Source organism: Pseudorca crassidens, chromosome 21, assembly GCF_039906515.1.
Source record: "Pseudorca crassidens isolate mPseCra1 chromosome 21, mPseCra1.hap1, whole genome shotgun sequence".
NCBI classification, from domain to species: Eukaryota; Metazoa; Chordata; class Mammalia; order Artiodactyla; family Delphinidae; genus Pseudorca; species Pseudorca crassidens.
Window position 1 is genome coordinate 8774709 of NC_090316.1, and position 138107 is coordinate 8912815.

Genomic DNA, 138107 nt, shown 5'->3' on the forward strand with positions numbered 1-138107 from the left:
TTGGCAGAGAGGTGGGCAGGACCGCCATGGGCCAGCCAAGTGAGTACATGCCTGAGGTGGGAAGATTATCTGGGCTACAGTTTGCTCAGGAGATAGAGGAGAGAGAATCAGGGTGGGGTCCAGATAGGAGTGCCTTGAGCCATCCAAGATTGGGGTTCTGAGGATCTGGAAGAAGCAAAGGATGCAGCAGAAACACTAGATGGGAGTCAGGACACCTGGGTTCTAGTCCTGGCTCTGTTGCAGGATCTTGAACGAGTCACTTCTCTGCTTCCCTGGCTCTTTCCTTAATTCTAAAACCTAAAAACCTTCAAAGTGACCTTTGCAATCTGATGATCAATAGATATTTGAGTCTTTGAAGTAGCATATTGGGAATGAAGGGAATCAGCCACTCTAATGGAAACTGGGAACGAGAAAGTGCCTGACTGGGAGCTCAGAGATAAAGAGCGAGGAGAGACTGCAGAGGGTCCAGCCAGGGAGAAAAGGGGAACTGCGGGGAAGGGCCCCGTTGGGCAATCCCATTTTCAGTTCCTCCGTTCGTCCCCTTCCCCGACTTAGCCTCTTGGCCTCACCTTATTTGGTCAGGGCGGGGCAAAACAGAACACTCCTACGCCGTCTCAGGCGCCTCCTGCCTTTCCCTTCTCCTTTTCGGGTCCTCAAAAGATCCTGCTCGCTCTTCCCTCACCTGGCACCTTCCCCGAACCCACTTTCCTCCATAGCAACGCCCCCCGCGGCCAAAGTAGGAAGAGCAACGAATTTGGGAACGCATTCATAATTACCCTTGTAGCTACCGTTTATTGGGAACTCACCCTGTGCCAGGTAACATTTTTTTATAGCAATTCTATGAGGTGATTGTTATCTCATTTTACAGATAAAGAAACTGAGACCCAAAGATATTAAGTAATCTGTGCAAGGTCACACACCTGCCGGTTGGCAAGGCCAGATTGGAAATGAGGTGTGGCTCCCCAGTAGCTGCTCTGGCCACTTCCGGTTGGGCCGGGAGACCTTTGGCAGTCGGAGACCCCTGCCCTCACCTAGCACCTCTCAGACCCGAATTCTTCATGCCCCGCCCCCGCCCGCGCCGAGCCCGCCCAGTCCTCGGCGCCCTGGAGCCTCGCCCGGCCTGCGCGGAGGAGGCGGGCCCAGCACCCGCAGGTGGGGCGGGTGGCGGGGCGGGGCTGGGAGGGGCAAGGCATAGAGGGGGCGTGGCCGGAAGCCTTAAAGAGGCCGGCGCGGCGGGGCGGGCCGTAGGGGCCGCGGGTCGCGGCGATTTTCTCAGTTTCGTTTGGACCGCAGCGCAGCCACCATGTCCCTGGCGGCTTCGGCGGGCAGGGGCCCGGGGGCCGTGTGGTCCCCAACGCACGTGCAGGTGACGGTGCTCCAGGCTCGGGGCCTGCGGGCCAAGGGCCCCGGGGGCACGAGCGACGCGTACGCAGTGATCCAGGTGGGCAAGGAGAAGTACGCCACCTCCGTGTCGGAGCGCAGCCTGGGCGCGCCCGTGTGGCGGGAGGAGGCCACCTTTGAGCTACCGCCGCTGCTGTCGGCTGAGGCAGCGCCCGCCGCCGCCGCCACCCTGCAGCTCACCGTGCTGCACCGCGCGCTGCTCGGCCTCGACAAGTTCCTGGGCCGCGCCGAGGTGGACCTGCGGGAGCTGCACCGGGACCACGGCCACAGGAAGACCCAGTGAGTGCGGGCCGGGGGCGAAGACGCGTGGTCTGGGCGCCGAGACCCTTTTGAGTGTGTCCCCACCAAGGGGACGAACGGAGCGAGGCCCTTCTAGAGGGATCCCCTCGGCCCGTACTAGTATTCTCACCTAGCTTCACCTTCCTGGGCTCTCCCAAGTGTGTGGCTTCGGGTACCCGGAGAGTTTTTGAATCTGCAGGACGGCGCTCGGCGTCTGGAACTTAGTAATCACTTAATGAATTTTTGATGAATCGAAACTACCTGTGGGCTGACGAATTACTCTTATTTAGTTGAGTAGCGTGTATATTTGATGTACCCATTAGCCTCCGTGGAAAGCCTCCTGGGTATTTAATTTTACTGGACACTGAGCTGAGAATGGCTGGGCCGGGGCGCAGGGAGGACCCACTGGAGCAGTGAAAGCCACTGACACTAGGGCCCTAGAGGCTCGCCCAGGGGCTGAGCTGGGGCGTTACAGTGCGGTGGGGACTGGGGAACGGAGAATGCGGGCTGCCTGGGGAGGGCTATCCCCCAACCCGACCTCACAGCCGCCGAAGGGGTTGGTCAAGAGAATTTGCCCCGCCCTCCTCTCCGCCCCTCCCTCAAGAATGCTAGAACAGTTTGGTCTTCACTTTCAGACCGAAAAATACTAACCGTGTTTGCCCCGGGCCCCAAAGGAATAAGGATTTCCCATTGATGGCTGGAGCCAGGGCCTGCCCTTGGCCGAGCTGAACTGAAAAGTAAGCATTGTTTCTGTCCGGAGTTTGTCAAGTTCTCTGGTCCTACTGGGTAGTGGGGAGGGGATGGCTGCTCACCTGTAGCCACCGCACCCCCCCCCGCCCCCAAGACTTCTCTTTTAGGGTATCAGAGTCCCGCAGGGAAAGCAGGGCGAAACCCTGTGCACTCCAAAGTGATACCGATTTATTTGTTCTCTTTCGCGGGTGTTTGGAAGGGAACATTTGATTATGCTCATCTAGTGTACCGACAACTAGCCTCGCTTAGCTTAATTGGTTACTTTGCTGGACCTTAAATATGCAAGGCAGTCATGTTATCACCTAACTCCTGTGGTTTACGAAGCACTCTGATCCATATTGTGTGTTTTAGATATAAACGGTATTTCAGCTTTCCCTTGTGAAGGAGACAGGAAGAGCCAGAGGATTTGAAGTTACCAGACTCCCCTTTCTGTAGGGTGCTTGCAACTGTAATACCTGCTCCTCTTATTGGCCAAAGATGAACAGGCATTTCTGAACTCAAATCAGATAAAAAGAGAGAGCCTTGAGGTGAGGATGGATGGGGTATCTTTGTGGCATCAACTTGCAAGCCATAAGGTGAGCAGCAGCGTCTTTGCTGAGCTGGGGCTGAAGCAATGCTAATTTTCCATTTGACTAAATGACATTTGGGGCCTGGGGTTGGCTTCCTTTCCAGCTTCAACTAGGCACCATTGGCCGTCCTTTGTCTTGTCCCATCCCGAGATGTGTGGATATTATCGTCTGTCTCTGCCATCTGTTTCTTCTGTGAACCTTTTATTCCCTTGAAAGATAGATAGCATCTTCCTGCCAGAGATGGGGATTCCAGATTCCTGGGTCTGGTGCCCACTCTCGCCCTGACTCATTGCTGGGCTTCAGGCTGCTCGGTCTCTAAACATCCAAGTTGCCTTATGTATAAATGGAGCTTGTGGCCAGACTTAATTGATGTTTATAAGATGTTTCCAGGTTGCTGGATTAATGGAGCCCCGTGTATAGATTCAAAAGGTTCTGTTACTGCTTTGGGAGGAATGAAAACCTCCTCAAGTTCCCTGTTTCAGGAAGGGTACAGTCTCCGCATCTCCATTTTTCTCATCCTCTCTGATGTAATTCTAAACTTAGATGATTACTGCTGTCTCTATCATATGAGCTTGTGACCACTTAGAGTATCAGCTTATAGGAAAATGGTACTTAGTTGATAGATTTTTTTTTTTTTTTTTAGTTGATAGATTTTTAATAACTGCAAAGGAAGCCTTCTTTGCTCTGCTAAGCAGTAGGTGAAATTGCAAGCTTTCCACCTGTCACTTGCTGGGACTTTCCAAGGTGCTGGGGAAACCCAGTTAAACTAAGCCTGTCTGATGTCCTGGTACATCACTTGGGTGCCCAAGGTAGCTGTGATTTGGAGCATGAGATATACACTGAGAGGTGGGAATTCAACGGAAAGAAACTGGTTGGGCTAGGAAGATCATTTGAACTAGCTATTAATGGTTTGACTCCACCTTAGACATTAAAACCAAAACCAAAACAAAAGCTCAAATCTTGGTCTGCAGTTTTGTATGTGTGTGTTAATGTGTGCATGTGTGTTCATCTCTACAGAGAACAGTTGCTCCTCTAGAGTATGATTTTTTTCCCCCATGGGTCCAGAAGCTAAAACTCAAGGCATTAAGAGCTAACTGTGCTGATATTTTCATTTGTTCTCTTAATAAGCCCCCATGTATCATATATCTGGAGTCAAGAGAATATGCTTTTTGTAATGACTCAGATTTTGCAGACCTCAAATTTAGTGTGATGATACATATCTTTAAAGCACTAAACAGAGGCTGACATATAGATAGGATCCATTTAACAGGGAAGAGTGTTTGGCCCCTTTAGTTAAGAAAAAATGGAAATGAATTGATTTTGCACTTATACAACTGTCCCTCATATCCGAGGGTGATTGGTTCCAGGACCTCCACCGCCCCCCCCCCCCCCCCCCCGGGATAACAAAATCTGCAAATGCTGAAGTCCCTTATATAAAACGGCTTAATATTTGCATATAACCTCTGCACATCCTCCTGTATACTTTAAATAATCTCTAGCTTAGTTATAATACCTAATGCGATATAAATGCCATGTAAATAGTTGTAAATACAATGTAAACGCTATATAAATAGTTGCCAATGCATGAATCCAAGTTTTGCTTTTTGGAACTTTCTGGAATGTTTCTTTTTCCAAATATTTTTGATCTGAGGTTGGTTGAATCCAACATGTGGAACCTGTGGATACAGAGGGCCGACTCGTGCGTACTTATCTGGGGTCTCAGCTGGGCCCTGGTTCAATGGGAATCAGTTAAGTCCCGTGATCATAAAACAGACGTGAATCTGAGAGGAGGCAGAATCAGGTGACTAGCATGTGGATTTCTCTGCTGTCCGGTCTCATGTAGTTTGGGGTCCTAGACTGAAAACAAAACAAAACAAAACAAAACATTTTTTTTTTTTTTTTTGCGGTACGCGGGCCTCTCACTGTTGTGGCCTCTCCCGTTGCGGAGCACAGGCTCCGGATGCGCAGGCTCAGCGGCCATGGCTCACGGGACCAGCCGCTCCACGGCATGTGGGACCTTCCCGGACCGGGGCACGAACCCGTGTCCCCTGCATCGGCAGGCGGACTCTCAACCACTGCGCCACCAGGGAAGCCCCAAAACATCTTTTTAGGATACTAAGAGCAATAAAAATGGGAGAAATAATCTTTTAAAGACAGATTAAAATAAATATTCAGGCTGGTGCCTGGAAGGCCATTGTGTAAGTAAATAGGATGAAACTTGATACTGTGATAGCCTTCCAGATATGAAGAGAGACTGATGGAGGGTCATTTTCTCATATTTCTTGAAGATTCAAGAGGAAATTTGGTTGCATGTGAAAAGATCTGGATACTGATAAAGGTTAGACATTTTGAAGAACTGTAAGTATAGTAAGAAAGAGTGACAAGCTGTCAAAGGAAATTCAGGTGATTAAGGAGGGCTAGACAGTTGTTTTTCTGGGAGAGGTGGAGGCATAGAGGTGACAGATGAGCACAGAGGTCTCGAATTCACAAATCTGAGTCGTCAGTGTTTGCACTTATACCTCTGGGTTTCCTAAGCACATTTCGGCTTTTTATAACAGACTAGAAAATTCGAGCAATGCTGTTACTGCTTAAGTTTTTCTTTCCGTGGGATTCCCCCTAAAGATGCCATTGGGCGTTACTAGAAACCCTCCCACCCAGTGTAGGAACCTGATAGCTCACGTCCAGGACGGGGATCTGTGGGTTCTGGGATAAATAACCCCAACCTGTTCACAGCAGGGGAACGGAGTGACTAAGAAGGGGAAGGGTGGCTCAAAGTCACAGTTCCATCGATGTGAAAGATGTTCCCTCCTGTTTTTCGTGATATGATTTGATGATGATTTCATTTAGAAGACAGTTAGCATGGGGAAAGTTCTAACTGCCTTTTTCCCCCTTGTTGTTAACGTTCATCCATACTTTTAGTAATTATTTTTTGATGCCTACTATGTGTGAGGCACTTGGTATACATTGTAAACAGTGATGAACAAAACACACATGATCCCCGCTTTCAGAGAGCTGAGAGCCTTGTGGGGGAGATAGCCAGTAAACAAATGAACACATAAATGAACAATCCTGTATTGGGGTGAGTGCAGTGGAGGAAGAGAACGGGGTGTCATAAGAGAAAAGAGCAGGAAGGAGATTGCAGGTAGCCTCTCTGAGGCAGAGACCTGAAGGATAAAGAGGAATTTTCCCAGGGAAAGGTAGAGGAAGGGGGAGCAGCCTGTGCAAAGGCCCTGAGGCAGGAATGCCTGGGAAGCTGGAGAGGTTGCATCCATTGAGGCTGAAGAGGAAGGCAGGGCTTCGTTGAAGAGCAGTGGAAGCCACTGAGTGTTGAAAGTAGAGGGGTGATGTGATGCAGTTCGTGAAAGATCACTGTGGCTGTTGGGTGGAGAGCAGATTGGGAGCAGGCCTAGCCTGGAATCAGACAGGTGAAGTGGGAGGCTCTGGCAGGAATCTAGGCAACCAATTATGGTGCTTGGACTCGGGTGACAGGCATGGTCACGGACAGAGGTAGGTGGATTTCAGAAGTATTCCGGAGGTTCAGTTGGCCTGACTGGTGATGGGTTGGGTATGGGTGGGCGTGAGTGAGAGGAAGTGATAAGAATGAACAAACAAAATAAGGAGAACTTGCTGTTGAAAATGAACCAGGAAACGGTGGCAGATTTCTTTCCCTGGCAGTCACCGTGACACAAGAGTGAGATCACCATTACAAAGACAACACCAGCAGTGATACCTGTGCGCTGAGTGAATGAGCAGGAAACACCATTGAAACCAGGGTGTGTATATGTATGTCTTCAAGTGTTTACAGTTTCAACACAGGCCAAGCCTTTGTTTTGTAATAACCCGATGTGACCTCTCTGGTTGCCCCAACCCGCTGGTAGAGTCACTTCTGCGAGGACTACAGGACTAAGAAAAGGAAAAATAATAAATAACACGAGGGAAAATAAACCTGTAAATGAAAACTACGCCTCTGGAGGCAAGTCAGTCAACCATGTAAAGGTTTCTCACATCAGGGAAGGTGAGCGCACAAAAGAGCCTTGTTTTGCTTAACTTCCTTTTGGTTACAAAGACTTCTGTTGTATTTCCACAACTACCATCAGAGGAAGGCTTTTCTAAATAGTATCTCTGTCATTTTAATTGTAGTTATTAACTAAAAAATGTTATGATTACATTAACAGTACACGTGCTTATTAAACGGTCATCAACTCCAACATGCACTTGCTGACACCACTCTCCCTCTCCCTGGACGGTAATCTTAGGTATCCATTTGGCCGCTCCAATTTTAATTGCCATACGTCCGAGAAAGCTGTGCTTCTCACCCTATACTTTTGGAGGGACGCTCACTCTGGCCTAGCTCCAGAGGATTAAGATGCCCTGCCCAAACGTGGGAGCAATAGAAGGGCATTTAAGACCTTCTCTTCATCTCAGAGCCATGCCCTGGGTGGCCTATTGTCCTGGGCCTGGTACGGATCTCTAAGCCTCAGGGTCTTTGGGGTTTTTTTTTGGTTTTTTGGTTTTTTTTGGCCGCGCTGTGCGGGATCTTAGTTCCTTGACCAGGGATCGATCCCTCACCCCCCTGCATTGGAAGCACGCACTCTTAACCACAGGACCATCAGGGAAGTCCCCCTCAGGGCCTTTGAATTCCAACACAATTAACACCCAGACACGTGTATGGCCTTTGAAGAAAGCCAACATCCACTGTGTGGAAAAAACTTGGTGAGCGGGTTGTGCTCCCCTTAAGGGGTCCTGGGCCAGATCTCATGCCGCAGCTGGCTCAGCAGGAGACCAGGCCAGTTCCTCTGCTTTCCCCTTGGCCAGGGACCACTTCCATCTCGTTGTTTGCTGTGTGACCCAGCCTAGTTGCGCAGATGTCTCTGAGTGCGGTCCCTGTAGACACAGGGCAGGCGGTCGTTTGCCCGTGTGGACGTGGAGAAGTGTTTAATCTTACTTTTAGCCCAGTGGATTAAAGACTAGGGGTGGCCTCGGTATGAGGTCAAAGCCCCGCTTCTCTCCGTTTCCCAGTGTGCTGTCTGGCTTGCTCGTCAGCACCCCTGCTCAACACTGGAGAAGCAGGTCACCTGCAGCTTGGGGCTTACGGTGCCCTTGGTAAAGGAGCCGCTTTTAGCCACTAATGAGACGAGAAATTCCTTTCCTGCTGGGACAGGTCTGGGGATGATCTGTTAGAGAAAAATCAAGGGCTTTCGTCTCCAGGGTGTCCCTGAGGGACACATTTAGGAATGTGCCCGTAGGGAGAAAAAAGCCAGCTGTAATTAAGTGTCTTTTCCTGAATGCTGGCCTCTGAGTGGAGCAGAGGGAAGGCATTTATAGGAAATCCCAGAAAAACCCTTTCTAGAGGTGTGACCGCTGCACACTTCACTTTTAAAATTCTTGTTTATTCAAAAGGACATGGCTAACTGAGGGAGAACAGCCAAGGCTTCCAGAAAGCCTGGTCTGAAAAGGCCTCTTGTGATCCTAAATAACCGCTGTCCTGTGTGAGGGGCACCAGTGGCACGCGGGCCCCGAGTTACTTCTTCAAGAGTGTCGCCACCTACAGCACCAGTCCTGTGGGGTTTCCTTTTACGCTAATGGAACTTTTCGTTTTTACTGATCATTTGTCATGAGAACAGGATTTTGAAATCCTCTTGGTATGGGGTTTTTTCCTCCTCCTTGGGACTTACCTGATTACCAGATAAATCAGATGCTGTGCTTCCCTGCCGGGAGCTCCCACAGAAAGGAGTGTGAGTCTGCCTGTGGGGTAGAGTGGACTGAATGTTCTTTGATGTCTGTCATGCTGAAGTTGTTTTCTTTTGTCCTGGCCGAGAGGTGGTGAACCAAACCATCACATTTTCTTTCCCCATCCTTAAAGAGACCCCACAGAGACTGTTCTTTGGCAGATCATGTAGACTACATCAGTGGCATTTACTTTTGGGCAAGAGGCGAGATACCAGATCTGATGTTAGAATATTAACATTTGTGGCTTTTTGAGATATGGTCAAGTAAAAACTTGGTAACTAGGTGATGGCAGGAGTGGTAGACTTACATGTTTATAAATGTGTTAATTTTTCTAATTCTTAGAGAATCTTAAAACACTGGTGCTTGGTTTTTTCTTTAGTCTTTACGTACAAGGAGTTTGGTATTGCTTTCAACTTAGAAAATATGTCTTGATCCTTATACTGCAGTCAGTTATGCCATCTTGGCGTATGTCTGAAATAGTTTGGGGGCCTCTGTTTCTTGTCTCTCCCACCTACTTAGAAATCCTGTGGAGTTCTGAGGATCATTAAATCTCAGGATAAGTTATAGAAATTATTCACCAATCGTGGTATTTTTAAAAATTGTATGTACTTTTTAATTTTGGAAATTGTGTCATACAAACAATTTTTAAAAATTATTTATTTTTGGCTGTGTTGGGTCTTCGTTGCTGCACGCGGGCTTTTTCTCTAGTTGCGGTGAGCGGGGGCTACTCTTCGATGTGGTGCGTGGGCCTCTCATTGCAGTGGCTTCTCTTGTTGCGGAGCACGGGCTCTAGCCATGCAGGCTCAGTAGTTGTGGCTCACGGGCGCTAGAGTGCAGGCTCAGTAGTTGTGGCGCACAGGCTTAGTTGCTCCGCGGCATGTGGAATCTTCCCGGACCAGGGCTCAAACCTGTGTCCCCTGCATTGGCAGGCGGATTCTTAACCACTGTGCCACCAGGGAAGTTCCACAAACTAATTTTATAATTGAGTCTTTTCCCGCTCCCTTCAAGTGCAAATCATTGTTATCTGTGTTTGATGGCTTAAGATTGGATCCTTAGGAATACAGTCAGTCAGAACTGTTGATGTCTTAAATTCCCATTTGAGAACCATGGGTGAACAATGGTATAAATGCACTTCACAGAACATCATACAACCATTAAAAATGGTGGGTATGGAGACTGTAAGACAATTATCTTTAAAAACACGCTGCAAATAGAATTGCACGTGTACTCTGGTTACTACCAAGTCATAATCATAGCGAACACTTACTGAGTGTAAGTGCCAGGCACTGTTCTAAGCTCTTTACATATATTAAGCCATTTAATCTTCATTACATCCTTATGAGGTAGGTGCTTTTAACCCTGTTCCACAGACAAGTTAAGTAACTTGTCTGAAGCCTCTCAGCTAGTAATCGTTGAACTATGCGGGGGAAAAAGACTTCAAGAAAATACAGCAAAAGGGAATGTTTGAATTAGCATGAGAGAAAGTCAATTTTAAAAAAATATTAAAAAAAAATTTCTATAACCTGTTTTAGTTACTTTCTAAGGGAATTTCTGTAGAGCAAATAGTATAGGAAGATCAAAAGCGTTTTCAACCTGCTTTTTCTGTGATCTCTCCTTTGCCATGTCATTTACTGGCTTTTTAGGATTGAATTTGGTGACTACAGATAGCTTTTCAGTGCTTCCAGAATGGCTGTTTTAGGGATTAGGGTAAGAAAGGAGCCATTTGCAACCCTCATGATTTACCACCAGGAAGTTGATGATGGGCAGAGGGGAAGGTCCACCTCGGGGGGGGGGGGGGGGGTGGCGGGCGGGGGCAAGGCTGGCTGGTCGGTGATTCTGTATTCACACTTAGGTAGTTAGGACTAGCTATCTTGGTCAATGACAAAACCTGTTAAACTACTTAGCTTCTGGAGGATACACACCAGAAACCTTTTATAGGTCATAAACATCTCTGTCCCTGTTTGCTGTGCATTGCCTCTAGGCTACCAAGAGAAAAGTCTGGACACTTTACCCATGTGGAATCAGTCCTTTTCAGAACCCCTTTTAGATGTCCTCCTCTGCTACCCTCACGTGATTTTTATTATTTATTTTTATTCCCTGGGAAAGACGGTGAATAAACTGCTTCTTAAAATTTCTCCGTCTAAGAAAGATCAAGTGCGTCCTCCATCTCAAACGTTAGACTCGGGTGCTCTTCTGTTCTTCCTGCTTCTTTCCTCCCTTGAGGCCAAACTCCCCTGTGTCATGAAGTTTAGTTACCGTGGGGGATGATTCATGCTATAACTCATGGTTGAGTTTTTGTGCAGGAAGGGAAGTAGGCGGTCCCCCATTGACCCTGGAGTCCACATCAGACCCATAGACAAGGACCCCTTGAAATTAATGCTCACCCATTAAAGTGAAGTGACTTGTGGAGCTGGTGGTCTTCCTTTGCCTTGCCTTTCCTGGAGCCTCCTGTGTCTAATGGGAGGGTGCAGTCTTAATTCATTTTGCGGAGTCCCTAAGTAGGTGGTTCTTATAGCCCCTTGGGATTTCAATTAGCTGAGAACCTTCTTTGTGTGTGAGAGTCCTTGTTTTAGCAGGAATTTCTTTTCATGTCTAATTATTTTCTCACACTTCATAGTCAGAAAGAAAAGGCAGCAGTTGTTTCAGTGTAACAAACGCTTTGTGATGTTTGGTGAGCCAGCTCTCTACTGGTGGGTAAGCTTTTCAGCGAAGAATCTGGCCTCTTCGTTTTGTATTTCCAGTGCCTGCCGTGCAAAAACATGAACCGAACCGAATCTTTGAAGCCATCGTTTCTCTGTGTCTTGAATCTTTGAAGCCAACATTTTTTCTGTCTGTGTCTACCCCTCTGGAATGTTTTAAAGGAAAAACATGTTTGCTTCAGTTGCAGACAGGTTATTTTTGAGGCGTACCAGTCAGTCCTTTACAAGTGTAATCCCGCACGTCTGCAGGGATGCACTGTGAGACCTTTCATTTCCCAAGAGCAGGAACCACACTGCCCCCGCTCTCCCACATTCCGATAGAAGGCCCCCTGGGACCAGCTTTCCTTGTATTGAGAAACCTACGTTCTGAGGCAAACCAGCCCTGAGAATTGGACATGGTTGGGTGGTTTTAGCTGTTCTCAAAAGGAGTGTTTAAAAAGCCCAGGAGGACTTCCCTGGTGGCGCAGTGGTTAAGAATCTGCCTGCTGATGCAGGGGACACAGGTTTGAGACCCGGTCCGGGAAGATCTCACATGCCACGGAGCAATTAAGCCTGTGCGCCTCAATTACTGAGCCCACATGCCATAACTACTGAAGCCTGTGCGCCTAGAGCCCGTGCTCCGCAACAAGAGAAGCCACTGCAATAAGAAGCCTGCGCACCGCAACGAAGAGTAACCCCCACTCGCAGCAACTAGAGAAAGCCCGTGCGCAGCAACGAAGACCCAACGCAGCCAGAAATAAATAAATAAAGTAAATAAATATATTAAAAAGAAATAAATAAAAAGCCCAGGAGATACGACAATGCGGGTCCAGACACTAGTTCCCCAGTCCGGCGACTCGGGAAGCAGACCCTGTGTCCTGCATACTGTATATTTTCCTTCCTGTACCCAGTTCATGCTTTTTTACTTTTATTCATTCTTTCCCTTGCTGCTCTTAATAAGGCATCTTTCTGAAAGTGTAGAAGACTTAAATGAATTTTTCTATATTTTTAGCTGTTGCCTTGTCTTGTGTTTGACCAAGAAAACCCCAAACCAAAAAACTCCCAAACAGTAGGGCAGCCTGTTTGGATAATACGATTTTTGCTTGTATGTTCATTTCCAAGATCCTCACTTGACTGAGGGGCATGGAGATTAAAGTTTTCATTCTGTACCATTTTGTATGATTTGAATTGTTATCCTATGCGTGTTATTACTTTAAAATACAGTTTATATACATTTCTTGTCACTTTCTGTGTATTCAGAGATCCTTTTAATTTTGGAAGAACTAACTTTTAATTATAAGTAAAAATGACTATTTGCTTATAGAAGGGATCCTTTTATTTTTCATTTTTTTGATAGGTTGCAGGATGTTTTAGAATATGGGCCTAAAAATAAACTTTCTACACTGGGATTATGGCTTTCTCTCTGTACTCTGCCCTTTGTACTGGGAAAGCCCAGCCCTGATTTCTGAGATGATTCAAGCTTTCTGGGCCTTCGTGAATGGTTGTGCTGGGACACAGCCACCCTGCTGTCACATGCTGTGTGGCCCTGCTGGGACCTGATTATATATGAACTACTTCTGTGAGGTGCTGGAATTAAGTGCACTGAAAATCAAACGGACAGAAACACTGATAAATTGAACCAATGCTTAAATGTTGGGACCCACAAATATGTCCTGCTTTGGAATTTCTTAGGGTGAGACATTTATGGATCGTTGCTTTCATGAACTATCAGATTATACTTGTGTCAAAGATCCCTTGCTTAGGGCTTCCCTGTTGGCGCAGTGGTTGAGAGTCCGCCTGCTGATGCAGGGGACACGGGTTCGTGCCCCGGTCTGGGAGGATCCCACATGCCGTGGAGCGGCTGGGCCCGTGAGCCATGGCCGCTGAGCCTGCGCGTCCGGAGCTCCGCAACGGGAGTGGCCACAACAGTGAGAGGCCCGCGTACCGGAAAAAAAAAAAGATCCCTTGCTTAAGCTGTGTGAATTTAATGATCAGGATAATATTGCTAGAAGAATTCCTGTCTTCCTTTCCAGCTTTAATAAATCCAGCAGACTCACAGGGGTTACTTACCTGCCTACGATTCAGTCTGCTTTTCACGTCCTTAAATAGCCCTGTGGCTGTTCTTGGCTACCTGGTCTTTGGTTTTAGGCTTGCGTGTGAAAATAAGTGACAGGAACAGTTGAAGTGCCTGTTCATACCTCCTAGTGGTGTTAGAAGTTTCCAAAACAAATCCCACTCTAGTGCCCAGGGACTGAACCTGAGCATCAGGTGATAATAGGCCCTCAGGGAGGATCCTAGAGTTGGTTGCAGCTTCGCTCAAAATAAACGGACTTCGGCACTGATACTTCGGGGAAGGCGCCCCGTTCAGGGAGCTGGCAAGTGGTATTCTTTGAAGGTCGGGAGCCTTTGCGTCCCCTGGGAGGGTGAATAGAGAGGTGGAAGAGCTGGGAGAAGGCCCTGGGTGGAGAGGTGAGGCTCTCTGCTTGTGGCTGGTGTGGTCATCTGTGCCTCCACACTCAGCTCTCAGCAACTTCCCCTATTCAGGTGCCTACCCTTGCTATTTACAAAAGCTAACCACCCCTCATCACCAAGGCTACCATTTAGCACATGACTGTCAGAAGAGAAAGATACAAATAATCCTCTCAACATCTAAATGACAGATATGCAAACTGTTCCCAGCCTGCCATGGAAAATGTGTTGGGAAGACACTCGGCTGGCAGGGTGAGGCTGTCTGTAAGGACCTTGCGTCTTCCTCCTGCTCCAGCTGTGGACTGTAGTTTTAAAAATCGTAAAAGATTTCTCCTAAAGGTCCAAAGTCGTAGCTCATGTCATTTTCCCAGATCTTGGCTGTATTTTGTTAATCCAGTAAGTCCTTCTCGATGACGTTGTGTCTGAACTTTATGTGCAGCCCTATGATTTATGGTTGATGCCAGCTATGGGGGCTTTCCCCTTTCTCTTCTTTCATCTCAGGACATTTAAATTGGAAGCTTAAGCCTTCCTCAAAAAGAATTTAAATTTCAGCCCTCTTTTCTATGTGTTGTAAAAGACGGCTCAGCAAAGATGAGTTCAGAGGGAGTGCCAACCTGGAATCTTGGTGTAAGGGAAAGCTTTGGGGAAATTGTAGAGCTGGTTCAGAGTCCTGACTGTGCCTTTTAGCAGTTGCAAGGCCTTGTACCAGTTACCTAACTTGTGAGCCTCAATTTCCTTATCTGTAAAGTGGGTATGCTGTCCACTTCATGTCATTCTCGTGAGACCTAGAGGAGGACGTTTCTAAGTGTGTTTCTGCATCCCTCTGCCCCTTTAAGTGTAGAATGAGCTAAAGTAGCGGGGGGCACGATCTGCCCTGGGAGCAGGAGGGGCTGAAGGTGAAAGAGGAAATTGTGTTTATTTGGGCAAAACCATCATTTCCTTAAAGTCCACAGCCCTCAGCTCTTAAATAGGTCACCGAAAAGAACATCAGAGTGTGGTTCTCGGCATGTGAGGGTGACCCCGGGGGCAGCTGTGGGTCAGCCCTGTATTTGGAGTTGTTTGTTCTGCGGAGCCCGCGCCACTCACCGGGCTCACATTCTTGCGGTTCACCCGATGGAAAATGCCGAGGGGAGGTTTACTTTCTCTGAAGTTCGTCTTTCAATGGAGTTGGGCTGATATACTATCATTTGCCATATCGTGAAGTAGTTTGCAAATGACCAAGTGAAATTCTTGAATCATGCTTGAAATATTCCTTTTTCTGATTATTAAGCTGGGGATGAATGCCTCCTCTCAGTTTCTCTTTCTTTCTCATCGTGGTAAAATACATATAAGAACGGTGACCATTTTAACCATTTTTAAGCACACAGTTCTGTGGCATTAAGTGCTTTCACATTTTTATGCAACCATCACCACCGCCGAACTCCAAAACTTTTATTCTCCCAACTGACACTTCCAGGTCCCCCCGCACCCCCCAGCCCCTGGCGACCACCATTCTCCTTTCTGTCTCTGAACTCGGCTGTTCTAAGGGCCTCACGTCAGTGGAATCATACAATATTTGTCACTTTGTGACTGCCTTATTTCGCTCTTTTTTTTTTTTTTCTTTAACAAATCTTTTACTGTGTCTTATAGTTTCCATTACTCCCTGCCAGGGACTATTCTACAAACCCTTGCTTTTCTCTTGCAAATTTGCACTCTACCTACGTAACTGTTTGTATATGATCTTTGCATTTTTACCCCGTTGAAGGAAAAAACCAGTCACAGGAAGTGATTTGATGGAATGTTTATTTTATTCTTAGAAATAGCTCTTTACCGAATCAAGATTTTAGGTGACCTTACACTAAGTACAGAATCAGATCCTATCTTTGCCTGGAGGGTGTCTTCTCAGAAATAAAACTTCAAGTTCTGCCCTCCCCCACTGCACCCCTCACTCCCCAAAGAAGAGAACACAGGGTGTGTGTACGAGGCTGGTAATAGCAGAGAGGAGAGGCCAGGTAACACGGACTGTGAACATCGTTCGAGGTGCTTCCATTCAAAGGTAACCTCTCAGCCTTTCTCCTCGTAGGTGGTGTACCTTGAAATCCAAACCGGGGAAGAAGAATAAAGAACGAGGAGAAATTGAGGTTGACATCCAGTTTATGAGAAGCAACATGACCGCTAGCATGTTTGACCTTTCCATGAAAGACAAGTCTCGGAATCCCTTCGGGAAACTGAAGGACAAGATCAAGGGGAAGAATAAGGACAGCGCGTCAGATACTGTGTCAGCCATCATCCCCAGCGTGACGCCCTCGGCTGACAGCGATGACGAGTCTCCTTCGAAAGACAAGAAGAAGTCAAAGCTCAAGACCTTGTTTTCCAGGTCCAACCTGCAGAGAGCACCACTTTCCCAGTCCATGTCTGTCCTGCCGACTGCAAAGTCAGACAAAGTGCTGCTTCGTCCTGGAGACTTTCAGTCCCAGTGGGAGGATGAGGACAATGGCGAGGACAAGTCCTCCTCTGCCTCGGACGGTGAGTTTCCTTCTCCTCCTCCTTACTTGGCCCTTCTCCCCCAGCTGAGCCTACTTTGCTTTGGGAGAGAAGAAACAAACAAACCTTAGGAGAAAGATTTTAATTCAGCTCCTCAGTTAGTACAGTGACGGTGATGCTGGTGGAGGGGATGGCGGGGGTAGTGGTGATGCTGCTTTTACTGGTGGTGCTGGCGCTGTAGCTGCTCGTGGTGGTCACGGTAGTGGTGGTGATGATGAGGGGTAACCTTGGTTAGGAAGCCTTCTCTATTTCTAAGCCCTCTGGTTTCTAGGAATGTGCGAATGCCTTTTCCATAACGCCTGGCTCTGTAACTGATGTACATTAGTACAAGCTTTTGGGGCTAACAGAATGAATGCATGTACAGTTTATTTTTTATTTTTATTTTTGTGGTATGCGGGCCTCTCATTGCTGTGGCCTCTCCCGTTGCGGAGCACAGGCTCCGGACGCGCAGGCTCAGCGGCCATGGCTCACGGGCCCAGCCGCTCCGTGGCATGTGGGATCTTCCCGGACCGGGGCACGAACCCGTGTCCCCTGCTTCGGCAGGCGGACTCTCAACCACCGCGCCACCAGGGAAGCCCCGAGTTTCTTTTTTTAATTAAGGATAAAACCATGGAAACTTACAGTAATTCTGATATTTCATTAATTCGTTGGGTACTTACACTGAGCTCTCATGGAATACGTTCCTAATGAAAGCCGAGGAATCCAGTTCCATTAACTCTGAATTAACTGGATATTTTGAAATTCAGTCTCAGTGACCAGATCCCTATTATTGGCCAGATTCTGCACCTCTACCAAGAGCACTGCCCTTTTCCTTGCTTGCATGCACGGCTTCTCCACCTCAGCACCACTGACAGTTGGGAGGATAATGGTTTGTTGTGGGAGCCTCCCTGTACTTGTGGGAGCTTTAGCACATCCTGGCTTCCACCTGCTAGATGCGGGCAGCACACCCCGCCCAGCTGTGACAACCAAAAATGCACTCAGATGCGTGAGGACAAAAGCCATGCCCCGCCCCCCACCCCCACCCCCACCCCGTGTTGCGACCCATTCCCTTAGCTTCTCACTCCCTTGTTCTTGGTTCTTCTCCCACAGTCTCGTCTCACAAGGGAACGGCAAGCGTGGATCCTAAGCAGCTGAACCAGATCCACTTCAACCCCCCCAAGAAGGAAGGACTCTCCTTCCTGGGAGGCCTTCGGTCTAAGAATGACACCCTTTCCCGCTCGAATGTTTGTATCAACGGGAACCACGTCTATGTGGAGCAGCCTGAAGCCAAGAGCGAGACCAAGGGCAGCTCCCCGGCCTCCTCGCCATCCCCCCGGGGCCTCAGGAAGAAGCATTTGTTCTCATCTACAGAAAACCTGGCCTCTCGACCTTTGAAGGAGCCTGGGGAAGGAGGTGCGGTGCCTTCCGAGTCTTCCACAAAGGACTCTCTCAAGTCCATGTCCCTGCCATCCTACCAGCAGCTGGTCAGCGGGGACCTTCGGGAGAACGCGGCTCTGGCGACCTTGGAGGCTGCAAAGGAAACCAAAGAGAGCAAGAAACAGGAGAACAAGAAGTCCTCTCTGCTCTCCCTGGTGACCGGGAAGAAGGACACAGCCAAGGGCAGTGAAGGCGAAAGCCCGCCGGCCGCCCCCAGGAAGGAGAGGGAAGGCACGCCCGTGGCGGTCAGAGCCAGTGAGGACCAGCCGGGGCCTGTCGACGACCCCGTGAAGAGATCGGACGAGGAGACTGCGGCCATTGTCTCCGGACGGGGCAGAGCCCCGAACCCCTTTGAAGACGTGCAGATCCCAGAACCAGAAGCTGACCCAGAGCCCAAGGCTGCACCAGCGCCACCTGTTCCCTCACCCAGGGCTCCCCAGACCAGAGCCGTGAAACCCCGGTGAGTCTCGGCCCCTCCCCGGGGCCCAGCGGCCATGCCTACGTTAGAGCAGACCTTGCTTGTTGGTCCGTAGTGGTCCCTGCAGAAATTGTTTTTAGCCAGTTCCTACCACTGGCCTGGCCCACCTGCAGAGATTGCAGTGATGTGCCCCAGCCCGGGGCCACTGCCAGCAGGTGTGGTCTGCCCCTTGCCCGACATTTTCCCTGCAGGCATCTTTGCCGCAAGCGTTTTCTCTGCACACAGTTTTGCTTCTGGCGAAAGTACCTAGAACTGGTCTGTCCATCTCAGTGAGATAAGCAGAGCACAGTGGAATGCCCTGGTTTTGTATCAGATTCCGAGTGTCGTGGTCTGGGAGCAATACCAGGTTTCGGTGGTGGTACGTGCAGACCGGGGTTTAGTAGGTTCTTCCCATGAGTTCCGTTTGAGGCAGGTGTAATCTCTCCTCCTTGCACTTTGTTGTGGGTTTGCTGGCACAAGAGACCCTTGGTCCACTGTCAGGTGTGACTGGGAGGGTTCTCTGTGTGTTTCCTCTGCATGTTGTCTCACTAGCCGGGTGTTCTGCTTCTCAGCATGACTCACATTCACAGTGACGATATTCCTGTGCGCTGGGGGTGGGAGAGACTTTTTTTTGAGATTCTGCCTACTTTGATTTCACAGACACACACACACACACACACACACACACACACACACACACAGTATTCCTCTTCAAAATCTGCCTGTTGCTTTGTGGTGCACCTTTTATGACTTTGCACTTTTTAGGTGCTTTTTCTTTATCACCAAAAGAGACTGCAGACTGTTGCTCTACCTGGATCCTTCTGTTTCTATTGCAACAGTCCTTTCTGTGGCAGATGTACTTGGTGATAAAATTGTGCCCTTTGAGGATTAAGTATTGGTGTTGCTTCTTTAACTTCTCAAGCTACTGCCCCCAATATAAAAAAGAGTTCTCGCCTTTGGAAAGACTGTATTTTTACATGTCTTTTGCCTCTCATGCTGCATCTGCAACTGACCTGCAGATTTTATTTTGTCCTTTTTGCAGACTGGAAGTGTCTCCAGAGGCTCAGCCCGCACCCAGGCTCCCTCCTTCCACTCGCTCTCCTCTCGTGTTCTCTGCTCTCCCTTCCAGTTCTGGTCAGACACCCATCCCTTCTAAACCGGGGCATGATTCAGAGCCACAGCCCTTGGAATCTCCTCCTGGCTCCTCTTTCTCCTCTCCTGTAGCGGCCCCCATTTCCACATCCACTCCCATTGAACACTGGCCTCCCACAGATGTGGGTGAGGCCAGTCCTGAAGAACCGCCTTCGCTCCTTGAACCAGAGCTAGAAAAGGAGAGTTTGACACAAGTTCCAAGTACTGTTCCTTGTGCTGTGGGCTCGCTTTCCAAACAGACGCCCATTCCAGTGGGGAAAGGGATGGAAGACTCTCCAGTGGGGAAGACCAGCGCTGATGACCCAGGACAGTCTCTCCGGACGCAGCCGGAAGTGGGGCGAGAAGAAGAGCTTCTGGGGTCTCCCCCCAGGAAACAACGAGGCACCATCCCTTCATCTGTCGAGGCCCGAGAAGTAACACCCGCCGCTGCGCTCAGAGGAGGCGGGACGGGCAGCCCTGCCGGGAAGCCCCCGAGGCGGGGAGCCTCAGGCTCTGCGGGTCAATCTAGGTCTCCCGTGGGGGACGCAGACGGGGGTGGCGGGATGAGTCCTGCAGTTAAGGAAGCGGGGCCCCCCGTTCCCGTGGGCGAGTCGGTGCCTCCACTTGACGCTGCGATGCAGAGACACGAAGAGACGGGTCCGGATGCCTGTGAGGGCAGAAAGGGAATCGAGGGGCAGGTGGTGTTTTCCGAGCAGCTCTCTAGGGAAGAGGCGGGGGAGGAGGCCCCTGTGCTGGTCCGCGGGGACAGAGGTGACCCCCAGGCGGTGACGCCACAAGGGGCCGCCCCTGGAAATGCGTGGGACACGGGACGCTCCCAGGAGGGCGCGGCTGTGGCTGGACCCTGGCCCGCTGCCCTGGCAGCTCGCCCTCCCTGCCCGTCCTCCAAGGGGAGCTTCTTGGGGGGCCCCGCGCATGCCGCCAGCTCGGGGAGAGATGGTCCCCGTCTCAGGAGTCAGGGAGACGACACCCGGATGGCGCAGAACCAGAGCAAAGCCAGTGACCACGAGGGTCTGCTGTCTGACCCCCCGCACGGCCTTCAGTCCTCCTGCGAGGCAGAGCCCCCAGCCCTGGCCCATCTGGACTTGACCCTGCCTTCCATCCCCGAAGTCGCTTCGGAAGATGAGAGAGGAGATCAGCTTGAAGATGACAGAGGGGTGGCCCCGGTGGCAGCTCTGGGAGGAGGGGCTTCTTCCCCAAGCACGTGGCTCGCCCATGCTGAGCGGGAGAGGGCGCCTAGCAGGGAGGCCGGCGGGTCAGCAGCGGGCCTGCGCGAGCCCAGGCCGGGAGCGCCCAGAGCACCCGCCCCCGCTTCTGCAGAGCAGACCACAGCCTTGGAGGTTGAGGAACCACAGTCGCCGGGCCCCGGTGACAGCGGGGAGGCAAAACCAGTGGGAGATGGGAGGCCGGGTCAGCCTCCAGCCTCAGCCCTGGATTCCCTTGTGTCCGGCCCCCCCTTTTCTGAGCCCTTTCCTGCCACACGCTCTTTTCCCACCTGTGCACACTCTGACACCCACCACACCAGTACAGCAGAATCTCAAAAAAAAGCAGCAGTCCAGGGCTCCGCGGGTAAAGTGGAAAATTCTGGCAAGAGGAAGCCGCTTCTTCAGGCCTGGGTCTCACCCTCAGACACACAGCCCGTCTCGGCTCGACCAAGCGCTGGAAGCGGGTCGGCCAAGCACAGGTGAGAGCCGGGGGACGACCGTCCTCGTGAGTGTAGCCGTGCCCCCTTTGCTTCTCGTCTGCAGGCGCCAGGGCTTGCTCACCGCACAGCTGTTCTGCGGGGCGTCTGCCTGTGTTGCCGGAAGGGCTGTGTCCTGGGCCGGGAGCAGCGTTGGTAGCTGCGTTTGTAGCAAGAACAGAGTAGCAGCTGTCCTCAGAGGTAGATTCGGAATTGTTCTGCATGGTCTGAGTTGGAGCTCTCCTTGTAGAGAAACACCGGGAACCGTATCTTATTTCCTAGTCTCGGAAACCAGCTGAGATTGACCAGGAGAACCCAGCAGTGCGGACAGCTTACTTTAAGCAGCGCCCGATGGGAAGCTGGCCTGTTTGTTCTGAGCTCTTTCCTCCCTCTCGAGGCGCGCGCAGAGGGCTCTGCGGGGACTCCCACAGTGGAGTCCTAGGCTGCAGCTGCCGCTGAGAATAGGAGACCGTCTTTAACGTTCTCCTGACGTTGATAACGAGGCCAAGGGTCCTGTGAGACGCTCAGGACACGTGGCCATAAGTGGTGCCTTGTTGGCTTTCACGTGGCTGCCTCGCGCTGACTGCTTTCCTTTCTGAAGGAACGTTGGCACGTGTGGGACTGCAGGTGTCAGCGTGCGTGTCCCCGCTATTCCCCCGTCACCTCTCTCGTTGGCGGCCACGTCTGAGAGAGGCAGTCCCTCAGTTCCTCCGGTTCTGCCGTGACATACACGTCTAAGAAACAGCTAAGTGTCCTTTCTCCCTTCTCTTTAGACTTCATCCCGTGAAGCCAATGAACACGGCAGCCACCAAGGTCGCTCTCTCCAGCTCGGGAACTGCCACCATCATCAGTGAGAACTTGGTCAACGAAGCCATGATGAAGGTATGTCTTCTCCAGAAGGAGGCAGGTTAGTTAGGGATCTAGAAAACCCGCTGTGAGAGTCACCATGACATACATCTCCCGGGGCAGCAGGGAACGCCAGGGGTGACTTAACCACACGTCTCGGTCTCTGGATGATCTTTGGAAGCCCCTACACTTTCCATGGGATACTTACTTTTCCCCTCATAGTTTTTTGGCTGTCGTTGAATTTTGTTGTGTGTCAAGCAACATGATTGACACCAGTACTCTTTTTTAATGAGAAGAAACTGTCACCCACCCTCCAGCCCATGCAGATCAGATATTCTCATTTTCCCCACATGTCCTTTCTTATCTTTTGGCAAGAACATACAATTCTCGCAGTTGTCATCATTGCACAGATAGACTTTTTTGTAACTTTATTCTGAAGTAATTTCAAACTTTACAAAAGCTGCAAGAATAGCACAAAGAGCTCCTGTCTACTTCCATCCCAAGTCACCAACTGTTGACATTTCATCAGATTTGCTTTATCATCCTCACCCTCTCCTACTCCGTTCTCTCTTTGTAGCTGCGTATATATTTTTTTCTGAATTATTTGAGAGTAAGATGCACACGTCGTGCTCCTTTTACCCCTAAATGCTTAAGTGTGTAATTCCCAAGAATGAAGGCGTTTATCAAAATGAAGAAATTTAACATGAATGCCTCTCTGCTTTCTCATCTGCGGTCCGTATTTCACCTTCACCAGTTTTCCCAGTAGTGCCCTTTCTTGTCTGTCTGTTCTCCGGTCCAGGGTCACTCAGTTATCTCGTCTCGGGAGTCTCCCTTATTCTGGAATAGTTCCTTGGCCTCTTTTGTCTTTCAAGACGTTGACCTTTTTCAGAGTTGCAGTCAGTCGTTTGGTAGAACTTGCCTCAGTTTGGATTTGTCTGATGTCTCCCTGCGGTTTGGTCAAGGCTGGGCATTCTCGGCAGGAATTAACTAGAGAAATAATGTGCCCTTTCCAGTGCGTTGTGTAAAGAGCCCGTGACACCAGCCTGTCCTGTTAGTGGGGCGTTAACTGTGATGACTTAGGTTAGGAGGTGTCCACTAGGCTCTCCAGTGCAAAGTTGCTAGTTTTCCCCTTTACAGTTAGTAAGAAATGTGTGGGGAATTCGTTTCAGACGGTGTAAGCCTCCTGTTCCTATCAGCCTTCTGCTGGCAGGCCTTCTGTCCACTAACGCACGTGGTGGTAGCAAAATGATGGTTCTCCAGCTCCATCACCTGCGTGGAAACGCTCTGAAATCCTTTTTCCCTTAGTATCACATCGTAAACACTTTTGCATGTTGCTACTTACTTATTCTTTGAGCCGGTTATGCCAGTCTTTACTTACTCACTCCCCGGTTAGTGGATACTTAGCTTGTTTTCTGTTTTTCAATATGAACAACACTGTCGTCAATAATTTCTCGCATAGAACTTTTCCCTTCTTGTAGGTGATTTCCGTAAGCTAAATTTCCAGGAAGACTATTGCTGGATGAGAAGATCTCTGCTCTTTAAAAAGCTTGAGTGGCTAACACGAAAAAACCCAGCTCCTCCCCTTAAAACCAAAACCAGTGCCCCCCAGATGATCTCTGCTGGAGAGTATCTTCATCCTGCCCTTTCTGATCCTAAAATCAGAGGGATTCAGATGTGTTGTGTTTCAGACACGTGGACAGGAATTTCCTAACCCACCGCTGGGGATCGCAGTTGGGAGACATAAACTTTATTTCTATTTTACTGCAAGCGTCTAGAAGTTTCATTCAGTCATAGATATTTACGGTCCCAGGGACTCCAGGACATCAAATAGTTTTTGTGTTTTTAAAATAAAACTTTTGCTCACGTCTTCTTCACTCCTGCAAGCGTTTCGTAAGTGCCAGGCGGTGGCTGATACCTCTGGCTCTGTTGCACCTTTGCCTCCAGGCGCTGGGCTGAAGGTACACTGAAAGCTGCAGATTTTGGGGTCGAGAGGCTGAGTAGTAATAACGAACTGCTGCTGAAAACAAGTTAGCATCTTCTGGCCATCTTGCCTTCTCTTCCCTGTCGTCCATGCTGACAGGGCATCACTGTTAAGCATCATTCTCAAAATGATCAGCTGTAGCCAGAACTGTGAACCCACGGTGTTTTAGCCCAAAGCCTAAAGGTGGACCCTAACTTCGCCAGCTCAGCCTGGCTGGCTTCTGTAGTTGTGTAGAAGGGGCAGCACTTGTCCTCTTGGAGTTAATGATATTTACCGGGAAACTGGGCAAAAGAACAGCATGAAAGGGACCATCACGAAAACTAGAGTCACTTAGCACCCCCCTCGCCCCGTCCCCTCTTCCATTTACTGTGGCATGCAGCTTGGCTCCGAAGAGAAGCAAGGCCCCTGGTTCCCATTCTGCTTCCTCTGCAAAGCTCATTTAACCAGGGCCTTATCTCCGGGCCCTGACTGAGAGTAACTTGCCTTAAAACAAAGGCAACGGCTGCTTATTCTACTCATGATTTGTAAGTTCCGCTGCTGCCCCCCTGCCTGGAATCAACAAAGCTGTTGGTCCTGGACCATACCTGGTAACTACTCTGAGTAAACATGGAAAGGTTCCTGGAGACGGCTATTGGCCGACCGTAGAATAGACGCTTTGTACTAAGGCATAAACAGTGCTTATAAAAATAACTACTCTTTGGAATGTTGCAAAGTGAGAGAGAGGTTAGGAAAAGAAGTCGCATCGCTGAAGTTACGAAAAGCCAGCTGAATCATTACTACAATGGCTTTTTTTGTTGTTGTTGTTTTAGGGCCGCCATCTTTTATAGATGATTAAAACTAGGAATGTATTATTTATTCAGGTGGCTTCCACACTTCCATTTAAAAATAATCCAGCCAACTAGATCCAAAAATCATCTGTCATGTTGTATGGGAACAGTTGGATACAAATTTGAATGTACGTCATTATTGGTACAGCTATGAGGGAAAAATCCAACGTAAAAATCCTGGAAGGAAATGTGTGACACTGGGCACTATTGTTTCTTGAATTAATGGGTATTTTCTTTGCACCTCTTCCTCTCCATGGCCATTACTCACTTTCTGTAATTGCTGGATTGCTTTTTAATTTTTTTAGTCATCACATGAATAGGAACTTCTAATGATTTCCAAGTCCTGCATAGTTTCCTCTTTAGATTACAGAATCCAAATCGAAGAGCTGTTGGACAGTTTGTAGGAAGTACCTTAAGTGTGCATGCCTTTTCAGTTCTATGCATTTGTCTTAAGGAAACATTTAGGGATATGACCAAAGATTTATGGTCACACATTTAAATAAGTGTTATTATATAATTGTGAAAATCAAAACCAACCTAAATATCCAGCAACAGAGAGATGGTTAAAATATAATGAAATTTAAAACATCCATTTAGGACTTCCCTGGTGGTGCAGTGGTTAAGAATCCGCCTGCCAATGCAGGGGACACGGGTTCGAGCCCTGGTCCGGGAAGATTGGTCTGCAGAGCACCTAAGCCCATGCGCCACAATTACTGAGCCTGCGCTCTAGGGCCTGGGAGCCTCAACTACTGAGCCTGCATGCCACAACTACTGAGGCTGCATGCCTAGAGCCCGTGCCCCACAATAAGAGAAGCCGCCACAGTGAGAAGCCTGTGCACCGCAACAAAAAGTAGCCCCCGCTCGCCGCAACTAGAGAAAGCCCGTGTGCAGCGACAAAGACCCAACACAGCCGAAAATTAAATAAATAAAATTAAACAAACAAAGAAAATCCATTTAAAAAGCAATTTTTCTAAAGTTTAATGATGGGAAAATGCTCACAAAATAATAATTTTCAAAAGCTATAAAACTCGATTTTGTATGATGCTAAAGTTGTAAAACATATCATAAAGAAAACCCAGGAAGGGAATTCCCTGGCGGTCCAGTGGTTAGGACTTGACAGTTTCATTGCCAGGGCCCCGGGTTCAATCCCTGGTCAGGGAACTAAGATCCCACAAGCCGTGCAGTGTGACAAATAAACAAAAACAAATAAACCAAACCAAATAAAAAACAACAACGAAAAAACCCCACAAACAAAACAAAACAGAAAAACAGGAAGAATAAGAAAGAAAGAGACCCCAATGTTAGGTGTTGGAGTTATAATAATAACTTATATTATAAGTTATATATTATAATTATATATATTAGAGGGTAATAATTTTTTCCCTCTTCTGGATTTGAGATTTTCTATGATAAGTAAATATTCCTTTTATGATTCAAAACAAAATCCTGTTATTGGGGGGGGGAAATTAATTTTTTTTTTTTTGTGCTACACGGCCTGCTGCTTCTTCCTCTCTCCCAAACTCTCTTGCAGAGCATCTTATGTAATCAATATTTTTGAATACATATAATCCTTCTGTGACAGAGGTATAATCTAAAACCCCTTGAGGGTGTATTCTTGGCTATTGTTTACAAAGACTACTTTTTTCCTTGATAGGATATGTAAACAGACACACCCTGTTTGAAAGTGTCAGGCACGTTTCTAAGCTAGTGTTGCCATCATCGTGCTGTTCTTTGTAGCCCGGACAAGAGGGACGGGATTTCTTTCGGGATTCTGGCCGGTGTGCAGGCAGCTTGCGTCACTGGACTGAACAGGGTCTTCTCTTGTGTCGTGTCAGGGTTGACCCTGCTCTTGACGTAGCTGCTTCTTGAAGCAGGTGGTTCTGAGCCTTCCTCGGTGAAACTGTTAGACCCTCACGACAGTGAAACCGTGATTACCTCAGAGTTCCACCGGCAAAACTGTCTTGAGGTTGCCCCATGACCTCGTCTCTTTAAACTTACGAATCTGAGCCACAGATTTCAGGAAAAGTTAGCTTTGGGGGTTTTTCCCCTCTCACTAGAGACTTGGTACAGCGTGTTACTTTATATAATCCTTATCTTGCGTTTCCTCGTGGCTGGGGCCTGGGCAGTTTTCAGTCAGCCACCAGTCATCCCAGATTGTCAATGTAACTCCGTGGGGCTCCCGCTCTGGTCAGGACGGGGCTGCTCAGCCGCTGTACGCAGAGGGGGCGCCATCGATGGCTGTGATGGTGGCCCGTGGCTTTGACTCTGCGTAGTTTTGGGGAGTGACTTACAGTGGGGTCTCCCAGTGCACCCTCCTGATCCCCAGATATCCTGAGCACAGCTGAGGCAGTAGCAGACCTTCTGGGATGAGCGGCCACGTGTTGTCTTGGGGGGACAGTGTCGCCTCCTGCACCGTCTGCCACTAGGGTTTCTTCACAGGTCACCTTAGACTGGGGCTCAGCTCCACTTGGGTAGCTGGTTGTGCCAGCTCCAGGGGTCACAGGCCACCAGTCATTACATCTCTAAACCCCAAGCCCAGAGTCTAGCCCGGGGGTCTGCAGCCTGTGAGCTGGGTACGGTTTGTACATTTTTAATAGGTCATAAAACAAAACACCAAACCAAACCACAGAGACGAACATGCAGCCAAGGCCACCTGTGGCCTGCACAGCCTGAAATACTAACTCTTTGGCCCTTTCACAGAAAAGTTCATCCGTCATCAGTTTTCCACCAAAATCAAAGACGAATTCCCAGGAGACTCAGATCACAGACTCAGTCACTAAGAGCTACCTCTTTTGTATTTCTTTAAGATGTTTGACTCCTTGACTGACTTTATCACTTTTCTCCCCCCCCCCCAAAGAAATACAAGCCCTCGGAACCCGCGTTTGCTTATGCACAGCTGACCCACGACGAGCTGATCCAGCTTGTCCTCAAACAGAAGGAAACGATAAGCAAGAAGGAGTGTCAGGTGCGCCAGCTGGAAGACTACATCGACAACCTGCTGGTCAGGGTCATGGAAGAGACCCCCAGCATCCTCCGGGTTCCCTCTCAGGTTGGCAAAAAAGCAGGAAAAATGTGAATCACTTGCCTCCGGCACTGAGACTTGTGTGTGAGTTTGTTTCCGCCTGCTCCCAAGGCCGAGGACTCGGTGTGCCTGAGAGCCCCAGGGTCCAGGCTCCAGACTGCTCTCTCCCTCACGCCTTATCTGGCAAGAGTCAGTCCCACCCACAGAAGCCAGGTTAATTATTACAATGAATCTTTTATTGGACATTCCCAGGGTTTTATTTTTAAATGCCACTGTGCCTTTAACCAACTTGTAAATATTTTATGCCTGACCGGAGACATGGTCATTAGATCTGATCCTGGCCCAGAGGTTCAGATGGCGCTGGGGGTATTAATGTATTTTTAACATTGGGGTTTTCTTTCTTTAATATTGAGATTTTAAAGTACGTCTCCCGGGCTTCCCTGGTGGCGCAGTGGTTGAGAATCCTCCTGCTAATGCGGGGGACACGGGTTGGAGCCCTGGTCTGGGAAGGTCTCACATGCCGTGGAGCAACTAGGCCCGTGAGCCACAACTACTGAGCCTGCGCGTCTGGAGGCTGTGCTCGGCAATTAGAGAGGCCACGATAGTGAGAGGCCCACGGACCACGATGAAGAGTTGCCCCCACCTGCCACAACTAGAGAAAGCCCTTGCACCGGAACGAAGACCCAACACAGCCAAAAATAAATAAATAAAATTAAAAAAAAAAAAAAAGCCAATAGGACTAGGAGGGAGAAACCATACCTTGGAAAAAATCTTTAAAAAATAAAATATAAAGTACGTCTCCCCCAGCCATTAAAACTTAGGGTGAGATGATGAGGACCAGGCAGTTGGTGCGGTGTTGCACATACTTTCTTGGCCTTTGAGTAGCCCAGCTGTGGCGTTTTGGCTGCAGATGCTAAGTTTTGATACTATGTAAACCTACCCAGCTCCTCGGACTTGGTCTTTTGTTTTCGACTGGAGCAGAGGGGCTTAGGGTACACCTCCGAGTGTGCCTCTGATATTTGGAGCAAGCTGCCTTTTTCAGACATCAGCCTCCGCTACTCTGTAGCCTTAAAGTGTGCTCTTTATCATCCAAGAGGGGCTGTCTGGGGAGGTACGGAAAGTAGACCAGGGGAATTAGAATCACTTTGCACTGGGGCAGTTGGTCAAAATCCCTCCTCTTGTGATCGCAGGGTCCCTGCTGGCTGGAGTGACCGAGTCAGTGCCTTGATTAGGGGTCGGGTGAGCCAAGCATTTGCTAAAACAGTCCCACCAGGTACGGAACAACTGCAGCGGCATCCACTGGCCCTCTCCCACGTGCCGTCGCTTGGCTCCCTGGTTCCCTTAGCAGCTCTTCTTGGCATTGCCCTCCCCCGCCCCTTGTTATAAAATTGTGAAGAGCAAGATGATACCTATTTTTAGATGGCTGTATTTTTAAAACTAGATTAACATACTTTTTTTTTTTTTTAAAGTAGGACACTTGCCCCCTTCTCAACTAATAGCACCAGTTCAGAGTCTTCAGGTAATTTCGTTGTTAGTAACCTGATATTGGAATTGGAATGTTTTCTGTATTACTCATTTTTTTCTCCCAGTTGTGACAGAATCTCTTCAAATCCCAACATCTCTCCTGGGAGGAGAATGTCACAGGCCAAGTGGGTGGGCAGGGGTTGAGATGAGAGCGGTTATTAAATGGAACGCTCTTCTATGTTCATTCTTGTTATATTGAAGTTAAGAGGCAAGGTGATTGGCAGCGGAATCCCTTTTCAGGATCACGTTTGCTGCCACGTTAGTTAATATCAGAGCACTTTAATCTGAAGGATGATACTGTAACTTGATTTAGCTAATTTGCTTTGAATTATCGATAGCTCTTTTATTTAATACCCTCCTACAGTACTGGGGACCACTGTAAACTTCTCAGATGACTTGTATTTTTGTAGCGCTATGAGATTTCCGTGCACCCCTGTAAAGAGAACTGGATATTCCCTGGAACTCTGCAAATGCACGTGTATATATTTGTTCTGCAATGTTTTTTACTTGATGTCAATGTACTTTGACGGTGATGCCCACGTGCACTGGGTGGCGGGAGCGCTGAGTGGTTTCTCCTCGGAAGAGCCGCTACGGAGACCTGCATGCTCCCAAGAGCTGGTTGTTGTGGAAAGATCTGCTGCTAGGACCTCGGGGATGGGAGCCGGTCTCTGTTTGAGAGGAACGGTCTCTGTTTGAGAGGAACGTCTGGGTGGAGGAGCAAATTCCTCTGCTCTGTATGCCACTCGAGAACTCTGGAGAATGAAGGACAATCTACTTCAAGGGTGTCTGGTTTCTACCACTGCTGGGAAAAAAAATTCCAATGCAGGTAGCATTCCTGCACCTCTCAAGGTCACCGGTTAACGCCTGTCCTTGAGGACTCTGCTGTGAGGGAGAACTCAGCTAGGAAAGCTGGAGCCTGCTCTGAGCTGTTGGCAGGGGCAGGTGGACTGGAGGGCTGGAGCTCCTGCAGCCGGCGTGGGTCTGAGGGCTTACACCCAGCTGTCTATACCAGGAGAGCCTGAATTAGCCTCTAGCTGCTGAAAGTGCTCACCAAACTGACGGGCCCTAGGAGGAGGCCGTGCTCTGCAGAAGCAGGAGCAGCTCTTTCTTGGCCTTGCCTGGCTGACCCCCTGGAAGACCAGTCAGTACTTCAGAGAAGCATCCGATGAAATACCAAACACCTTGCGATGAACTTCAGTGGGAGGTCAGCGTCCGGAAAAAAATGTCAACCCTTTGCCCGGGTGTTTCATATCATCTCAGTCCTTGGACTTTGACAGATGTCCTGCCCACCCCTTTTATTTCCTGTGTGTCGGCCTCTCCGGGTAACAGAATGGAGGGGCAGGAAGGTCTGTCCTTTGCCACACGAACAGCGTTGACCCTGAGTGGAGGGTGCGTGCGTGGTGAGTGGGATACGTGTGTGGTTTCCAGCTTTGCTAACAGTGGGGGCTTGGAAGGGCAAAGAGGGAGGAGGGTCCACGACACTCAGCCACCTGCCGGACTGAAGGCCAGAGGCAACCTGATGTTAAATTAGGCACGATCTTCCCTCCCTGTGCCCCTTCTTTTTTAGAACTGCTAACTAATGGTCCCTCAAGGCTGAAGGATCTGTTGCCTTAGGTGAGTGGAGAGCTTAACCTCCAGTTAAGCTTAACCTCCACACCAGCCTCAACCCTGTGGTTTCTCAGTATCTATCATGTGAGCTGCTAACTTGACCTCTTCCTCCCTCTGACTTGAAAGTTCACCCAGCATCTCTGGATTACAGAATTCTTATTTCCTGCTTTGTTACTTCGGGAATTTTGAACTTCTTTGCTTTTATTTTTAAGAAGTAACCTCAAATTTCCTACAACACTAAATAAAATGGCACTACCTTTCAAAGATTTGTGTCTGTGGTGTCGTACGGGTGCAATAAGAATTTCTTCTGTCTTCTTGGAAAACCTTCCTTGGGGGCGTGACCGGCGTTTCTCACCCCATGAGGGTCTCTTGCCTGGGTTCCTGCTGCTGCCACGCTGTCTGATGCCCAGGGATCCCAATGCCCTTTCTCCTCCAGAGGTTGGGACATCTCTGACCCTTCCCTATGACATACCCCATATTTTGGCCTGGAAGGGACTATGGTGTTTACCAGATGAAGATCATTTGAATTTCCTTCCCTAGTGCTACAGGCTGCCACCTTTTCCTTGGCAGTGGTCGCCTTCAGCTAATCACATGAACAAGGCCACTTTCTTGGTTCCCTCCCCCATGCCACCCCCTGCCTCCTCACCCCTGCCCCACTGATTTCCCAGAGAGTGGCATCTTGACCTTTGGAGCATGAGTTGAATTCACACTGGGTTCAGGAACGCCCAGATCAGTACCAGATCTAGGTTCCTGGTTCCATCAACCGAGTTCATTCATTTCTGAGTAGAGGGAATTCTGGCTGTAAAGGACTCTTCCTCCTGAGCTCATTCTACCAATCTCCCACCTTTGCTGATGAGGTGAGAGGTCTGCCTGCCTCAACCAAGGGTCCCCACCTCTCAGAAGGGAGGAGATGCTCTTTCTTAGAGATGAAAGTCACACTGTAGAGGCACAGAGGCAGGCAGCACCCGGGAAGCCCCTGGGTGGGCTGGGGGGAGCTACCTGAAGGCCTCCCTGGTTTGGGTGAGGGGCCTGGTTACCCAGGCAGATGTGGATGGCGGGGCCACCGCGTACAGTGATACAAAAGCGGCTTCTCTTGACACAACAGCCTCCCAGGTTTGCTTCAAACAAATAAAAAGCCCTCCAAGGAGAGTCTCTAAGGAAGGAATGTTTACGCAAATGACCCCCAACCCTCCCCCAAGATTCATTTCCCTTGCATTTGGAGGGGGCACCCTGCCCACCTCCCCATGGAAAGTGTCATTTACAGGGTACAGTTACCACCGTGACCATGGCCAAAGCGCTGGCAGCACGCGCTCCCCTAGCCCTTGGACCCCATCTCGAAGCCGATGGAGCCCGTGCCCTGGCCTTCTCTTTGGGGGTGTCATCTTTTGCCTTCTGCAGGCTTCCCCTCCTGGGGAGGCAGGTGCGATCCCTTCCCATTTAAGTTCAAAGCTGGCTTAGCTGACCTCTGTGGGACCAGCGGATCCCAAAGCCACAGAGTCTCCTGAGGGAGGATGTCCTCATTTAGCCTTTCCACGTTTGACTCTTACACACCTGTACCCCAAGCCCTGGAACCAGTCACCCTGGTGACACTGACAAGCCCTCAGAGCTGCGAGAAAGCTGCTTCATTCTTGCATTATCAGCTGCTCACTTCAGGCTGAAACTTGGTCGCAAAAGGAAGGCCTGTTTGTTGAGTTCCTGCTTATTCACTAAGCGCCGCTGAGTATTATTTCCAATTCTCAAGGTAGATAATATCTCCATTACGCAGATGAGGAAATGGAGACTTTCAGAGGCATCAGAACTTAAGTTTGCCTGGGGTCCCACAGCAGGTAAAGAAAGGATTTGAACTCCTCACCTGTGCGACCTGGGGTTCTAGAACAAGCGTCAACAAACTATGGCTTCGCTTTTGTTCATGTAACCCTCAAGCCAAGGAATTTCTCCTGGGAGTTCCCTGGCGGTCCAGGAGTTAGGACTCTGCGCTTTCACTGCTGCGGCACCGGGGTCAATCCCTGGTCAGGGAACTAAGACCTCACAAGCCTCCCACAAGCCATGTGCGGTACGGCCAAAACAAAAAAAAAAAACACGATGAGTTTTCCTTTTTTTTTTTAAATGTGGGATGAACAAGTGGCCGGAATGATGACCACAGTCAACAACACCTCACTGAACACTGGAGATTTTTACAGTTAAAGAATCAAAATAATATTTCATGACATATGGAAATTACATGAGATTCAAATTTCACTGTCTCCACAACTTTATTGGAATACAGCAGTGCTTATTTAGGTAATTGTCTACGGCTGTTTCCACGTTGCAACAGTAGACTTGAGTGCTTAAAACAAAGACCTTCTCGCCCACCAAATCTAAATATTTGCTCTCTGGCCCTTCACAGGAAGAGTTTGCCGACCCCCAGTCTAGGCCCCCAGACTAGGAGGCCCCAGTCTCCTCTAGCCTTGGGGGCGGAGGAGATAATATTCTGAGTGACTTGACATCCTGGAGGATGGGCAGGGAAAACGGAGGGCCTCAAGACAAGGCCCGATGAGCCATGGCTCCGAGGAGGGAAGGTCCCTCTGAGGCGGCTGTGTTCGTGCTCTAGGCCTGTGACCTCCTTCTCCGAGTTACCATGTGCCTTCGTTCCTGGGAGATCAGGAAACCGAACACAGCGATCCTCAGCGCAGGGGAGGGAACGTGTATTGGGGTCACACGATAAACAACAGGAAAGGGGAAAGTGGATATGAATGAGGGCAGGGACTTGGCACAAGGGTTTAGGAAGTACTGGCCGTGCCCTGTACTGAGGCTGTGTCACCCTTGTGTGTCAGAGAAGAATCATTGTCTACTGAAGAGCTGAGGTGATGGGGACCCAGTCAGAAAGGCTCCAAGACTCATTGTGACGAGGAGAAGGGGGTCCTCTGGGCTCAGAGTGAAACTGGGTTAGAGTCATCGGAGCTGGAAGGAGCCCAGGGGGAGGCCCTGAGGGCAGCCCAACTCCCACTGGTTGCTCACTCCAGATTAGAAATGATCCCATCTCTGAGGAATCCCGTCTATATGTTGCTTCTGACCGGCCCTCCCAGGACAGGTGTCCACCAGAGCTGGACAGCCTTTCCGGAGCGTAGCAGGCACTCCCAGGACACGGGGATGAGAAAGCCAGGTCATTCCCAGGGAGATTGTAACAAAGACAGGTAGATCCCTAACACATTCACACATGTCACCAAGGGACGGCTGGCCTGGGGCTTCCTTCAGGCCCTCAGTGCCCTCCTCTCTGGCCTCTTCTCTAGAAAGAACTCTGGCCTTAAGGTCAGTATTTCACATCTGGACCACGTCTGAGGCATCCTTTCCAATGGCCGCCCCTCCCCAGTAGCTTTCTGCTCTAATCCAGCCCATCCTGGGCACTCAGCATTCCAAAAGCCTACGTGCCAGGAACCATGTGGGCTCCAGCCTTACAGACAAGAAGCATGGCTCCAGCTTCACAGGCTCAGGGAGGAGTAGGGGAGAGAGGTTGGAGGAACAGCTGTTAAACAGATCATCATGGGCTTCCCTGGTGGTGCAGTGGTTAAGAATCTGCCTGCCAATGCAGGAGACACGGGTTCGAGCCCTGGTCCGGGAAGATCCCACATGCTGTGGAGCAACTAAGCCCGTGCGCCACAACTACTGAGCCCTCGTGCCACAACTACTGAAGCACGTGTGCCTAGAGCCTGTGCTCTGCAACAAGAGAAGCCACCGCAGTGAGAAGCCTGCGCACCGCAACGAAGAGTAGCCCCCTCTCACCGCAAATAGAGAAAGCCCACGCGCAGCACCGAAGACCCAATGCAGCCAAAAATAAATAAATAAATATCCCTTAAAAAAAACCAAAAAGAAAAGATCATCACTATCACTGAATGATGGTAACTCTTGGTAGAGTCTGTAGCAGCAGGAAAGGCACCAAGGCTGATGTATCTGTCCTGATTTCTCAGAGGAAGGCAAATAAATTCCCTAAATAAACAGATTTCTTCCTGAGACCGTGAACCCCAGACTCGCATGTCTTAGTGGAGTGCGCCATCTTCTGGCCTGAGTCCTGCCCACCTCCTAGCCTGTCTGTGTCTGAGGGCGAGGCTCTCTTACACTATCACATACCTGTGGCTGGAAGAGAATCACCCCTCCACCCCTAGAGTTGCTGGTAGGAGAATCATAAACCTGCTCTTCCACTTTACTGTGAGTAGTGTTGGGGAAAGCAGAATTCCAGGGCTTCTGTCATAGGTAGATGACTCTGTAGCAAAATCCCACTTTAAAAAAGTGCAGTTCAGTTCAAGATCTGTGCAAAATTGGGGATGAGAGGAGTCTGATGCTGTTCTGTATGGTAATGTAAAGAACTACTCCCAAAGAGACACATGTATATGTATAACTGAATCACTTTGCTGTACACCTGAAACTAACACAACGTTGTTAATCACCTATACTCCAATATAAAATAAAAACTTAAAAAAAAAAAAGAAACCTACTCCTGGCCTTCCCTGGTGGCGCAGTGGTTAAGAATCCACCTGACAACGCAGGGGACATGGGTTCGAGCCCTGGTCCGGGAAGATCCCACATGCCGCGGACAACTAAGCCCACGCGCCACAACTACTGAGCCTGCGCTCTGGAGCCCACGAGCCACAACTACTGAGCCCGTGAGGCACAACTGCTGAAGCCTGCGCACCTAGAACCCGTGCTTCGCAACAAGAGAAGCCACCGCAGTGAGAAGCCCATGCACCGCAACGAAGAGTAGCCCCCGCTCGCCACAACTAGAGAAAGCCCACGCACAGCAACGAAGACCCAACGCAGCCAAAAAATAAATTAATTAAAAACAAAAAACACCTACTCCCAGTGCCAGTTATGTGGCTTTTAGGGACCTGTTTCCCGTCCCCAGTAAGGATGTCGACTGCACTGTCTGAAACTAACAGATGTCTCTGAGAGCTGTGTGTGCACACATGAGCACACAAGTGTGTCCCCAGTATTGATCTGCTGGACAACCAGAAATAAATCCTGTCATACCTCACAGTAGTGGGGAAGTCTAGGAAAGAGGGGAACTTGGGGCACCAAAGCCCACTCAAGCCCTCGCATGGCGTGGGGCTAAAGTGAGTAATTCACACCTCGGGGAATGGACTGTTAGAGAGTATTGCATCCCTTGGTTGGGGGAGGGGGTGGATCCCTCCAGTGGGACCAAGCCCTGTGGTAGCAGTTGGGATTTCTCTAGGAGAGCGGTTCTCTTGCTCTGAGAAAGCAGTCTCTGGGGGACCGGATGGGACCCTTAGATGTGGCTATTGAGGAGAGAGGCTTGAGGAGAGTGTGGGAAAGAAGGCGCTGACACCTTTTGAAGGTGTTTTTGTTTGGTTTGATTGGTTTTTAATGCTTTCCTCTTGACTGTGAGGGGAATCTTATGAAAGTTCCCATCTCACTAATATGTTTTCATTTATATTATAATCACATTCAGTTCTTCAACCCTTCAGTATAGCCCATTAACCATCTCATGTGATGCTGATGTGGAAAATGAAAAAATGGAAGTCTAGCTGCTCTGTGTTCACTGGTCAGCTAATACCTGGAATCCTGACAGTTCACTGAGGTCCAGGGTGCCAGAAGTTCTGTTGTGCAGTAGGAAGGGAGGGGAGGCTTTGGAGTAGCCGTGAGCAGAGGGGAGGGACTTGTGAGCCAGAGGGCCTGAACGGACAATTCTTGAAAGGTACAGCACCTCTCCCCCAATTTATATTAGAGGGAAGTGGCATTTGAAGCAGAGAAGGCTGCTGCGTGGATTACAGACAAGAGGCAATCTTATTTTGGTCAGAGATGCTCTTGTTCTGCACTGTGGTCCAGAGAACTCACAGTCTCTTAAGGCATAGAGTCCTCTGTACCTGACCACTGGTTGTAGCTCTTTCAAAAGAACCTATAGCTCTGCCTGCTCAGAGCCCTTTATTTTTGAGGCTCAGATCCTCTGTTTGAGGACACACTGGGCACATGGTCATTATGTTGCCTCATCTCTTCATACTAATAAGTACCGTTTTTCTGTTGAAAACTTTTCAGCTCTAGCATGCATACTTTATTGGTCTTCTAAAGAAGACAGCTGTGACCTGTGTCTTAATCCTCAAGGGAGCATCACTATCTGTTAAGGGGCTGATAAGACACCCTTTTTCCTCAATTCAGTCTGGGCAGGAGCTGTCCAGTCATTTTCTGTTCTCAGTGGGAAGTGCTCACCGTTCACCCCCAAGTCCCTGTGCACAGTTGAAATTGAGCCCACAACAGCTCCCAAGATCTGCTAATGCCGGACCTGCCTGAAATTCTCCACCACCAGACTGAGAAACAGAAATTCCCCACCTAATTTCAGTACTGGCTATGATGACTTCCATCTGTTGTCTTGGAGTCAGAAGGGACTGGCCTTTCTTTCTCTGTCATTTAACTCACTTTTCTTTTTTTTCAGACACAACTGATTCTAAAACTTTCAAGTGTTAAAACCTTTTGTTTTGTTTTGTTTTGCCACACCGCGCAGCTTGTGGAATCTTACTTCCCCAACCAGGGATTGAACCCAGGCCCTCGGCAGTGAAAGCATGGAGTCCTAACCACTGGACCACGAGGGAATTCCCAAAACCTGCATTCTTGATGAGTGCAATTAGGATTTACTTATGAGAAAGCACACTCTCTTTGGTCATGTTTAATTTATATTCAAACATGACATACAAAATCTCTCATGTGTAAGCTTGCTAGAGGCACTCTTTTGCTCAAGATTCTTTTATCTATACTATCCCATGCTAGGAACTTTGGAGCTAGAATCTTGGAGCATCTTAAAGGTCAGGTTTAAAAACATCCGAATCTGCTTGAATCCTTCAGATTGCCAAGAGTCTCACCACCGCATATTCTTTCTCTCCAACTCCCTTAGACATTCCTTGCCTAGCCTCTGAAAGCATCCGAGGTTGCCACTCTGGATTTTAATTCAACTCCTTCATTCTACAGTGGAGGGAAATAGACTGCAAAGAGAGGAAACAACTTGCTGGAGGGGAAGCCACTCTGGAAAGAGCACGATTTCCTGCTCTCTTGATACACTACTCTCCCTTTTAGACACAGATTTTGTTCTATGGCCAAAATCAACATCCGTCACCAAAGAGAAATGGAGAATCTGCGATTCCCCTAGCGCTTTAGAAAGAAGAGTTGTTTGCGGATGGCAACAATATCTTGTCTGTTATCCGTGTCCATGCAGGTATAACGCTCACTCAAATGCAATCCCCAGTCGGGCCCACCTCAAAGTAACTACAGATTGCGGGGAACCCGAAGACACAGTCCAGAACAGGAACCTCCTCTCCTAGATCACGTTTCTACCCGAGCCAAAGAGGAACGGACCGGAAGTTCCGCGCAGCCGCGGAGGAAATACCTATAATACCCCGGTTACGCTGGACGGAAAAGAAAGGTGCAGACCTTACAAGGGTCCGCTCCTACTTCCTGTTTCTGCACAGTTGCTGTTGTCGACGTTAGGGGCGGGTGTTGGAAAGCTTCATCGGCTTTGGACGGGTTGTGAGATGCCGGGCGGAGGCCGGTGTCCCGATTGCGGCTCCACTGAGCTCGTGGAAGACTCGCACTATTCGCAGAACCAGCTGGTGTGCTCCGACTGCGGCTGTGTGGTCACCGAGGGAGTCCTTACTACCACCTTCACTGACGAGGGCAACCTCCGAGGTACCTCTGCGGGCTTTTCCGGGGCCGTGGGTACAGCCTGGGGCTGTGGAGGGATTGACGTCAGATTCTTCTTATCTCCTGCCCTCTCCCTGTCACGTGCACCCTTAAATATGAGAGAAAACAGCCTAAAGTGGACGAGCGAGCTGCAGAAGGTCAGGGACTGCCATTCATCTGTGTTTTTCTAGCACCGTATCTGGTATATGTAGTAGGTATTAACAGATGTTGAATAAATGAAACAGAAACAAAGTTCCACTCAGTTTACCTAGTCTGGGCATGGTCGAAGAATTGTATTGATAGATCAGTTCTTTACGAATACAGAAAATACTGTTATCCCGAAGTAGTTTTGAGCACTAATTGGCAAAAGCATCTTTTTTTTTTTTTCTTTACTTTGTTTTCCAAGTCCCTACGCAATGCAGCGCTCAGAATCTGCAGGCAGGAGAATTGCCTGAACTGGATGTACAGGAGGGACAGCTGGAAATTTGGAACACTTGGAGCTGCTTTAGGGCAGTCCTAGTCCTCTTTAGTCTCTGTGTATTTGGTATTGCTTGTGGTCATGGAAAACCAGGTCGACCTTTAACTTGCACAGATGGGCACCTTCTGTGAGACAAGGAGTGGGTGCATGATGATTGGGTTTCTGCTTCCCGGTTTTGTGTGGTGGGAGGGCAGGGATTTGGTGAATAGAGGCTAAACAAGCTATTTGTTCATTATCTTACAGAAGTAACATATTCCCGAAGCACAGGGGAAAACGAACAAGTTAGTCGCAGTCAGCAGCGAGGTGAGTATCAACCTTTTATGACACAGTGGCTTTAAAGAAAGTTCTCCTGATGGTCTAGCCCAGTGGTCCCCAACCTTTTTGGCACCAGGGACCGGTTTCGTGGAAGACAGTTTTTCCACGGACTGGGTCGCGGGGGGATGGTTTAGGTAGTAATGCGAGTGATTGGGAGTGGCAGATGAAGCTTCGCTGGCTCGCCTGCCGCTCACTTCCTGCTGTGCCACCCGGGTCCTAACAGGCCGAGGACCGGTAGTGGTTGCTCCGGGGGTTGGGGACCCCTGTCTAGCCCATCTGCTTGTCTTTTCTGTTTTCAGCATTACTGGGTAAGGTAGAGAGGAAGAGAATGGTAATTAGAAATAAAGGATGGAGATGGTTCTAAGACAGGTGGCAGTTAGGTGGAAGGTTTAGGTTTGCTTGGGGGGTATGTCTGAGGTAGACTCAAGGAACCCAGATCACACTTTGGCTTGGCCACAAATCAAACCAGCCTCCAGAAGATGGGGCACTGAAGCGTGACTTCCTTTCATAAATGTCTTTGTGCCTTTTGAATGACCTCACCAAGTGTCTCTCTTGTCATTGTAGAAAGGTCCATTATTTGTGCCTCTGGTATCTGAGGCGAGTTGAACAGAAATTGCTAGGAGCTGCATGGTGGCTTCTTTGTTCCCTCTATGTACAGTATCGTGTCATCTGCAAACAGTGACAGTTTTACTTCTTCCTTTCCAATTTAGATTCCTTTTATTTCTTTTTTGTCTCTGATTGCTATGGCTAGGACTTCCAAAACTTTGTAGAGTAAAAATGGCGAGAGTGGGCATCCTTGTCCTGTTCCTGATCTTGGAGGAAATGCTTTCAGCTTTTCACCATTGAGTATGATGTTAGCTGTGGGTTTGTCATATATGGCCTTTATTATGTTGAGGTATGTTCTCTCTATGCCCACTTTCTGGAGAGCTTTTCTCATAAATGGATGTTGAATTTTATCAAAAGCTTTTTCTGCATCTATTGAGATGATCATACGGTTTTTATTTTTCAATTTGTTGATGTGGTGTATCACACCGATTGATTTGCAGATATTGAAAAATCCTTGCATCCCTGGGGTAAATCCCACTTGATCGTGGTGTATGGTCCTTTTAAGGTGCTGTTGGGGCCCCTCTAACTCCTGCTGTGGGTTTCTTAGGTCTCTGCCGAGTGAGAGACCTCTGTCGAGTTCTGCAGCTGCCACCAACGTTTGAGGACACGGCAGTTGCCTACTACCAACAGGCATACCAGCACTCTGGCATCCGTGCTGCCAGGCTGCAGAAGAAGGAGGTGTTGGTCGGGTGCTGTGTCTTAATCACCTGCCGGCAGCGTAACTGGCCCCTGACCATGGGAACCATCTGCACCCTGCTGTATGCAGATTTGGATGTGTTTTCTGGCACCTACCTGCAGATGGTGAAGCTCCTGGGGCTGGATGTGCCATCTCTGTGCTTGGTGGACCTGGTGAAGACCTACTGTAGCAGGTACCTGCCTAGTGGGAGACACGGGGATGGGATGGGTTTAGACCTGAATCCTTTTACCTCTGGCTGGATGTTTGTTTTTTTTTTTTTTTTTTTTTTTTTGCGGTTCGCGGGCCTCACTGCTGTGGCCTCTCCCGTCGCGGAGCACAGGCTCCGGACGCGCAGGCTCAGCGGCCATGGCTCACGGGCCCAGCCGCTCCGCGGCACGTGGGATCCTCCCGGACCGGAGCACGAACCCGCGTTCCCTGCATCGGCAGGCGGACCCTCAACCACTGCGCCACCAGGGAAGCCCCTGGCTGGCTGTTTTTGACCAAAGCCCATCTACAAGGATGTGGGAGAAAAAAGTCTTCTCCCTTTCCTGTGCCTAGCACTCACTAATCAGGTTAATCCTGTTTTACATTTCTGGAATCTTATAATTTTCAAATCCCTTTGCCCTTATAGCAACCTAATGATGTAGGAAGGAAGGTGTTGGCCTTGGCACGGGGCTCCTGGGTTCTACCACTCATGTTGTGTGTGGCCTACTTGGCTAGATGGAGCAGCCCTGCCTCGACAGGATCATGTGTGATTAGAGCTGAAAGGATATTAGTAACTGAGGGAGCTGGAGTTAGAAGCCAGTTTTTTTGTTTTTTTTTTAAAATGAGTAGCTGTGTTCTTTTTTTCTGACAAATATGGTAGAAAGCAAAGACTATCGGTGTGAAACAGTCTTGGGTGTGAAGCTTGGTGACGTCCAAGCTGGATGACTGTGGGCAAGTTTTGTGACTCTGACTGTACGTGACAGGCTGTGGAGTAGATTAAAGGAGAACATTTGTGAAGCCCTCAGAATGATGGCTGATGGGGTGGGGGGAGGGGCATTGTCAAGAAATGTTAGCTCCCTTCTGCATTCTCCTGCCCTTTACCTCTTCAGCAGGAGACTCACCCTGTCTTCTCTCGGTACCTGGATAAACTTGCTGCCCAGCAGGCTTGAGTGTTCCCGGGAGGATAGCATAGCTTGCCCATCTTTCGCGCTTTGAAAGAGCGGTCCCCCAGAGGTATTGAGATCAGACCCTCATTTTGGTTATTTCAGCTTCAAACTGTTTGAAGCCTCCCCGTCTGTGCCAGCCAAGTACGTGGAAGACAAGGAGAAGATGCTATCGCGAACGCTGCAGTTGGTGGAGCTGGCAGATGAGACGTGGCTGGTGACCGGGCGGCATCCCTTGCCTGTCATCACCGCTGCCACTTTCCTGGCTTGGCAGTCGCTGCGGCCTTCAGATCGGCTGACGTGTTCCCTTGCCCGATTTTGTAAATTGGCGAGCGTGGACCTGCCGTACCCCGCTTCCTCCCGCCTGCAGGAGCTGCTGGCTGTGCTGCTGCGGCTGGCCGAGCAGCTGGCCTGGTTGCAGGTCCTGAAGCTTGACAAGCGGTCTGTGGTCGCGCACATCGGCGACCTTCTCCAGCACCGCCACATGTTGGTCCGCAAGGCCTTTCGAGACGGAACAGCAGAGCCAGACGCACTGGACGCCCGGGAGAAGGAATTGCAGGGGCCGGGCCAGGGGCAAGGATGGGGAAAAGAGGACCGGGGCGATGGCTCTGTAGATTTGCCCGCAGGGAAGCGGCCAGCGAGCCCCACCCTCCTCCTCCCACCCTGCATGTTGAAGCCTCCAAAGCGGATCTGTCCCACACCCCCTGTCTCCACAGTCACTGGAGATGAGAACATTTCTGATAGTGAGATCGAGCAGTATTTGCGTACCCCTCAGGAAGTTAGGGACTTCCAGAGAGCCCAGGCCGCTAGGCAGGCTGCCACGAGTGTCCCTAACCCTCCCTGATGCACAGCCGGGGTCTGCGGGGTGGGGGGGCGCGGGCGCTTAACCCCACCTGACGGCGGCTTGCTAACAGGCCTGATGTAGCCAGAGAAATCAGTGTATACAAGTCTTTAGGCATCTCCCTTCTCATTTAAGGGACCCAAGAGGGGCTCTGCAGTTATTGGACCCCAGGTCCCAGAGTCGAAGTCAGAAGGAACACGGGGACACCTGGGTTGGAGAGTCCCATCCCTCGTCCCAGACAGTGGTCGCACATACTCCTGTTCTGTGGGCTGGCTTTCTCTTGGACTGTTGGGAAGGTGCCAGGCGCTCTCCTGCTCTCGGTTCAGATTGGACACACCGCAGCTGCAGGGCTGGCGGGGCCTCCCTGCTGGTGTGGAGCAGTGCACATTCCGGATGGTATCAGCCCTCAGAGGTTGGAACTGGGCAGCCCTTGGCCCTGCGTCCATTCACAGGCCTTAGTGGGTTCGTGTGTACAGTGTCAGAGATCCTCTCCCTCCTAACAAAAGGACCGGGGCTGGAGTAAGCTCATAGCTCAAAGGGCTTTGCAAAATTTTAATATATTAAAACAAGAGGCATCTGCTAGAAAACATTCTATTGTATAAAACCCGAGCTTTTAAAAACATGTTTTCTTTGGCACTTTTCATCCCCTCCCTCCCCTTTCCCCAGCGTATTGCAAAAAGCTCTCCAGTGCTAAGGCATTGGCGGGGTATGTAAACAGCAGCCAGCGTAAGTGGAAGAATAATACGAAGCTTTTTTTTTTGCCTTTTTTTTTTTTCTGTCTAATATTGTCTGTGCAGCAAGCATAAATAACAGGATGCATCCCAAGGCGCGTGGGTTTTCTCCCTGCCCCCCTGTCTTCTCTTGCCTTGGTGATCAGGCAGGTGATATGGAGACTGGGCCGGGTTTCCCTGTGGCTCTTCATGAGGCCCAGGGTTCCCTGCACTCGCACTGCATCCTGTAACCAAAGGCTGGTGGTTGCTTTTTAGGTTGGGAGAAATATGCGTGCTGGTGTTTAAAAGCAGTGAAGGTGCAGGCCCCAGGTGAGCTGCAGACCCCCCCCCCCCACTGCCCTGGGGACTTGGCTTGGGCTTACGGGAGGCAGGAACCTGGTTTGATGTTTTGGAGGTTTCTCCCTAATATGGAGCTGGAGATCAGATCATTGGAACGGTTCTCCTGTATGGCCTCACGTGGCAGGGAGTGCGCTTTGTCAGTCCCTCGGTGTGGAGGGCCGAGACTGGGGATATGGGCCTGTGACTGGACAGTAAGTGCTTCTCCAGCACCACCTGCAGCCTGGCGGTGGCGCCCCTCTTCAGAGCGTTTTGTTGTTTTTGTTTTTTTATAGGATTAGGTTTAAGGCAGGACTCGCTTCAGCCCCAGATCTAAGCACTAACTCTGCTTCCCTCACATCATCTCCAGGCATCTGTCAGGCAGCTTCTTAGGTGTAGGGCCTGGGCTTTGTCCTGAAGCGCCACCTCTGAGCCCTGCCGTGTGGTGTGTGTCCCAGTCCTGGTAATGGCCTCCAGCCCTGATGGTGCACCTTTCCCCCTGCCCCCCTCCCAGAGGGCTGGTTGATCCCTGCAGCTGCCTTTCACCCCGCCCCACCTTCTCCTTTTGCATAGCTGATCCGAAAAGCAGCGCCTTGTTTCCTCCCACTGGTCCTGGTCACCTGGCTCATCTGCTTGGCTGGCTCCCTAGTTAGCCAGAACTGGGTGGGGGAGAGGCCCTAGGATCTGGGCACAGGTGGGTGACTGATTCAGAGGAGGGCAGTGAGGAGAGAACACCTTACTCAGGCCCCCATCGCCCGTGTGTTTCAGGTAAGGCTGATGGCCGCCCGTGAGCGGGGCGGGAGGTGCGGGGAGTACCTTAGGAGAAGCCCGCCTGAGCTGTGCTGTCCCTGCCGCCCTTGCTCACTCCGCAGCCCCACAGGACCTTTCCCCCGAGCCTGGACGGCAGGGGCTGCCGAAACCAGCCTGCGCTGGGACGGAAACGTATCCCGTCTGCGGTTCGGGGATTGTCTGTCGCTACCCCAGAGGGATGGCCCTCTTCGCGTTGGCGGGCCTGTGCCTGTCCTTTCCCCATCCTCCGGGACTAAAGCTGGCGAGCCCGGGCGCAGCGAGGCACCTCTATCTCAATCCTGGGGACGTACCGATCGACGTCTCTGAGGGCCCCCAAGAAGCGGGGTCTCCTGCGCACGCGGCCCGCCCGTCCTGAAGCGGCGCCCGCCCCCAGCCTAGACGGTGGTCTCGCTCTTCCAGAGCCCCGTCTTCATGCAGCCGCCGCCGGCCGCCTCGGCGCCGCTCAAGGTGACGTCGTCGTACTTGCCGCCCTTGGGGGCGCCGTTCAGGCTGGCAGCGTTGAGCGGGTACGAGCGGCGCTGGCTCTCCTTCTCCAGCGCGCCGCCCTTGAGGTGGTCGCGGCCGGCGCTGCGGCGCTGGCCCGGCCGGCCGGCCTCGGGGAGCGGCGCGGCGCTCGTGTCGCTGCCCTCCGACGGCGTGAGCGTGCTCTCGCCCTCGAGCCGGGGTCCGGCGCCCGGGCTGTTGCGGCTGCTGCCCGGGTAGCTGTCGGACGGGCTGTTGTGCGGGCTGCCGCTCTCGCCCGACGGCAACTCGGCCACCCCGGCCGCGCCCCCGCGCGGCGCCCTGAGCCGGTTCCTGCCGCCGGCCTCGCCCGCGCGATGCCCCTTGGCCCGGCTCTTGTGGCCCCGGCGGCCGTGGTGCGAGTTGTTCGGGTGGCGCGGGCCGAGGCTCCCCCGGGGGCCCGGCGTCTCGGGCTCCGCCTCCCCGCGGGCCGCCACCCCCGCCTCGCACGCCTGGCTCTGCGCCAGCTGCAGGTTGGTGAGCTTGCAGGGGCCCGGGGGCGGGGCGGGGCCACTGCTGCCGCTCGGGGACGACTTGAGGGACGCGGGCCCCTCTCCGAAAGCCGGGGACCCGTCCTCTGGGGCGGCGGGCACGGCCCGCGGGGAGGCTCGGGAGGCCGAGGCGGGGGGACGGCACGCGCGCCAGGAGGCCCTGACGTCCCTGCGCCTGGCACAGTGATGGGTGAAGACGAAGAGGCCCAGGGCGGAGGCCGCCACGCCGTACAGACAGCTGCACACCACCCGGGGCAGCCAGCGCTGGGACACGCTCAGAGCCCCGCAGGCCCACATGGCCAGGTAGAGGAAATGCGTGGTCACCAGCGCCCCCAGCTGGGCTCCTGGAGAATAGAGACCGTCACCCTCCTCCGGGGGCCCGGGCGTCACCACCCCTGCGCTCCCAGCGGCCAGAAGGGAACCCGAGTCACTCAGGAGGGGGCCGCTGCTCCTGAGCCTGGTGGAACCCCTCAGCTCCTCCCCTGGCTCCAGGGAGACCCTGCTGGTGCCCCCCTTTGGGCTCTGTGCCAGAGGACCCCGTAAGCGCAGCGCCGCGCACAGGAAATAGATCCAGGTGATGAGCAGAATCAAAGCCACGGGGATGTAGAAGGCTCCTAGGCTTGGGCGCCACACTAGCCAGCAGCTGAGGGGAGACACAGGCGGCACGCGTGAGGTGGGGCGCGGAGGCTGGGTGGGCGGGAAGGGAGGCTATGGTGAGTGGAGAGGCGGAAGCGGCTCAGTCAGCATGCAGAGCTTGGGGCTGGGTGACGGGCTGGGCGCATCGGAGTAGGAGGCCTCCGGGGCAGGGCGAGGCATCCGGGGCAGGGCGGGGAGGTTTGGGGCAGGCGGGCCGTGCACTCACTAGGGGCTGTGGTCCCGGTAGTTGTGGATGTTGACAGCGGCTGTGATGCCACAGATAATGAGTGGGATCCCTCCTGCGATCAAATAGAACCTGGAGAGGAATGGGTTTGGGGGTCAGAGAGTTGGGGAACAAGGAGGGGGCCAGGTGCTCAGAACCCTCACCTTGGGGTCTCTGTCCTATCCTCTTTCCCCTAGAAATTATGTCAGAGTTTGTTTGCCAGGGATGCAATGCCTCTCCAGGGCAGGTCAGTAGGTCCCTAAGGGATTTGGCCAAGACTGTTCTAAGGGACAGTGGCCAGAATTGCTTTCTGTCACCCTAAACAGTGCAGAAGCCAGGGGTGCCACTTGGGTTCCCAGGATCCCTGCCCAATGCCCTTTGAGGTCGCTCCCTTCCTGGCCTTGTCATGCCTGAAAACCCCGAGGATGCCCCCCCTCCATGGCACTGGGCAACCTAGTGCCACCCAGGGCCTTGCCTCTTCTGCCTTTTATTTTTTTTTTGGCTGAGGGATCTTAGTTCCCTGACCAGGGATTGAACCCCGGGCCCACTGCAGTGGAAGCACTGAGTCCTCACCACTGGACCCCCGGGGAACTCCCCACCTCTTCTGTCTTGGGAGTGTGATCTCCCAGGACCTTGGACCCCTGGGACAGCATCCACCCTGGGAGAACAGCTTTTGGTGTCCTCCCCTGACACCTGAGCCCTTCCCCCCTGCAGAGCTGACATACCGGAGCATGGGTCGGGGGGCAGGCAGGGCAGCATCCCCTTCTTGTGGAGGTGGTGCCCTCCAGGTAAGCTCCTTGTGGAGGACACGGGCCTTCACCCCCATCCAGAGCAGTGTGGACAGTGAAGAGTAGTGCAGGGTGATGCCCACCTATAGGGTCAAGGCACTGAGGCTGGGAGACTGGCCGTCCCAGAGCCTCAGCCCCGCAGTGCTCTCCCGTGCCTCCCTTGTGCCCAGCCTCCAGCTCCACCCAGAACCTCCCCAGGGTTCTGTCCCTGCCAGTACCCTCTCTACTTCCAGCCCAGGGTTCTCCCCCGTGTCAGGGACTCTCCATGACCCTGTCATTGCTGCCTGGCTCATCCCCGACCTCTCTTCCATCGCAGGATCCCACTCTCCACTTTGTCCTGTCTCTTAGTTGCTCTGCTTCTTACCTCCCCTACTCTCATGCCCACATGAGGCTGGACACGAAGAGCGGAGCCCCCTTCCTCCCGCGTGCCTCCCCCCTGTACCCCAGGCTGCCGTCTCCGATCCTGGAGACCCCCCACCCCAGCCCTTCTGCTTACCGCCTGGCAGACCATCTGGTAGTTGGTGAGTGTGATGCCTCCCGCAAAGACGGCGGAGGTCATGGCCATGTGGAAGCACAGGTTCAGCAGCATGTGCCAGCCCTTCCGGGACACATGGATGGAGCTGCCGCAGAAACAGTCTTTAACAAACAGGCCGCCCAACCCAAGGTCAGGCCTACGGGGGTCTCAAGGTCACTGGGAAAGTCAACGAGGAGAAGGCAGATATCTGTATGCACGCGTGGGTGTGAATGGGATGGACACCTTAACCCCCAAACGCATTTTCCAGCTGCAGAACCTTTGAAGGAAAGGCTAGGCAAGAGCCTGGGAAAGGAACACTCACTGCCGCCTTGCCAGTACTTAGTAACACCCAGCATGCCCTCCCTTCCCGCAGGAGCTCTCACCTGTGGTGGAGAATGTAGGTGATGATGGTGGAGAAGAGGCAGAGCAGCAGCAGGGCCGTGCAGGGGTACACGACAGGGTGCAGGCCTGCCCCTGAGCCCTCCACCTCCCTGGGGAAGGCGCGCAGCTCCTGGAAAGAGCAGAGAGAAATGAGTAAGGGGAAGCCGGAAGTTGAGCGGCCGCCCTGTGGAGTCCTGGCCAGTCCCCCAGGCCAGTTTTCCTCTTCCCAAGCCCAGTCAGCTTTGGGCCCCAGCTTTGGCCTTTGGTCCATCTGGGTAGCAAAGATGTAGGCACCATGACACCCTCTCTTAGAAAGTCGGTCTAGGTGGCGTTAATGATCTGCCTTTCTGGGAACTTTTCAGGTTCCCAGCCCGAGAATCAGAGAGGAGGGAAGAGGGGCAGGTTCTGTCTATCATACAGCTGCACGCCTGCTCAGGATCTGGAAAAGTGGGCTGTGAAGTGTGGTGCGAGCACGGGGGCTGGACAGGGGTGAGTGAGGAGGGTGACCGGGATGGAGAAACGTTCCCAGATTTTTTTTCACTTTAACGATCTGGGTGTCAGAGAGTGCAGGATGTGGAGACCAGGCTGGGTGGTCTCTGATCCATCTCTCTCAATATGGGAGTAGAGGCAGGACCTCTCTTTTCTTTTTTTTTGCTCTGGGGCTGCTATTATGGGGATGACCTGATAGAGGGCCTGAGGACCTGCCTGTCTTCTGAAAGATGAAGAGGTATGGGGTAGACCAGAGGGCCATTTATTTCCCTGCGAGTACTGACCGTCACGAGGCCCGATAAGGCCTGTTTTTTCAGGATTTCTGTGGCCCCAGGCGCTCAGAGTGCCCCTGGTCACCCCCCGCCGGCGCCCCTTCTGCGTTCCCCTGCCCTCCACCCCCGTGCCCGCTACCCTCACCATGAGCACGGCCACGTTGCCCAGGTGCTGGCACTGCAGGGAGCTGACGTGGGGCTGGCTGGAGTGGAGCTGGCAGCCCTCAGAGCTCCAGCCCCCGGGCCCCCCCGGCCCCTCCTGGCTCCACCAAGCGGCCATGGGCTCGGCCCCCTCAGCCCAATGCCGCAGCGAAACGGCCACCGGCTCAGTCAGGTTTCCCACGCTGCAGCCACCTACAGGGGAGGGGGTCCACTCAGGCTCGGTCAGGGCGTGCGCTGGGCTTGGGGAATAGAGTTAGATGCCAAGTGCGGGCCTGCCCCCCAGGGCCTCAGCCTAACTGGGAGACACAAGGATGAATCAAAATAAAGGCACCTGGAGGTGGTGGCCCACCTAAGTGCCAAATGAGTCGTGGCGACATGCCCAGGAAGGGAGGACTCTGGGGTCCGGGACGAGAAGGTGGAAGGTGACGCGGAGGGAGTGGAAGCCCGGATGAAGGGAGGATTCAGGAGGGCACCCTGAGGGGGAAGTTGGCACCAGGTGACGAAGGGGGACGGAAGGAGGCCCAGGCGGGTGGAGGGTTCGTGTTATAGCCCTTTGGAAATCTGACGAATCTGGGCTGTGAAACCCAGGGTCTCTTGAGCCTTTTCTCCACCAGTCCATTCCTTCACGGGACATCCCTGCCCCGCACCGCCCGAGGAAATGGTGCAGGGCCACCGCCCCCGGCCACCTCCAGCAGGGCGCGGGGGGCGCAGGGGAGGGCGGGCGGGGTGCAGGCCCTTACTGGTTCCCGCAGAGATGACGGGGGTGGCCACGCCGCGCCTCTTGCCAAGCCCAGCGGCTCCAGGGCGGGAGGTGTTGCCGTGGCTGCGGAAGAGACGGCCGTTTCGGAAGACAAGCAGCTGCAGGGTGCAGTCTGGGGGGGCCGGGGGGGCCAGGGCAGCCGGGAGGGACGAGAATAGACTGGGCGGCAGCTGGATGGAGGCCAGGGCCACGCTGTTCTGGGGGGAAACAGGAGTTCCTCAGACACACCCGGGGTCCCTGGGGCTCCGCTGTCCTCCAGCCCCTCCTCCTCCATCCCCTCACCCCCTGTCTGAGTCCTGCGTCCCCTCACACCATCCACCTGACCAGGCGCCTGCACCCCGTACCTGCCCTCTCAGCATCCTCCCTCCCCCGGCGCCCACCTTGATGTGGAAGGACGACAGAGAAACATTGGGCCTCCCCGTGGTACAGCGGAAGCGGAGCTGCTGGTCGGCCAGGGGCTCCGGCTCCGGGGAGGGGATCTGGCCGGGACCCAAGGGCCGGGTGCCCGGCGCACCGGCCTCCCTCCTCTGGAAGGCCGTGCAGGTCAGGCCCACGTAGCTGTGCGGCTTGATGAGGTAGGCCTCCAAGGCCACGTTCCTCGAGTTCTAGGGACAGGGACCTTGTCACCCCTCTCCTGGCCTTCTCCTGCTGAAGACCGCAGACCTGCTCAGGCCAACCCGCCGTCCTTGCTCATCACTCAGGGCCTGGCAGCCTTGCGTCTGCCGTGGAATCCCCCGAACCCCTGCTCTTCGGCCCGTCCTCCCGCTCGCTCACACCCCGTCCTGGAGCTGGCCCAGCTCTTGCCACGTCCCAGTCCTGCTGCCCCAGCTATTACGGGGAGCAGGGTCCTCGCCCCCCTCGGATCTCCCCCGGCACCCAGCACCGTCTCACGCAGAGGAGATGCTGTGCGCTGCTTGTTAGCTGGTTCGCCACCCACCGCTGGAAACTCCCCCTCTTCTCAGGGAACAGAAGTCTCCGTCACCCCTTCCCCACCCCACCCCCCACGTGCTTCCATCCGGCTAGCCCTTCAACTCGGTCCCCGCACGAAGCCCTGTGTAACTTCTCCGATGTCGCCGGCCTCCCTCTCCTCTGCCCTGCTCCTGACAAGTTGGAATTTGATGCCACACAAACGGAACCCTAGTCACGTTCGGTGTTCTCGCTAACTGGGCGCACGGCTGGTGCACACTCGGAGGACTTGCTCCTGGATGACAAGGGCTGGCCCCCGTCACCTCTGAGTCCCTCCCTGTCCCTCCCTGGGCAGGGCACCCTCCCAGCCGGCCCACCGTACCACAGAGATGTGCTGGGCGTGGGCGCTCAGGGCGGCCCCCCCAATGCGCTCCAGGGCGCCCACGATGCCGCTGCAGGCCTTGTCTTCGCGCTGGGCCAGCCACAGCAGGTGCTCGTCCACCAGCATCAGGTTGCTGGCCATATCCACCATCACCTCCACCAGCTGGAGGCGGGGGCGGAGTCACTGAGGGCAGGAGGCGGGGCTGGGGACCCAGAGGCTGGGGCAAGACCTGCTTCAGCAGGTGGGGGGCAGGTGATTTCCAGGGGCCCCAGGGGCCCGATCGAATCTCACCTCTTTGATCTGGTCGACGTAACCCAGAAACTTCTGGATCATCTGAGCCACGTAGACAACGTCCATCATGTCGGAGAAGCTGGCGGCCTCGGCCGTGTATACTCGAAGCTGGTGGGCCAGGGTCAGTGCGTTGGAGGCATTGATGGGCATCTGGGGGTGTGGGGAGGAAAGGGCACCGTCTAATCTGGCTCCTTCTCCCCCAAAACAGCGTGGGGGCCCCCTCCCCTGTGCTGATGCTCAGAGCAACGGGGCCTAGGGAACAGGGTCTAGCCCACAGCTGGGTCTGGTCCAGACAGGAGGCGAAGGTAAGGAGTGAGCCCTTCCTAACTCGGGGCCGTCCACTGGTTATGCCACTGCTTGAGGACAACGGGATGACCTCACGCTGTCCCTGCTTTCTGCTTAAGGCTGTCCTTGCTGTACTGGGGACCTTGGGGGTGGCCCACATGTCCCAACTGTGGCCCTGGGGTTCTGAGTCCCCTGGGAAAGGGAGAGCTAGAGGAGAAGAGCATGAGACACGGTGACCACGGCCCCTCACCATGCATCCCAAGGAGGCAGCACAGCCCAAGAGGCCAGCAGGCTTCTCCCCTCCCCCTTTCCCGCACCCCTCCCCTCTCCTGGCCTCACCAGCACGAAGGTGTAGAGCACCCGGGTGATGTCGTTGGTGTACAGACAGTGGGAGTAGTCCCCCGGCTCCCAGCGGCCAGCTCGGTCACACCGGCGGGAGGCTCGGGTGCCAGGGGCACCCCCGCTCAGGGGCACCGAGGTGAAGGGGTACTGCAGGCAGGACTGGTAGGCTGTGATGCCAGCCAGAGTTCGAGGCCACCTGGGGGCAGAGGTGGGAAGTTGCCGATGACCTAGGCTCCTCAGGCCAAGAGTCCCTCCCCTGCCCTGAGAACTGTGAGGCCAGACTCCTTGGGAGCTGCAGGACGGGCCCAGAAGAGGGTGTGTGTTTGGACGGCACTTCAAGGGCTTCCCAAGCTCCACCTCCTTTCTAAAGCTGTGTTTGTTGGGACAGTGCTGTCACTGGTGCTGCGAGGCTGGACTTGAAGTCCTGAGTTCAAGTCACTTATGCTTTCTGGGCCTTAGTCTTCTCGGCTGTACGATGGGGAGAATAACTCCTCCCCTGCCTGAGTGAGAGGCCACTGGGATGTGAAAGTGTGGCATCCGCAGTGGGAGAGCCTTGTCAGCTACGCATGGAAGGAAGAAAAAGGAAAAAAAACCCTTTTTGTTCTGCACAGCACATTCGGAGGGTGATTTTATACAAAAGGATACGGTCTCTGTAAATGTGCCAGCGGGACCTGGAGCTGAATGACAAAAGGCAGCGTATTCTCCAGCTTGGAGTGGGTGGGGGACCGGTCACCGGTGGTCCCAGGGGCAGGAGCGGGGTGTGGGCCGGGGCCTGGGTCTCGAACCTGAAGTCCCCGCGGTTGTTGGCGACTCGCTCTGCGGGGCAGTAGGAGGCCGAGGTCTCCAGCACCACGATCTCCACCTTCTTGCTGGCGTTTCCCTGGACCGTAGACACGGAGCACTCCCATTCGCCTGAGGCCCACACGCCGATGTGAGACAGGGTCAGCTCACTGTGGGCGGGCGGGCGGGCGAGGGCTGGCTGGAGGCGCTCCCGGCGGCCAGCCACCCTCCCCAAGCGCCCGGGGGCCACCCTGGGGCACGCAGGGCATCAGCTCCAGGCTCATTTCTTTAACTGAGCCAGGGAAGCACGTACACACTTCTTTAACTCTGATTGGCCTTCCGTTAGTGCCTGTCTTTTTTTTGGCTGTGCCGTGCGGCTTGCAGGATCTTAGTTCCTCGACCAGCATGAACCCCAGCCCTGGTAGTGAAAGCGCTGAGTCCTAACCCCCGGACCGCCAGGGAATTCCCCAATTTCCCCATCTTTTTATCACAGAGATAATATTACCTCTCTTGCAAATCTACTGGAGAGATCAAGTCCAATAATACAGGTGAGAGCCGCTATATCATTGTGAAAGCACTGAAGAAATGTCAGATATAATCGTTTTCTTCTATCAGGTGTTCAATCTGTCCCTCATCCAGACCATTTCTGACTTAGTCCTGGATGTGCATCAGCACACCCGCATGTATCCCCAGATCAGGCCATCTCCTTCGCGGGGTGCATGAGGGTACTGTGGCCACCCCCGCCCGCGCCATGGGCCCAGAAGGGGCCGCAGGGCCTGTACCTGGTGATGAAGGTGCAGTCGTGGATGAGGCTGTCGCCCAGGAGGATGCCCGCCTGCTCGTCGCCCTCCACAGGGGCCCGGTTGTGGTACCAGCGGACGTGGGTGTCATTGCCCAGGTAGCTGGCCGAGCACTGGAAGGGCAGCCGGTCGCCCTGGAAGACCACTTGGCGGAGGGATGGGATGAGGTGATGTGTGTGCAGCTCCAGGGCCCCCTCTGTGGGAGGGGACACTGGCAGTGAGGCTGAGTGACGGGTGAGGGTCCAGTGGGGGCAGAGCCAGGCCCCTCTGTCTGGTCTGGAGCCCGCCCCAACTCGGAAGGAGAAGGGGGGCTGGAGAGTCTCCGGAGATAAGAGCGCAGGAGAGGAGCAGGCAGGTTTCGAACAAATAAAGATGCTTCTTTCCACTGCACACTTGTCACCCCAAGAGGTGGGACCAGACGGAAAACATAAACAAAGCAGCGGCCCCAAAGGAAGTTTACAAAAGCAGATGGAGGACCAGCCCCCAGTGGGATCTGAGGGAGAGGACGCCCTGGAGGCCAAGCCCAGCGCACAGGGAGCCTTGAGCCAGCAGGGGCCCCTCAGGAGGGAGCCTGAGGGTGCGGGTTTGCTCACCGCAGCGCAGCTGGGCCTCCTGGAGGCCGCCCAGGGTCTGGGCGTGCAGGGCGCTGGGGTAGGCACAGAGCGTGCGCTCCGACAGCTGCACGGAGCGATTCCGGGCCCAGGACAGCAGCCAGCGCAGGCGGCAGTCACACGTCAGGAACTCGGTGCCCAAGTCCCTGCAGGGGGGTGGAGGGGCCACAGGGTAGAGCAGAGGGAGCGTGGGCTCCCCGGGGTGGGGATGGAGCCCCAGGGAGAGACTGAGGCTGGAGAGGGCCGGGAGAGCAAAATTGTGCACGTGTGCCCGGCCGCCCGCCACCATGGCCGCCACCATGGCCGCCACCATAGCCGCCACGGCAAGCACGGGGAGGCGCGTATGTGGAGCTTCAGCCATCGTCTGCCGCACCTCCTCAGAAGGCTGGCCACGTGGGCACGGTGCTTATGCGTCTCCCTCCTGGGAAGTGGAAGGAAGCAGGGCCTGACTGCTGGGGCTGGGGAAGGATACTCACACAACCTTAAGGGCTGGCAGCTCATCAAAGACCCCCGGTGGCAGACTGGAGAAGATGTTTCCAGATATGTTTCTGCAGGAAACAGGGAGAGGGGATCTTAGGCTCCCCCTGGGCCACAGGAGGTGGGTGGTGAGTGATGAGAATGCGGGGACCCGTGAGGCTTTGGGGAGCCTTCCCGCTGCCCCCCTCCCCGCCCCTCACTCACAGCCGGAGAAGCCTGGGGAGGCCTTGGAAGGTCTCAGAGGTGAGACAGCCAATCCGGTTGTTGGAGAGATCTCTGGAGAGACACACACGACCTCAGCAAGTCGGCCACGTGGTAGCGCACGGATCCGCTTGTGAGGGACACACGCGTGTGGGCGGGGCTTGTGGGCGGGAGCGGAGAAAGACACGGTGCTGGGGCATGAGATGTCTGCCCCCAGCCTGTTGCGTGCGGGGAGGAGAGGCAGTGAGGGAGGGTGAGTGGGAGGGTGGCGGCACCCATGGGACCGCCTCCAGGGACGAGGGGGCTGGGGCGTGGGGTCAGGACAGGCCACTCACAGGCGCTTCAGCTCCCCCAGACCCAGGAAGGCGCCCGCCTGCACTGTGCTGATGACGTTGTTCCTCAGGTCCCTGTGGGAAGCAAGCGGGGGCCTCACACCTCGCCCGCTCCGGGGCCACGCGGCTGCCCGGGGCGGGCGGCCTCACCGCCGCCAGTGCCGGGCTCTCGGTTTCCCTCTAAGTCCCTGCTCGCCTCAGCGCGGCTGGGAGGCCGGATGAAGGACCTGGCCGCTCAGACGGGTCCCCTTCCGCCTCCCTGGGTCAGGGAGGATGGAGACACCGAGAGATCCGGGGGGAAGGCCTCGGATGAGGAGGCCGGCGCGGCGGAGACGGGAGAGGAGCTGTCCCTGAACCGGGAGTCGGGAGGCCTCGGTTCCCGGTTCCCACGAGCTGCCCTGAGTTTCTCAGTCTCTCAGGGCTGCTGTAGAATCGTTTGAAAATGGGTGTAACGGCCCTTTCTTTGTCAACTGCTACACAAAGGTAAGGTCATCTTGAGCCTGGCCGCGGAGAGGTACTTTAGAGCCATCGGGCGGATGCTCCACCTAGCAGGTGAGGAAAGGTCCCGGGCTGGCTGGTGACCCTGTGGATGCGGCCCTGGGGGGTTGTCCATCACCTGGCCCCGCCCCTCAGCCCTCAGATGAGGAAGCTGAGGCCGAGGGGGTCACCTGCCGCCCTCCCCCCAGGCTTCCTCGAGCCCCTAGTGCAGAGACAGGGTGGCAGGGCAAGGGCCACCTCGGGTCACAGACTGGACAGAAGATGGCAGTTGGCCCCCAGGCACCACAGGGCCAAGGGTCACCCACCAGGAGGGACGAACTGCAGGGAAGTTTTCAGAGTAGCTTCCGTCCCAGGCTCTGGTGGCTCAAACTCCATCACACGGTCAGAGTGCCACCCTCCCTCCACTTTGTCACATCCTCCCGGGGCAGCAGGGGCGGGCCGAAGGGACAGTCCCGGCCCACTGGGGACCGGCCGGTGCCCACATGGCCCCAGCCCCCCACCAGACCCGGCAGCCCTCTGGGACCACTGAGGCCCAAGGCGATGGCTGGCCCCCTGGCCTGCCCCAGCACCCTGTCCTCTCGGGCACAGCCATGGGGAGAGGCGCCAGACTGACCCAACCCTTGCCCACCTACCCAAGGCCTACCTGGGTCTGTCCCGAGCCAAACCAGAACAGGCTTGCGGCCCACAGAGACCTTACCAGGAGGCCTCACTGCCCACCTGGGGGCGGGGAGGGCTGCAGCCTCCTGGCTAGCTCCCTACGTTCCAACATCCTCTCGGGCCCACCCAAGCACCCAGGAGATCATGAGGCGGAGGGCAAGGGTGGGGGGTTCCTGGAATAATCAACTTAGGTTGGCCTGTGGGGTCAGCCTGCTCTCCAGGGCCCTGCCACCACCCCCACCCCCACCCCCCCGGCCCAGACCCGCCTTCTTGGCTCTGCAGGCCAGAGTCTCAGGGGCAGCTCCGGATTATGGGCAGCAGGGGGTTAACTGAGCCAGCTCCCTTCTGGGGGGAGAGGAAATGGGTGTCCAGGATGGGGAGGTGCCGTCCCAGCAGGGGGCCTGTTTTCACACAGACAGTCCCCGCTGGGGACAGAAACACCCAGAGAGAGACAGAGACAGAGAGAAATGCAACAAATCCCTTGCCCAGCCCTGCCCCTGGCTGGGGCTCCTCACACCTCAGCACCCTCTCATACCAAGGACTTGGGCTGCATAACCCTGCGCCCCGCTGAGAAAGAAGAGGAAGCCCCCGGAAGGGCCGCTTCGTGCAGGCAGGGAATGTGCGAGAAGGCAGCCCCTAGAAGGCTCCTGCAGAGAGGAGGCTGGAGATGGCTGGGAGAGCGCCCGCCCGCCCAGGGTTGCCCCCCCACCCCACAGCCCGGTCCTCCGATGCTGCGGCAGCCCGTGCCCCCGGCCCCTCTTGGGTTCTGGCCATTCTCAGGGCTCCGCCTCCCACCCGTGTGGGGGACGAGCAGAGGGAAACACATTCCTCATTGTGTCACTTCCCTTCATGGGCTGCCAAGGGGCCCAGGCTGCAGCCCCCCGCCCCTTCCCTCTCCGCTCACTATGTTTATTCTCATTTCCTCCCTGGCCCCCCTCGAGAACCCCCCGCCCAGCTGCCCCACTGATGCTCTACAGATGGGAGCACGGCAGCCCGCTCGGGCCCAGCCCCTTCCTGCCCTGGGTTTCCTGCAGCCCGGGCCAGCCAGGGCCTTCTGAAAGGGGAGCTTCCAGCAAGTGTCGGCGGTCCTGACCTCTTGTCTCACGCCCGCAGAGAGGCTTCCGGGGTGACCAAGGCAGCCCTCAGAAGGAATGCCCTCAGAGACGGCCTGCTGGCCTGGAACCAACCAGTCTTGGGTCCTCTCCGGAGGGGCACAGGCCAGGGGCGGCTCCTGGCTGAGCTGCTAGCCCGATGGGGGCTGGCCCCTGGGCAGCTGAGGCCTCCTGGTCCCTAAGGTGGGGGACGCAGCTCTGGGGCTGTACCCTCCCTAGTGGTAGGAGGAAATGCTACCGTAGAACTTGGATATTTTTGTGGACCCGCGAGGCCCCTATAGGTTGGTGGTTCTGCACATTTCTTGCTTAGCACGTCCTTTTGAATATCTGATGAGGGCTATGGAGTCCTGCCCTAGAAGAATGCACTACCCCCAATATTGTGCATCTGATTCCAGGGGCTCGTGGAACCTAGGTTACAACCTCCTGCTCTGGACTTGCTCATTGGATTCCTTCATTCCTTAGGCGAGGTCGCAAGGACGCAGAGATGCTTGTATGATGTGGCATCTCCTGCCCTCTGTCTGCTTCCACAGACCTCTGGTCTTGGAACCTGGAGAGAATGCAGCTTATGGGTGGAGCCTCCCTCCCTACACCCCCTTGCCTAATCCAGACCAGGCTCCTGGATCAAGATAGACCCCTCTCCCTGTACCTATGTCCACATGGAGGGGAAGGACACCCTATGGCAGAAGTTGGGGGGGGGATACCTGGGAGCAAATCTTGCCCTATGTCCTTCTTGGGCAAAAAGCAGCTCAGGAAGCTGAATGTGTAAGACTGAGTGTATAAGCACAAGCAATAAAAGAGCAGATTGAAGACTTCCCTGGCGGCGCAGTGGTTAAGAATCTGCCTGCCAATGCAGGGGACGCGGGTTCGATCCCTGGTCCAGGAAGATCCCACATGCTGCAGAGCAACTAAGCCCACAAACCACAACTACTGAGCCCGCATGCCGCAACTACTGAAGCCCGCGTGCCTAGAGCCCGTGCTCCGCAACAGGAGAAGCCACCGCAATGAGAAGCCTGCACACCGCAACGAAGAGTAGCCCCCGCTCGCCGCAACTAGAAAAAGCCCGGGTGCAACAACGAAGACCCAACGGAGCCAAAAAAAAAGAGCAGATTGATACGTTACACTTGAAAATGTTAAAGTTTTGCTCTTGAAAGGATGCCACCAAGAAAGTTGAAAGACAACCCCTGGGATGAGAGAAAATATTTGCAAATCATATACCTGATAAGGGACTTCTATCCAGAATACATAAAGAACTCTTACAACTCAATAATAAAAAGACAAGTAGCCCAGCTGAAAAAAAAATGGGCAAGGGATTTGAATAGACGTTTTCTTCAAAGAGGATATACAAATGACCAATTAATGCATGAAGAGGTGCTCAACACCATTAGGGAAATGCAAATCAAACCCACAATGAGAGACCACTTCACGTCCACTAAGATGGCTATGATTTAAAAAACAGAGATTGCAATCCTTATATATTATAGATGGGAGTGTAAAATAGTGCAGCCACTTTGGAAAACAGCTTGGCAGTTAAAGTTACCATATGACCCAGCAATTCCACTCCTTGGTACAAATCCAAGAGAAGGGAACATACATGAACACAAGAACACATATAGGAATATTCATAGCAGCATTATTCATAAGCCCCAAAGTGGAACACCCCAAATGTCCATCAACTAATGAACGAGTGAACAAAATATGGTACCTTCATACAATGGAACATTATTTGGCCATAAAAAAGAATGACTTGCCGATACATGCTCTAATATGGGTGAGCTCTGAAAACACTATGCTTGCTGAAAGAATCCAGTTACAAAAGATTACATACTGTGGGCTTCCTATTTATATGAAATGTCCAGAATAGGCAAGTCTATAGAGACAGAAAGTAGATGAGTGGTTGGCTTAGGGCTGGGAAATGGGCCGGGGGGGGGCGGGGGGGGGGAGGAACGGGGAGTGATTGCTAATGATTCAAGATTTCTTCGGGGGATGATGAAAATGTTCTAAAATTAGATTATGATGATGATTGCACAACTGTAAATACACTCAAAACCATTGGATCCTACGTTTTAAACGGGTGAACTTAACGGTATGTAAATTATGTCTCATTAAAGCTGTTAAGAGTGAGTGTGTGTTTGTATGACAGCGTGTGTGTATGTGAGCGTGTGTGTGTGTGTGTGTACCCACGCTTGGACAGGGTGGGGCGGCACGAAGTTGGCTCCCTCTGGCCCCCAAAGACCTCCCTGCTTGTGGGTTTGAAAACCGAATTATAGGTTTGGAGGCCGCACAGCAGCTCCCCTGGGCCCTCTAGGACTTTCAGGGTTCCTTAGAAAGTGGGGGGGGCTGGCTGAGGAGTGGGCAGAACCCCCCGCCGCAGGTCCAGGGGTTGCCTGGGGGGAAGGGAAACGGAGAGACTGTGGCGACCAGGAGGAAACCCCAGGCGGTCCTAGGCTCCCTCGCAGCGCCACGCCCCGGGCCCCTCTTGTCTCTGATCTCATCCAGGAGGTATTTATGGAGCACATACCCGGTGCCAGGCATTGGGCCTACAACAGCGAGCCGGAGGGCTGTCCCCGGACCCACCGGCCTCCCTTCCCGCGCCCTCTGCCTCGGCGTGGCATTCCTCTCCAGCGCCTAGGGGCGGGGGAGGGGGGGCAGAACCCGGCCGCCTTACCCTCGGCCCCGCCCCCAGATTAATGAAAACCACCTGGCGGGTGAGCCGCACGCACCGCCCCCGCCCCCAGGCCCCCGCATCGTTCCCGTGAGCATCTGCGTCTAATGAGTGCCGCAGCACTGCGGCATACCAGCCCCCGGGGCTCATTAATCTCATTAGGCAACGACAAATCATCCTGGGGCTGCCCAGGCTCCCGCCCCGGGCCCTCTCCTCCAGGCGTGCACAGGCCTCTGGAGGCGTGTGTCCACACAGATCCACACGCAGGCCTGCACGCCCAGTCCCGGGCTCCCTTGACCCCTCCTGGGGGCTGTCTGCCCTGTGGCCGGCTCGATCCACGGTCTGGGGGCTTCTCACTGTGACTGGGTCACCCTGGAGTCCAGGAACGTCTTCAGGTGGCCAGCCCTCTGCTGAATGCGTGGGAAGGATCCGGGCAGAGACGCAAGGGACCCGAGGAATGATCCATCCGCGAGTCCTTTCCGCCCGTAGACTTTATCTACACGACCGCCTGCCCAGGGCTGGGGGCTCTGGACGAATCTAAGCGGTCTGGGGCGGCCTGTGTGACATCTTGCCACTTGCAACTCTTCCGAGGAGAAGGGGACGGCCATTTACTGAGAGGCCGAGGTGTCCCCTGCTCTCTTCCTGGGTGAACTCATCTACCTCCGTGGCCACCTGTCAGGGAGCCGTGCCTTGCCCCTTGGTCCAGGTGAGAGCCTGAACAGGCACCCAGAAGGCATATGGAGGTGGAATTCAATCCCAGTCTCTTTTCACTCCAGGGTGAAGTCCTGTGCCCTTTCATCGCCTGCCCCTTCACTCCCAAAGCCTTTCCTCTGGCTAGTCTGCTGAGGGAGGCAGGACACAAAGGAGGGCTCAGAGGCAGGGCCTCACACACCTCTGGGCCCTTCTGCACACTCCTGGGCTGGCCTTGAACTCTGCTGGACTGTTTGAGATTCCCCAGTTCAGCCTGCCTGCCTGATAAAGGTGTGTCTCCCCCATCCCACCTCACCCCCCAGTTCTCTGGAGCGCGGGTCCTCCCGTGGGATCATCTCAGGCACATTCCCTCTCAGGGCCCTCTCTGTGTCCCCTTCCTGGCCTCGGGGCCCTGCACTGCACAACAGGGGAGCCCCCCACTTACACCCCACCTGTTTGCAGAGGCCAGAGGGGCACTCAGCAGGGCGGGCAATGCCGGCACTTTCTGGAGCAGCCCACATCTACTCAGTTATCAGACAGGCCGCTAACTCCCATGGGACTTGCTGCATGGACTGTGGGATGTGAAGCTGCCACAGGCTCAGCCGCCCCAGCCTGGACGGCTGAGTCCAAGAGGACAGAGAGATCAGTGTTTCCTGGCACCAACTGCACGCCAAGCCACGGCGTCTCGTTTGCAATGAATAGGCCCACAGTGCAGGGGTCATCTGGTCCACTGGTTCCCAACCCCAATGAGCATGAGAATTGCCCGCATACCTTGTAAACAATTCCCAGGCCCCTGCTGACCTGATGAATTAGCATCTTCAGGACGGGGGCCAGGACCTCTCCCTACCTCTGGGGTAGTGGGTAGTGACTGTGATGATTAGTTTTATGTGTCAGAGTATAGCCCTCGGTGACTTAATCAATCACTAATCTAGGTGCTGCTGCGGAGGTATCTTGTAGATGTGGTTACCGTCTACAGTCAGTTGACTTTAAATAAAGGAGACAACCTCTGCTAACATGGGTGGGCCTCACCCAATCAGTTGAAGGCCCGGAGAGCAAAACCCGAGGTTTCCCAGAGAAGTTCTGCCTTAAGACTGCAGCATCAGTTCCTGCCTGACTCTCCAGCCTGCTGGCTGGTCCTACAGATTTTGAATTTGCCAGTCCCCACAATCACATGAGCCATTTCCTTAAAATAAATTTCGCTGCAAAGAAATAATTTCTTGGAACTCCCTGGTGGTCCAGTGGTTAGGATTCAGCACTTTCACTGCCATGGCCCGGGTTTGATCCCTGGTCGGGGAACTAAGATCCCGCAAGCCGCGTGATGAGGCCAAAAATAATAATAATAATAATAAAGAAAGAATTTCTTTGTATATTTATATAAGGACACAGCCACGTACATCTCCTATTGGTTCTGTCTCTTTGGAGAAGCTTGACTGATACACTGGTGACCAGCCAGGCTGGAGACCCTGGGCTCCTCCAGCCCCTGCACTGCCTCTCCATCCCAGGGAAGCGAGGCCAGGATGCTGAACCCAGCACCCCTCTGCCCAGAAGCCTCCCCTCCTCTGAAAGTGCGGCCGTGTCACTGGGCTTTTTGATCTTTTCCTTCTGCAGCTCTGTGGGTATTACACACACCCAAGGATCATAGAGTTTTAAATCCAGAGTGCACTTTACAAACTGCCCTGTCCCTCCACTTTTTTTTTGGTCTTAGTTCCCCGGCCAGGGGTCGAACCCGTGCCCCCTGCAAGGGAAGCGTGGAGTCCTAACCATTGGACCGCCAGGGACTCGCCCCCCCACTTTTAACAGATGAGGAAACTGAGGTCCCAAAGTGAGGCAGCCCTCTGACCCCACCTCCCACCACTCCCCAGTCACGCTGCCCTTCTTCTGCACCTCAAGCTCACCAGGCAGGCTGGACCCCAGGGCCTCCCCCACTGCTACTGCCTGTGCCTCTAGACAACTACCTGCCCGCCAGGTCCCTCCCTCCATCACCTCCAGCGAGGCCTTAACCTCATTACATAAAATAGCGGCCCCCATTCCAGTGCTTTCTGCCCCCCTTCCCCTGCTGCTTTGTTTTCCTCTGCAGTGTTTATGGGCTCCTGACCTACTATACATTTCTTTGCTACGTTCTGGGTCCCATCAGGGCGGGCACCTGGCCTACCGCGTTCACTCTGGATGCCCAGCACGCAGCCTGGCACACGGAGGGGGCTCAAGAAACATCTCGAGGGTGAACGACTAGAGGATTCCTAACGGGGCAGGGGCTCCAGCTCAGGACCTAGAATTCTCACTCCAGTGCCCTTTCTCCTCCCTCAGCATAGGTCGTTGTTCCCGTCTCCTCTCCCACTTTGCTCTGCTTGCCTCCCGTGGTTTGAGTGCACCTGCAGGGTGCTGATCTGGCTCCCGGTGCCGTGGGGAGGGGTCCAGTTGGGTAGGCTTGCGTGGGGGGAAGGAGAAGCCCATCGTCTCATCTTCACCAGACAATCTACCCTCATGAGATTGAAGGACCACCCAGCAGACCCAGCGAGGGGGCAGACCCAGCAGATTTTTGGCAGATGAGGCGAGAGGGTAAAGATGGGAAGATGTCCCAGAGGCCTCAGGAGGCTCTGGGCAGCTCTCGCTTGTGCTAAGGAGAACAGAGACGGACGCTGGGCAGTGACTGGCCCTGGTTTGGCCGGGTCAAAGGACTGTGGGCAGCTGCGGTTAGTTTTTCTCCAAAAGATCCCAGGAGGGAGCGTCTGCTTTCTGGCAATGCAGCCCTCTAAGACCAAGCCTGGGCTGAGACAGCTCCTGAGTGCTTAGCCGCTCGAGGAGGAGAATGTTGGTAACTAACGAGTCTTCTGAACAGCAGCTCGGGGGCAGCCCTTCCTCCCTTCGGAGCAGAGTCAGCGGGACCTGGTCACGGCTGACTGTGCGCACCGTGGCTGACATCGCAGGAGCCCTCCCACCCCCAACATGCCCTGATCCCACAGAACGTGCTCCACCTTTCCACGCCAAACATGGCTGTGTCCCTTTCCACCCGCCCCCAACCCAGCCAGGCCACCAAGCTTTCCCCACAGGCGGCTTGGGGGAGAGCCTTGCCCTTCCCTCGTGAAGTGGGTGTAATAGAGACAACCTCGTAAGTTGTTGTCCTGGTTAAAGATCTACACTCCATCATGTCGGTACTGCATCTCTATTACCCTTGAACTTTCTAGCCTTCGCTGATCCCTCCTTTGGCCTTTACAGAAACCCCGACCTACTTCATTCCTATATATATGGCAAGGTCTCTGGTCTCACTGGACGGTGATCCCTTTGGCTGTTTGAGAGCAGGCGTCTGCCTTATTCGTTCGTATCCCCCATCGCTCTGATCCAAGCCTTTCAGGCAAAACGGTACTAGAGGGGGCAGGACCCTGTTGGAGGCCTTGGGAATGCCCAGCAGGTGGGAGCAGAGCTAGGAGACAGGGGCTTGGACGTGAGGGAGATGGCAAGGATCCGGCTCCAGGAGGGACGGGAGGCCCAGGGGTCCCGTGGAGGAGACAGGACCCAAAGCTGTTGTACAGGCTGTAGATCGAGAGTTGCCAACTGAAGCGGGAATCGAGAGAGGGGTTGACTCAACCCCCTCCTTTGGCACGGACTTGCCCGTGACCGAGGCAGGTCCCCAATTCTGGGAAGGAGCTTCTCTCGGGCTAGCAGGGCCCTTGCCGTCCGTCCACAGGGCAGCCGAGGGTGCTGTTGCTGATGCAGCTGTAATCCAGGGCAGTGGGGATGGAGGGAGGGGGACAAGTGGATGCGACCCACTGTCCCCACTCTCAGCCCAGGGCTCTGGCCCCTTGGAGCTTTGTTTGTCGACTGTGTTTAGGGAAGGAGGAAAGAGGCCTCAGTCACACTAAACGCTCCCTCGGCCCTTTATGCTGGGCCCCCAGCTGGGACGGGGAGGCAGCTTCTGGACAGTTAAGGGGCTCAGCCCTCATAGCTAATTGCTCATTAAAGAGTGTTAATGAGCTTCCCACAGCCCCATCCCCGCCTGGACCAGCGCCGTGTCCCCACTTCTCTGTGCTGTGGCTGGTGAGGGAACTGGTCTCTCTCTCCCGGACCAGTCCCTCCGCCCTCCACTTCGTGGTCGAGTCCGACCGTGGGCCCTGCTGGGCCAGCAGGTCCCGGGCCCCTCAGCAGCCGGGATTCCTCACCCTCCCTGCCCCGACCTCTTGCCCGAGCACTTACAGTTTCTCCAGCAGCGGCAGTCCCAGGAAGGAGCCGTTCCGGAGCCCCGTGATCTTGTTGTTACTCAAGAGCCTGGAGGACAGGGGAGAACACAGAGGGGAGAGTGTTGCCTTCTGTGTAAGCGGCGCCCCCTGAAGCCGGGCGAGGAGCAGCCCCACCCTGGGCTCCGGGAGACCACGGGGAGGGGCCAGCGAATGGTTCGGGCAGACTGGTCAGCCCACTAAATGCCAGGTCAGATGTGTCACCTGCTCTGGGTCTCCCCACAGCCTGGATCTGACTTAGGCTCTGTACGCAGGTGAGCTGAGCAGGTGTGAAGTTGTGATGACCCGTTTTAACCTTGGAACCACAGGGCCGAGCCCACGGCACCCCCTTTCTGCCCGCCACAGCTCTGTCTCGCTCAAGCCATTGGCCCAGTTATCTGAGGACAGTGCTGGGGAGAAAGGTCTGGCAGGTAGAAGAGGAAGTCAGGCAGGTGCGAGGACCTGCCCTTCCTCGGGGTCTCCATCACTCCGGGAGCTGAGGACCACCAGAAGGGGAGCCCTCCCTCCCCTCAAGGGCCCCCAGCTCAGAGGGACGGAGTGCCCACGCGTCCCCAAGCCTGTCTATAGCCTTGACCGGAAACTGATGGATTCCTCGGCCCCGGGGGAGCCCAGGCCTCAGCCTCTGCCCACTCGGAGTCTTGTTTATTTACTCGTTTGTATTTGTGGAAGCAGAAAGGGGCCCCAAGCTCCTGACCCAACCCACTCTGCCCACCCACTCAGCCTTTCTCTGTCAGGCTCCCTGCTGGGAGGAGAGAGTTCCAGGCCAGCCAGAGGGCTCATCCCTTGAGTTAATTGCTTATTAAAAAGCTTTAATGAGCCTCTCAGCTCCAGCTCTGGCCTGCCCTGCGCTGAGGCAAAGGTTTTCCCATCTTTGCTCTGAATGGTGGAGAACGGACCTGGGAAGGCCAGAGGTGCTCCCCTCCAGTGAGCAGCCCCTGGGCTGGATAGTAAGGGAGAGGGCAGGGGGCGGGGACGGGGCCCGGGAGGGGCTGTCAGAGCTCTGCCGCAAAGCTTAATGGCAGTGGGTGGGTACACAAGCCAGACTGGCAGTGAGAGGACCTCAGACGTCCATGCTACACCACGTTCAAGGGCACATGGAAAACAGACCATGGCCGGGGCGGAGGCAAGGGTGGAAGGGGGCTTTGTGGGTCAATGGGAAGACGTGGACACCTCATCTCCTTCCTCCCTTCTCCCCTCTCCAGAGAGGCCCCTCCTCCCCTTCGGGTCCCCCCCTCACTATCCTTCCAATGGTGACATTTCCCAGCAAGGTCTCAAGGGTGACTGTGTGGAGGGTTTCAAGGGAGTGCTGGGTTTCCAAAGTGCTACACACACACACACACACACACACACACGCACACACGTGCACACACACGCACGCACACGCACACACACACACATTGTCTTGATATTTCAAAAAGCACATCACAGTAGTCATCATATGAATAATTGGAACTTTCTCAAACCTCTTTATTCTCATTTTATGGGTTAGGATAGTTTTATTTCACGTTACCTGTGGTGGCCAATTATAAATAATCTTGTCAGTTCTTAGGGCCTTGAATGGCCTCATTCAGGCCCTGGTGGGGCTGCGGTGGCCCCCTGGGGGGGGACAGGCTCTTGATGGTGTGAGTTTTAAATCGAAGCCCATCCCACCTCATCTGTTGCTCATTCCCTCATACACCCTCAGAGCCTGAGGTTCAGAGGTTGCATTAAATGTTGGAGAAGGCGAGAGGACCCCTCAGTATCCTTAGTAATGTCGGGAGGGGTCCTGAAACGTCAGGAAGAGGGGTGAGAAAGGGCATCTGTTTTAGCCTCCCCAAACCCCAAGGGTCTCTCCCAGGGACTGCCCCTCCCTGGATCTTGGGGAGGGGGAAGGATGGGGACGCTGATGGGGGGGCACAGGGGAGAGGTAGGGGGTATGGAAGGTTAGAGGAACAGGGGGAGCCAGGTTATCACAGCCCCGTGCACGAAGGGGGAAGCCTGAGAACATTCCCAAACTTGAGTGGAATATGGACCTGTTAAAGGGAGGGGAAAAGTATCTTATTTCCTGCAAATATGTCTGAGGATCCCAGTTTGAGAAACACTGATTTTAGAATTGAAAATCTTACACTATGAAAATACCTTCTAGTAAAAAATTATCTCAAAATTATAGGCAAAGGGGCTTCCCTGGTGGCACAGTGCTTAAGAATCCGCCTGCCAATACAGGAGACATGGGTTTGAGCCCTGGTCTGGGAAGATCCCACATGCCGCGGAGCAACTAAGCCCGTGCGCCACAACTACTGAGCCTGCACTCCAGAGCCCGCGAGCCACAACTACTGAGCCCGTGCGCCACATCTACTGAAGCCCGCGCGCCTAGAGCCCGTGCTCTGCAACAAGAGAAGCCACTGCAATGAGAAGCCCATGCACTGCAACGAAGAGTAGCTCCCGTTCACCACAACTAGAGAAAGTCCGTGCGCAGCAACGAAGACCCAACGCAGCCAAAAATAAATAAATAAAATAAATAGAAATAAAAAAAAATTATGGGCAAAAAATGTTTTGCTCAGAGATCATTGAATTGAAAACAGAAAATTAAACAAATTCTCCAACTCCCAAATCCCCGATATTAAAACCCGGGATCCTAATTGGAGAACCCTATCCAGACAAGTCTAGTGGTAGTGTTGGTGGTATAGGTACCCCACGTTCTCCAGACTCTTTGTCCTTTAACCCTGGAACACCTTTCACATACCCCAAATTTAACCCAGAACTGGCCAACAGAAGTACAATGCCAGCTGCATACGTAATTTAGAACGTTCTAGCAGCCACATTGTTTAAAAGTTAAAAATTAAATTAATCTTAATAATATACTTTATTTACCCCAATGCACCCAAAATGTTATCATTTCAACACATAATAAATATATTATTATATATTATAAATATACATATATTATACATTATATAAATAACAAAAATTAGTAATGAGATATTTTCCCTTTTTTGGTACTAAGTCTCGGAATCTGGTGTGGATTCTCCTCTTCCAGCACAACTTACTTAATTCAGACCAGCCACATCGCAAGTACTCAGGGCCACATGGGGCTGGTTGCTTTAAGTCTTATCCCTGATTTAGTCTCCTTGTAGCCAGCACCTTCCCAGGAAGAAGTCTGGGCTGCCGGGGGGATACTCAGGTGGCCCGGAGTGGGGTGTGTGTGTGTGGGGGGGGGGCCTGGGAACAGAGCAAAGGATGGGGACCAGCCCCCAAGGCAGGTGAGGACAAGCCTCTGGTCCAGAGCAGCTCATCTCCTGGCTGGCACCCCAAGGCCCGCCTTCTCTGAGGCAGCCTCTGTTGGGCTGGGGAGGAGAGGGTACAGCAGGGTGACGCTGGGGTCAGCTGCTGCCCATGCTGCAGGCTTGGCCAGCCCAGTGTAAACTCCATCCTGGAGAGTCTTGAAATGAGATTTTTTTCTCACTGCGAGAACACATTCCTGATCGCCCACCCTCTAAGCCACTCACTAAAGCGGGGGCACCAGGCAAACAGTGCTGCTTCCTTCTCCTCCAATGGGCCCCTTCTTGCCACGTCTCCAGTTCCTGGACAGACTTCAGCAGGTATCAGTATGGTTTAGTCCCCAGATACCCAGAAATGGATCTTTTGGTCTTAACAATCTAGATCGGGCTGAGGGAATTTTACTTCAGACCTAGATTAGGGGGAGAATGGCCTCAATTATGCTGGTAGGTTCAGGCCTCTGGAGGTGAAGGCAGGGATTTGGGAGAGTGTTTGGGGCAGGTAGGAAGCTGGCAGTTACGGGGCCGCTAATGGGGTAGATGAAACACACACACACACACACACACACACACACACACGCACACACAAACACACACACACTCATCCAACAGGAAGAAAAATGTTCCCGCCATGCTAGGCTCTCATGGGAGGAAAACAGGCAGGGCAGCCCCATGCTTCTGTCCAGAGTCGCAGACACAACGCCAGTCTCTGCCCCCTCCTAATCGCCTCCCAAGCCCGCCCAGAGAGCCTCAGCCCCACCGGCCCCCCCCCAGCACCAGCACAGGGCGTCTGCCAGGTGGGTTTGCTTCCCAGCCATGCCTCCCATCCCTCAGACCCCAGGCCCGCCCAACCCAGCATCCTCGGCTTCTCCCTCCCTCCCGCGTCTACCACCCAACATCACATTTTCACAGGAAGGGGGGCCAGTCCCTGGGGGCCCCTGTTCTCTACCCCAGAATCTGAAATCTGGCCAAGGAGAGGGGGCACACTGAGTCCATTCCAGAACTCTCTCCCGGCTCGGGTCCTATTTTAGGGAAGAGCAGCAAACAGTTACCACTAATGAGGCTGGAGGCCACGGGAGCGAGTGGCTGGCGTCTGCAGAGGCCCTGTGGCCTCTGGGCAGCCACAGACGCTCGCCAGATCCCAGTCCGACATCAAAGCTGACCCTATAGGGGTCACGTGGGCACCGCCCCATTGGGCACGGGGCCAGCACCTGCCCGAACAAAAGGGTTCTCACATGTGCGGGGAGAGTCATACATGTCAGCCCCTCACCGACCCCCCAGCCCACCCCAACACAGAGAGGCAAGGACCACAGGCCTGGACACTATGGCCCCGTGCTCTCCAGGAATTCTGAGCCTGGAATTTAGGCCACTGCCAGGGCCCTCTGGGCTGGGAGGGACCCGTCTCCAGCACCTGCTGCTGGCACCTTGGCAGTGTCTTCGGGAGACCATCAGTGAGGGGAGGAGGGGGGTCTGCTTGCTAACACCAAAAGGGCCTCAGGCCCATTACCAGCTGCACCGTCAAGGTGAAACTGTACTCCCAGCCCCGCCTGCAGGCACAGTACCCGGGGCCTTGGAGCATTTCCAGGGCCCACAAGGGCCTCTGAAACCTAAAAAAAAAAAAAAAAAAAAATCACCACTGAAATATAAATGCTACAAACATAAATTAATGAAGACTTAGCTATAGAACTACCAAATGTCATGTTATGCCAGTTAGCAATAACTGTTCTGCTTCATAAAGCTCGTGGATGCAGTTTGGCCTGACTGATAGGACAGTGGGACCTCCAAACAGGAGACTTCCTCTGGTGCACAGGCCCTGCTTTGACACACACCTCAGGCTAAAGGTTGCCCTTCATGTGTACCTCTGGGCCACAGGCCCTGCTTTGACACACACCTCAGGTAAAGGTTGCCCTTCATGTGTACCGAGCCTGACTGCAGGGGACACAGATGCTGGAGAGGACACACAGCACCTCCACACCTCCTGCCATCCCTCCCTTGGCTGGAAGCCTGTCTGTCAGCCTCCCTCTGGTTAGGAGGGCACCCATGTGGGACATCTTTTCCCCAGACTTTAGAGAGCCATATCCTGAGACAGCCTCTGACCTCAGCCTTGAAGACGGGCTGTCCAGGCAGGGCCTGAGGTCAAGGTCAAGAGGGAAAACTATTTTGCAAGGGCTCCTACACATGGGCCTTCCTTCGGTCCTTTTCTCTACCCTCTCTGCAAGGTCACAGCGTCCTGATGGTCACTAGGCAGAAACCAAGAAATTGGGGCGGGGATGGGGAGGAGTAACCTACTGGTGTTCACGGTGGGTGGTCGGTGGGCTTGGTGGGGATTTGAGGGCCCCCAGCACTGGAACTGATTCTGCTTTAATCGTTCACCCTGGGCATCCATTCATTTGGTCTTCAATCCTACGTGAACACCTGTGTGCTCGGCCTTATGGAACACATCAGTACTACAAACACAAATGAGACCTGGTGTTTACCATCTCCCACTCGTGGAAGGTGAAGGGAGATGTGTCACACTGGGTGGACTGTTTGCGTGCGTGTGTCCCCGGGGCTTGAGGAAGCTGGGAAATTACTTGCAATCCACCTTAAGCACTTCGTGCACTCACAGCCTAAAATCTCACCACTGGGGAGCCAAGCTTTCAGGTGAAGAAAGTAGGTTTCTTTAACATACACATAAACCTGAAAGGATCTGTCTGTCATCAGTCATTTACACCTAAGTATAAATTAGTCCTTTAATCCTTCCAGCCCAGACGTTTTCCTTGGGAGCCTGGAGGCTCCTGTCCTGCTTGGTGAGCCTGTATCCAGTCTCCATGGTGAGACTGCAAGGCCCCTGAGGTCCAAGGCCAGCTCTCTCACCTCACAACAGGCACTGGCGGAATGGGTGGGTGGCTGTCTGAAGGGGCAGAGCTCCAGGGAAGGTGGGGTTGGTCCAGGACCCACGCTTTTCCCAAGTCGGGAGGCATTTTTTCCTGCCTCCACTTCCCACCAAATCCTCTGTGAAGTGATTTTGTACTTAGTGGTCCCCTAAGTACACACGTATCGTCGCGGGTGGCGCCCCTTTCCCCGGCTCACTATCCACGTGGGGGAAGCGGATTGGTTATGTCCCTGCCCTGTCCCCAGGGAGGACGGCTCTGATTGGTCAGTGTGGGACCGGGCTGACCCGGAGCAGGAGCCCTCGGGTCTGGCTAGGAGCTGTGTGACCTTGAGCAAGTCAGCCCCTCTCTGGGGGTTTTCTTCTCGGTAAAAGAAGGGTCTGGACCGAAGATTCCCACTCCGTACGTTTGATGGCTTTTCCCATCCTGGATGCCGAGTCTCCTGAAGTCTAGAGTTTCTGCTCCAACACACAGTTCCCAGCAGGCAAAGCGCCCTGGGGGAGGGGGGGCCGGGAGAGAACACAGGGAGGAGGGAGCTTCGACCTCCCCTTTGCTTTCCAGCTGGGAGACGTCTGGCCCCTCAAGCTCAGGCTGGAACTCCCTCCTGGGCCGCTCTCTGAGGCTGGTTCCCTGCTACTCCGTGACAGATTGGTCCCCTGCCCCTCACCTGGTCCCATCCATTTTACACACCCTTTGCTCCCCCAGCCCGGCTCCCCAAGCCCACCTCTCCCCACTCCCAGGGCTGGGAAAGCTGGGTCCTGGGAGGCTGCCGCGTTAGCTACACTCCACAGTGTCTCAGCTCTCCCACCCCCATCACCCAGTTCTAAAAGCAAAGGAATGTTCTGGAGTTTGGGAAGGATGGGGGGCCCCCCGGAGGAGGGAGGAAGGGGAGGAGGCAGCTTTGTCCTGTCAGTGTCTGAGCTCTAAATAGAACGGAGCGGCTGGGCTGGGGGAATGAAAATAAACAGCCCCTCTGAACAGCCCCTTCCTAGCAGTTAACCGGATTTTCCTTCTGGTTCCTCAGCCCAGGGCCATTTCCCTCCTCTCCCCTCCCCTCTTCTCTGTCTGGTCCCACGGGGGTGAAGGCTCTACCTCAGGGTGATGGGGGAGTGAGGGGTTCTGGTCCAAGCTGCGTGGCACGGGGGAACTCACCTCCCCTCTCTGGGCTTTGGCAAGGAAAGCTCACTGAATGGAAGGGCAGAGAGCAACTCAGAGGTGGCTGGAACTCTTTCTCCTTCAGGAAAGAGTTCTTATCCCAATGACTCCCATGTGACATAAACTTAGGAACCCTCGCTCCCTTTAAAAACATGACCCCAAATTTAAGGGTCAATTTACGGTGAGGTTCAAATTACACCGGTTTGCCCGTGCCTTTGGAGGAAATTCGCAGACTCACCAGGACTAGGGATTGCATCCCTCCCAACCCTAACCCAGAGGGGTGATCACAGTAGGCGGCAGGAAGGGACTTCCTTAGGGGTCAGGAGTGGCTGGGTTCTTGCATGGGTTCTGAAAAATTCAGGCCAAATAACCCATTCTGGGTCCTGGTCCCACTGGGGGCCTGAATTATAGGTCCAGGCTCTCTGGTGCAAGAAGGACTCAACCAGTGAAGCACGAAGGGCTCTGCTCTCCGCCCGGTGCTCTCCTGAGCTGGGACCCTGGGCCCCGACGTCCTGCACAAGGGGCAGCCCTCAGGGCAGGGTCCCTAACACCTCCAGGAAGGGGCTGATGAATCCTGGAACCTGGGCTGGTGGCCTCCAACTCCTCCAGTAGGTAGTCGGGGAGATTCCTTCTGAGTCCCTCCCTTCAGACCAGCGGGGGCCGGGAGCCCACATGGGGGCGCTGCAGCTGAGACCCCCCCCCTCCGCCCCTCCCCCGGCACCATGGGGAGGGTAAGGGAGAGTGTGTTGGAGTCTCCAGCCTCTTCCCTCCTTTCCTTCTTTCTCCTCGCTCCCTCCCCCTCCCCCTCCGCTCAGGCACAAAAGCTCTCTGTACACTGCCACTTCCTCTGGCTGCTGTCTCTGAGCCCAGACCTTATGAGAACCATATGGGGGAAAGAGGGTGGAAGGGAAGGGGGTGGGGAGGCCGCGCGGCCCGCCCCTCCAGCCACCATCTCCCTCCGCTAGCGCTCTGTGCAGGCGGTTGGCACACTTTGCCCCAAACTCCCCCTAAGTGGACCCCGGGGGCTGGGATGTGGGGCACTGAGAGGTGGGCCCAGTCCAGAGCTGGAGGTCCAGAGGGACGTCTGTGCTCAAGAACTGCTGGGCCAAGCACGGGGGATGGGGCTGGGAAGGGGCCTCCCCTCCCCTCCCCTCCCCCTCCCCCAGGGCTCCCAAAGACCACCACGCTCCGAGCAAAGGGCCCCGGCCGCCGCTAGGCACATCTGTGTGGAAACTGCCCCTTCTCCCCTATGGGGGCAGCCTACGTGGTGGGCAGCTCCCCCAGATGGGAGGCTGAGGGGATGAGGGTTTGCGGGCCCTGGGAGAATCTGGACCGAGGGACCGTCCCATGCCCGCCCCTCTCTCCACCCAGCCTTGGAATGTTCCCAGGTCAAAAGGGCCTGGGTCCTGCTGGGAAGGAACCGGGTTTTTTTAAAGCAGGCTTTGTGGCCATTGGGTCCCAAGTCCAGCTAGGTGAACAGTGAGTCTCTCACCTGAGAGGAAAACTAAACGAATCCAACCAGCTAATCCTGACGCTGGCGTCAGCTAAGCTGTGTGACTCTTGGCAAGACGTGGCCCTCTCCCCAGCTGGCCTCAGTTTGCTCAGCTGTCAGACGCTGATTTAGGGGCATCTCTAAGGCCCCTTTCGGCCCAGGGGCCCAGGAATTTATGACACTGCCTGGTATCCTCCGAGGGCCTGCTCAGATGTCCTGGGAGGTCCTCATAGGAGGTTTCCTTCTAGAGTCATCCATTATCAGCCCTTTCCTGGAATTCCTTAGTATCCCCCTCACTTGAACTCCCAGAGCCCAGAACCAGAGGGCAGGCCCGTCAGCTGCTGCCAGGGTGGGCAGGGGGGTGGGGCCATTGACAGTGGTCTGCGTCTCCCTCCTCCAGCCGGGTTCTCCCTGTGCTAAGCCACCTCCACCCCGCTGCCCATGAGACCCTGTCCCTCAGGGAAGGCCCATAAAGGCTCCTGCTCTGGACAGGACGTGCCCACAGCTGCCCTGTGCACTAGGCCTTGAGAATGGGGGCTGGGGTGGGGCAGGCGGATCAGGAAGGAAGCCAAGAGTTCAGCTTTCCTGGAAAACTGCGAATGAAAATCCATTAGAGGAAAGAAAGAAAGAAAAAAAAAAAGCCAAGCGTGGGGAGAGGGGGCCTGCAGTCTACAAAACCAGAGGGCAGAAGCCGAGATAACCGAGTGGAGGTGGAAGGGTTTTCCGCGAGGTGCACAGGGCTGTCCACAGGATTGCCCTCAACGGCTTGGAGGCTTTCTGAGCAGAGACGGAAGCTCTCTGCAGACAGGCACCTTATCTAGCACTTTCCCTGCCTGAACAGTCAGCCGGGCTTCCCAAAGCAGAGGCCTGACTCTCCCCCTACTCCCCCAGGACCCATGTGGGCCGGGTGGTGTGTGGAGGGGACTGGGAGATGATGGTCCATTCTGGAGGAAAACAGGGGAGGCGGAGGGAGGGGAAAGCAATAACGCAAAGACTATTGGCTCAAGTCCTGTTGTTTGCACCAGGTGATGGGCAGAAAGGGGAAAGGGGACGTTTGGAAAAAGAATAAATAAATAAACGAGGAAGGAGGAGGAGTTTGGGAGAGTGTGAAGGTTTTTGTGCTCATAGCCTCTTTGCTGCTGGGCTGGAGCGGCAGAAGCCCCTTCCCAGCCCATCTTTTCCTTCCTCCCTCGAGATGCTTGCTGGGTAGGGGTGGGTTTGCTGGGGGAACTGAGCCCCCAGAAGAGGATCCCTGCCAAACTTCTGCTGAAGAAGAACTTGCGCTCTTCTTCCTTCAGAAGCCAGCTTGGGGGAGGGGTTGTAGTCAGGATGGGGATTAGGTGGAGCCTGTGGGGGGTGCCTAAGGCATATGTCTGTGGCTGCTTTTAGTCACACCCCCGGCTGATGGGCCGGCGGGCTCTTGGGGGTTGCTCCGGCCTGACCTGCCCTGTCTGTTGTTCCTGCGGAGATGTCCAGCCAGGCTGCGGGGCGGTGGGGGGGGGGTTCTTTTGGAAGGTATCTTAAGCCAGGTAGGTCAGTGGCCTGGGACAAAAGAAGGGCCCTTCCTCTGGGGATGGTTTGGGATGGGAAGGTGAGCTAGCAGTCCTGCTGGCTGCCACCCTGTCCTGATATATTCTCGCCGAGAGTTGGCCCCGCTCTCTCCCTGGAGTGGCGTCGATGGGAATTAGCCGTGGCTGGAAAGCATTAGTTACCAAATCATTCTAAAATGTACTGCAAAACCACCTTTTAATGTTTTCCCCTCTTTCTGCTGTCAGTATGTTAGGATTCCCTAACCCCAGCACGGGAGTGTGAGCTCTGCTGCAGGATCCAGGGCGCACGCTCCTCTCAGAACTGAATGACTGTGGCCCAGCGGGGACTCACACAGACGCCAGCCCAGCCATCCCACACAGCAGGCACTTTTCTCCTCCAGAACTGAGTGGGCTGGGGAATGCCCAGGCCTGTCTGGACACTTCAACCCCAGTGGACACTCAGAGGGACCTGAAGCAGCTGCCACAGCTGCCTTCCCAGGCCATGGCTGTATCCCTGAGCTGCTGGGACGTGGGAGAGCGCAGAGACAACGCTTCCACCCCGCTAATGCACACATGCACACACCCACCCCAGCTGGGGAAAATGCAGGCCAGGCGGACAACGTCAGAGGCTGACCAGTCGTGTCCTGTCAGGAAGCGGGCAGCCTCTGAACTCACCCAACCAGAGGCGTTACTGTATTGTTCTGGACACAATCGGATAGACTGTGAGCCAGCTCCAACTCTGGGCAAGGGGCCGTGGGGAAACGTTCGCCGCTGGGGTCAGGAGGACAGGGAAGGGGAAGCGGCTTGGAGGCTGGATCCAGGACAGGAAAGGAAGGGGCTGCCGCCAGGGCCCGACCCTCCAGTCCACGGCGTGCGTGGAGCTCCAAGCACGTGGTCTGCGCAGGAAATCTCTGCGGTGGGGAGGGGTCGCTAATTCTCCTGCAGTTGCGGGGACTTCGGACCCCCATCGAGGAGGCTTGGGGTCGGGATGCGGGCGCAACGGGCCGCGCTGGTTGCCAGCGAAGTGAGGACTTAATAAGGCCCGGGCTCGAGGAGGGAAAGGGTAGGACGGAAGGAGGCTGCGAGGCAGCCTCCTTCCCCTCAGCCAGGTTTCTTTCTCCGCACTCTTTTCGCGAAGAAGTCAATCGAGAAACAGCCAAAGTTCGTCTTTATATCCGAGGAGGGGAGGAAGAGGGAGGGATGCAGGATCCAGAGCAGAGCTCAATTCACAGATGCGCACGGCGGGAGAGGGGTCCTAGTGGGAATCGGGACGCCGGGGTCTCATTCACACCAGAAGTGCCTGCACCCCAAGGACAGACTTTTTCGAGCCCACCCTCCCGCCAGCGCTAGAGAGACGGGCTGCAAGCGGGGCTGGCAGGCTCCCGGCCCCGATGGGGCGCCCCCACCTGGAGGAGCCAGGCCGGCGGGATGAAGCCGGGAGACTCCTCCAGTGCGGCCAGGGACGCGTCCGCGGTGGTAACGACCACAGCCATCTACTGGGCCGCGGGGGTCGGTCTTCCCTGAGCCTTCCCCCCATCCCACCCCCCGCAGGTCCGCAACACCAGCCCTGGCTAGAAACCCAAGGGGCGCGGGCGTCCCGCCAGCGCGCATTCCCTGTCACCTGTGCAGGTGAGTGGGCGCCCGCGGTGCCTCACTTTGGGGCGCCCCCGCCCCCCAATGCTCCTTCCTCCCTCCACACCCCTGGAGCCCTAATCTTTCCCTTGCTTCTCTTCAAGCCTCCCTTTTCGGCTTCTGGACTCGGGCCTGTCCTAGAGTCTGAAGTGGCACATCGACTCTGTCCCCCATTTCCCACCCCTCCCGTCTGGTCTCCTTTCGTCCCCTCGTCGGGGCTCGAGCCGGGCCGGCCAAGTAGGATACTTACAGGGTAACGGTGCTGTTAGGCAGAAGGCCGGGCTCCGGAGGCTCCGGGAGGTCCCCGCCGCCGCACACCACCCTCCTGCGCGCCGGGCTGGGGGCGCCGCCGCTTAGCCCCTTGGGCCGCTCCCCTGAGCACTTGCAGCTGCGGATAGGGACCGGGCAGCCGGGCGCGCCGCGGATCTCGGGCGCCAAAAGCAGCAGCCACTGCAGCAGCGGCAGCAGCAGGCGCGCGGGCGCCCACCGCATCCTGCGTCCCGCGGCGCCCATCAGCCCATCGCCCCGCGGGGACCGACAGCGCTGGGGCCCGTCTGCGCGCCGGCCGGAGGGATCCGGGCGTGCGAGAGGCGTGCTCAGCGGGGGCCCGGGGCGCTCGAGGGCGGAGCGGGGGGCCCTGGGCGGAGGCAAGCCCCGGGGTCCCCGCCGCCGCGCCCCGGGGGCATGTCCGGCGAGCGCCCCGGCGGGGAGGACGCGGGCGCGGCTGTCAGCGCAGCGCGGGCGGGCCCCGGCGGCGCGGCCCGACTGTCTGCGTGGTGCTCCCGGGCCGGTTGAGGCCGGGCCGCTCCTCGTCGTCTGCTCGCTCTGCGCGGGGCTGTGACCTAGCGGATCGAGCCGGGCTCCTGCCGCCGCCGCCGCTCCGTGCCATGGATGGAGGCAACTCGGCTCGGCGCCGCTCCCGCCGCCGCCAGCCCCCGCCCGCCCTCCCGAGAGGGCGCCCTCCCCTCTCCAGCTCGTCCGTCCGCGAGGCCCTAGCGCCTCCCGATGCGCAGCCAGGCCGCTGCCCTCCTCGGAGTAAGAGCGGGCCAGCCGGCTGGAGGCCCCGCGTGTCCCCTGCACCCGCCCTGAGCCTAGACTTCTCCCTCGCGCCTCTCTCCCCCCACCCAGGAATCTTCCTCTCCATAACCCACCTCAGACCTCAAGGCCAACCGCCATCACTTTCCACAAAACCCTCCCTCACTCGTGCCGTCCAGCCTGCACCTCCCGATGCTTCTGGGGCTTTCATTGACCCGCGGGCTTGGCCAGAGATGCCCATGTTTTGTATCGAACTTCGTTCACCGCTCTGAGGCTGCTGAGACTCGGCTTCCCTTGACCCCCTGACCTGATGGGCCAGTCTGGAAGCCGGGGCTCACTCTCACAGCCCTGCTCCAGCCACTGCAGGAGACAAGGCGGAGGCTAAGGAGGCTCAGACCCTCTGGGTGACCTCGCCCAGCGGGGGAAGCGTGTCATTCGGCCAAGGAGGGGTCAAAGGCCGAGGCAGGCCTTCCAGATCTGGCCGCCTACCTTTTCCACATCCGTGTGTGTGTGTGTGTGTGTGTGTGTGTGTGTGTGTGTGTGTTTGATGGTAGGTGGGAATGAGGGGAACACAGAGGGAAAAGCAGGGATTCCCACTGGGTGTGGAAGGAGCACAGCGCTGAGTCAGGAGGGCCCGTTCTCGGCAGCACTGACAAAGGACACAGCCCCTAACATCCTGGGGTATCTAATCTCGGGGGTCAAAATGAGGCCCTGCCTGCCTGCAAGTTGTGGCCTGAGAATGAGTGAGTGATGGGGGGCACTCGGATGGGGATGAAAACTGCCTTGGGTCTTAGATGGGCTGCAGTGCAAGTTGGGAACCGGGCTGGGGACAGAGAGAACAGTGAAGTGCAGCCCAGTGTATCTGCTTCCCCAGTTTGCCCATGAAGGCGACCTTTTCTGCTGCTTAATGCCACAGCACGTTTGCTGTGGAGACGCAGGCTGCCCGGGTTGAGGGATCCCTGGGCAGGGCTCTTGTTCCCCATCCTTCACTGGGCCACCAAAGTCGTCCCTCCGGTGACTGACACCTTCTTTCTGTGCCTTTGGCCCTGCTGGGGTGTGTGGCACCTTTTCCAGCGCGGTGGCCTTTCAGCCGGGTCCCCACCCCCCTTTTCTGGGAATGCTTCTTTCCCTTGTGTGGGCGGCAGACACTGAGCCCAGACGCTGGCTTCTCCTGGCTCCACAAGTCTCTCCCAGTTGCAGGCTCTGGTTCCTTCACTTTTCAAAGATAAATAAATAGTGATTGCAAATGGAAGAAGGAAGAAGGGGACCGGCCTCCCCCAGCAGCAGCCCTCCTCAGGGCGGGCACAGGGGCTGGGCCTGCATTCCTAGGAAGGGTCCTCACAGAGCTGCGGCCCACAGGCCAGTCTGCCACCCAACCATCCTGTTCACAGGCCAGGGAAGTTCTCAAAGACAAGAGAAGAGGAGGCCTCTGGCCTGGGTCACACAGCTTCCCCGTCATTTCTTTTTTGCTAAACGAAGACACTCTAAGTACGGAAAGGAATTCCACTGAAACACCGGCTCTCTGAGGCTGAGTCAAGGCCAAATGACATTTAATGAGGCGATGCTTCCCCACAGGTGGGAACGAGGTGCGTGGTGGAGACATTTACAAAACACTGTCCTGTCCTGCTGGTCCTCACTTTTGGTCTCTATACCCATCCAGGAAGGTGAGTGGAGCAGGGGTTACTTCCCCATTTTACAAACATGGATGAGGAAACCAAATCGCTGAGAGATAAAGAGACAGGGCTGGGAACTTTTCCTCTGACTCCTTTTAAAATGCTCTCTTGTCTGAGCCACTCAAAACTTTTCGCATAAAAATCCTTCCTGGTTATCTGTTCTCAGAGGTGCAGGGTGGAATGAATAAGTGGCTACACGTTTTGAAGTTTGTTTGCAATAGAAGGATGACTCAGGCTTAATTCCCACCCTCACGACATCTGGTTAGGAAGCTTGACCCTGGCCCTGATCGCCTGTGATAAACTCTTCGTTGAATTATGGATAAGGTACCACGATATAGGGACGGGCTGAATTAATCCTGCCTGAAGCAAGGGAGGGGGGCTTCCCAAAAGCTTTAGTCCAATCTCGCACAGAAGTGTAACCGACCTGACTCTACTAGACCATAATTGTCCCCTTAAGGGCCCGGGGGGACTCACATCCGTTATGCTGTCTCTAAAGAAGTTGGCCTTTGCTGGGTGTTAGCTGCCAATGTCTGTCTCGCCTCCAACTTCAAAGTTGATCCATTCCCCTTTGTCAAGGAGTGGCTGCGGCCTCTTATCCCACGATCGACCAGACCCTCCACTGGGGACAGCTGAGAGTGGAAAATGGGGCCACGGTTGGTGTCCCCTCCCTCTGCTCCCAGAGCAGAGCAGAGTTAGCACAGGACAGCCTGCACAACAGGACAGCTAGCGTCTACTGAGCGCTTGTTGCCTGCTGGGCACTTGTGACTATGTTTTACAAGAATTAGCTCATTTTGTCCTCACAACAGGGTGAGGATGGCTGTTTTAACAGACAAGAGGGGAAGAAGCACCTTAAGAGTAATTTGCCCAAGGATACACAGCTCAGAAGTGGTGGCACCAGGATTTGAACCAGGAATTCCGGATTCCAGAGTCCGGTTTTAACTGCCGTGCTCTATAATTTCTAGGGGAGGAGGGGTCTCTCAATAATCACCCCGAGAAATTCCCTCACTTCCCCTTGAGGTTTTCTCATTTTGATTCCCTGGCCCTCTCTGAGCTGAACCTTTACAGACGTCCACCCCCGAACCATAGCTGGTGGTAGAAACAGGACCCCCAGCCCTAATTCTTCTAGCAGAGTCAAGGAAGGCAAAAGCTTTCCAAGGAGTTCCATTCCTCGGCTATAGAAGAAAACAGTCTCTCTCGAAAGACTATGAGAGACTGTAAACACGTATAGAATCAGAGCCGGCAGTAGCTAATGCTGCCCGGCTCCAGGCCCTGGTCTCTTCTCTTGGCTGTCAGGGTGCCCCCCATCCCGGGGATGTTCACATTTAATTATCAGGTTTCCCGCCTCCCTCTGTGCCTTCTCATCTTCCAGAGGCAGGATCCTAACACAGACCCAGGGTAACAGTGGATGAGCTCATGGCTCATAATTGGATCGATCATGCAAACGTGACAGCCCTCCAGAGCTCTTTTACATTAGAAGGACACGGAGGCACAGAACCTGTGAACCCCACCCCTTTCTCCCACCTCCCCCCACCCCCATGGCTCTCCCGGGCGGTCCTCTGAGCTCTCTGTCCTCTCCTCCCTGTGGGGACTATGCTAAGCTGCCTGTCCTGTTGGAACAGTCACACTGGGCGTTCAGGGCAGAGAAATGCTCATGCCTCAACCGGAAGGAATGAATAGGAATTGTGGGAAGCTACCGAGAAAAATATTTGGACCTGCAAGGGCTTCCCTTTGGAGATCAGACTCCACCCCATACAGGGTACCTGTGTATACTTTAGACGCTCTCATAGGAGGGCGTCATAATCTCTGTCTCCATGAAAATATGACTTCCCCTTTAAGTGACATCTGCTCACATTCGCCCAGATGATGGATAACCTCCTGCACTAGGAGTGCTGTGCCTAAGAGCATGAGACTCTGAAGTTTCAAATCCTGGGCTCTCCATTTTATGGATCACGTGACTCTGGGCAACTCACTTAATTTACCCAGGCCTCAGTTTTCTCATCTGTGAAATGGGGATAAAAAAAGAATATTTACTTCAGAGGACTGTGATGATGATGTCAGTTATATGGCAATGGTGCCTGTGTGGTATACTATAAAAATATATTTGGTCTTTGTTCCTGACCCCCAGCTCCTAAAACCCTTTGCAATTCCTGAATGACAGGAGTATCTTCTGTTCTTCATCTGGAGCCTCTCTGGGACACACCGGAGTTTCTGCTCATGAGGGTGGTACTCTTAGCCTCAGGATGGGGGCTGGTCACCAGAAAGACCTAGTGATTCCAGGGTTGGCAGTCTCAGCCCCACCCGCTGGCCTCTGGGAACAGGATGGGGGAACTGGAGATTCAACTTCATAAAAACTCTTGAACGCTGAGATTCAGAGAGCTTCTGGGGTGCTGAACAGTCACGGTGCTGGGACAGTGGCGCACCCAGGATGGGCACGGGCGCTCCACGCCCCTTCTCCCCATAGCCTGTCCTATGCATCACTTCCATCTGGCTGTTCCTTAGTTGTGTCCTTTATAACGAACCAGCAAATGTGAATAAAGTGTTTTCCTGAGTTCTGTGAACCGTTCTAGCAAATTATCAAACTTGAAGAGGGGGTCATGGAAATCTCTGATTTAAAGCCAGGACGGTGACCCCGGACTTGTAAATGGCATCTGAAGTGGAGGCAGTCTTGTGGGACTGAGCCCTTAGCTTGCACGGTCTGTGCCGGGCAGTCGGTGTCAAAATCAAATTAAATTATAGGACACCCAGTAGGTGCTGGAGAATTGGAGAGTTGATTGGAGTCAGAAAACACTCCAGCCTGACACAGTCACATACTCAGTAAATGTTAGTAGGGCCTGCTGCTGTTTTGTTATTGATACCTGCTTAGTTTTGTCCTGTGTTATAGTTCACTGTTTACATATTTGAGTCTTCCACTAGGATGGAAGATCCCAGAAGAGGCTGTTATTTTCCTTATTTCTATGATTCCCAGCCAGTTTTAGTGCCCAACAAATAGAAGAGACATTTAATTAATTTGTTCAACAAAGTGTTCCTGAGATCTTACTTATTTAAACAACATTTATTGGGCATCTACTACGTGCCCGATACTGTTTCGGGCACTGAAGATACAGAAGTCAGTGCATAGAAGGTAAAGTTTGTGGTCTCATGGAGCTAACGTTATAGCAGAGGGAACCAGATAATATGTAAATAAATCAATAAATATGTATAATCTAGTGGGTGGGGATAAGACAAATGAAGCAAAATTAAACAGGGTAAGGGAACAAAGAATGATGGGAGGATGGAAGCAACCTAAGTGTCCATCAACAGATGAATGGATGAAGAAGCTGTTGTATACACACACAGACACACATAGACACACACACACACACACACACACACACACACACAATGGAATACTACTCAGCCATAAAAAAGAATAAAGTTTTGCCATTTGCAACAGCATAGATGGGCTTGGAGGGTAGTACACTAAGTGAAATAAGTCAGAGAAAGACAAATACTGTGTGATATCACTTATATGTGGAACCTAAAAAATTAAACAAACTAGTGAATATAACAAAAAAGACGCAGACTCACAGATATAAAGAACAAACTAGTGGTTACCAGTGGGGAGAGGGAAGGGGGGAGGGACAATACAGGGGTAGGGGAGTAAGAGGTACAATTATGTATAAAATAACCTACAAGGATATATTGTACAACATAGGGAATATAGCCACTATTTTATAATAACTCTAAATGGAGCATAATCTTTAAAAATTGCGAATTACTATATTGTACCCCTGTAACTTATATAATATTGTACATCAATTATACTTCAATAAAAAACAAAAGAATGATGGGGAAGACCTCTGTGAGCAGGGGCTCTTGGAGAAGAATTCTGAAGGAATGAGGGAACAGCCCCATGGATTTTGGGGGACAGAGCACTCCACGCCGAGACCATGGCAAGTGGCAGCACCGTGGGAGAGCGCCACCTGTGGTCAGTCAAGGAAGAGTCAGGGACCAGCGTGGCTGCAGCACAGGGAGCGAGAGGGAGAGAAAGAGGGCGGTGTCCCCACAGTACCCCTGACCTCGTGTCCAGATCATGTTGGGTACTGAAGACCACAGGAAGGATGTGGATTTTATTCTGAATGAGAAGAGAAGCCTAGAGGGTTTGAAAAGAGAAGTGGTCCGATCTGAATTGGACTCCTACATCTCCTCTCTGCCTCCTGGGCGGAGGATGATTCTGGCGGGAGGAGCACGGCGATTGGGAGACCACGTCCGAGGCCAGCGCGACAGTGCAGTGGACGAGGAGGTGAGAGAGGAGAGGGGGAGGCTGGGTCCTGGATGTGGTGGAAAGTGAGTCCGGCGGGATCCCTGACACAGAGAGCGGGGTGAGAAAAATTTGTCCAGAATGACCCCTAGGTGTGTGGCTTAGGCTGTGGGAATGGAATCCCCACTAAGGAAGCTGGAGAGGACTCAGGAAGGATCAGATCTGGGGAACGAATCAAGAGTTCGGCCCATCACTGTGCTCGGAGCTGGGGGTCCAGCTTGCTGCGTCATGGAGTTGATAGTCCAGCAGGAGAGGCCGGGATGGAACAAAGCAGGACACAGATGAGTCTATAATGACACACCGTGATGAGAGCCGTGAAGGCAAGGGGGCCGCTAGGGGGAATAATGGGGGTGGAAGGCCCTTAGTGTCCACTGGCGATCAGGACAGGCCTCTGAGGAGGCAGTGGCTAAGCTGCCCAGAGGATAATCAGGCCTCGGCCAGGCCAGGAGGGAGGCTGGGAGACGACAGGCCTCTGTCACTGGAGGGAGTCGGGGGGAGGCTGGGAGGGGTGAGGGCACGCCTTCTGCCCCTGCCTCTCCCTGGCCAGCCCCTGAAGTGCCGCGGTGAGCTGCCTGGCTGCTCAGAGCTCAGGACGGTTGCGTCTCTCTTGCTCCGGGTCTCCCAGGTGAATCAGGACCCAGGAGGCCTCTCGTCAGGGCACGGAGGGAGGGGCTCTTCTGTTGGGCTGGGGCGGCCGTGCCCATCATGGCCTGGCTTCCCATCTGGCTCCGGGGCTCCTTGGGGTCTGTGATCTGTTCTTCTAGGACCTCCCCCCGCGACCCAGGGGCTGCTCCATCCTTTTTTCTTTTTTTGTCCCTGCCATCAGGAAACTTATATTCTTTTAAAAACAGAAGTTATACATATGCGTGGCTTAAAGAAATAACAAGTATTGTAAGGTTTTTATGAAAACAGAAGGCAGTCCACTACCTTTTCCCCCATTTCCGCTTTCGCAGAGGCATCTACTTTCAACTCTTTTAGCTGACTGTATTTTAGATTTATCTCCATTATCTCTAAGTAATCTTTTTTTTTGCTTTGAATTTTATTTATTTTTTTATATAGCAGGTTCTTACTAGTTATCTGTTATATACATATCAGTGCATACATGTCAATCCCAATCTCCCAATTCATCCCAGCACCACCCACCCCCTCTCCACTTTCCCCCCTTGGTGTCCATGTGTTTGTTCTCTACATCTGTGTCTCTATTTCTGCCCTGTAAACCGATTCATCTGTACCATTTTTCTAGGCACCACATATATGCGTTAATATACGATGTTTCTTTTTCTGTTTCTGACTTAGTTCAGTCTGTATGACAGTCTCTAGATCCATCCATGTCTCTACAAATGCCCCAATTTCATTCCTTTTTATGGCTAAGTAATATTACTTTGTATATATGTGCCACATCTTCTTTATCCATTCATCTGTCAATGGACACTTAGGTTGTTTCCATGTCCTGGCTATTGTAAATAGAGCTTCAATGAACATTGTAGTACATGACTCTATTTGAGTTATGGTTTTCTCAGGGTATGTGCCCAGTAGTGGGATTGCTGGGTCTTATGGTAATTCTATTTTTAGTTTTTTAAGGAACCTCCATACTGTTCTCCATAGTGGCTGTATCAATTTACATTCCCATCAACAGTGCAAGAGGGTTCCCTTTTCTCCACACCCTCAAACAACATTTGTTGTTTGTAGATTTTCTGATGATGTCCATTCTAACTGGTGTGAGGTGATACCTCATTGTAGTTTTGATTTGCATTTCTCTAATAATTAGTGATGTTGAGAAGCTTTTCATGTGCTTCTTGGCCATCTGTATGTCTTCTTTGGAGAAATGTCTATTTAGGTCTTCTGCCCATTTTTGGATTGGGTTGTTTTTTTAAATATTGAGCTGCATGAGCTGTTTATATATTTTGGAGATTAATCTTTTGTCTGTTGATTCGTTTGCAAATATTTTCTCCCATTCTGAGGGTTGTCTTTTCGTCTTGTTTGTAGTTTCCTTTGCTTTGCAAAAGCTTCTAAGTTTCATTAGGTCCCATTTTTTAATTTTTGTTTTTATTTCCATTACTCTAGGAGGTGGATCAAAAAAGATCTTGCTGTGATTTATGTCAAAGAGTGTTCTTCCTATATTTTCCTCTAAGAGTTTTATAGTGTCCAATCTTACATTTCGGTCTCTAATCCATTTTGAGTTTATTTTTGTGTATGGTGTTAGGGAATGTTTTTTTTAAATTTAATTTTATTAACTTTTTTATACAGCATGTTCTTATTAGTCATCAATTTTATACACATCAGTGTATACATGTCAATCCCAATCGCCCAATTTAGGGAGTGTTCTAATTTCATTCTTTTACATGTAGCTGTCCAGTTTTCCCAGCACCACTTATTGAAGAGGCTGTCTTTTCTCCATTGTACATCCTTGCCTCCTTTGTCATAGTTTAGTTGACCATAGGTGAATGGGTTTATCTCTGGGGTTTCTATCCTGTTCCACTGATCTATATTTCTGTTTTTGTGCAAGTATCATATTGTCTTGATTACTGTAGCTTTGTAGTATAGTCTGAAGTCAGGGAGTCTGATTCCTCCAGCTCCGTTTTTTTCCCTCAAGACTGCTTTGGCTATTCGGGGTCTTTTGTGTCTCCATACAAATTTTAAGATTTTTTGTTCTAGTTCTGTAAAAGATGCCACTGGTAATTTGATAGGGATTGCACTGAATCTGTAGATTGCTCTGGGTAGTATAGTTATTTTCACAATATTGATTCTTCCAATCAAAGAACATGGTATGTCTCTCCATCTGTTTGTGTCATCTTTGATTTCTTTCATCAGTGTCTTATAGTTTTCTGCATACAGGTCTTTTGTCTCCCTAGGTAGGTTTATTCCTAGGTATTTTATTCTTTTTGTTGCAATGGTGAATGGGATTGTTTCCTTAATTTCTCTTTCTGATTTTTGGTGTTAGTGTATAGGAATGCAAGAGATTTCTGTGCATTAATTTTGTATCCCGCAACTTTACCAAATTCATTGATTAGCTCTAGTAGTTTTCTGGTGGCATCTTTACGATTCTCTATGTATAGTATAATGTTATCTGCAAACAGTGACAGTTTTACTTCTTCTTTTCCAATTTGTATTTCTTTTATTTCTTTTTCTTCTCTGATTGCCGTGGCTAGGACTTCCAAAACTATGTTGAATAATAGTGGCAAGAGTGGACACCCTTGTCTTGTTCCTGATCTTAGAGGAAATGCTTTCAGTTTTCCACCATTGAGAATGATGTTTGCTGTGGGTTTGTCATATATGGCCTTTATTATGTTGAGGTAGGTTCCCTTTATGCCCACTTTCTATAGAGTTTTTATCATAAATGGGTGTTGAATTTTGTCAAAAGATTTTTCTGTATCTATTGAGAAGATCATATGGTTTTTATTCTTCAATTTGTTAATATGGTGTATCACATTGATTGATTTGCGTATATTGAAGAATCCTTGCATCCCTGGGATAAATCTCACTTGATCACGGTGTATGATCCTTTTAATGTGTTGTTGGATTCTGTTTGCTAGTATTTTGTTGAGGATTTTTGCATCTATATTCATCAGTGATATTGGTCTGTCATCTTTTTTTGTAGTATCTTTCTCTGGTTTTGGTATCAGGGTGATGGTGGTCTCATAGAATGAGTTTGGGAGTGTTCCTTCCTCTGCAATTTTTTGGAAGAGTTTGGGAAGGATGGGTGTTATCTCTTCTCTAAATGTTTGATAGAATTCACCTGTGAAGCCATGTGGTCCTGGACTTTTGTTTGTTGGAAGTTTTTTTTTTTAATTAATTAATTAATTAATTAATTATTTTTGGGTGCGTTGGGTCTTCGCTGCTGCTTGCAAGCTTTCTCTAGTTGTGGTGGGCAGGGTCTACTCTTCATTGCAGTGCATGGGCTTCTCATTGTGGTGGCTTCCCTTGTTTTGGAGCACGGGCTCTAGGCATGCAGGCTTCAGTAATTGCAGCACATGGGCTCAGTAGTTGTGGCTCAAGGGCTCTAGAGCACAGGCTCAGTAGTTGTGGCACACAGGCTTAGTTGCTCTGCGGCATGTGGGATCTTCCAGGACCAGGGCTTGAACCCGTGTCCCCTGCATTGGCAGGCGGATATTTAACCACTGCGCCACCAGGAAGCCCTGGAAGGTTTTTAATTAGTTTCAATTTCATTACTTGTGATTTGTCAGTTCATATTTTCTGTTTCTTCCTGGTTCAGTCTTGGAAAGTTATGCCTTTTTTAGCATTTGTCCATTTCTTCCAGGTTGTCTATTTTATTGGCATAGAGTTGCTTGTAGTAGTCTCTTAGGATGCTTTGTATTTTTGTGGTGTCTGTTGTAACTTCTCCTTTCTCATTTCTAATTTTATTGATTTGAGTCCTCTCCCTCTTTTTCTTGATGAGCCTGGCTAAAGTTTTATCAATTTTGTTTATCTTCTCAAAGAAGCAGCTTTTAGTTTTATTGATCTTTGCTATTGTTTTCTTTGTTTCTATTTCATTTATTTTTGCTCTGATATTTATGATTTCTTTCCTTCTACTAACTTTGGGTTTTGTTTCTTCTTCTTTCTCTATTTCCTTTAGGTGTAAGGTTAGATTGTCTACTTGAGATTTTTCTTGTTTCTTGAGGTAGGCTTGTATTGATATAAACTTCCCTCTTAGAACTGCTTCTGCTGCATCCCATAGGTTTTGAATCGTCGTGTTTTTGTTATCTATTTGTCTCTAGGTATTTTTTGATTTCCTCTTTGATTTCTTCAGTTATCTCTTGGTTATTTAGTAATGTATTGTCTAGCCTCCATGTCTTTGTATTTTTTACGTTTTTTTCCCTGTAATTGATTTCTTATCTCATAGCGTCATAGTTGGAAAAGATGCTTGATATGATTTCAATTTTCTTAAATTTACTGAGGCTTGATTTGTGATCCAAGATGTGATCTATCCTGGAGAATGTTCCATGTGCACTTGAGAAGAAAGTGTAATCTGTTGTTTTTGGATGGAATGTCCTATAAATATCAATTAAATCTATCTGGTCTATTGTGTCATTTAAAGCTTGTGTTTCCTATTAATTTTCTGTTTGGATGATCTGTCCATTGGTGTAAGTGAGGTGTTAAAGTCCTCCACTATTATTGTGTTACTGTGGATTTCCTCTTTTATAGCTGTTAGCAGTTGCCTTATGTACTCAGGTGCTCCTATGTTGGGTGCATATGTATTTATAATTGTTTTATCTTCTTCTTGGATTGATCCCTTGATCATTATGTAGTGTCCTTCCTTGTCTCTTGTAACATTCTTTAGTTTAAAGTCTATTTTACCTGATATGAGTATTGCTACTCCAGCTTTCTTTTGATTTCCATTTGCATGGAATATCTTTTTCCATCCCCTCACTTTCAGTCTGCATGTGTCCGTAGGTCTGAAGTGGGTCTCTTGTAGACAGCATATATATGGGTCTTGTTTTTGTATCCATTCAGCGAGCCTGTGTCTTTTGGTTGGAGCATTTAATCCATTCATGTTTAAGGTAATTATCGATATGTATGTTCCTATTACCATTTTCTTAATTGTTATGGGTTTGTTTTTGTATGTCCTTTTCTTCTCTTGTGTTTCCCACTTAGAGAAGTTCCTTTAGCATTTGTTGTAGAGCTGGTTTGGTGGTGCTGAATTCTCTTAGCTTTTGCTTGTCTGTAAAGCTTTTGATTTGTCCATCAAATCTGAATGAGATCCTTGTCGGGTAATCTTGGTTGTAGGTTCTTCCCTTTCATCACTTTAAGTATATCATGTCACTCCCTTCTGGCTTGTAGAGTTTCTGCTGAGAAATCAGCTGTTAACCTTATGGGAGTTCTCCTTTATGTTATTTGTTGTTTTTCTCTTGTGGCTTTCAATAATTTTTCTTTGTCTTTAATTGTTGTCAGTTTGATTACTATGTGTCTCAGTGTGTTTCTCCTTGGGTTTATCCTGCCTGGGGCTCTGCACTTCCTGGATTTGGTTGGCTATTTCCTTTCCCATGTTAGGGAAGTTTTCAACTATAATCTCTTCAAATATTTTCTCGGGTCCTTTCTCTCTCTCTTCTCCTTCTGGGACCCCTATAATGCAAATGTTGTTGCGTTTAATGTTGTCCCAGAGGTCTCTTAGGCTGTCTTCATTTCTTTTCATTCTTTTTTCTTTATTCTGTTCTGCAGCAGTAAATTCCACCATTCTGTCTTCCAGGTCACTTATCTGTTCTTCTGCCTCAGTTATTCTGCTATTGATTCCTTCTAGTGTATTTTTCATTTCAGTTACTGTATTGCTCACCTGTTTGTTTGTTCTTTAATTCTTCTAGGTGTTTGTTCTTTAATTCTTCTAGGTGTTTGTTAAACATTTCTTGCATCTTCTCAATCTTTACCTCCATTCTTTTTCTGAGGTCCTGGATCATCTTCACCATCATTATTCTGAATTCTTTTTCTGGAAGGTTTCCTATCTCCACTTCATTTAGTTGTTTTTCTGGGGTTTTATCTTGTTCCTTCATCTGGTACATAGTCCTCTGCCTTTTCATTTTGTCTCTCTTTCTGTGAATGTGGTTGTCCTTTCATGGGCTGCAGAATTGTAGATATTCTTGCTTCTGCTCTGCTCCATCCATAGCCTTTTGTTTCCAGAGGCAGCCGAGAGGATAGGGCCCAGTTGCAGGCCAGCACCCCTCTCCCTGAGCCCCACTGGGGTCAGAGTATTCAGGCCCTGGAGGGAGGAGAAGCAGCTCTGGCCAAAAGAAGAGTTTGTGTGTGTGTGTGTGTGTGTGTGTTTGTGTGTGTGTGGCGGGAGGGCTCTCTGGTCTTCTTCCTTTCTGTGCTGTAACAGGGGTGCTCACTGGAGCAGCCTGGCCGGGCCCCAGCTCTCCGGACGCCCCTCTCACTGCACCTGCCGCACCTGCCCCCGTGCACTGTGGTGGATGAGTTGCATGGATGTCAGTCTCTGGTCTCCCTGCCCCAGCACCGAGGCTCACACACCTGTGCCCATCACACCCCAGGGAGGCCTGAAGCGGCGCTGAAGAAAACAGAAGAGGAGCCAAAAGCTGCTGGAGGAGGTCGCGGGCATTATTCTGGGTGGCTGGAGAGGTGGAGGACGACCCAGACTAGCGTGGAGTGTTTGGGGTCACCCTGGGGCACTAGGCCAGGTGGAGGCTCTCCCTCTGCAAAGCATGAGGCAGGGAGCCTGAGGTCAAGGCAAACCTCAAGCATTTGTCGAGAGCTGAGCCTGCTTCCAGCCCTCACCACTATTTACAAAAATTATTTTTATCAAAGGGATACACACATATGGTGAAAAAATGAAATAGCACGGAAGAGCTTATAATGAAAAGCAAGGGCCTCTTTCCAGTCCTGCTGCCAGAGGCAGCTGTTACCCAGTCCTGCTTTTAATTCTCTGCTCTTTGTAGGAGCAGCTGGGGCAGGAGGCCTCAGACCTGGGAGAGCATCCTTGCGTGACCGTGGGTTTGCAAATCCAGCTTTCAGGAGCTTCCCCACCCAGTGTCTGTCCTTAGATTCCCACGTCTGATGCTCTGGGCCACTGTTGCCCTCTCCCAAAACTACTGCTCCCTTCCCATGGGTCACTCCCCACCGCTTGCAGCACGTGGGAAGCCCCTCCAGTCACAGGGGAGCCTCAGAGAAACGTTACTCACACACAGCCTGGCAGAGTGGATTTCCAGCTTGCTGGAAAAGTCAGTCTTTGCGTGGAACCCCAGTTCCCTGCGGCAGCTGTCCTCTTGGCACGTGGCTGGCCCGTTGTGGGGCAGGGGCTGGGGGTTCTGGAGCTGGCCCTTTGCCGTTTGCTTGTCACCTCCCTCTGCTTCTTTCCCCCTCTCTGTGCTTTTCTTTCTCCTTTCCTCTCCTGTCCTCTTGTACATCCAATCTCTCTTTCTCTCTGGAAGGCCAAAGTCAGGCTTCTTTGCGGGAGGTGGGCTCTATTCCCTAAGACCTGTCAGGCTGCCTTGGGGCCCCGCAAGGCCCATGGGAGGGGTGGAGGGGAGAAATGCAGTAGCAGGACCCTCGCTCTGGGCCTCCTGTCCAGGGGCTGCACTCAGAGAGCAAGGGTGTGTGGCTACAGCCTTGACGCCCAGAGTGTGTGAGCCAGTGTCTAGTTTTGGTTTCACTCTGGGCTGATTTTGCTGTTTTTGTGCCCCAGTCTCCAGCTGGGCCTTTCCTTTCAAGCTAGGGGGACTGGAAGGGAGGCTTGGGTTTCCGTGCTCGGCCAGCCTGTGAAGGGGAAGCTGCCCTTTCCACTGCCCCCATCCAGCCTCCTATGTCAGCAGGACTTGGTGAGAGACCCACGAGGGAAGCTTGCCGGGCACTCCGAGCTTTAATTGCCTGTCGGAGGGTCCCCTTCCTCCTCGGCCTCAGAGGCTCGTGTTTCATTTCTGAAGGAAGGAGGCAGTTTTCCCGACAGTCCTTATCTGCTCCGTCCATCAGCGCTCTGCCCCATGCTCCGTGGAGATTGCAACAGACTGCAAAGCCCAGCCGGCTGGGTCCAGTGCTGGTCCCTGATGCTTCCTGAGCGCCTACGATGTGCCAGGTTCGGTCACAAGGACACCGTGAGGCCCTATTTACAGATGAGGGAACCAAGGCACCAAGGGGGTTAGTCTTTGGCCCACGGGAATTTGGCTGGCGAGGACCAGATTTGGGATTCAGACACAGACAGACGGGTGTCAGTCTTGGAGCAAGCCTCGTGGCCGTGCGTGTGCGTGCTTGCGCGCACGCGCGCGTGTGTGTGCGCCCACAGCTCCCCGGCCCCAGCGTGGTTCCTCTGCACGTCTTCCCGCAGCTCCTCTCCCTGGGAGTATGTTCCCAAACTCACTGCATAAAATCCTTTTGATGCCCGGGTTCCTTGCAGCGGACACAGTGAGAGCCCTGTTCCCGCTTCCCCACCCCTGCCAGAGGGAGGCTCTGGGCCTCAGTTCAGAGCGCCAAACGGCACAGTGGCTGCCAAAGCGGGCCTGGACCTCACAGGTGAGCGGAGCACGCCGGGGACGGCGCCCACCTCGGCTGGGCCACGTGCTCAGTGATGGAGACAGGCCCTCGACCCGTCACACAGGCACACACAGATGCTGTGAGGCCCGGGGAGGGGAAGAACGTGGCTCTTCTGTGGAACTTCTGGTCGCAAATCTGGAACGGGAAGCGGGCCGTACCCGGGCAGAAGCCTCTTCCCGCCAGAGGGGCTGCCCTCCACCATCCGCGCGGGCCCCAAAGTCCCGGCACCCGCAGCAGCAGGCTCCTGCCCATGGATGGCTATAGCAGTAAAGCAAAGACACTCAAGAGTCCTCAGTCTCAGGGTCCTTCCCATCACCAGTGGTTTTTGGGGAAAGGTGGGCAGGGGGATCCGAGGGAAAGATAGATGTAGGATGCAGGGAGGAAAAAAGGGAGAGCGTGAACTGGCTGGGCTCACCCAGAGGCCCCCCAATGGAGGAACACCCTCTCTTTCTGCGAGGGAGGAGGTGCCCCCTTTGGAAGGCAGTGGGAGGCAGGAAGCCAGCACTGGAGGGTAGATCAATGTGGCTGGCGCTCCAGACACCAAACGGCTGCTGTCTGGGCACAAAGGTGTCTGTGGAGAGCCCTGGGAGATCGGCAGCAGCCCCGAGGGCCTGTGGCCCAGCTGGCCAGCCCCTCCCCAGAGCCTGCCAGCCCAGCTGAGGAGTGCCGTTGGCAGGGCCCCCTCTGCAGATCTGGCTGTATCTTCCCCACACATTGAAACCATCAGGCCTGGCCCTCCGAGCAGCCTGCCTAGCCCCGTCAGCTAAAGACACTGAGCTTTCATCCAAACCAGACCTTCCCTCCTCCAGGTCCCCACTTGGGGGAAGGGGGGCAGAGAGCACAGCCCTGGAGCCAATTTCAGAACTTTTTAAACCTTTGTCCCCTATTTTGCTTTCTCTTCTGAAATGTCCACGAGGCCACCTTCCACTCTGGGTCCCCCTCACTCCACCCTCGTCCTCCAAAGGGCATTTTTGTTGCTACTGCAGAAACAGGGAGTTCGGGGGACCCCGAAGTACGGAGCAGCTCCACCAAAGCAGCAAGGGCTCTTCTGTGCCTCCAGTTCTGGAGAAGCCAAATCAAAGGCAAAGCCTGAATGCCTCTTGCTCGCGGCCAATAAAAACCTTGCTCCAGTGCCGGCTTCCTCTGCTGAAATCAGATATCCCAGCAATAAACAAGTCCGAAAGGCAGGGGAAAGCTCTTATTTTTTTCTTCTTATTAGTTTTTCTTCCTTATAAAAAAAAAAAAAAAAAAGCCCTCTCCTATAACAGGATGCCTGCCCCAGAAACTTGAGTGCAGAACTGTGCTCTCTCCCGCTCTGCACCCCCGACTCCAGAATCCTAACCCCCAGGCTCCTGCAGGCAAGGGCGGGGCTTTGAACACTTGAAGGCTTTGCTCAAAGGCAGGTCAAAGGGGGTTGGGGGGACAGGCCTTGCAGCCTGGGTAGCTGGCTGCCAGCTTACAGGGAGAGCTGGGTTCTCGGCCTTTGGCTGCTGGTGGCAGTCGGAAACGAGAAGTGGAGTTAGGACAAATTGGGCCCACTTTTTCCTAAGGTAATCCTTCTGAAGTCCCCTCAATGCAACGCAGGCTGTGCAAAGCCCAGCACCGTGGGGTTTTGTGTTGAGTGCACAGTTGAGAAATCCAGGCAAGGGGGGTTGTGTGGCATCAGAGGGGCTGGGAGGGCAGAGGACTTGGGGTTTTGCTTCCCCACCAGCTCGCTCCTGGGCACTCCCTCCCATGCCTGTCTGTCCCAGGGCGAGTGGTCCTCCGCATGTGGCCTGCTGAGGAGCGCCCTCTCCTAAGAGCTGACATCTCTCCCCCATCCCCACCCCCAAATAGGTTTTTAAGTGACTTTGCTGTCAGAGATGCTATTCTGTTTGTTCTTCCTTCTGACACTATCTCTCTGGAGAGTTTCTGGTCAAGAGAATTATGTCGAGGCTGCAGATTGCAAGAGAATTGCGCCTAATGGGGAACAGACAGACAAGACACCTTTCATGTCCAGCCAAGTTTTTTCTTCCCCCCTCCTCTTTCTCTCTCTCTCTCCCAACTTCTCATCTTCCCTTTTTGGCTTCAAAGTTGGCCCTAGTTTGAGTTAGTTTCTTCGGTACAGCTGGTGAATAAGGTCACACATTGATTTTATTTTGGAGATTGGCAGCTGGGTCAAGCTTAGCTCTGAAGCTGGGGAGCAGCGTGCCTCTGCTGGTGCAGGGGTAGGGGAGTCCCAGCAGGAGCGCAGTAAGCCAGCTCATGGAAAGAACCTTCGAGAAGGCCGTCGGCACTCCAAGGGTGCCTTCTGCTCCTTTGTGGTCTCAAATCAGGAGCCGAAGCTTGTGTTCATTTTAAATACAAGAGTGTTGCCGAAAACACCCCTCACCTCTGTCCCCACTGCGTGCCATGTCAGCTCACTGTGCTGCAGTTGATAGAAAAAAAGAGTGTTAGTTCTGAGGTCCCCTGGGACCTTGAGGTGCTTCTAGAACTCTACCTTGTGAATAGCTGCTCAGCCACACGCAGCCCGAGTATCTACAAACTGGGTGCGAGTTGGGTGCTGCTGGGTGTGGTGGGAGCAACGCGGGTGGGAAAGAAGGACCCTCTCTTTACCTCAAACAAGCTTCTTGAGGGGGGAGCAGATTAGTAAAACATCTCGTGGACGGCTGGATTCTTTCGCTCTTAGTCACGAGGCTGATGTAATAGCATTCAACTGATTTCATGGTAAAGACAGCCGCAGTTCCCGGAGCAAATCAGTTCAATTGCACCACTGCACATCCATCCTCATAGAAGCCCTCCAGGGACTGGGGGCGAGGCCTTCCTCCTCCAGTGCTTTGGTGGAAAGCCCAGGGCCATTTCTTGTCTGAAGAACTAGGATGTCTTGGATTTTCAGAATGTCCCATTTGACCTCCTTCCTCCCGGCCCAGCCTTGGGGAACAGAATTCACTGCCCATCTAGCTCTGGGGGCAGGAGGACACAGTCCGGCACAGCCTGAGCCCTGCAGCCTGTGGCACAGTTTGAATCTGTTTGGGGGGAAACAGGGTAAAAGAAGGGGAAGGCTGATTTCACTCAGGCTGCGTTTAATTCTCTCCTTCCTTCTCATCCCCTCTACTTGTGGTTTCAAAGTTTGTTCTGCATCAAGATGTGTCAGTTCTCAACAATGACTGCAGGCTGGAAAACATACATTTCTATCATGGTAAGAAGTTTCTCTCTCTTTTTTTTTTAAGAAGGTTCTCTTAAATGAAGCTTACAGGGAGTTCCCTGGCAATCCAGTGGTGGCCCGGGTTCGATCCCTGGTCAGGGAACTAAGATCCCGCGAGCTGTGTGGCACTGCCGGAAAAAAAAAGCAAAAAAAACTAAAACCAAAACCAAAACCAAAAACCAAAAAAACCCTAAACTAAATGAAGCTTATAAATCTAAGAATATGCCGCTTACTAACTATTAAAGCCTGAGCCAACAGAAGAGACCAATGTGGTGTGGTGTGGTGACCAAGCTCTGGAACGGGAATCAAAGGCCTTGAGTTTATTTCTTGTCCTGCCACCAACCCACTCTGACCTCAGGCAAGGAGCACACTGAACCTTCTCTGGGCCTCCGAGCCGTCTGCGAAGGGACACCGCCCAACAGCCTAAATCACCCTACCTGCTGCCGTGAGGGCAAAACAAGCGGATGTAGGGGATGGTGCTTCATGTGCCATGAATGATTAAAAAAGCGGGGCGAGGAGTACAGTTGCACTATAAAGAGGTTGCTTTATTAAGAGGTGCAATGAGTCTGGGAGGAACTTCCAGAGGACAGAGCCTTGATGGGTTACTGGGAGGCTCTGAGTGGCACCAAGCAGAGCGGGGCCCAGGAGGTCGACAGTATCGTCACAGAGACAGGCTGCCTGGGTGGGTCCGACCCAGGACAGCGTGCTGTTGTCACTCCGGAAACCTGCTGTGGATACTGTCACGGCTTTGATGCAAATCTGTGAGTACTCATGCCCGGCCCGTGTAACAAAAGACAAAGTCACAACTTTGCTGTTTTCTCTCCGCAAAAGGTCCCGGCCTGTGGTGGGCATACCGGACAGACATACTTTGGTTTCCTTTCCTGATCTGGGTTTGAGTCCGTCTCTCCGGGCTCCCCTGCTTCATTGTTCTTGATTTCCAGGCACAAGCCAGAGGGCTGTCTTGCTCAGACCCGTTTCTCACCCAAAGGTTCCACAGCCACCCTCAGGACCCTCAGCCGAATTCGAAAAGAAACGCTGTATCTGGAAGAACCTGTGACTCTGCAAGAGTCGGCCATATCACTTGGGAGAATCGTGTCCTCCCTGCCTTCTGTTTCTGCCTTAAAAGAAGGGGTGACAGGGGGCAGCGTCTGACTGGAGAACTGGGAGGGCAGCCTGGAGGAGGTGGCGGATGCTGTGAGCAGTGGGCGGGGCGCACTCTTGGGCTCCCGGGCCCCCTACCCTGTACCCACTCCCAGGCAAATTTGAAAAAAAAAATAAGGGGTGAGACTTCGGATGACAGCCTCTTCTAGAGTAGTCTGGGGACAGTGGCGCGCCAAAGCTCGCCCCTCAGGTTAGCCAATGTCGCCACCTAGAGGCAGTTTTAAGATTTTCTTACAGCAAGAGGCAACCTCTTTATTCTTGCAGTTCCTGAAATGCCAACATTTCACTTTCTTGCTCTTAGAAGTTCAGAATCCCTCTTTCATCCGCAGTCTGGCTTTGGCTGTATCTGTGACCCACAGGAAGCCCTTCTCCAAAGCTGTACGATGCCAGTGACGGGCACAGTGGCTTCCTATCGGGTCCAAGGCCCCCCTCCTGTTATACTCACTCACTACACCAGATGGAGAAAATAAATCTTTTAATCGCTTTGTAATTGGCATAGATGGCATAATTCAAACTCACATTTTTATTTAATAGACTGAAATATCACACTATAGCTTTGATTGAAACAGTACAGGAATCATAATGGTTTAAGTTTTACAAAATTTCATTTCGGCAGGAGCTTAATGGAAGTTGTTTCATAAAATTAGAGACTGGGGCTTGAATAAGTAAGAAAAACCCACCTAGAAAACAAACAACGACCCAGACTACAGTTGTCTGTTGTGACTATCCGAGAATTGTGCTTTCTGGGTTTTGAAGAGCTAGCTAGTCCATTAACGTCAAGACTTGCAAAATTCTGCCTTATAAACATGGTTGGGAGGGGAGGCTATAAATATGCCTAAAAAGTGCTCCCAGGAACAGGAACCTCAAAGCCAGGCTTTGTTGAAACTGTGAGCCTGAACTGGCTTTGAGGGAATCTTTCATATCTGGGGAGCTATGAGATAAGAAATCATCACAACGGGGACTATGGTGGCGGAAAAATCGTATCATTTGATGGTCATCACCGTAGGGCCCAGGGCAAAAGCTCAAAGTCCTGTCTCTGGAGGAGGACGTTAGAAAGGCCCAAGGACCGCTTATGTTAGTTGCCCTGTAATTTTCAGGGTCAGCACCACACGGTGGCTGAGGACACAGCTCTCATCAGCCACAATGTGGGTCTGGAGGACTAACTCAAGGCAGGTCCTGAAGTTACCTGTACTGCCATTCCAGAGTGGAGACCGACGCTTACTGGCTGGGGTGGAGACTGGGGGCAGAAACCACGCTGCTCCAGAGCAGCAGAGATGGCTACTCAGTGGGGTCTGTACGGAGTTGGTAACAGGGAACTTTCTATTGAAGTGGACGACAAGTGAGAATCCCTCTGACTTCGGTGATTATAGGCATCGACAGTCAGCAAGTTTGAACCTGGGAAAGGCATTCATGGGTTGGTTGGTGCTCCTGGGCAATGTTCAAGCCTGAACTCAACTCCTGACTAGTGCCCAGGTACCTGTTCTGCAGAAAAGTCTGGATTCCTCAAATCCAATCCAAAGTCACTGCTTGAAGTGAGCTTCCTGCGTCAGACACTAAGTCAGATGGTTTCCATCGACGCACATAATGGTCGGCGTGCTCTTTCCAGGTCCCGAGGAGGGTGTGGTCGTGCTGTGACGTGGGGCACGTGGAAGCGAAAGCCCAGAGTAGTGTGTAGTCAGTCTTCCTGGACCCGGCCCTTGGGCTGGGCCGCTGCTCAGTGTGCCCGGGCCACCTCCGCCGCCGGGGCCTTCAGCTCTGCTGCAGCCTTGTCGGGGGCAGCTTTCTTGGAGTAATCTCGCTCTCCAAAAATGGTGCTTCCTATTCGGACATTCGTAGATCCCACTTCAATCTGTGGGAAAGGAGTACCGAGGGCTGAGTTTAACGTAATGAAACGCAGCAGACGCTGAAGCTGCGCCTCATCTGAGGGGCTTCTCGGAAGGACAACGATGACGCAGCTGCAGAGGACTATGGGGCAGTGGTTCACCAGGAGAGGGTGTTTAAGAAATAAGTAAGGGGACTTCCCTGGTGGTCCAGCGGTTAGGACTCCGTGCTTCCACTGCAGGGGGCCGGGTTCGATCCCTGCTCAGGGGCCTAAGATGTTGCAAGCTACGTGGCGCGGCTTAGATCCTCCTGAGCACAGGATCTAATTCCATTTTACTTATAAACACAAAGTATTTTTGCATTGCTTTAGTTATTCTATTTTCCACACGAGCTCCTACTGTATACCTGGAGGAAAGTTTATAGTGTGATTTTTGGAACACTTATCAAGTTATTCACTGCCCCAGAAGATCACGTATGTGAGCTGTTAATACAGCACACCTGTCAGAACGTACTTAGAGCTGCTGCCATCGTGGTGAATCTACACGCACGACGAGGCATCAGACTACTTCGTCATGACTTACTGTCATGTAGCCACGCCCAAGCATGAACACAGTGAAACGCCTTTTTAAGAAGCTGTAGTTTAATTTCTTCTTATTTTCCTTTAGATTCCACTTAGGGAATTAATTTAAAAAATTATGTGTGGGGCTATAATTCCTATACACTTCATTTCAAAAAAGAAGCGGCTGGGGATGCTAGTATAGGTGAGAGCCAGCACTCCTGGGCACCTAACGCTACAACGAGGTTTTTCTGTAGCAAAAACACATTGTTGCTGGGGGCCTTTGGACCCGAACTTGAGGCACTGAGGGCGCCGGGGAGGACACTCACCGCATGCTGGAAGTCCATGGACATGCCCATGCTCAGCTCCACCTGGTCGGCAGGAATGCTCAGCTTCCTGCACAGCTCCTCCCGGAGGGACAGTAACACCTGACAGAGAGACGAGTGTGACATCCATTTATCCCTGCCTTCTCCGAGGATGCCTGAAAGCGGCTGAATCTCAACATCTCTGACAGAGATTCTTTATTCCTCATGGTTTCAAGGCCTGTTAAAATTGCTGGAAGTGGACTTCCCTGGTGGCGCAGAGGTTAAGCAACCGCCTGCCAATGCAGGGGACACGGGTTCGATCCCTGGTCCGGGAGGATCCCATGTGCTGCGGAGCAACTAAGCCCGCGCACCACAACTACTGAAGCCCGTGCGCCTAGAGCCCATGCTCCGCAACAAGAGAAGCCACGGCAATGAGAAGCCCGCGCACCGCAACGAAGAGTAGCCCCCGCTCACCACAACTAGGGAAAGCCCGCACGCAGCAATGAAGGCCCCATGCAGCCAAAAATAAATAAATAAAATAAAATTTTTTAAAAAGATAGAAAAAAATGTTTTAAAAAAATTGCCAGAAGTTACTGAAAGGTTTTTTTTTTTTAGCAAATTCTCCTCCTTTTCAAGAAAGCTGTCAGTCGTTGGGGAGGAAGTCAGAGCTCATTTTCTCTAAAGACCGTGTCAGGCAGGTTCACACTGAGCCGAGAAGGGTCTCTGGAGGTTTGGGGACCTGTTCTGTGTCCCGTATGAGGAGAGTTCCAGAAGAGGGTAATCATATAACATGACAGGCAACGCCCGGGATGTCTGTGGAGTTGACGGCAGCAGCCAGCCCTGCTCCAGCACCTCACCGGATGCTTGATTGGCACGTGAGCAGCGCCCCAGCCGGGCCCCGAGTACCTGGAAGTCTGGGTTCGGTCCTCGACTAAGATCGTGCCCTAAGCTCCCGATGGTCATCAGCCCCACGAACTCCAGGCTGGGGCACTTGGTGCTTATGTGTTCCACCACGGCCACCATCTCTGCAGGGGGCAGGCCGTGTTTGCCTTCACAAAAAGAAACAGAAGACACATAGAACATACCAAGATGTTCCAGGAAGCCAGAGGAGAGCCCCCTTCTCACCCCTTCCTTATGACGGAGGAGGTGGCTCTCAGACAAGAGGACTTCTTGGAAGAACTTGTCCTCAAGACCAAAAGAGTGACTTTACATTGAGGTCTCCGTGTGTGTTACTCCCCTTCTGACCTGGTTCTGAGTTTCTCAAGGGAAGAGCTCTAAACTGGATTCTCTTTATTCTATCTCAGCATCTGAGAACAGCTACAGTAGAAGGAAAAGAAAGAACACTGCTTTTCTTCAGACACCAAGAAGATTCACATCGCCAAAATGCCAGATTAACCCGAGAATTATTTTTCCAAATCTGGTATTTCTACCGTTTTATTAATTTATTAGAATTGTAAAAAAATAAAAAATGAAGTATATATTACATAGTTTTGACTATAACTTGCAAAATTTAACTGAACTCGCTAATTAACAAGCAGAGGAGGAGTCTGCAGCAAATGATTATTTGTTACACAGCTATGAGGATGGACACTGTCCTTCTCTAATTTAACAAATGGACATGCTAACATCCACCAGTCTTTACTTGGGGCAAAGGACAGCCACTGATCAGGAAATGACGTAACAGACTTGGCCTGGAGTCAATTTCAGATTTACCTATATTGATAATGTATTGTAGAATCTAGGTACATGTACATGTAACGATAATTGTTAAAATTTACTGAACACTTCTGTGCCAGGCACATGTGCCAAGTCCTTAGAGCTTTTCATTTAATGCAGTAACTGGATGAAGTAAGTACTCTTACTTTCTCCGTTCTAAAGAGGGGGAGACTGAGGCAACGGGAAACCAAGTACCTTTCCCAAGGTCACACAACCAGGAAATGTGGAACTGGGATGTGGATCCAGGTAGCCTGACTCCAGGTAGCCCCATGCTTGTTCCTTCAGCCTAAGCTTTGCAGGCAAATGACTGGTCTGTAAACACTTATTCTTAACGAAGAGCTAACAGGTAAGACGCTCAGGGCTCTATAGCAACAGCTTTACCTCCATTTCCACGTTCAAGCCTCACAACACCCTTGGGAGTACTGCCCTGCTTGCACTGCCAGATAAGGCAGTGAAGTGCGGAGAGGTTAGGTACGTTACTCAAGGTTACAACGCTGCAAGTGGTGGAGCTCAGACTCCAGGTCTGTCTGATTTCAGAGCCCAGGTTCTGTTTACTATTTTACATTGTTAACCCAAGCCCCATAAACATATTCACTGATTGGTACTCAGTGATATTTCTTCGATTTTCTCCTAATGTAACATTGAATAGTTTTGTTAGGTCCTGAGAAGTATTATACATGTAAAACTGCAATCTCTTTCAGGAGGGATGGTGACTTCTGAGAATTTTCAGGATCAAAGTCACAATGCCCTTCTCGATTCCCCTTGCCCACCTCCTCAAAAATTAGGAAATAACAAACCATGATGTATTAAAGAATTACACGTGGACAGGTTTGGATGTCACTGTGCCAAGACCCTACAGTTTCCTTAAAGGCCTGTGACTTCTTTCTGTAACCTTAGGTATCAGATGCTTAGGCCTGCCATTCTTCCTGAGGTACAACCATCCTAAGGGGAGAAAAGTCTGCAGTCCAGGTCTGGTCACTTACTCTCCTCTCCGCTGGTGTTAATCTGGACCATAACCTTTAACCTTTCGGGAGAACCTTTTTTCTGCCACGCACTGTTCACTTTGTCTGCCAGCTTCACAGAATCCACTGTTTCCAGCATGAAGAGATTGGGGACAGCTGTAACGAGAAAGAGGCCAGGTCATTCTTCACTCACCTGACCGCAGCAAGCAACACACCACAAAGCTTTTCTTGGTAGACAGGAAAATAATTTCCCAGGAAAAGGACAGTTAAGTCTCAGTTCTGCTAAGACTTACGCGACAGTTTACTAGATATTAAGTTTGAATGTCAGCCCATTGCTGTCTAATCGGAAAACATGAATAAGGAAAGGGAGGTGATGACGTGCTACAATCAGGCGGCACATGTATCCATCCATAAGCTTCAAGAAGCTAATAGTTTATAAATTAGGAGTTTGGGAGTAACATATACACACTACTATATATAAAACAGATAACCAACAAGGATCTACTGTATAGCACAGGGAACTATACTCAACATTTTGCAAAAACCTATATGGGAAAAGAATCTGAAAAAGAATTTATCTATCTATCTATCTATCTATCTATCTATCTATCTTAATCACTTTGCTTTACATCTGAAACTAACACAACATTGAAAATCAACTATACTTAGGGACTTCCCTCGTGGTCCAGTGGTTAAGAATCCACCTTCCAATGCAGGGGACGTGAGTTCGATCCCTGGTTAGGGAACTAAGATACCACATGCCGTGGGGCAACTAAGCCCACACGCCGCAACTATTGAGCCCGTGCGCCACAACCAGAGAGCTCGTGTGCTGCAACTACAGAGCCCACGTGCTCTGGAGCCTGCACGTCACAACTACAGAGCCCACGTGCCACAACTAGAGAGTCTGCATGCCACAACTAGAGAGAAGCCCACACACTGCAACTAAGACCTGATGCAGCCAAAAATAAATAAATATTAAAAAAAAGAAAATAAACTATACTTCAATAAAAAAATAAAAATTAAAAAAAACAATAAACAGTGAAAAAAAAAAAGAAGCTGATAATTGTAGAGATTCTGAATGGCAGGCTTGATCTGATTAAATCTCAGTTCAAACTGAGAGAAACAGGCCAAGATGACAATAAGGAAAGGTTAAACAGTGAAAGCTAAAGTGCTCCCTGGGCCTGATATCTCCATGTCTTTAAACTTCCTGGGATGGGGATGCTCTTATTCAACAAGGACATCAGAATGACCACTGACAGCTAAGGGAGATACTTAGCTGTCATCAAAACCAACTTCTTTCCCAAAGATGCATTTAGTCTTGCCTCAGATAAAAAACAACAAGACAGAAGCAACATCAGCAGCTTACGTTTATTAAACACTGAAATCCTCCAGGTAATATGCTAATAACCTTATCTGCATTCTTTTTTTTAAATTGAAGTATAGTTGATTTACAATATTGTGTTAGTTTCAGGTATAGAGCAAAGTGATTCAGCTACATATATTCTGATTTTTTTCCCATAAAAGTTATTACAAGACACTGAATATAGTTCCCTGTGCTACGCAGTAGGACCTTGTTGTTTATCTATTTTATACATAGTGGTGTGTATCTGTTAATCCCACACTCCTGATTTATCCCTCCCCCCACCCCTTTCCCCTTTGGTAACCATAAGTTTGTTTCCTGTGAGTCTGATGCTGTTTTGTAAATAAGTTCATTTTGTACCTTTTTTTTTTAGATTCCACATATAAGTGATAGCATATATTTGTCTTTCTCAGCCTTACTTCACTTAGTATGATAATCTCTAGGTCCATCCATGCTGCTGCAAATGGCAGAATTTCATTCATTTTTATGGCTGAGTAATATTCCATTGTGTATATGTACCACATCTTCTTTATCCATTCATCTGTTGATGGACACTCAGGATGCTTCCATGTTCTGGCTATTGTAAACAGTGCTGCTATGAATACTGGGGTGCTTGTATCTTTTCGAATTAGAGTTTTCATCTTTTCTGCATATATGTGCAGGAGTGGGATTGCTGGATCATATGTCAGTTCTATTTTTAGTTTAAGGAACCTCCATCCTGTTCTCCGTAGTAGCTATATCAATTTACATTCCCATCAACAGTGTAGGATGGTTCCCTTTTCTCCACACCCTCTCCAGCATTTATTATTTGTATAATTTTTGATGATGGCCATTCTGAATATGTTTAAGACCATGATTCTTGTGATGGTTTCATAAGTGCAAACATATGTCAAAACTTATCAAATTAAATATGTGCAATTTATTGTATGTCAATTATACTTCAATAAGGCTGTTTTAAAAAATAAGTACAGGTTACTTTAATTTTGACACCTTGAGAGAAGTAAGTATTCAGTTATTCAGGAAGATTTCCACCTGTCATTTTCACACAGTTAAGTCTTTCTATAGTTAATTCTTAATTTTACTTTATTTACTGTATGTTACTGTATATTGTATTTTATTATTATATACTTTACTTGTAGTATTGTACATTATTGCACTTTATTTACTGTAGCCTTTCATTTAAAGGGAAAAGGACAAAAGTGTCTCCTTTGCCAGCTGAAAAATTTTATGGGCTTTAATTCCTTATAATTTATTTCAAAGACCACCAAAAAATACCTAATGTGAGGTAGGGTAGGTTTCCAAGTATATATTACCCAGTCAATTGTGAGTTCATTCTTTTCTTACACGTTTTCCCTTATATTAAGAACGAAGATTTCCTAATGCCATCTGCAGCAACACAGATGCAACTAGAGATGATTATACTGAGTGAAGTAAGTCAGAAAGACAAATACCATATGATATCACTTATGTGTGGAATCTAAAATATGGCACAAATGAACCTATCTATAAAACAGAAACAGACTCACAGACACAGAGAACAGACTTGTGGTTGCCAAGGGGGGTGGGGGAGGGAGAGGGACAGACTGGGAGGCTGGGATTAGTAGATGCAAACTATTATATATAGAATGGATAAGCAACAAGGTCCTACTGTAGAGCACAGGGAACTATATTCAACATCCTGTAATAAACCATAATGGAAAAGAATATAAAAAGAGAATGCATATATGTGTATAACTGAGTCACTTTGCTGCACAGCAGAGATGGGCACAACATTGTAAATCAGCTATACTTCAATTGAAAAAAAAAATTGAAAAAAGAACTAAGATTTCTTTCCCAAAAGAAACTCCAAGGCACAAATGGTGAATCAGGAATACTCTAAAATCTTCTCTCTTCCACAGAAGGTACCGTAAGTGATACAATGATGAAAAAATTGTGTCTTCCTATTTAGAGTTTTATCTTACCCATCAACTTGTTGACATTTTGTTTCTGTAGATGGCCAATGAAGTGCCATTTGATCTCAGGACATGAAGACAGAATCTGAAGAGAAAGAGGTGACGTGTTTGACTTAGACTGTGCGGAGGCCTTGCCCGCCCACATACCTTGCACGCTGCCTTCTGACCTTTCCCCTCTATGCAATAAACCACTACTGTCATCTTCCGTCAGGCTCCTAAGGATACTTAGAGAAAACCTGAAGGCTTCTGTTCTATTTCTCTTCCTTGTTCCCATCCACTCTCTCCTTCTTTCAGATATTGCCCATTAAGAATGAACTGATTAAAGCTTTCAAATCTCAAAAGGATCCAAGATTACAGCAAGCTCCTAAAAATCACCATTTTCAAAAAGTCACAAAGGAGAAAACTATGATCTTAAGAAAGAAAGAAAATCTAGATGAGAAATGTTTAGGGCTCAAGGTGAACACAGACATTTCTACCGCCAGCCCGACCTCCAGCTCTAAAACTCAACCACCGACGTGGGTCTAATTTTCAACTGAACAGCCAAGACTGAGATACAAACTAAAGAATTCAGATTCCACTTACTTTAGGATTTGATGCTTTTTCAAGCAGTTCCTGAACCTAGAGGGTAAAAACAGAGCAAGTCAGAAGCCTGGCATACGTGACTCTTCCGAGGGCAGTGTGGAAAAGGGTTCTTACATAGTTCTCCCCGAAAGTGCGCTGCCCGTGACTGTAGGCCTCGATCACCATGTCTGCAGGTTTGGTTTTGCTGACCGCTACTAGCCGGGGCTGGATGGCTGGGAGTTCCTGCCAAGAGGAAAAGACCCAGATGAATCAAAGGTTGGGAATATTATCCCAATAAGCCCTGTAGGACATCCTGTAGAAGAGACTGGCAGAGATCTTTAACTTGGCATTCTGGAAGATCCATTTTTCCAATACTGCAGGGAGATCAGTGTCAAATGATGTTGATCAAATGTCTTTTGTATGCGTGGCATCTAACTCTAATACGCTAGCTACCTTAACATCTAGCAGAAGACCTTTCTCTCTCAGGAGAGCTGGGCAGGTAACTAAGAGCAGGATTTCCGTAGAGCCTGGTCTTTGACCGACAGTATCAGCATCACCTGGGTCCTGCTCCAGACCCACTGGATCTGAACCTCAGTCTGGAGTCTGCGAATCTCCTTTAAATCAAGCTCTCCGGATGAGTCTCTTGCATGCCAAGGTTGGAGGTTTAAGAATCACTTTGCCAAGAGAAGGCACTGCTCTCTGACTAGAAGGGAGGCCACTTCTGGCTTCTGAAACCCCGAGGTCAACAGTCTTGGAAACTCATCTGGGTCCTGGTGTAATTATCAGTATTGCCCACAGGCACTCTCAAAAGCAGCCTGCTTAGGGCAACTCTGTAACTTATTGTACAATCTAATCAGGAACCAGCGGCAGAACTGAGCCAAGGACACAGAAGGCTCTGGACTCAGGATTAGACCTAGCTGACCCCCCTGTCATGGCCATTACCTAAAAAGCGGCTTCCCTGGACTCCGCTATAACCAAATCCACACAGGGAAGAGATTCACCTATCCCCATATGGCTCAGTTTTCAGGTACCCCATCACCCTCTGGAATTTTTACAGAATCACAGAGTTCTCAAAGGGCCTGAAAAGTTACAATGATTAGCAAAGAGTTTTCCCTTCCTTCTGAGGGCTGCACTGCCAACCTTTGGAGACCATGTCATAACTCCTAGGATTATGCGGATGAATTGACAGTTTCTAGAGAAAAAAGTGGAATAGGCAGCCCATCTGCCTGAGAGTTATACTGGGAGCACCCCCTAGCGTGATTATTTATTAGGGGAATCTCTAGCTTTTTCTTGGAGAATCACAAAAAAATTAATGCTGGAAGGGAGCTTAGAGCTTTCCATTGCCTGTACATATGAGGAAACTGACAGCCCGAGCAGTTAAGTGACTTGTTCAAGGTAACGTCTAAGTAACAGCCAAGTAAAGGCTACACTAATACGGGTCTTCTGTCTCCAGGCCAGCATTCTCAGCTCTAACACCATAAATGCTTGATCAGGGAAAACTTTGACCTCTCTATTCAAGCCTGTCTTACTCCACACAATTCAGCTTAAACTTGCACTGAGGGGGGAAGATACTGACCTTTGGTTTAGTGAACTTCCAACAGGAGAGGAAATATATATAAGGAAAAAAAAAAAAAACCTCCCCGTAAACTGCTTCGGATTGGAGGTCAATTTCCTCCTGCCCCAAACGCGCAAGTGCAGCTCTGGTGCCTCCCTCCCAAGTCGGACCAATCCACCCTGTCCTGCGCCAGCGAGGGGGGTGGGGGGACTGACATTTACTGAGCATATCTACTAGCTGAGACGCTGCCACACACGTGATCTCCGGCAGACCTGGCCTCCTTTGGCTGCTCTGGTAGTGGTCGTCTTCTCCTGCGGCCTCTGGGCACAGGCCTGGCCCCTCTCCCATCCGCCAAGGCTGCTGACCCCTAACACGAAGCGGGATGGAGAATGATCGCGCTGCCTGGAGACTGGTCATTTTCCCGGGATACCGACACCTTCTGCTCCGACCAAGCCAACCTCCAGAAAACCTGACGTAAGCTGAGGAACCCCTTCGCTAGCCTTTTGGGGGCTCTGCAACCCGCGCCAATGCCAAGGCGGCGGGCAGGTCCCGCCCCTCCGGGAGACCCCTCTGCGTCACTGTGACGACCCATTCACACGCAGGTGTTTCCCCCCCACCCCGCCTCAAAGCGGCCGCCCACCGTCACCGCGCGGTCCCCTTCCTCACCCGCGGCCGCCGCGTCACCGCCTGCTGCACGCGCTCGTTCACCGCCCTCAGGGCGAAGCCGACCCCCAGCTCTGCGGACATGCCGGCAGCTCTCCACATCCCCCAGGGCCTAACGTCCAGCCCGACCCCCGCTCCCCAGGCTGAGACCCCTTCCGGTCCCGCCCAGCTCACGTCTTCTTGTGCCCAATCACCGCTCACCACCGAGTCGTTTCAGCCAATCGTCAGCACGGGGCGGGACGGGGACGGTGCGGCTGGCGGCCCCGGCCCCGGCCCCTCGGCGGCGCCATCTTGGGAAGGTCGCCGAGGAAGCCCGGCGGGGCTCCTGGGTGCGGAGCTGCTGCTGGCGTCGTTCACGGGCCGCGGGGAAAAACGAGGGGCGGGCCTTCTGCGTCCGCCGTCTCTGCCGCCCCCGCGGAACCGAAGGGATGCAGAAAACGTGGCCTATGCCCGAGGTCCTCTTCCCGGTGTCCTTTGCTAGCGGATCAGCAGAAGCTGCTGGGGCGGGAGACATGCCTTTTATCTCAGATGATTCTCGGGAGGAACCGTTAAGAGATATAAAAGAAAACTGCAAAGAACATGGCAGGATTCAAATGTACGGTTATTTTCCTCTGGTCATCCTTTAGCCCAGTACTGCCCAGTGTAAGACACATATGTAATTTAAAGTTTTCTAATAGGCACATTAAAAAAATACATTTTATATAGTCCAATATATCCAGAGTAAGGTTTCAATATGTAACCAATAGAAAAACTTAATGAGATCTTTGAATTCTTATTGTATTGATACTTAATTTACAAAACCCGGTGTGTAGTTTGGACGACAAGCCTCAACTCAGACTGTCCACGCCGCAGTCCCCCCGGTGGCAGGTGCCGCCTTCTGGGAGGAGAGCTTTAGACAGTCCAGCCTGGGCTCCGCACACATCCAGCCCAGTTCTTGAGTCTCCTATGTGTGTAGCTCTGGGCCATATGAAGATCACAAACAGGATGAGGGGCGCAGTAGGAGCTTCCCTAGTGGCGCAGTGGTTGGGAATCTGCCTGCCAATGCAGGGGACACGGGTTCGAGCCCTGGTCTGGGAAGATCCCACATGCCGCGGAGCAATTAGGCCCGTGAACCACAACTACTGAGCCTGTGCGTCTGGAGCCTGTGCTCGGCAATTAGGGAGGCCCGCGCACCGCGATGAAGAGTGTCCCCTGCTTGCCGCAACTAGAGAAAGCCCTCGCGCTGAAACGAAGACCCAAGACAGCCATAAATAAATAAACAAATAAATAAATTTAAAAAAAAGATTAGCGCAGTAAAATACTAAGTTTAATAGTCGGATGGTGAAATGGTAGGTGCTGAGGCAAGTAGAGATGGATTTTGTTGCAGAAAACATTCTTGGCTGTACTGCTGTACTGTTGAAAGACTCTCAAGCATTAATTCAGCTTCATGAATGAGATGCTATTACGTTGGAGAAAGGGCTAAAGTTTGCTCTCCATGTTGTCTTGAGGTGACTGGGCTTCGAGCCTTCTGGAAAGGGCAACGTTCGTACTTTCTTCTCTCACCGTCTTCCCAGACCCTGGGAACTGAGACAGAATTTCACATGTCTGCCCTGGGAAAATCACTTTGAGCAGAACCTAGGGTCTTTGTCATGAAGGACTTCTTTTGGGGAAGTTTCCATCTACCACGAACACAAAACTGGGTTATCTGTAAACTAGGGTTGCAGTAATTGTGTTCAAGTAAAATGTCTCTGGACTTGATAATTTCTACTCCTGCCAAAGTGATAAAGATTAAAAAATGACTAGACTAGCCCTTCATGGTGTGAATATACTAATAGATGCTTGTGGTAGAGGTGCAAGGTTGGAAGGCGCTAGCCGGCAGTCAGTGGTGGAAGGAACAAAGGGATCATGGTGAAGGGCTGTATAGCGGAAGGACTGGGTGAGCATGACATACTTAAACGGATATGCTATATAGAAAACATTTTAAAGACCATAAATACTTAACAGAACTAAGGGATGTATAATCCAGGTGATAGCTCACTATGACAATAAGTAGAAGTAACTTCATTTAATAAGTCAGGTCATTTCTTTGAATTACAAGGTCAACCTCCCCACCCCAATGGTGTGAGTGTGGCTCCCCAAAAAGTATCAGAAGAGTGATTTAAGCTTTCAAGTTAATAAGGATAGTGGCGGCAAGATTGGGTGGTGGTGCGCATAGGACTGACACAAGTTGAATCTTGGTTTCATCACTAAACTGTGATCTTGGACAAGTAACTGAACTTCTCAGTTTTTCATTTATAAAATGGAGTCCGTCAACATCTCCTTCAGACTTGCAGTAAGGATCAATCAAGGTAGCATGTGACACACACTAAGCAGAGTGCTCCCCAAAGCAAGTGTTCAGTGAACACTAGTCCCTCCATTAGTCAACATTTATTGAGACGTTTTCTCTGTAAAGGAACCAGGGGAGACCAAGATGAGTAGGACAGGATTTATTGTGGATTCACTTCTAAGATACTTTTCATCTCTAACATTCTATGACCTTATAAAAACGGAAATAAAGGCAAAAAGATCATGGGGACCCCAGTCTCATTATGATTTCCCATTTTCCAATTTTTTTTTTTAGCGTCTTAGCTGTACTTTTGAATGAATTTTATTCCACTTTTTCCTCCTTATTTTCATTTTTAGTTTCTTCCTCTTCCTGGGACATCAACCATCTAATTTAACCTTTCATCCTTCCATACTACTTAATCCTTGAAAAATGCAAGTCTGAAATCACCTCATCCCTAGTAATTGTCTTTCAATTGCTCCAACAGTTTGCAAGGACAAAGAAGAAAAGAGATTAGAAAGCCAAATACCCAGAGGAACCGGTTTCACAAACAATTTTATAAATATCTAGTATACTTACCATAAATGCCATCAAACTTTTAAAATATACACCTCTGTAGTCTAAGGCCCTGAATTATGAGAAAAACATTTATGGATTTAAAAATTATTTCCTTTAGGGAATCCCCTGGCCGTCCAGTGGTTAGGACTCTGCACTTTCACTGCCAAGGGCGTGGGTTTCATCCCTGTCGGGATTAAGACCCCACATGCTGCGCGGTGTGGCCAAAAATAAAAGTTTCCTTTTGAGTTTACTGTGATTCTTTCAGGGGGATTAAAAAAAAAAAGATAAAATAATAAAAAATTACTGTTGCCTGGTTACTTGGCTCTGAAGAGAAATGGAAAAATAATGCCCATGTTCCAGTTTAAATGAATTCAGGTAGAGAAGCCATGTCAGCAATCCCTCAGCAAACATACTGTCACATTTGGCTTTTGAAATGTCAATATAGATTCTAGAACCCTAGACCTGGTGAGGACCTTTAGAGATCATTTGATACTTCATATAGAGAGGATGACATTTAAACCATCCCAAACAGCACAGAATCTCCCCAAGACCATCAGAGAAGAAAATGTTATCTGTGATAATCCCTGGATTTATTTTCTATTTGCAGATAACCACTTCTCCCTATTTCAAATTTTAGCCAGTCTTAAAGTAAAATCTTTCAAAATGCTCTATTCTGCGAGCCCATTTCCTCTTCTTTGGTCTCTGAGGAGCTAGACTATCTAGCTGACCATGATGCAACCTTTTTTTTTTTTGGCTGTGCCATGAGGCGAGCAGGATCTTGGTTCCCTGACCAGGGATTGAACCCGTGCCCGCTGCAGTGGAAGTGTGGAGTCTTAAGCACTGGACCACCAGGAAAAACCCGCAACTTTTTAAAAAAATTGAAGTATAGTTGATGGACAATATTATATGTTACAGGTGCACAATATAGTGATTCACAGTTTTTAAAGGTTATGCTCCATTTATGGCTATTTTAAAATATTGGATATATTCCCTGTGTTGTACAATCATGCAAGTTTTATAAAAGTGAAGTTGCTGAACTCCCCTTCTGCCTTTTCTGGGGTCAACCCATGAGATTTAGCTTTTAACTACTTTTTTTCTTTTGGTTTTAACATTTTTTCTTTCTAGCCTCTACAAGTCTTTTTTAATTTTAATTGGAGCCCAGAAGTGGGCAATTAATTTCAACAGGGCCAAACTGGCTAATTTTCTACCTGTCTACTGCATTGCTGGAAGTACGAATTCTCAATACTGCGTTTGCTGAATTGCAGTGTTGTTCCTTTCTTCCTCTACGTGCTATCCTACCTGTAATCTTATTCCACGTTATCACATCTGTTTGATTTCCCACTTAGTTACCTGTGTTTTCTAGCCTGTTTTTCCAGATGACTGAAAATAAGTTATTTTTGAACACTTATGCACCGTGCTAACCCCTTCACATGCGTTTCATTTCACAATGCGTTTTCATTTCATCCACTCAACCCATTTTATAGATGAAGAAACTGAGGCTCAGACAGGTTAAAGAATTTATTCAAGACCATACATCTAAGAAGTGGTAGAGAAGGGATTTGAATCTTGGCAGTCTAACTCTAGAAACTACATTCTTAATTTACCTATTCAATTGTAAATCCATAGTATTTGTGTTGGGCTCTCCAACCAACAGAGAAAGTTTGGGAGCACCATTGAAAAACCTGAGAAAGCATGGGCTAGGGTTGCCAGATTTAGCAAATAAAAATACAGTTGATCCTTGAACAATGCAGGTGTTAGAGGCACTGACCCCGGCTGGCATCAACGAAAATCTGCCTATAACTTTATAGCAGGCCCTCGTATCTGTGGTTCTGCACCTGCGAAGGCAACCAACCGCAGATTGAATAGTCCTGTAGCATGCGTTTATTGAAAAAAATCCGTGTAAGAGCGGACCCGTGTTGTTCAAGGGTCAACTGTTCAGGATGCTCAGTTAAATGTGAATTTCATGATAACAACGAATACTTTTTTAGTATGTCTCATGCAATATTTGGGACATACTTATACTAAAAATTACTCGTTATTTATATGAAAATCACATTTAACTGGGCATCCTGTATTTTATTCGGCAACTCTAGGCTGGGCATATTTCCCAGACAGAGACTGCGACTTTCTTACCGAATTGATATCAAAATATATTTTGGGTCAGTTGAAAGTACCTCTGCTCTTTTGGAGCAGAATTGCAGCAGCGTTTGGAGTATTTTACGATAAATCTCCGTAGCACCTACCAAGAATTATGCCATTTTCACAAATAAGCTGTTTATTATTTCTACATTGATAATGGGAAGAGATATTCATCTGAATATATTTTTGGGGCTCGACTTAACTCACTAGGCAGAAATGTTTTATCTCTTTATATCACCTAATCTAATATTAGCTATTGCTAAATTTCACTGTAATAAAAAAAATACAAAGACTCATTTTATTTAGCAAGACTGAAAATAAAACTAAGACATCAAATCACACCTTTAGAGTTGTCTAAAACAGTTCTTCCATCTATCAGCCCAAGGCAATTAATCCAGCATATCATTTGTAGAGTGATTAATATAACAACAATCATTTCTCAGTTTCAAAGGGGGCCATTCAGTCCTCGGGGCTCTTTGCAAGTAGAATTAGTTTTGACTATTCAATCACCAGCTTGCACAAAAGCAGAAATAGGAATGGAAATACAAACACAAAATGATTGGCTATTACCTCTTTTAAAAGGAAACACCAGAAATAGTGGCTAGAACGCTACTGAATAGAACTAAAGAAGCAGTGGTTAAGTCCATAGAGGCAGAGTGACCCCTAGTCAGGATACAACTTATCCTCAATCAAACTTAAATAGGTAGTCAGTAAATATGAAGCTCTTACTTTCACTGTTTATAAATGGTGAAGTTATCTGTGTTGAAAGATAGAGACTCATAGAAACTGCAACAGATCATTTATAAAACATCTACTTTTTTCAGATCAATATAGTCGGCCCTTTGTATCTGTGGATGTGGAACCCGCGGATACAGGGGCAGCTACACTAGGCCATTTTATATAAGGGACTTGAGCATCCACGGATTTTGGTACGGGGTCGGGGGGAGTGTCCTGGAACCAGTCCCCTGCAGATGCCGAGGGATGACTATATTGCTAAAATTCTTTCAGTGATTTTTTTCCCTCTCTCAACTTAATATGATCGCAGATCCCTCCGAATTTATTTTAGTCATATAAAAATTAACAAACTGTGGCTTCCTTTCAAATATGCTGTCCTGATATTAAAAAAAGTGATTAAAAACAGTACTGAATATGGATCACTTCTGCAAAGTTTAATGAGTGAGAAACATTCAACCAAGGTGATTTTTCCTTGGAAAGTCCTACAAAAACTGACTTTTATAAACAGTTCCTTATTTTGATAGAGGTTCCATTTATCAATAGCAGCCATGACTTTACTGCCTACAGAATTGCAGGCGGTCACAGTTTACATGTTTAGAATTCAAATGTTTTCAGATCAGGTTTTCTAGTAAGTGTTACAGAAACGAAGTCACACAGACAGACTGGTTAGTTGTCCCAAGCTAAGAAAACAGCCCATTTCCATGATTTTCCTATTCAGGCAGGTACAGACAACATTGGAGTTAAACGAATGGGTACTACAACAGTTATATTTTTTGCTTAAAGAAGAAGTGACATTGACATTGAAGGGGGGCAGGTGTAGCAGGACTTCACCGAGGCTCCTTTGTGATCTAGTGCAAGGGACAAGCCATCACAGGATGCTAGTATTAGAGAGAAGTTCCGGTTAAGAATCTGAGCAAGCTTGCTATTCAGAGAGGCTGAGATGTCCTTGCTGCGTATTCCACTGGAGAGAAGTAGTGTTTTCTGAGGCTTAGGCAGCCGGTCTCAGAGCAGAGGAGCCGACAAATATGTAAATCAGGGATGCTGGATGTGACATGGTACTCCTAACAAGTGATTAATGGCACTGAAGTGGGAGGAGGGTGAGTGTATCTTAATGATGGATACCTTATGTTGGTCTTAGACTAACTGCCTTCTGCAAGGCCTTCTGAGCACATTAAAATCCATCACTCCCAGGAACATTTGGCTGCCTGCACAAAGTGTGACCAGGAATGGTGGTTTGAGAATTCTAAGTCCCACAAATTAGAACAGAGAAGGGCAACATTTAAATTAAGAGGGATTAACCCTTTGTGTATTCCTAGGCCGGCTGAACGCTCCCCCAACTCCCGAAGAGCCTGGTGCTACTTAGAAGCAAGGTAGCCCGACTTTTGGGGCCATTCGATTAATCAGAAGTCTGGGTGTGGGATCAAAAATGAGATGGAAATCTGTGCCAGAAAGTATCATTTGTAGTTTCACCGAGAAAAGAAGGGTACAGTGGGAGTTCTTCTTGGAGGGGGGCAGCTAATAACAAATCCTCAGCCAGGGCTTGTCGTGGACGATAGCAACAGGCTTGCAAGTTCACTCCAGACAGCTGCCCTCCACTTAGCGACCTGGTACACACTCCTGCCCCCAACTCCAACTTCTGGACACAAGAAAACCTTTTTTTCATGTTTGTGTTCCCCCCACCCAAATCTCCCAATTAGTAATGAAAAAACATTTGAGTGGATTCTGATGCAGTCCTGACCCAGGGACTAGGGCATGAACTCGTACCCACACAGCTGTCTCTGGAGATTTAACACTCGGTGTGACCCCTGGAGCCCTGGATTTAAAGACACCGGCCGCTTAGCGAACGGGCTCCCCCTTATCACTACATCAGACAGACCCCAGCACAAGTCACAGGCACTGAGATTGGGGAATCTTTGGGACGAGCCCTTCTTCCTCCCCCAGAGGAGGTCTTCAACCGTAGGATCCCCACAGCAATGAAAAGACACTTGACCTCAAGGAACGCGCACAGTTTGCCAAGCAGGTACCACAGTGGCTAACAGATAGCACGGTCCCACTTCAGCAGCTTTGAAGACACCTGAGTTCTTCATTCCTGTCTTCTTGATGCTGAGTGGAACCAACGAACAGGTTAAGAGGAGAAAAAAACCAAATCACAGAATAGGTGAAAAGTTTTAAAAAGAATTGTGTGGTGGCGGCCAAACCCTGACCCTGGAAATGTAGTCGGAAGCCACCACGCTTTCAGCCCTGGGGCAAGGAGGGTGGTGTGTAGAAAAGCCTGCAAAACCTATAGCACCAGCTCTTCCTTACCAGGGCTCCAGAGAGCGGGCCTCGGCAGTAACCCACGGGCTCACGGCCAGGAGCGCCGGGAAAGCCAACATCCACCGCAGCCGTTTCTCCACAGCTCTGCTGGCAAACTTACAAGCACGTATTTGCTCGGTAGCTGGGCCTCACCCACGGGCATCTCCCACCTTGGAGGCAGGTAGAGAACACTGGACTGCCTTTCCCCAAATAAGGGGAGTCCGATCGGAGGCGACACCCTGCATTCCTCCCACTCCTTATTAATAGCATCCCTAATTAAGTCAGCTTCAAAAGGGCGAAAATCAGTGCCTGGAGCTCAAAGGGCTAGCCCATGGTTTCCAAATCTTAACAGAAGCCACGTAACCTACTTACCTGAAGAAAACCCCAATTCATCAGTCCCTACCCCCGCTTCCCGGGAAGGGGAATAGGTTTAAGTCCGTTTCTTCTTTTTTCACCACAGTACGTGGAAGAGAGTCAAAGAAGGTAGTGTGGAAGGGAGGGCTGGTTCATCATTAAAAAATAAAGATCTCTTTGAGGGTCATGTGCGGCTGGGGACAGAAACATTCAGTTCTCCTCCGCGTCTGCCTCCGAGGGCTCCTCTTCTAAGCCAAAGCTCGGCTTGTCAGCTAGCGCCTCCAAGTGCTTACCCAGGCTGCCCGCAGAGTCCACGAACATGTCAGGGATGTCTTTGCCAAAGTAAATCTTGCTGTTGGAAGCGATGGCCTTGTACTTCATCAGCTGCAAATACTCAGGGGTCAGCTTCAGCTGGAAGAAAAATGAGGAAGGAAGACTCTGATGGGGCCAGATTAGGGGAAGTCTGGGCGGCATCCCTTTACTTTCGCGAGGAGAGGGTCTCCGTGAGAACCACGCCCCCTGCGCCTCTTCCTGGTCTCAATGTTACGTTAGTAACCGCGAAACCCCTTCTCTGGGAGAGAGTAATCTCAGGTCCTCAAGATGAGAGCTGCGAGAGTTTCATGAGTTTCTCTGTTTACCAGCAAAATCAAACTTCTCTCAGGGTCCAGCAAAGGGAAAGGGAAGGCGCTGGCCCACACGGCCCAGGAGTCCTCGCTCGCGACCACGAGGGGCTGGGGCAGGCGCCATGTTCTTACAACCACCCGGCTACTCTCAAGCCGGGCACACGCCCTCTGGCGGCCAGGCGGCGCTGGGCCTTTACCTTATTTGCTTCGGCTATTTTCATGGCAGTGTAGCACTCGGCGTCCGCCTTGGCCTTCTCCCGGGCCAGAAACGCAGCATCTTAAGAGAAGAACGCAGTGAAGTGAAGGGCAGAGGCTATCAGAAGGCTAGTCCCCGCCACTTTCCCCGACTGCCTCCGTGACCCTGGGCACACTGCTCTGGCTTCTCTGTGCTCTGATTTCCTCATTTATGAAACTGGGAAAAAGGCATTTTTCTCCTGTTTCACAAGTGGTTGTGAAAATCGACCAAGATGAAGGAGTGCTCTGACAGCATCTCCCGGCGGTGGGGCCTAGCTAACTCTGAGTAAGTCTGCCGCTGTGCCCGACAGTGTCTTTTCTGACAGCATCGTGGAGACACATCCTCTTTCTAGCCGCTTACTCCTTCTGTGGCCTGTGAGGAGAGGGACGGGACCCGCCTCAACCTCCTGTCTCCGAGCTCTCCACCCCGGCGCTCTTCCCTCCTAGTACACAGCAAGACCAAGGGAAGCCCGAAGAAGGCTCTGGATACGGCCCGAGGTGGATCTGCCCTGAAACCGACTACCATAAACAAAACAGCTCAGCCCCTCTCCAACTTCAGCTCCCTTTTCATTTCCATCAATCATTTCAGAAAGGCTCCAATTAGCAGCGCTTAAGCTGGCACAACTTGAAGGGCATGACATGCCATGGTCTAGACTAACACCTGTTTGGACTAAGACACATTTAAACTTCTACTTTGCAATCTGCTTCCTTAATCTGCTCAGACCAGCTTTCGGTCAAGCTGATGCAAAATTTTTGATATTTACTCCCTGGCCTTGGGAATGAGGCCAGCCTTGCACGAGCAACAGCTGTAGCAAAAGCCTGGGAAGCAAGCGGGGACTGGGGGTGGGTTCTTACTGCACAGCCTCAGCAAGGCCCTGGGTGGTGGAAGCCTGCAGGCTGGCTGGGGTGCATGCGGCCAACTCGACTGGCCTTAGCGCCTGGTGACCTGCGTTTATAATAAAAATGTGCTGTTCGGCTAAGAGCTCCCCAGTGAGGAGCCGCTGATCTGTAAAGGCCTAACTGGCTCCTCCACGGGCACCTGCAAAGCCCGAGAGGCCCCACCGTGGGTACTACTGGACACAGCACTGTGCAGCCTGAAGCTGGGCCCTGAGGTCTTGTTTTTGGCCTAGAATTTGCTTGATATAAAGGCACCACACGGAGGAGAAGGTGGGTGGTGGGAATGAGGTGAGAGCTGAGGGGCAGGGGACTGAAGGTGAGTGAGATTCAGAGAAGCTGGCAAAGACAACACCTCTCTCCAGCTCGTGGTGTCGGTATTGAAAGGTGTCTTCTTCACACCCAGCTTAACATCCACAGGGACCCTGAGAGGCCAAAACGATGGTGTTCACGGGCTTCTGAGGAGGGGGGCGGGTAAGGCAGGGGGGAGAAAGCTGCTGTCTGGACCTAGCTTCTTGGTTTACTTCCAATGCCAGACTGTGAGCCCAAGACAGCAGGGACCACGTGACCTCCCTTTTTCTTAAGCCTGGCAGAAGAGTCCTGGTGGCACCCAACTAAAATCTGATGAATGACTGAAACTCTCTGAAGTGGAAAATTAATGCCAGCCTGGACCGAATCTCCCCAAAACTCAAGTCAGAGCATAGAGAACAAGGGATGTTCCAAAGAAACCATAACATCTGAGCACAGAGATTACAGAGCAGAGGAAATGACCCCCCCCCCCCCCGACCCGGCCACAGAGCGGGGTTTGAGGAAAAGGCAGGCGGGAATCTCTCGCTTACCTTCGATTTCCGAAATTCTCTTCTCCGTCTCCTTCTCCATCACCTTCTGCCCATAGGTGATTTCTGCCACCTGAGCCACTTTCTCTGCCTCTGTATTAATGAAGTTCAGAAAGGCTTAGAGCCCCGACACGTCCAGAGTTTGACGGCATTGCACCTTTCACCTGATCTGAGGCCCTGATGCAGGGCAGCGGGTGGGCTCGGGTGAAGGGCCACTGGCCCAGAGGCAGCCATGGCAGGCTCCCTCTCCCAAGTCACAGGATATTTCTCCCAAAGGAATGTTTTAAGGGTTGAGGTACAGGTTTCCTCCTGCCACTGCACTTTAGGACGTGGCCAGGGCTGTGGCTGGTCGTCTGGTGCAGTGGTAAAGAAGCCGGGTTCAGGGGCAGAGTCCCTGGATTTGAACCCCGTTTCCATCACTTCTCTGCCATGTGACCGTGGGCAGCAATCTAGCCTCCGTGTGCTTCAGCTCAGTGAGAGGAGGTTAAGGATGCTGCCTTCCTCACCCGGCAGGGGTGGGTGTGTGAGGAGCGAGATGATTCACCCGCGAGCATTTAGAAAAGCCCACGGCTCGTAGTAAGGGCCCAATCGGTGTTATTATTATTGTGAATGAGGAATGAACTGGAAGGGCTCCTTTCATTTAAGAGATGTGTGGAAACTCAGAACTCAGGATCCCTGGCTGTGATCTGACAATTTCAGCTGTCTCCGGGGGATGCAGGCCGACCCCGCGTGTGGCAGGGCTTCGGAGGACCGAGCCCCAGGGTTCCTGAATCTCTCCACCCTCCCCAGCCTGTCTGCTCTGAAAGGGGACCCCACAAGCACAGTCAGACCAATGAGGGCCTTCTTCCGCTCTGTCTCGGCTTCCTTCTCCACCACCTTCTGCTTCTGGGCTGCAATCAGAAGCTTCGTCTTCTCGCTTTCCCTGAAGGGGAGAAAAATGCACAGCTGTGAGGCCGCTGGGGACCAGCTTCTGCGGAGATTCACTGCGCCCTGGAGAAGACAAGCCGCCCCCGCCCCGGGGGACGCAAGCTGTCATTCCTTCCCCTCTCCTGGCAGGCTCTGTAACGTCCCAGGTGAAAGCGGCTCTGCTGCAGGCAGTAACATGGCTTGCCTTCTCCTCCAAAACTCATTGGTAGGAAATAAAGCATAACTGACTTCAGTAAAAGGCACCTGCCTGCCCACGCAATCGCCGCTCCCCCTCTTCTTTGGAACGAGCCGTGAAATGCCACACGCCTCCCCCCCGCCCCCGCCCCGGCCCTCTGAAGAGCATCCCTGCTCTGTCATTGCGGAGCCCAGGTGAGCGTCCTGACATGCCTGCCCCATCTTCCAGGGTGGTGCGCTGTAACAAATACTCAAGAGGGGATGCCTGGCCCGGCGTCGATCAACCCCGGGATGGGATGAACGGGAGGCAGGGGAGAGCGGTGGTTACAGCTGGGGCACCGGGCACACTCACATCAGCTCGTAGTTCCTGCGGATGGCTTCAGGTATGTTGGGCTTTGTCACCCGCACAGCCTGGAGAGGGATAAAAACAGCACCTGATGGGGAGGTGAGGGGCTGAGGGACCAGCTCCCACCGGTCCTTGATCTTCCTGCACAGACAGGACAGCCTCTGGAAGAGGGGATGCACCTTCCTTGGGGGTCGGGGGGCGATGGCAGGGCTCCCACCAGGGCGGTGCTTACTTGGATGACGAGCCCGGGGGCCATGGAGGTCAGGTCCTGTTGCAGAGCCAGTTTGAGATTTTCATCAATCTGATCTGGAATCAAGACAGATAGAAAAGGGAGCTGTTACACTTTTCAGGCGGGGAGGAGGGAAGTACGGTGGTAGAGTGCAAGGCAAGACACCGGCTCACGAATGCACCCGACAGGCAAAAGGTCTTCCCAAGGCAGAGTGCTCATCAGGGCCCGGATGTCTAAAGACGCCCTGCAAGGCTCTCACAGCGGGAGGCCCACTCGGTCCTCTACGTGAGCCAGCCGTGAGCGTGTCCTTTCCCTGGGGCCTCAAGAAGACATCAGCCTCGCCCAGAAGGGAGCTAAGCTTTAGAAGGACAAACAACTCGAGCACAGTTTTTGAGTCAGGCAGCAGCCTTTCCCTAGAAACAGCAGCAACAGAAGGTGGACGCCTGGCTTTCACGAAGAAGGAAGGTGGAATGGCCAAGTTAGGTATTTTGAAAAAGCCAAGCACATTAAATCTAGTAATTTTAGAGGTTTCTAAAAGAAAAACAGACTCTGATGTCAAGGAAAGCCCCAAGGAAGACTAATTCCATTAGGAACTCCATCAAATAACACAAGGAGAAGAATGACAATTTACAGCTCTGGAAACGAGCCCAACTGGTCTGATGTGTTGTTTGCTTTGGTCCTGATTCTCTGTCTGAAACATGACACGTGAGTCACTTCACGGACAAGGGTTGGAAGAGCTGTAACCGACTGTCCCTCTAGCTGTGGCCCTAGAACAGCGGCGCCCAGGCTGCCTGCTCTGACCTGGGCCTTCCCTGCCCTGCCCCCCGCCCATGAGATCCTCAGTAAGATCCTGGAAGAGCACTGAGAAAAGGACCCACGAAACCAGGCTGGGACATCTTCACGGAACCATCTCCCTACTGTCAGCTGCCATCTGCTTTAAGTGGCCATTCGTGATCCAGGAGCCTTTGAGGAACAGTAAGTCTAACTCCTTTCCTGTTATAGATGCTCAAACTGAAGCCCACAGAGGTTCAGTGATGTGCTCAAGCTAGTCAGGACCCAAAATAAAGAACTTGTTTAATTATTATGCTTTGGTTGTTAGGGTTGAGAACAGTACTTTCTTCAACTGTCATATCGCTAAGCAAGGGGTTTTAATACTTCTACATATCAGATACGTTCCCAGCAGCCTCTCAGCACTGAGAGAGAAATGCCCATAAGGGCAGCACCTCCCACCTGACATGGGTCTAACAATTTGACGGCTAGAGATAAACATTACATTCCACATTTTCTATTTTAAATAGGAGACCGACCAAACTTTAAGGGAGATGCCCTATACCCTCCATAAGTTAATAACACAGTTGTTTATCAGATTAAATTCTGTCTGAGTCAAGGCAGAAAATTGTGACCCAGGGCTAGTAATTCTCTAGGAAAATCTGGAAGAAATGTTTTGCATGGTGGTTTACTACCAAAGTAACACCAGTACTAAGTTGTTTATAGGTGATGGTTATGCTGACAGATGCAGATTAAGTTATGTTATTACGTGAACACAAAGAGGGTCTTCAGACAAACTTCTTAACAAGTACTGGATAACATTTTAATAAAACAGGCAAAGAGGATGCATCAGAGCAAGCAGTGATAAAAACTGCAGTCAAGCTGAAAGTCAGGGCTATGCGTCCTGAGAGGAGGGGATCAGAGAAAAACTTTCCAACTTCAAGGAACAGGATTAGAGACTTGAGTTTCTCCTTTGCAGATGCGAATGGATTCTAAACAAAACAGTGCTTGCTGGCAAGAATGATGTTAAAAGATATTTCAAAGCAAACACACTTCCCTAGCTCCTCTGTACAAGAAGTTTTACTTTACTAGGACGCCAAGTTCATCTGCAAGATAGTGAGGAGTTCTCTAATGCAGAATAATTTCACATTTTAATTCCCTCTACATGGAAATTAGAGCTCTTCTGTCTTTTGTTGTTTCAAATGCTTTGGAACGTTCATTTAATGGCACAAGTTCTAAAACAATGGCTAGAGAGAAAACTAAGATATTTTATGAAATTATATCAGTTTGAGGTTAAAAAAAAATCAACAGCAGATTTACTGAACTGTTCTTAACAGCACACTGAATCCAAACCCCACAAGAGAATCCAAAGCCTATAAAGTGAATTTAGATTCATTTTCTTCTGCAGAAAAGTCAGAAGTGCTTCTGATGATTTCCCAAATCTGAAACACAGTGCAAAAGGCTGTTTGCTTAATTAAGACGACTGGTGTCGCCAACGATTCCGCCTCTGTCTACTCTACAGAATGTTCTCACTCAGGGTCCTTTTAATGAAGATTCCTGGGAAAAATCACTGTCCAGTCCTGATGTCAAGAATAGCTGTTGCCACTGACTGCAAAGTTCATTTGCTTTTATTTTTTAATACATTTATTTATTTTATTTTTGGCTGTGTTGGGTCTTCGTTGCTGCGCGCGGGCTTTCTCTAGTTGCGGTGAGCGGGGGCTACTCGTTTTTTTTTTTTTTTTTTTTTGCAATACACGGGCCTCTCACTGTTGTGGTCTCTCCCGTTGCGGAGCACAGGCTCCGGACGCGCAGGCTCAGCAGCCATGGCTCACGGGCCCAGCCACTCCGCGGCATGTGGGATCTTCCCGGACCGGGGCACAAACCCGTGTCCCCTGCATTAGCAGGTGGACTCTCAACCACTGCACCACCAGGGAAGCCCGGGGGCTACTCTTTGTCGTGGTGCGCGGGCTTCTCATTGCAGTGGCTTCTCTTGTTGCAGAGGACGGGCTCTGGGCGCGCGGGCTTCAGTAGTTGCGATGTGTGCGCCCAGTAGCTGTGGCACGTGGGCTCAGGAGTTGTGGCTCGCGGGCTCTAGAGCGCAGGCTCAGTAGTTGTGGAGCACGGGCTTAGTTGCTCCGCGGCATATGGGATTTTCCCGGCCCAGGGCTCAAACCCGTGTCCCCTGCATTGGCAGGCGGATTCTTAACCACTGCGCCACCAGGGAAGTCCCACGTGGGTCCTTTCTGTTCTAAGCGTTTCCCTATTCCTCTCTACAGGTATAGGGTAAAAACAACAACCAAAACTCACAGAGGTTCTAGGAACTGTAAGTAGCTATGGTCCTTGTCCCAGTTCTAGAATTAAACGTGACCCTTGCTGTTCTCATCACTTGGTCCTGGTGCCGTTCATCCAGGGTGGCATGGATGAAGCCAGAAGCCAGGGGAGGGAGGTCTGAGCTTCAGCTCTGCTACTAGCCAGCTCTGGCACTTTCTCCCTTTGGGCCTTAGTACCCTTATCTTGAAAGGAGGATGCTGGGTAATCTCTAAGGTTCTACTAGAACTGACCCCTCTTCATTACAAAACGATGCTTAGGGACAGTGGGAACACACTTCCATCCCAGGCCTCTGATTCAGCGCAGGAGCGAGTCCTCGCATCCACTATTACTCCTGTGCCCGACGCTCAACCACTCTCACGAGCTTCTTCCACCGGCATCAGCATTTCCCAGGAGTGCCCTGTGTGACCGCCCGCTTCCCGGGCACTGGATCTTCAACACTTCCGGGCCTTTGGTACCCATCCCGCCCTGTGGGCAGCTCAGAAGTAGGCAGCGGGGAAGCAGGGCTGCTTGAGCAGGTGATCATCCCAAGAGGCTTTCTTACCGAAGAGCTCGATGTAGACCTCCTGAAGCGTGTGGACACTGCAGAACTGGTTCAGCTCGTGGTGGATCTTGTTGAAGATGAGCGCCTTGTCGTAGTCGGCAGTGTAGTTCTTCACTATATCATACACTGGGAGGAAGGAGAGATTCAGGATGAGGACGGGCGGGACTCACCACATCCCCGGACACAGCGGCTGTCCCTTCCCAGGGCGCTGCTGCAAACACAGGGCAGGCGTGGGGCCGGTGGTGGGGCGGGGGGAGTGGGCTGCAGGGGAGGGGCTGGGCTGGGGGAGGGGCACGGCAAGCACACACCTGCGTGTGGGACCAGGAAGTTCACCACCTCGATTCTGTCGAAGTAGATCATCACGCCACCGCTGTCGGAAGAGGGACGGACACAGCAGTCAAGGTTAAGCTCTGGAATATGGTGCCTCTCCTAGGGGGTGGCGGGAGGTGTGTGACTTGACAGGAAAAGAGGAGAGTTTACGGGGGTGGGGTGGGGTGGGGGGGCGGTGAGAGGTCAGAGGCAGGAGGCTCTCCAGGCAGGAGTCCTTCCGAGCTGCTAGTGAGAACGCAATCTCGTGAGAAATCACACCTCCTAAAAATACCTCCGCGAAGAAAAAAACGAAACTTTGGCGGTAAGACAAGAGTAGTTCATCTCCTTTTAATCTGCAGTGCCTTTTGATTAAAGCAATCAATCGAAAGGAAGAGACTGAAGAAGGTAACGGAGTTCTCAGAACTTAAAAATGTGGGGTTTTATGGTCACTGTTTCTCACTTTGTTTTCACCATCACTTTAGTTCAGCCCTCCCCGCCCCGACATTCATTAGAAAACAATTTCAAACATACAGAAAAGCTGAAAGAATAGTACAACTAACACTCATATATCAACACCTAAATTTAACAATTGTTAACATTTTACCTATCGATTGATCTACTTTTTTTTTTTTTTGCTGAACATTTCAAAGCAAGCTGCGGCCAGGATACCTTAGCCCTTAACACCTGTCAAGCATCAATCTCCTAAGAATAATGACAGTCTCCTACAGAGTCACAATACCATTCCCAAACCTAAGGAAATTAGCAATAATTCCTTACCATCTAATACCCAGTCTTTCTCCAGATTTCCCCAGAAGTTCCTGTCATGGACTGAATTGTGTGCTCTCCAAAATCCATATGCTGAAACTCTAATCCCCAATGCGACTGTATTTGGAAGCAGGCCTTTACACGGGTAATTAAGGTTAAATGAGGTTATAATGGTGGGGCCCTGATCTGACTGGACTGGTAAAGGAAAGAAGAAAAAGACACCAGAGATCTTTCTCTCTCTCCACACGTGCATAGAGGAAAGGCCACGTGAGGACACAGCAAAGCAGCCACTTGCAGGCCAGGAACCAACCTTGCTGCCACCTTGACCTTGGACTTTGAGCTTCTAGAACCGTGAGAAAATAAGTGGCTGTTGTTTAAGCCACCCAGTCTGCGGCATTCTGTTACGGCAGCCCAAAATGACTAACGCAGTTTCTGTAACGTCTTTAATAGCTGTTATTTTGGAACCAAGTTTTAAGCAAGGTTCACCATTACATTTGCTTATATCTTTACGTCTCCTTTTTGACCCAAGGCCCCTCCAAATACAATGACTTTGTGATGAAATAGGGCCAGTCATTCTGTGGGATGTTCTGATTCTGTGTTTGTCCGAGTGTTTCCTTATGGTGTGGTTTACTTTGTTACTCTGTCACTGTTCAGACCTTCCTGACTTTTCAACCGGACCACCATATTGGTTTTCTCTTTGAATTTCCGGCCCCTGAGTTCTCCCCCTACCACCTTTCCAACATTCTCCATAGCCAGTTCTGCTGAAGTTATCTTCCTCTAGCAAGTTATTTGTGTGCTAAAAGCCTTTATCATGGCATTCGAGGCCCTTCCAAACTTGTCTCCCTTCTGTGGTTTTCTCTACTGCACTCCACCACCTACTCAACTCAGAACATAGGGAGCTTGGGGGCAGAGAACTTGGTGAAACCACCGAGTGGTACGTCCCTTTTCACTGTCTCTTACTGTAGCCAGCCAGATGGCCTTGCCTCTTATTTGGGCTTCACAGCTTTATTCTGGGCGCCTTACCTTGTCCCACAAGGTACGTTCTTCACCTCATCTGTCTGGAGTGTGGTCTGGAATTAGGGGAGACATAAGATGCTGTAAGGTGAGCAGTGACAAACAAAGTGAGTTCTTTTGGGAAACCCAAACAGCCTTTGCCTTGAATACTTATTTGGGTTAAACTTGGCCTCTGTGAAATGTGAATACCCCCATGAATGCTCCTCACTTACAGAGTGCGAGACTAAACCAAGCAAAGGTACCCACCCCGCTTCCCTGTAAATGAACCACCACATGCACAAGCTGAGCAATGATGGTTTAGTGAAAAAGACCCTGGTTAGGAGTCCTAAGACCCGTGCTTACTTCCGTTTCTTCCATTTACTAGTCTTGAAACAGCAGATTCTTTATTTAACCTCATAGCCTCTAAAACCTGCTCGGCCCATTCTCAGGATTACTGTGAGACTCAAATGAGATACTGTGCACGGAATGCACTTCGAAAACCATCAAGCACAGTAAATGGCAGAAGAAACCTACAGGGCAGATGCTGATGAGGCATCCCAGGATATTTCCCTGGGTTAGTTTAAAAGTCATTCTCTGAATCTTCTTATTCCTCTTAGCTGGACATACTTCAAAGATGACTAGACTAACTTAGCCTGGCTTTGGGTCTGTCATAACTAATCCTACACCTATTTTAGATGTCGTTTCCCTTCTCCAAGTTCACCCCCCCCAATTATGTTCACATCTCTGAAATTCAAAAAAGAACCAGCAAAATTACCATGTTTTATTTCCATCTATCTTGGTAGCCTGTGGTTTAAAACACACAGATGCACAAACATCCTATTTTTCCTTCTGCGTATTCAGAAGAGATTCTTCTCTGGTTTTGTCTTGAAGTGAAGCCATAGTTCCCAGCTGGGAATGACAGGCCAAGGCAATGACCCCGTTCAGCTATTTCAACAATCAAGTAAAACTCCAGAAGTAAGTGGCTCATGGAGCCTCATACTTTATATTATATATAGGACTTATTCTTAAGTGATTCCTTGAAAAGGCATTATACTCATCCACTCATCCAATGGTTAAGTCATTCCAAATCACGCACTAATCACCACCCAAGTCTGCAGTCGTCCAACCCTGCCCCACAAGCCGAGTATACCTGCACAGACTTATAGGATGTGATGAATGGGAGCATGAGATGGAAGCCAGGGCCGCTGGTGGAAGTCAGCAGGGCACCGCCTCTGCAGAGGAGGGAGAGAGAGGCAGGCTTGGTTTAGCAAAGGGGTGTCTGTTACATCAATACTGTTTGGGCCCACTTTCTCTGCAGCCCCATAAACATTTAATATAGAGTGACATGTGCCAGAGCCATGCCCACAGATCCCTGTCTTCCTCTCAGCTTGACCCTAATATTCTAGGAAGCCTGATGCTAAAACCTACAACCGCTATTCATGCTTTTGCAGTGAGAAAAACGGGCACACAGACAAAGTGGAATAAAGACAGCAGAATCCTTGGCTATACTTGAGATAAGAGAGGAGAGCTGTTTTGTTGTATCTGTCGGGCTTGTGGCGATCCACAAGGGCAGTTAAATCCGGGAATATAGTGACCAATTAATGGTACTAGTGTTGGAGTCCAGTGACACAAAGAACCAAAAGGATAATTTTAAGTACACTTGATAAACCATCTAAATATTTTTTTGGCAGTACAGTTACTTTTCTAATCAAGTTATATGTAAATGGTAATAAAATTAAAAGCCATTTTGGGGGACATAGAAACAGATGGTGGGAAGAAATAATTAAAGGGAGAGGGGAACCCAGTCAGACTTCTAGAACTCGCTACTGGCATCCAGAGAAAAAGCATTACGGGGTACATATAAGAAGGGGCTCATAAAGACTTACAGCACATAACTTGGTTATGGAGGTGACTCAAAGGAAAGCAACCCAAGATTTATATTAAATGCTTTTTTGCTTTATATTAAGTCACAGATACATTTTTTTTAAAAAGAACAATAAAAATAAAGTGACATAATGGGTTATTGTAAGAACCACTATCCTAGAGCTTGCCTTGATGGATACAAGTCAACCTGCAGGCTCTTCCATTCTTCCTGAAATGTTAATTTTAAAGAGTAGGTCCACATGACATCTCCTCAGGTTGCCATCAAGAACCGGTACTCGTCAGAGGCAAGCTTGTGGCACCGAGACGCCCAGAGGCAAGTAGGAGAAAACAGTGTTTCAGAGATGATCTTCAAGGAGCATGATTGCCTTTAGGTTTTCTCTCTAAATCTCTCTACACGTTTATCGATTATCATCCATGGCATCAGACTACTAGGTTTTATATTTACATTTATATATGTATTTACGTGTGTGTATTCCCCTCCCCACGGTCACTGACACGAAAGCTCAATCTAAAAGACTCCCCTATTCAACAAAATGTAAACATAGTTGGTCAGCAGAATCTGTTAAACATTGACTAGGAAAGCCAGTCGTTGAACAGGAAGTTGCAAGCTACGCCGTGTCACTGCCTTACCTGTAATACACCCCAATATGTCCCTCTTCTATCTTGTGCACAGCTGAGAAGAGAGATGCACACAAGAAACTGGCAGCCACAGCCAAAACTGCTCCCAACTGAGCCATCAGTGAGCGTTCACCCTGGGGGAAAAGATACAGCAAGACGTATGCGCTCTGACTTGCGGGAGAAAAGCTCTGACAGCGAGAGCACCTCCCCAAGCCGAGCTCCAGAAAGTGGCTCACGTCCAGCCTGTAGTAGTATGAACACAAGGCTAGATCTACAACTCTCTTCCTCCTTGCTCTCACTTGGCACCACCATTCCTTAACTGGCTCCAGATACAGCCGTGGCCCAAGGGAGAACCAGTGCCAATTGGGCAGCGTTCAGGACACAGCCTTCCCTTCCTGTGAACACGAACGGCCTGTCACCGGAGCCACTCATATTCGTAAAAGGGAAGCGAGGCAGCTGCAGTACGTTGGCCCAAATTACAGAGGATGTCAGATGACAGGCAGTTGTGGCTGTGTAATTCTGGTCAGAGCCTCCCAGTCCTTAATTGCCTGCCACTTCAAAGGAAACCATTATTTACTCCTTTCAGAGGCTGGAGCGACACAGACAGCATGCGAGCCGAGTTCCATGGCGGGATTCTCTGGCCTTTCATCCACCTTCCCCGTTATTCCTTTGGCCCTAAACAATATAGGTATCTAAGCAGCACTGAAGCCACACTCCCTCCCATATGCTTGACTAGCACTTTGCAACTGACAGGTTCCCCAAGCCCATGGTTAGAGGGGAAAGGGGGTTCCCCAGGCTGGGTAGACTCTGGGGCTCCTGGGTTCAACTGTATTCGGGCACCAGGACGCGAAGGAGTTGGCATCCAGAGACTCATTTCCTGAACACTGAATGATCTGGAAAAACTACGGTAACTGTCAGCGAGGTTCCCAATCGGGCGCGCCTGGGCCCACGCGTCCAGCGCGTGGATTTCTGTCTCCCGGGTCTAACTTAACTTGGGCGCAGACGTCTGCGAGGCGCTTATTTCACCGTGCGGCCTCCAGCTACCGATCTGCAACTGCGTCCTATGTGCAAAAACCGTTTCCTCCCAGAAGTCACCCCCGCCCCACCTCGCGCTCCTTCCCTGCCCTCTTCTGAGAGAGGGTCGCGAGTCCCAGGAGCCCTGGTTCGGGGCTGGAGGCTCCAAGAGCCTCCGCTCCGTCCCGCCTAGAGGCTCGCGGGGAAGGGACGGGACAGAAAGGGGTTGCTTTCCCGCTCCCGAGGGAGAAAGGATGCTGTGCTGGGGGCCGGGGGGAACCGTCGATCAGCTCCTGCCGGGAGCCTCACCGAGGCCCAAACGCGCGCGCTAAGGGGGGGGGGGGCCGCGTACCAGGCTGTCCCTCCAGGCGCTCCGTACTCGTCCGAACCCCTGTGCAACCGCAGAAACCGCCACACCTCTCCGCACGCTACTTCCTTCCGGGCCCGTCGCTTCGATGACGCCATTAGTTCACGCGAGAAGACCACGCCCCTTCTCTCCCTAGTTCGCCAGTGCCTCTCCCGCGCCCCGAGCCGGGGGGGGGGGGTGGGGGTGGCCGCGGGTGGCCGCCAGGAGGCGCCCGCGACGCGGTCCGGGCGGTCAGGACCGCGGTCTGGGATTTCCGGGATGGGGGTGGTGCGGGCGCCTGGAGAGTGACCCCGGGGACGAGGCGAGTGGCGGCGGGTGCTCAGACTGACGTGTCACTGTCCGAGGATTTGACTTTGGAGTTTGCTCCGGATTCCCCTCCACGTTAGGTCAAGCCTGTTGTTTTGTTTTGTTTTGCTTTTTTTCGGGGCAGGTACCAGCGACTTGCAAGCCTTCTAGCCCTCTGTTCCGCTTTCCTGTAGCACCGCTGAATGAAACATCCTTTAAATGTGCAGATTAGCACCATTACGTAACTAATCAACAGTTTCTACTTTGAATTGCCCTTTATGCTTTTCTACGAGCTTTGGCCTTTGAGGTCCCTACAGCACCGTAAAGTAGATTAAGAAGGAATTATCTCAATTTTAGTGAACGAAATCTAGGTTCAGTGAGGTGCGAGGGTAGCAGTGGATGAAAGCCTGCTTTGCTCTTCCTTAACGTCAGGAGTTTAACTGCCTCGTAACTGATGCCACTCCGCACAGGGGCTCGTGCTTGTCAGTGTCTCCCCGCTAGACTGTAAGTTCCCTGAGGGTGGGGACTGCGTCTTCCTCAGCATCCCGGGCCCTTAAGTGCCCAGTAAAAACAGACCGCAGCACGGTGGCCGAGAACCAGCATCCAGACCTTGTGTCTCCCAGTCCGCAGCCTTCACTGGTCCGCAGCATCACACTAGGGCATTTCTAATTCAGCCACTGAAGTTACTGTGTTCGCAGAAGAGAGTCCACTTAATTACAGCCTTCGGTACTTGGAAAGCGTTTACACGGGGAAGATGGCAAGCTGGTGGTGCTGGACAGACTGAGGACACTGGAAAAGGAAAGTGTAGGTTTTCCAGGCATGGAACTGGCCCATTTCCAACCCCCTCCCCATCTCCTGGGGGTTTGCTCTGGGTGAGTTTGTGTTGAGATAGTTCATTATATGTTAAGCCCACAAGTGGGCGCTGCCGGGGAGCTCTGTGCCCACCTCCATAAAAGAGGGTTTCTCTTCTCCCCACCCTGTCACTGCAAATCTCCCCCTCCCCCAACACACGCATTGTGCGCACAAACTTGACCCATTTCCTGATTGATCCTATCAGAACCTGAGAGCTTTTTCTCCGCATGTTCAGTGATAGAACTGGGCCCGACACACTTAATAAAGGTTTCTTTAATAGTTCACACTTAGTAAATGTTTACTCAATAGTTGAGTGAATGAATAAGAGAAATGGAAATATTGGGGTTTATCAGCCCAAGGAATGGGGCTTAGCGTGCAGATAAAGGAATTAAATTAGTTGTCATTTAAGAATTTCCTGACTATTAAACTTTGAAATAAACTATGAACGGAAGTGGTGGGATTTCGTTCTCAGGAGGCTTTTTACCAGGTGTCTGTTGTTTAGTTATGGCCCTGCCTAGAGCCATAACTAAATGATAATCTAACATTTCTGAAAACTCTTTCCTTAAGAGACCCGTGATTGTCATGACTCAATATCCAAAATTACCCCGGAGGTAAGTCTGTGATGATTTGTTTAACAAAAGTCAAACAAATGTGTTTAAAAATCCATTTTAAAAAAAACTTGCAGGGCTTCCCTGGTGGCGAAGTGGTTAGGAATCCACCTGCCAATTCAGGGGACACGGGTTCGAGCCCTGGTCTGGGAAGATCCCACATGCCGCGGAGCAGCTAAGCCCGTGCGCCACAACTACTGAAGCCTGTGCACATAGAGCCCGTGCTCTGCAGCAAGAGAAGCCACGGCGATGAGAAGCCCGTGCACCGCAACGAAGAGTAGCCCTCGCTCACCGTAACTAGAGAAAGCCCGCGCGCAGCAACGAAGACCCAACACAGCCAAAAATAAAACAAATAAAATAAATAAATTTATAAAAAGCTTGCAGTAGAGAGTAGTGGTTAAGTGCAGATACCCCATGGTCAGATTGCATGGATTTAAATCCTGGGCCATCACCTGGGCCCCCCAGCCTCTTATTAGCTGTGTGACCTTGGGAAAAAGACTTTATCTGTGCCTCAGTTTCTTCATCTGTAAAATGGGGATCATGGTATGAACTTTATAGGACTGTTGTGAGGATTAAATGACAAACCAAGAAAATGATGTACAACAATGTTTGGCACATTTTTTTTTATTTTGCGGTACGCAGGCCTCTCACCGTTGTGGCCTCTCCTGTTGCGGAGCACAGGCTCCAGACGCGCAGGCTCAGTGGCCATGGCCCACGGGCCCAGCCGCTCCGCGGCATGTGGGATCCTCCGGGACCAGGGCACGAAATCGCATCCCCTACATTGGCAGGTGGACTCTCAACCACTGCGCCACCAGGGAAGCCCAATCTTTGGCACATTTTAAGTGTTCAATAAGCTTTAGCTGTTGCTGTTTTAAATAGGGAATTCCATTAATGTGTTCTTGCCCTTTTGTGGATTCCAGTTATTAATGTGACGGAAGGTGAGAGAACGATGAGCTGTAAGTTGCATGGTTTTGAGTCGTAACCAGATGAAGGCTTATCAGAGGAAGAGATGTGAGACTCCAAAACGACACCCCCATGGATATTTACAATACAGATTTCATAAAGCGTTACTGAATGTTTTCCATGTACCAGGCCCTGTGCCTTTCTCATTTTGTAGAATTTTCAGCTCAGCTCTTTGAGTTCAGCTCCATTTTAGGGAGGAAATTGAAGCTTACAGAAGTTAAGGGATTGTCCAAGATCACAAAGCTTGTAAGTTGCTAAGGCAGAATTCAAATGACCCCAAGTCTCTTTCTTCATTATAGTAAATGAATTAGAGAATGATGATGCAACTTAAAACACATACACACACACACTTACCACATTTATTTCATATGTAACCTTTCAGGAATGTAGATCAGTGGTCAGAAGTTGTGAAACTTTAAATTGGGCTGGTTCATTTTGCAGTTGGAAGTTGAAACAGGATTTAAAAAAAATATTCCCGCCACAGCCATCCGCATCTCCCAATCTCTGGATTGCTGTTTAGTCCTCCAACAAACTAATTGTTGGTGAGGGTGTCACTCCAATGCTGAAAGAGACCCCTTCTTTCACATTTAGAGCCCTTTTCATCAACAACCATGTTAGCCCCAAAGGAGTCAGGCAACTCTTAAAATCTTTGGCTTCAGTTCATTTGTATCACAAGAGTGGAAGATGGTGGAAAAAGTTTTTGTTTGATTTTGATTTTTCTTCTTTACTTAATGCCCTACACAGAGAATAGAGGTCATCTTTTAGGACATTTGATCCCAGTAAGATTTTGGTGAGCTTGGGGGGGAAGAGAAGTGAAGAACTGTATCCTTAATTATTGAGGGTTACTCAGAATTTTTCCAGCTGGCAAACCTAGGACTGGTGCCTTGTAACAACACAAGGATATTTACTTGGGGCTAATGATGTTTCTTGAAGAGAGTTCTGTAAAGGGATCAAAGAGGGATCATGAAAACAAAATTGAGTTGGAAATCAGTTGGAAGTCCCTAGAGATCATTTTGTGATTATATGTTTGTACAGCTTTGTTGAGGAATAATTGACATACAATAAAAAGCACATAAAGTGCACAAGTTGATAAGTTTTGCCATCCATATATATCTGTGAAACCATGACCACAGTCGAGATAACGAACACATGCATCGTGCCCCCAAACTTCCTCATGCCCCTGTGTAATCTTTCCCTCCAAGTCCTCTCTGTGACCCCCACTCCCTAATTCCCAAGCAACAACTTGTCTGCTTGTCATTCTAGCTTACTTTGCATTTGTAGAATTTTATATAAATGGAATCATGCAGTATTTACTCTTTTGGGGGGAGGGGGTTGTCTGGCTTTTATTTTTTTACCCAGAATGATTATTTGGTGAGTCATCTATGTTGTTGAATAGAGTTCATTCCTTTTCATTGCTGTGTAATATTCCGTTGTACAGCTGTACAACAATTTGTTTCACCTGCTCAGCTGTTGATGGACATATACACTGTTGGCTGTGATTTTAATCCAACCCTTTTATTTCACTCATGCAAAAACAGAGGGCAAAGGGGAGGAAGTCTTCAGAGAGGGGGCTTGGTCAAGGTCCACACTGCATTTGGGGAGTGATGAGGAAGCAGCCAGCTACCCTGAGAAGCTATGCCAGGGGACCTGGTGGTGTGAGGTGTGGCTTGGTTTGGTTTGCCTGGGATGCCCCTTCACTTGAATCCATAACAATATTAGGAATTATAAAAAAGATTGTATGGCATTTTGTCTGTGTGTATCTATCCATACATCTCTCTATATCATTGATAGACTCCTTTCTGCCATACCCGCCTGGTTTTCCTCCTCCATGTCAGAATGTTCCTTCTGTAGTCTCCATCGTGAGTGCATCCTCACTGATTCCCCAGAACTCTCTCCTTGAACCCCTGCTCTTCCCTTCTCCTTCTGGAGGGTCTCTTGTGTTCTCAGTCTTCTAATTATGGGGTTGTTGATGACTCCCCCAAATGCATATTGATAGCCGTGAGTTACACACTAGCACGCCATCTCATTAGATGTCGGATGGAGGGAAACCAATTGTATCTCAGCCTGAACTCGAGGTTTCCCTCCAACATGCTCCTTCATTAAAGGTATCACCATGCACTCAACCAACCAAGCCAGACGCTCTGCCTCTATCTTGATCTGCCCCATCCATTTAGCTATGAAGTTCTGGTTACTCCTTGACCCTGTGCCCTCTTCTCTGTGCATTGCCCTCGTTCCGGCTTCATCACTTCTCACTTGGATTGTTGTAAGAATCTAATGTTCGTGACCTTCTTACTCCACCTTTTAGCTTAAATCAGTGCCCCATGTGTTCTTAAAAACCCAATCATAGGTTTCCTAGAGAAAAAAGATTCAAATCTCTTAATGATGTGATCCCCTACCTACCCCTCCAGCTTTTTTTTTTGTTGTTGTGATACTCGGGCCTCTCACTGCTGTGGCCTCTCCCGTTGTGGAACACAGCCTCCGGACATGCAGGCTCAGCGGCCATGGCTTACGGGCCCAGCCGCTCCGCAGCATGTGGGATTTTCCCGGACCAGGGCACGAACCCGTGTCCCCTGCATTGGCAGGCGGACGCTCAACCATTGCGCCACTAGGGAAACCCACCCCTCCAGCTTTCATTCTGCTTTTTGGGTTTTAATAGACCAACTCTTACTCATCCTTCAAGACCCTCCTAAGTGCTTCTCCTCTCTGTCTCCATAGTATCCTGAGCCTTCTTCCTGTGTGGCACTCACTCTAACATACTGAAATAGGCTGGTTGTATGTCAGTACTTCTCCTAAGAATGTATGCTCCTGGAGGGCAGGGGTTTCATTTTATTTACCTTTGTGTCGCCCACCCCAGGGGTGCTAAATTATTCCTAGCACATAATCAGCACTCTCTAAGTGTTTGTTGAATAACATAATAAGTTACATTAGCTCATTTGATCCTCGTAATATCCATGAGGATAGTTTCACAATCACCCCATTTTACAGATGAGGGCATGCAGGTTAGAGGGTTAAGTCACTTCCTCAAGGTCATGGGCAGATCCCTATGATGGTCAACGCAACGTACTTCCTCCCTCTATTTGTGAATTTGGAAAATGTCAGTGTATCAGGAGAGAAATTTAGTTCAATTCAACAAACATTTTATTGACCATCTACTAGCTGTACGTCACAATCCTAAGTGATGAAAGCACAGAAGAAGGGGGAGACCACTTACACCTGTTAAGGTTCCACAGCTGGGTTTCTTAACCTTTCCACTAGGACGTTTTAGGCTGGATAATTCTTTGTTTTTGTTCGTTTGTTGCTCTGCTGTTGCGGGCGGTCCTGTGCATTTTGCAGGATGTTTAGCAGCGTCTCTGGCCTTTATCCCTTGATGCCAGTGGCAATCCTTTCCCCTCCCCTGCCAGTTGTCAGAACTAAATATATCTCCAGACGTTGCCAAATGTCCCCTGGGGTGTGTGTGTGTGTGTGTGTGTGTGTGTGTGTGTGGTGACAAAGTTGTCCCCAGCTGAGAACCACTGTTGTATAGCAAGACTTAAAAAAGGGGGGGGGGGATTGAGAACGAGACAGCAAGCTCTCCAGGCAACCCAAAGTGTGATGGATGTTGTATCCAGGATGTGCTGTTCAGGCTGAGAGAACCAGGGGAGTAGAGAATGGGGTAGATGCTGTGAGTGTGGATGAGTGAAAGCAGAGCCCAGGAGGGGTTCTGGAGGAAGATGGAAGATGAGGGGGAGGTTATTGCTGGTGGGTCCTGGAGAAGCTTTGTGGATAAAAACCCCTGGCTGTGGGACAGGAGAGGCAGAAACATTTGTGTATATGTTGGAATGTAGATCTCAGCTCATCCTCCTGAAATGACCTCCAATGACTTGTTCTTGAGAAGATCAGACATGGGGAGAGGCCGGGCTGTAAATCCTGGAGGGGAGAACTTTAATGCCGCTTAGAAATCAGGCCTGAAACACCCATAATGTTTGTCAGTTCACATTTTAGTGTTCTTGAGTAAGTGTGCAGGGTGTGGGGGATGAAATATGGCAGGTACTTGATTTAAAAAGCCTGCCCAGATTTAATGTCCTGATAAAATGTATTAAATCTTTTAAGGTTTTAATGAATCTAGTATGCGTTTCATAAATCAAGAACTCTGCTAAGCCATCTCCTGGTTTAATAAGAGTAAACTGGAAAATTGCTCTGAGCAGAAGCAAAATACATTTACATCACATCGAAAAATAATAGATTTTTAAGCTGAGGGGGGTCTTTCTGGGCCTTTTAAGCTGTTTGCTTATTACATTGGTCCGACTCCTTCAAATATTAAACCCCAGGCAAACACGTGCTAAACCGTATCAAGATACGAACCCGCACGAAGGTAAAGATTATTTGGAAGAGAGCAGAAAACAAAGCCGGTATTTCCTGACCCAGAGACCTTGGACCAAGTTGGTTTTTGCACTGAAACCTGGCTTTGTGTAACTAGGCTTAAGGTGGTTGGTTAAAAATCATTAGTAACTGTTATT

At 51.2% G+C, this 138107-nt stretch overlaps 5 protein-coding genes and 1 long non-coding RNA gene across 16 annotated transcripts; 3 read left to right on the forward strand and 3 right to left on the reverse strand.

Annotated features, from left to right (window-relative positions):
• The first annotated feature begins 1208 nt into the window (after positions 1–1208).
• RAB11FIP1 (RAB11 family interacting protein 1) lies at positions 1209–31176 on the forward strand. Of its 4 annotated transcripts, none has more exons than XM_067722092.1 (7): positions 1209–1680; positions 15939–16381; positions 17489–18275; positions 19315–21105; positions 21876–21984; positions 27614–27805; positions 28969–31176. In XM_067722092.1, exons 1-7 carry the CDS (start codon positions 1304–1306, stop codon positions 28987–28989), a joined length of 3720 nt encoding a protein of 1239 aa, XP_067578193.1. In that variant the 5' UTR covers positions 1209–1303; the 3' UTR covers positions 28990–31176. The 4 variants fall into 4 exon arrangements, with proteins under 4 accessions (XP_067578193.1, XP_067578192.1, XP_067578191.1 ...); XM_067722091.1 differs by having other exon boundaries at positions 1210–1680; positions 29251–31176; XM_067722090.1 differs by having other exon boundaries at positions 1210–1680; positions 27614–31176.
• Positions 31177–38274: 7098 nt separating this feature from the next.
• Positions 38275–43252, forward strand: BRF2 (BRF2 RNA polymerase III transcription initiation factor subunit). The gene is made up of 4 exons (XM_067721943.1): positions 38275–38572; positions 39288–39347; positions 40513–40834; positions 41895–43252. The coding sequence occupies exons 1-4, from the start codon at positions 38419–38421 to the stop codon at positions 42631–42633; spliced, it is 1275 nt and encodes a 424-aa protein (XP_067578044.1). The 5' UTR covers positions 38275–38418; the 3' UTR covers positions 42634–43252.
• On the reverse strand, positions 43169–77823 carry ADGRA2 (adhesion G protein-coupled receptor A2). Of its 4 annotated transcripts, none has more exons than XM_067721941.1 (19): positions 77144–77823; positions 64918–64989; positions 55114–55185; positions 54782–54853; positions 54577–54648; positions 54083–54246; positions 53472–53685; positions 52695–52859; positions 51907–52105; positions 51283–51432; positions 50992–51153; positions 50084–50308; positions 49684–49900; positions 48927–49135; positions 48023–48150; positions 47622–47745; positions 47063–47208; positions 46341–46430; positions 43169–46121 (listed from the first exon to the last, which is right to left on the reverse strand). In XM_067721941.1, the coding sequence occupies exons 1-19, from the start codon at positions 77404–77406 to the stop codon at positions 44861–44863; spliced, it is 4005 nt and encodes a 1334-aa protein (XP_067578042.1). In that variant the 5' UTR covers positions 77407–77823; the 3' UTR covers positions 43169–44860. The 4 variants fall into 4 exon arrangements, with proteins under 4 accessions (XP_067578042.1, XP_067578043.1, XP_067578040.1 ...); XM_067721942.1 differs by having other exon boundaries at positions 48927–49030; positions 49843–49900; positions 77144–77525; XM_067721939.1 differs by lacking the exon at positions 50992–51153 and having other exon boundaries at positions 77144–77525.
• Positions 77824–97674: 19851 nt separating this feature from the next.
• Positions 97675–108830, reverse strand: PLPBP (pyridoxal phosphate binding protein). 3 transcript variants are annotated; one of them, XM_067721862.1, is made up of 8 exons: positions 108671–108830; positions 106585–106692; positions 106471–106506; positions 105898–105973; positions 102598–102732; positions 100805–100947; positions 99923–100021; positions 97675–99065 (listed from the first exon to the last, which is right to left on the reverse strand). In XM_067721862.1, the coding sequence occupies exons 1-8, from the start codon at positions 108767–108769 to the stop codon at positions 98931–98933; spliced, it is 831 nt and encodes a 276-aa protein (XP_067577963.1). In that variant the 5' UTR covers positions 108770–108830; the 3' UTR covers positions 97675–98930. The 3 variants fall into 3 exon arrangements, with proteins under 3 accessions (XP_067577963.1, XP_067577964.1, XP_067577962.1); XM_067721863.1 differs by having other exon boundaries at positions 108645–108775; XM_067721861.1 differs by lacking the exon at positions 108671–108830 and adding an exon at positions 108026–108171.
• Positions 108831–113027: 4197 nt separating this feature from the next.
• On the reverse strand, positions 113028–131029 carry ERLIN2 (ER lipid raft associated 2). 3 transcript variants are annotated; one of them, XR_010939582.1, is made up of 13 exons: positions 130889–131029; positions 129535–129656; positions 128171–128252; positions 127051–127097; positions 125262–125323; positions 124954–125079; positions 121317–121390; positions 121091–121149; positions 120468–120559; positions 119641–119730; positions 117871–117950; positions 117069–117461; positions 113028–116504 (listed from the first exon to the last, which is right to left on the reverse strand). XR_010939582.1 is itself a non-coding variant. In XM_067721865.1 (12 exons), exons 2-12 carry the CDS (start codon positions 129639–129641, stop codon positions 117261–117263), a joined length of 1020 nt encoding a protein of 339 aa, XP_067577966.1. In that variant the 5' UTR covers positions 129642–129656; positions 130889–131029; the 3' UTR covers positions 113028–117260. The 3 variants fall into 3 exon arrangements, 2 of the variants coding, with proteins under 2 accessions (XP_067577966.1, XP_067577967.1); XM_067721865.1 differs by having other exon boundaries at positions 113028–117461; XM_067721866.1 differs by lacking the exons at positions 129535–129656; positions 130889–131029 and having other exon boundaries at positions 113028–117461; positions 125262–125382; positions 128171–128255.
• A 133-nt stretch (positions 131030–131162) lies between these two features.
• On the forward strand, positions 131163–133031 carry LOC137215983 (uncharacterized). Its single transcript, XR_010939525.1, has 2 exons — positions 131163–131289; positions 132726–133031. It is a non-coding gene; the product is annotated as an uncharacterized lncRNA (long non-coding RNA).
• Positions 133032–138107: the final 5076 nt, after the last annotated feature.

What these genes read in the sequence shown, in the direction of transcription:
- RAB11FIP1 (XM_067722090.1), top strand. Translation starts at nt 1,304, where the DNA reads ATGTCCCTGGCGGCTTCGGCGGGCAGGGGCCCGGGGGCCGTGTGGTCC. An exon ending in GTCCTCCTCTGCCTCGGACG is followed by an intron (nt 16,382 to 17,488) that starts GTGAGTTTCCTT and finishes CTTCTCCCACAG; the next exon opens with TCTCGTCTCACAAGGGAACG. An exon ending in ACCAGAGCCGTGAAACCCCG is followed by an intron (nt 18,276 to 19,314) that starts GTGAGTCTCGGC and finishes TCCTTTTTGCAG; the next exon opens with ACTGGAAGTGTCTCCAGAGG.
- BRF2 (XM_067721943.1), top strand. Translation starts at nt 38,419, where the DNA reads ATGCCGGGCGGAGGCCGGTGTCCCGATTGCGGCTCCACTGAGCTCGTG. An exon ending in TAGTCGCAGTCAGCAGCGAG is followed by an intron (nt 39,348 to 40,512) that starts GTGAGTATCAAC and finishes TGGGTTTCTTAG; the next exon opens with GTCTCTGCCGAGTGAGAGAC. An exon ending in GTGAAGACCTACTGTAGCAG is followed by an intron (nt 40,835 to 41,894) that starts GTACCTGCCTAG and finishes TGGTTATTTCAG; the next exon opens with CTTCAAACTGTTTGAAGCCT.
- ADGRA2 (XM_067721941.1), bottom strand. Translation starts at nt 77,406, where the DNA reads ATGGGCGCCGCGGGACGCAGGATGCGGTGGGCGCCCGCGCGCCTGCTG. An exon ending in CTGCCAGCCCTTAAGGTTGT is followed by an intron (nt 54,247 to 54,576) that starts GTGAGTATCCTT and finishes ACCCCCCTGCAG; the next exon opens with GGACTTGGGCACCGAGTTCC. An exon ending in TACCGGGACCACAGCCCCTA is followed by an intron (nt 46,122 to 46,340) that starts GTGAGTGCACGG and finishes GTCTCCCCTCAG; the next exon opens with CTGCTGGCTAGTGTGGCGCC.
- PLPBP (XM_067721862.1), bottom strand. Translation starts at nt 108,769, where the DNA reads ATGTGGAGAGCTGCCGGCATGTCCGCAGAGCTGGGGGTCGGCTTCGCC. An exon ending in CGGTGACGCGGCGGCCGCGG is followed by an intron (nt 106,693 to 108,670) that starts GTGAGGAAGGGG and finishes TCCTCTTGGCAG; the next exon opens with GAACTCCCAGCCATCCAGCC. An exon ending in AAAAAGCATCAAATCCTAAA is followed by an intron (nt 105,974 to 106,470) that starts GTAAGTGGAATC and finishes CTTTCTCTTCAG; the next exon opens with ATTCTGTCTTCATGTCCTGA.
- ERLIN2 (XM_067721865.1), bottom strand. Translation starts at nt 129,641, where the DNA reads ATGGCTCAGTTGGGAGCAGTTTTGGCTGTGGCTGCCAGTTTCTTGTGT. An exon ending in CGCAGGAACTACGAGCTGAT is followed by an intron (nt 120,560 to 121,090) that starts GTGAGTGTGCCC and finishes TCTCCCCTTCAG; the next exon opens with GGAAAGCGAGAAGACGAAGC. An exon ending in GAGAATTTCGGAAATCGAAG is followed by an intron (nt 117,951 to 119,640) that starts GTAAGCGAGAGA and finishes TCTTCTCTTAAG; the next exon opens with ATGCTGCGTTTCTGGCCCGG.